This window comes from Cherax quadricarinatus, chromosome 6 (genome assembly GCF_038502225.1).
Source record: "Cherax quadricarinatus isolate ZL_2023a chromosome 6, ASM3850222v1, whole genome shotgun sequence".
Lineage (NCBI taxonomy): Eukaryota > Metazoa > Arthropoda > Malacostraca > Decapoda > Parastacidae > Cherax > Cherax quadricarinatus.
In genome coordinates, this window is record NC_091297.1 from 61,150,078 (window position 1) to 61,278,064 (window position 127,987).

Sequence of the window (127,987 nt, forward strand, 5' to 3'; positions counted from 1 at the left end):
TGCCTAGTACAACTATGCAGGAAGTGACACTAGCTTCAAAGCTTAACAACGAGGAGACGCCAGTATGGTACATACTGGTCATTGGCCATCCAGCTGCACAAAGACCCACAGTTCATCTCACTCACAATTTCCCCCAGAAACTGGCCAGAATACTGAGAAAGAAAGGGAGGTCTTGTCTTACTGTATGGGCCTGACGGCAGAGGTCATCTACAGTACTTTGAGGTGCCTCCACCAGATTTCCCCAGGGCCTAGTATGTGTAGACACGTGGGACGCTGCCCTGATGTTATGGCGGTCTGCCTCGTTCAGAGTTTCGACAAAGAAGAAGGCACTGCAGTCTCAAAACTCCGTGCCTTGGCATTCAAACTTGGGTTGCCAGTTCTCCCTAGCTAACATAACCTAGGGTCTGCCCATATTACCGGCCTATTACTACCTACGTTAAGGTCTTAGGTCTACATTATTATTATCTACAGTTGCCTCAATAGTCCTAATATTAGTTCACTAACAGCATAAACTACCTATCTCTTCCTTGAAGGGTAAATCTATCAATTAAAATGTACCTTCCAACCACCTTTGCCAGCCCGGGTGTATGTGTGTGTTTTGGGTGGGTGTAAGGGCCACCCAACTCAGCCGTTCCATCTGTGACATGTTGGGATCTTCGTAAGACATATCTACCCTTTGGAACTTTGGACCGAATAAGTTTCCACAAAACCCATGTTACCCTGGGTTGTGTAACTGATGGGTATCTAGGTGGGTTGTGATCTTGTTTCTTAGAACCCTTTCAAAGATATTTATGCTATGGAACGTTAGTGTTATTGGTCCGTAATTCTTTGCAACTGCTTTACTGCCATCTTTGTGGAGAGGGGGGCTATGTCTGTTGTTTTTAGTGACTGTGGAATGACCCCTGTGTCCATACTTCCTCTCCATAGAATACTGAAGGCACGTGAAAGGGGCTACTTGCAGTTCTTGATGAACAAGAAGTTCCATGAGGCTGGGCATAGGGCCAAGTGCATGGACATGCCATTTATTGCTTTTGCGAAGTCTTGAAGTCTTGTGGTGTTAGGATATCATCAGAGGTTTTTGAATTGAGCCAATTTTTAGTCTCAGTCATAAAAACACATTTGGATTTTCGACTCCTAGTCTGGTTAATGGCTCACTATACACTGAGTCATACTGGGACTTTAGTATCTCACTCATTTCTTTGCTGTCATCTGTGCAAGTCCCATCTTGTGTAAGCAGGGGGTCCAATAGTTAATGCTGTTTTTGCCTTAGATTTGGCATAAGAAAAGATTTTTTTTCAGGTTCATTTATGGTTTTAAGCTCTTCTTGAGTTTCTTGTCTTCTATATGATTCCTTAAACTTAAGTTCGATATTTGTTATTTCTCTGACCTATGGTTCCCTTTGTATTTCAGATATATGTACTGGCCCCTTTCAGCAGCTCTGTGATTCTTTGCCTTCACCTGAATAGGGAGTGTCTCTCTCTTTGTAGTTTACATCTTCTCTTCCTTTTTCATAAAGAAATATGCATTGAGCATACATCAAATGCCACAGAGTTAATTCTTTCCAAACAAAAGTTTTAATTCATGTTGTTTAGGATATACTTCCAGCTTGTCTTATTTAGGACATTGTTGACTTTATCCCACCGTATGTTTTTGTTACTGAAGTTGAATTCGGTGAAGAAACCTTCATAACTATTCACCTTTCGCGGGTCAGGAGCCCTGTGCGTACATGTCTGTTACTCTATTATGTTGTGGCGTGAGTGTATTGTCTTTAGTACTGTTATATTTCGTATCAGATCATCATTGTTGATGAAGATGAGGTCTAGTGCATTTTCCAGTCTTGTTGGATTTATTATTTGCTTGTTTAAGGCGAATTTGTTGCAGAGATTTAATAAGCCTTGGACATGTGAATTTTCGTTTGAGCTGCCTCCTGGGGTTATCTCTGCTAAAACATTTGCTACATATCAGGGCCGGATTACCGCATAGGCAAACTAGGCATTTGCCTAGGGCCCCACGCATTTGGGGGCCCCGCGGTCCAAGGGGTTCAGGGGCTCATCCAAGACTGTGCACATGGTGCAAGTGCAAAGGGGTCCCTACCTAAAAAGTTCAAGTGTTTGGAGAGTATAATTGATTTTTAAAAATTAATCAAAACAAAAATAAATAATGAAATAAAATAAAATAAAAATAAATAAACCTAATTATAGATGGCAACACTCAACACGCCTTTGTTTACATCAGAACAGCTGTGTTTCCCCGCTAATGGGTGAGTATGGGAGATTCCTCTGCAATTTTCTGTAGTAATTACACGTTATCTAGACTTGTACTGTGACAAATTAACTGAAGTGTTGTTGACAGACATTGATGTGCATGGATAAATGTTTGTTTTCGCCTCTAAATGTTAATGGAGGTACCTGATAGGGTTACTTGACCAGTAAAGACGCATGGACCAGTAAAGACGTATTTTTGGTAAAAATACTATAAAGAAAAACCTAAAAACGCAAACTGACTTCCGTTTGTAGGTTTTAAAAGCACTTTGTCCTGTCTTTAAGTCTTTATCATTTCAATAACAGATCTCAATTGATTGATGTTCTACATCACTTCCGTTGCAAATGCTTAGTTTTCAAGTTGCGATGGAAGTGATGTAGAACATCAATTAATTTACTACACATTTCCCCAGAAACACATAAGCCACATCAGAAAATCATTGGTTGGGTGAAACTGAAAATTGTCCCTGCATTCTTTAATTCTCATGTCCTTATCTATATGGTGGTAGGCCATATATCATGCAAAACATAATGATTAGTTTAGTTATGAAAATGGTAATATAAATACCATTGTGCATTGTTCTTGGACTCAGTATGATTTCTGTTTAAGTAAATTGGAGATCAAGGAGGATGAATTAGTAAAATATTCTTAGCCCAAATCACTAACCTAATCTATGGTAAAAGTTCTGTATATGACTCCTTTCTGGTAACGTTTTGAATTTTTAGATGCACAGCCAGAGGAAAAGGGGCTACAAGGGCCATATCCCCCCAATTGACAGAAAAAAAAATTTAATAATAATTAAAAAATTAATAATAATTGATAATGAAAAATTTGTATTTGCATGATTACAGACAGTGAAACATCCTCATTACGGCATCTCGTGAACGTGATGTTGGACGTTCTTATGCGAGTGGGTCACAGAAAAGAAAGAAGAAAATTCAAGAAGAAGAACAGAAAAAGGAAGATGTAGGAAGCTGCAGAAAGATCACAGACATGCTCACGAAAACAGTTTCTGATGTTACCAGTACAGTTGAAACTGCAGATACAGGAAGCCCTCCCTCCATTATTTCTCAGCCAGCATCTACTTCTTTTGTGTCTCCTCTCAATGTCTCAACGGACATTTCATCCACAGGATTTGTCTTAAAAGATCCTGCCTCATGGCCAAATGTAATCCCAGATTCTCTACGTAATGCTTTCATTGCAGAAAACTTCAGTCAAACTCTGAACATTGACTTTAGGAAATCAGCAAGGATTTATGATGATGGAAGTCGTCGTTGTTTAAAGTCATCTATGTTTTATAGGAAGCTTGCAAATTCAGAAACTGTGAAAAGATCATGGATGGTATACTCTGAAAGCTCAGGAAAAGTGTACCGTTCAGCATGCAAGCTATTTTCTACCAAAGAAAATACCTTCACGCAGGGGTTCAATGACTGGAAAAATTCCAAGCGTTTCGAGGAACATGAAAACAGCACCACTCACAGGAGCTGCATTTTAGCCAGTGTATTTCGTGTACAGAAAAAAGGTTTATTGGATTCTCATTTGGAAAATCAAACTGAAAAAGAGCGCACTTATTGGAGAAAAGTTCTAGAAAGAGTTGTTGCTGTTGTAAAATTCTTAGCTCTAAGAGGATTTGCTTTCCGTGGAGAAAATGAAGTTTTTGGTTCGGAAAACAATGGAAATTTCCTAGGGATCATAGAACTGTTAGCACAATTCGATCCATTCTTAGCAAATCAATGCAGGAAGAGGCACTGTATCTTACATGTCATCTACTATATGCAATGAATTTATTGAACTGATGACTAAGAAGGACCTCAATAACATCATAGCAGCTGTGAAAACTGCAAAATACTTTGCAATAAGTGTAGATTCAACACCAGATATTTCACATACAGATCAATTGACAATCGACTCCAGTGGTAAGCCTGTAGAGTGCTTTATAAAATTCATTCCTCTTTCAGGCCATGATGGAGAAACAATGATGAATGTAGTACTGGATACTCTGCTTGAACATGATCTCTCTGTTATGGATTGCCGTGGCCAGAGCTACGACAATGCAAGTAACATGTCGGGTAAATATAATGGATTGCAAGCCCGTATCAAGCAAATCAACCCACTTGCTGAATATGTGCCCTGCTCAGCATATTCTCTTAATCTTGTTGGGTCATGTGCTGCGGAGTGTTGTGTCGCTGCAGTTTCATTTTTTGGACTTTTACAAGCACTCTTTAATTTTTTCTCTGCGTCAACGCATCGGTGGAGTATACTCAAGTCAACCATTCATGGAGATGTCATCAAATCATTATCAACAACAAGATGGTCAGCGCAGCATGATGCAACACATGCTTTGAAAGACAGCTTTGCTGAAATACGTTCTGCTTTGATCCAAATAGCAGAGGATGAAGACCAGACAGCAACTACAAGAAGCGAAGCAGCCAGCTTAGCATCAAAATTGGAAGATTTTGAATTGGCCTTACTCTGTGTGCTTTGGGACTGTATACTGGAACGGTTAAATGCCACGAACAAGACACTTCAGAAAATTGAAATTGAAATGGCTACTTGTGCTAACCTCTATGCAGGCTTAGTGGAATTTGTAAGCTCACTTCGCAATGATGAAGCTTTTGAAATGTTTGAAGAGAAAGCTAAACGGCTGGTGAAAGACTACAGTTACCGGGCTGATCATCAGCGGTCAAGGAAGAGGAAACGCAATTTTGAAGAGCCAGACAATGAAATTGTGCTGCTACCAAGGCAGAAATGTAAGACAGCTGCATACTTCGTCATTCTGGATTCACTGATTACAGAATTGGTGAAAAGAAAAAAAATCTACCAGAATCTCAATGACAAGTTTGGATTTCTGTTCAAAATTACTACTATGCCAGATGCAGAATTGAGAGAAGATGCATTAAAGTTGCAACAACACCTTTCAGCAGATGTTCAGGACACATTTGTTGAAGAAATAGTCCATTTTTCTGAGTATATGAATCAGATTAAAGCTCCACCTGAAAAATGTGCGCCCTCAGCTGCTTTGAAACATTTAAGAAATGCAGGTATCTCAGAAACCTTCCCTAATGTTGACATAGTGTATCGCCTTTACCTAACACTTTCAGCTACTAACTGTGAAGGAGAACGTTCATTTTCTGTTTTGAAAAGAGTAAAAAACCAGCTCCGTTCAACAATGGGCCAAGACAAATTGTGTAACCTAGCCTTGTTGACCATTGATTCTGATCTAACCAGAAATATTGATTTTCAGAATATAATTGATGATTTTGCCAATATGAAATCCAGAAAAAAGTTTATTTAAGAAGTGCCTGTGAATATAAACAATTCTTTACTTTCTTGAGTTTATATGATTTGATAGTCTTATGCATGATGCAATGATAACAATAATGGTCAGTGATTTATAAAGGGAATAATTGTGCTGTAGTGGTTATGCTGAATATAATAGGTATATGATGTCACTACTTTAATAGCCTAATCTAGTAATACTATGCTGTCTTGAGTTTATTCTCTTTAAAATGCATGATTTAACAAGATAGTTATAATGGCTGTTGGTAAATGGTTTTGGTTGTCTTGATGTACTTTCCCTATTAAATTTAATCTAAATAGCCAGAATGTATTTAATTAGACCTTAAACAGGCTCACACCGAACCCCCCTCCCCCCCACCCCCAAGCTGGAAGGGGTCGCTTCGCTTACCCGTAACTCAAAGGGGCCCCGCCAATCTGAATAGCCTAGGGCCCGGAGACTTCTTAATCCGGCCCTGGCTACATTTCTCCACTTTAGGTGTCTTAGGTTGAAATCACTCAGCAGCAAGATATTTGGGACAGAAGCCAGGAGATTTTCCAGACAGTGGTCAACTTTTGTTCCTGGAATTGTTGGGAAGTAGCATCAGTAAGCTTGCATACAACCACAATGACAAGGTTTTGGTTTTCGATCTTTACTGAGGTGTTTAGTGGTTTACTGGTATAAAGAACCCTGGTCAACAATAAAAATGCTTCCGAGACCAGAGTAGTAATTTCCAACTAATTTTAGGTCGCTGATAATGAATATCATGGTTAAAATTGTTTGATAGCTCTACTTTTCAATATTCACCTACGTGTCACAACAGGTTCCAACAGGTTTGCAGCAGTGTGTTTCTTACGACACTCACAGTCTCACTGTCCTTCATTATTGTTACAGCAGTCACAGAAGGTGGTTGTGATGCAAGTTTATATTTTGAAGTTGTTGCTCTTGTGATGGGCTTGCAGGGTGGATACACCAGGTACTGCTATTTTCTGTGTGAATGGGACAGCCGTGCAAGAGATTCCCACTACATCAGGAGAGACTGGCCACCTCGTCAATCACTGGAGCCTGGGATGAAAAATGTTCATCCATCTCTCATTGAACCAAACAAAATTTTGCTACCACCACTACATATAAAACTGGGGCTCATGAAAATCTTTGTAAAAGCTATGGACAAATCCGGTCAAGGATTTAAGTATTTAACATCAAAAATTCCCCTCACTGAGCGACGCTAAGATAAGAGAGAGAGTCTTCGATTGTCCTCAGACTCGAGAGCTTCATAAAGATGGTAACTTTGAATAAGACCTTCATGGGGAGGAGAAAGCTGCTTGGAAAGCATTCAAGTTAGTGGCGAAGGGATTTCTTGGAAACAGAAGGGAAGACAACTATGAAGAATTGGTGGAAAAACCTCATCAAGGCTTACAAGAACACGGGATGAAACATGTCACTAAAAATCCACTTTTTAGACTCACATTTACACTTTTTTCCAGTGAACTATGAGGCAGTTAGTGACGAACATGATGAAAGGTTTCACCATGACATTTCAACCATGGAAAAATGGTACCAGGGCAAATGGGGCAAAAGAGTGTTTGCAGACTATAGCTGGACATTGACAAGCGATGACTCTTCAGTCCACTATAAGAGTCTAACAAAAAGGCAGAGAGTAGGTGTGAATTAGAGTTTAAAACATACTGACACATATTGCATGTTATAATAAAATATTTCCAGCCTCGTAACTTTAAACCTATAACCAATATGCATTTTTCAATGTGATATTTGGCTTCAGGATATGAAAATACATAAGAATTTACTAATCTCATTTAAGAAGCATACAACTTTTCAAAAATTATTGACCAGTGTTATATAGTGTACTGGTATAAGTGTGAGGGAAAAGTTCAATAGATAGGAGTAGCGAGGGAGTGTATAGTAACAATAGTTTCATTGCTGGCTACTTGTTAAGGTAGGGTAAGTCCAGCTCCCGCTATTTCCCCCCCCCCTTTTTTTCCCCCTCCCCGAAAGTGGTAGTTTGATTGCCGGCTGCTTGTTAAGGTAGGGTCAGTCTAGCTCCCCCTATCCCTTCCCCTCCCTCTTCCCCCCCCCAAAGGTGACGTGTGGGGCTCTGGTCAAATAGTAAATCACTCGACTCACAGCTCCCAACACTACTGTAAGTACACGCCTGATCATATTTTAGTGGACTTATTGGTTGAAAGCTTCACTTTTGACCAATAATTAACTTAGTCCTTTCAGTCATTATCTGTTAAATGTTTTAATAATCACCACATCTTTTAGGTATTGTACTTATCATGGAGAGTGATTTCTTAAGCAGTGGGTAATCTGTCTCTCTTTACAGCTTGGAATGACAGAGAGGGTCACCTGCCAACCAACGAGAAGAATAGTAGGAGACGGACTAACGTCCTGAGACGTCCCATGTTTAGTCTACTTACCTGCTATGTAAGCCAACACAGGACCTAACCCCTCATCATAGCAGTGGTAATGAACCTGTTTTCCTGTCATCTGAAGTAATTACACACGGCTATACTCTGTGAAGAATGAGCCAGTGGTGGTCACCAACACCTGCTACCCCCCACATCAGCAACGGCTATGATTTCAACAACACTCAGTGTCACCAACACCTGACACCCCATTACCACGATATACTTATATTAGCGTAGAGTTCAAATGTAATTTTTTTCATTTCATTTTTCATTTTTCTTTCAATTAGGATACCCATTCACGTTTTATTGTTTTACATTTTCTGTTTCTAAATAATAGTGTTTATCATTGTCTGTTATTATTTCTTTTTCTATTCATTAATTTTCCTGAGGAGGAGCCAGCCTTGGTAATACTGACTGAAGTTGTTACAGGGCTGAGTAAGCCTTCATAAGTGGCGACCTTGCCAGGATCAACTCGACTGAATCAAGATTCAACTCTATCTCGAATCTACCATTGGAACTTCAACGCCGCATACCACAGACAGTTACCACCAGCCATGAGTAATCATTCTCTATGGTAGGACTACAGTACAGGTATTTAAAAGATTTGGTGATTGTTATAGTCTCAATTTATTGTAATTCAAGCCAGGCAGGATATAATAGTTAATTCTCCCACCTTTTTCGAGCTTGAAACACTTTGGAGGATTAGACTCTAGGGACCTGAGATTTTCCAGTGACAATTTGTTTCATTGAGCTCTTTGTTTTATCAAGGGAACTGTCATAGGACACTCTTGATTTGTTGGTGAGAAGATTGGATGGTCAAGTGACCCCATTCTACTTACTGTTTGCTCGGAGCTGGCATAGAACCCTTCGTTTTAATTAATACATTGTTTAATTGAAGCAGGGATTGAGCCCTCTGGTTTATTTGCAGTTTGAGCAGAGCAGGAATTGAACCCTCTGTTTTCTTTAATACCTGTTTCATTTCCCTTGATAGTTTAAGTTATTCTTGCAAGTATGGAGGAATACCAGTTTTTGATGAACACTGGAAGTACGTTAGGTATAACAGGGAAAAATTTAGAATCTTTCATTAGTGCTAAGATCCAGGAAAGACTTGAAAGAGAGAGAGAGAGAGAGAATCGAAAGAGAAGAGAATAAGGAGAGAGAAAGAATAGAGAGAGAACCAAGATAGACAGTTAGAAAGAGAGAGAGAAGACAAAAAGGAGCGTGATAGACTTGATCGTGAGGAGAGAGCTAAAGTCCGTGAGGAACAAGTTAAATTAAGAGAACTTGAGGAAAGAGCAAAGGATAGAGAAGTTGAGGAAAAAGCTAGAGAACGTGAGGAAAAAGCTAGAGAACTTGAGTTAATAGAGAGAGAAAAGGATCGCAAGCTCGAAAAAGCTCACATTGAATTAGAGAACAACAACAATTAGAGGAAGGAGTAATTGAACATCATGCAGCTAGTGCACATATTCCAACTCCTAATTTACCTCCCTTCACAGAGGGTGACGACATAACTTCATACATTATCAGGTTCGAAAATACTGCTACCCTCTGTGAATGGGCTGCTGACATCTGGGCTACCAGGTTAGGAATGTTATTTTCTGGTACAGCCTTGAATATCTATGCAACTTTGTCGCAGGATATCATATGTAATTATAACCTACTGAAGAAGGCAATCCTTAAAGCATATCAAAAAACCACTAATTCTTACAGGAAAGATTTCAGGTATGCCACCTTACAGCCTGGCCAGAACTTTCGGCAGTTACAGGTAACACTTTTTCGTTTGTTCGACTTTTGGATAGAGAGTTCAGGAATTGATCAGTTATGAATCTCTTAGAGACTTCATGGTTGCTGACCAGTTCCTGACAGCTCTTCCCCACCAGATAAGAACATTCATTAGAGAACGTAACCTGATTAAAGCTGAGGAAGTTGCTGAGGCCGCTGACTTGTATGCTGAGGCTCACAATTCGTATAAACACCTAAAGGGATCGAACCTTAAGGGCAATGGTTCACCTGAACCAAAGATTAAGAAGCCTACAGTAGAAGCAAAGTCACCAGCTATTATACAAACCTGTCATCGATGTGGTGGTATCGAACATAAACGTCCAGATTGTCCTTCCAAGAAAATAGACAAAGTTGGTAGATGTTTTGTTGATGGTAATGACCAAGCACCCTTCTGTTCAGGAGCAGTTAATGGTATAAAAGTCTCAGATATATTACGTGACACTGGATGTATGTGCATCGTAATTTCGGACAAACTGTTCCATTACTTTAAAACCTCTCGTGTGTCCTCTATTCTTTCAGATTACTTTGGTCGTGAAAATACTTTCCCTACAATACGTTGTTACTTGAAAACTAAATAGTTCACCAGTTGGACTAATGCGGTACTAGTCCCAATTACTTGTTCTATAATAGTGGGTAACATTAAAGGTGCCGTTCTTCCTTCAGAGGCGGATCTTTCGTCACCACCTATGGATCTAAGTTTTCCAGCTCTTCCTCCTTGCAAATTAAGTAAGCCCCTTAACAATTCCACACTGGAAGCTGCATTGTCTCGTATTGTTCATTTGGGGGTGAAAACAGATGATACTGCTCTCGATAGTGAGGTAGCAGGATCACCTGTCCACTCGTTGGGTGAAAGTAAGGGTACTGCCTCCGGCACTCTCAATGTCTTGACTAGGGCTCCGACCATAACCCCGGTTTCTCCTACCTCCTTTTCTCCCACCGTGAGTCCTTTTATTTTCCCAAATTTTATGTCCAAGGATGACTTTGTCAATATACAGCGCAATTGTCCTTCACTTCAGGATTGTCATAAACAAGCTTTTAACAACAAAGTTATCCATGGGAGATATGTATCTCATAAGTTTGAATATGTTAATGGTATCTTACATAAATCTGCATTTAAATCACATTCTTCAGTGATAGATTATTCCCTACTTGTTGTTCCTAAACCATGTCGAGAGACTGTTCTTCAAATGGCTCATGATTTGCCAGTGACCAAACACTTGGCCCATCATAAGATGTGGCATAAACTCAAGCACACTTATTTTTGGCCAAGCATGTATTCTCAGGTTACAAAGAAGTATAGTTCTTGCAATAGGTGTCAGGTGCTTACTGCACAAAATACACACTCCTAGATCCTGTATAGTTATTAAATCTAAAACTTCCCTCCTGCAGAAACGAGATACTCCACCACAGAAAAGGAATGTTTGGCCCTTGTATGGGGTATCTCCAAGCTTAAATTTTATCTACTGGGAAAGGAATTCATTTTAGAAACGGATCACAAACCTTTGATATACCTAGAAACTTTTAAGGGAACCAACAGTCGCCTCTTGAGGTGGACATTGGCACTCCAGGCTTTTAAGTTCCATATTGTGCATATCAATGGTTCATCCAATTATTTCTCTGACTGGTTAAGTCGTGACAGTCAGTAGAAGATTTGTTGCCTTATGCGGCTTCCACATGTTAGAACTTTTTCCTCGCCTATTCTTCTTATACTCTTTGACTATAAGTCTTGGTATGGGGGAGTGTGAGGGAAAAGTTCAATAGATAGGAGTAGCAAGGGAGTGTATAGTAACAATAGTTTCATTGCCGGCTACTTGTTAAGGTAGGGAAAGTCCAGCTCCCGCTATTTCCCCCCCCCCCTTTTTTCCCCCTCCCCGAAAGTGATAGTTTGATTGCCGGCTGCTTGTTAAGGTAGGGTCAGTCTAGCTCCTGCTATCCCTTCCCCTCCCTCTTCCCCCCCCCCGAAAGGTGACGTGTGGGGCTCCGGTCAAACAGTAAATCACTCAACTCACAGCTCCCAACACTACTGTAAGTACACGCCTGATCATATTTTAGTGGACTTATTGGTTGAAAGCTTCACTTTTGACCAATAATTAACTTAGTCCTTTCAGTCTTTATCTGTTAAATGTTTTAATAATCACCACATCTTTTAGGTATTGTACTTATCATGGAGAGTGATTTCTTAAGCAGTGGGTAATCTGTCTCTCTTTACAGCTTGGAATGACAGAGAGGGTCACCTGCCAACCAACGAGAAGAATAGAAGGAGACGGACTAACGTCCTGAGACGTCCCATGTTTAGTCTACTTACCTGTTATGTAAGCCAACACAGGACCTAACCCCTCATCATAGCAGTGGTATTGAACCTGTTTTCCTGTCATCTGAAGTAATTACACACGGCTATACTCTGTGAAGAACGAGCTGGTGGTGGTCACCAACACCTGCTACCCCCCCCACATCAGCAACAGCTACGAATTCAACAACACTCAGTGTCACCAACACCTGACACCCCATTACCACGATATACTTATATTAGCGTTGAGTTCAAATGTAATTTTTTTCATTTCATTTTTCATTTTTCTTTCAATTAGGATACCCATTCATGTTTTTTTGTTTTACATTTTCCGTTTCTAAATAATAAAGTGTTTATCATTGTTATTATTTCTTTTTCTATTCATTAATTTTCCTGAGGAGGAGCCAGCCTTGGTAATACTGACTGAAGTTGTTACAGGGCTGAATAAGCCTTCCCAATAAGCAGTTATCTAGTTGACTGGTGAAAGCAGTTATCTAGTGTACTGGTATAAGCAGTTATCTAGTGTACTAGTACTGTATATGCAGTACTAGTGCAAGTAGTTATCTAGTGTACTGGTATAAGCAGTTATCTAGTGTACTAGTACTGTATATGCAGTAATCCAGTGTACTAGTAAAAGCAGTTATCTTGTGGAAAATTGCATTTATATGAATAACTCATTATGTACATAACAGTAAATGATAACGAAGATAATTATTATTTATCAGAGTTACATAGACAAGTAGGAATTTGGGACACCTAGGTCACAAAAAATGTCCCCCTTCGATACCTACCACTGTCATATCCACAAGTTGCTCTGGACCTATTAATTACAAATGAAATATACATCACCAGGAATTCTGGTAAATATATAAATTTGTGGACTGTATATTAAAATTAATAAGCAATTATATATATATATATACAATTTACATAACAGAAGGAGAATATCTTAATATCACTCACCAATTTGACTGGAGATTAATGTGTATCATACTCAGAAAACCTCACTGTCTATACATGAAATAACACTGGCCAGAGTTAAACATAAACAGACTTATCTGAGGTTCCTGGAGTTGTCTTGTCCAGTCGTCTGATATCTCAAGTTATGCAGGAATGCACATCCAACAATTTCGCCTCCTATTTGAGAGGTGTCAGCCCAATTTTACCTGTAGAGCACGAAAATTCTTTCCAATATTCACTAATGTTTCTTACTCAATTCAAAAAAACAATGGCGAGTCTCGTCTGTGCAAGTGCAGGCTTCCCATTTTTTATGACAGAAATTTTATTAAATACAATGTATTACTCTAATTTACATAAAAATAAACTGTATTTTTTCCGGAAAATACATTATTTTCCACACTGCGACCGGCCGGAGTTCGTTGCTAAACGACTCAAATTACTCCTTCCTTTAGGAGACGATTCCAGCCAGTTCTGGCTTGAATGGCTGTTCTCCTAGTAGGTCTTACTACGATTTCATTTTCTGGCATCACTTGGTCAGCATTATCTTCCATATCACTCGTGTCACTTTCCCTCAGATTTTCATTTACGTTTGATTGAACACCATTTAATTCCAAGGGAATCAATTTATTAATTGTGCATAAACTTTCCTGGCCATGACACAACACTTTGACATTCCTGACAACACCTTGTGCATCTGGGTACAATGTCAATACCTTGCCCAGAGGCCACAATGTTCGATGTTCAGTATCAACACAATGTCACCTGGTTGAATGTTCTGTCGATTTACTGCCTCAGTCACACCATAAAAGTGTTCACATAGTGTAAGAAGATATTCCTTATGCCACACACTAGACCAATGATCAATTACTTTATTTAACATTTTAAATTTATCACACAACACTGCTGCATCATTGTAATCTTCATCACTTTCTTCCAGATTATCTCTATAGACAGGGGCAGCTTCCAATTTCCTTCCACATATTAGGTGAGAAGGTGTTAATACATGTGCATCAGGTGTATCACTCATGTACGAGAGAGGCCTATTATTTATCTGATTTTCCGCCTCCACTAACACTGCACGGAATTCTTCCAAATTAATTTTCTTCCGGTGTAGTACTTTACGGAGACACCACTTCACTGTGCCTATAAGTCTTTCGTACAGCCCCTTCCCCTGCCAAGGGGCTCTAGGAGTAATAAATTTCCAGGTACACCCTTGTTGGGTTAACAGATTGAACATCGTTACTATTATTTAACTCTATCAAATGTTGAGCACCTGCTACAAAATTTGTGGCATTATCCGAAATCATCAATCTCGGACAGGATCTCCTAGCTGCAAATTTCTGAAACAGCTGTATAAACTGTTCTGCAGACAAGTCCTGTGCCATTTCTAAATGAACTGCCCTAGTAGCAGTACAGGTGAACAAACATGCATACACTTTCAGTGGAACACCATCTCAAGTACCTGTTAAAATTATTGGACCACTATAGTCTACACCTGTTACATCAAATGGTTTTACTAATTGTACACGCTCCTTTGGCAATGATGGAGGACCTGGGTACATATAGGATCTGGCATCCACACAGCGACATATTACACAAGATTTAATCACCCTTTTTACACTTTGCTGTCCTTGTGGAATCCAGAAAGTTTCCCTAATACAATTTAAGGTATCTTGTACCCCACCATGCATTACATTTTTATGGGCATTTAGAACAATTAAATTTGTTAGATGATGAGTTTTGGGCAGTAAGATAGGGTGTTTAGCATAATCACCCAATTCAGCATTTTGTAACCTACCTCTGCACCTAATTACATTGTTCTCTAAATACAGCCCCAATTTCTCTATTATGGAACCTTTCACAATTTTTCTTTCCATCATCAATCTAATCTCATTTCCATAGATTTCTTCTTGTACCCTCTTGTACCCTTCTTGTACCCTCTATTTCTAAACAAGATATTCATCTTGTTTAGAAATTTAAATACCAGCTTAGTTACAATGATTAGTTTGGGTAAAGAAGAATACCTATTTATATCAATGGTTAAGGACAAACTATTGGAGCGGTGGTCACAGTAATTTCAAAAGGAGCAATATACGCCTTTTGTACAGGCCAATTAGCTTTATTTACCAACCAGCTCGGTCCTTTAAACCATGATACAGCATTTACAAATTTAGCATAAGGTAAACCTTGAGACAAGAAATCAGCTGGATTCTCCTCACCAGGTATATGATTAAATGTTAACATATGCTGACCCTGTTGGAACTTATTCAGTCCGAGAAGTCCCAACGGGGAAAAACACACCGTTCGAGGGCCCTTACACCCACCCAAAAACAAAAACACTCTCTCCCAGATTGACGGAGGTGGATGGAAGGTACTTCTTAATTTATAGATTTACCCTTCAGGGAAGAAGTAGGTAGTTTATACTGTTAGTACACTAATATTAGGATTATTGAGGCAACTGTAGATAATAATAATGTAGACCTAAGACCTTAACATAGGTAGTAATAGGCCAATAATGTAGGCAAACACTAGGTTAAGTTAGCCAGGGAGAACTGGCAGCCCAAGTTTGAATGCTGGGGCACGGGGTTTCGAGACCGCTGTGCTTTCTTCTATGACCAGACATCATCTGGACAACACGTGCCATGATCAGCAGACGGCACCCCCACGTGTCTTCACATATGAGACCTGGGGAAATCTGGTAGAGGCACCTCGATGTACCATAGATGACCTCCTCCATCAGGCCCATACAGTAAGACAAGACCTCCACTTTTTCTTGGGATTTCTGGCCAGTGTCTGGGGAAAGTTGTGAGTGAGTTGAACTGTGGGCCTTTGTGCAGCTGGCAGTGCATGCCCAGTACATACCAGCATCTCTTGTCAGCCTAGAAGCTAGTGTCCGTGTCTGCATAGTTGTAAGATAAGATAAGATAAGATTTCGTTCGGATTTTTAACCCCGGAGGGTTAGCCACCCAGGATAACCCAAGAAAGTCAGTGCGTCATCGAGGACTGTCTAACTTATTTCCATTGGGGTCCTTAATCTTGTCCCCCAGGATGCGACCCACACCAGTCGACTAACACCCATGTACCTATTTGCTGCTAGGTGAACAGGACAACAGGTGTAAGGAAACGTGTCGAAATGTTTCCACCCGCCGGGAATCGAACCCAGGCCCTCCGTGTGTGAAGCGGGAGCTTTAGCCACCAGGCCACCGGGCCACCACTAGGAGATACACACCCCCTTAGATACAGGAATTTCTGAGGTGCAGGCAGATCACTAATAACGATTTAATATTGCAGGAATTAAGGCTCCCGGTTGCATGTGGTTCTGAGGGGAAGTCCAAAGGGGCTAAGCTTAGGGAGGTTGAAGATCAGGATATATGCTGCAACACCAAGTAAGTTAGTCCTTTAAATGTGCATGCAGGCAAGATTTCTTGCACCATCAGTCATTTATGAAAATCTGTCCTATAAGCCACTTGTGAGGCTGAGGTACCGACCTCAGAGCTCGGTGTCAACAGAGCTTGCCAGGGTAGGCGACTCACTTGGAGGCAGCCCAGACAAATTTTCACAAGTGGTCCTTCGAAACTGTGATGTGGAATAGCTAGGTTAAAATTAACATAGCTAGGCCACAGTTAAGAACCAGTTTAAGAGTTAGGCTAAGTTAGTACACCTAGGCCCAGAGATACACAGAGGCTAGGCCAAGCTGACTAAACACAGAAGTTGTTATTTGCAGTAATTTACAGGCAGGCCATTTAGGCTAGAGAAGCTTGTGAATTTAATTATTTACAGTGATTACAAGTAATCCAGAGTAGGAGACTTGTGTGTTAATTACTTACAGTGGATTTGCAAGGTAACCACAGTTAGGCTAGGCTTGTGCAATATTTACAACAGTTATAGTAGCTAGGACAGATTTAACCTAGTTATTATTTACAGGGAGTTCTAAAGCCAGGTTTAAGCTATAGCATGCTAGTTGGGTTAGGATTTACCTTATCCAACCATCCATGCTAGACTGAGTAAGCTGGGCACAGTTAGACCAAGTTGTTTACATACATTGTTCATTTACTGTTTCACAAGTTGAATTGTTGAATTTATTTGTGCTAACCAATTGATTTTAATTTGTATACTGCATTTTTATTGTGTGATTTTCATTGTCTTTGATTCATTTTTAATGTGGGATTTTAAGTCAGAGTAGAGTCAATATAACAAAGGGAATCGTTAAACTTGTTGAGGAGCCTTGAGACTTGTTCATTCTTGCCTAACACCGTGACGTGCTGTGGGGTGGACTGAGTCAAGTACAGTGTCACACTCCTCATTAAACCTCGACAATGGCAGATGGGAGTTCAGAAGAGTCTGGTTCAGTGTTAGCAAAATTAAAATGATCAGTGGCTGCATACAAAGGGCATCTGAACAGAACGCACAACAGGTGCAAGGATACTTGCCAACACAGTAAAGTAAACTGCGATGATTTGCAAGACTGCTTGAAGCATTTGGGGGAAAAATGGGAAGCCTACGAACAAGCATTCTCAGCATATGAGCTACAGGCTATTGAGGATGATGAATCCCGGGATAGTCTTCGGCAGGCTCAGGACGAATTCACTAAGGATGATGTAGATTGTCAACAGGAGATGAATACGTACAAAGATAAGTTAAGAACATTAAAGGCTAGTATTCCAAGGGTGGTGTCGAACATCGCAGGTACCCCAAACAGTCACACACCTGTCAATATGTTGCCCAGGTTGCCCCAGTTGAATTTACCGACATTTGACAAAACCCCAACTGAGTACATTGCTTTCTGGGATCAGTTTGAAGCCCAGATAGATGACAGGAACGATTTGTCAGATGCCATCAAATTGCAGTATTTGCGGTCACAGCTCAAGGGTAAAGCCTTAGACTTGGTCCGGCACTACCAGATTACCGACACTAATTACCAACATGCCAAAGACCAATTAGAAGACATGTTTGGCAACACTGAAGAGATAAAAGTGGCCATACTTTATCGGTTGTTGGATCTAGAGGCTTGCCGACATGACCATCAAAGCCTAGAGAAGTTCTGTATTGAAATTATGAGCTTGACAAATAGTTTCAGAGATTTGCATGATGAGGATGATTCAGAATGGGTCCTTTGCCAGATGATTCAGAGGATACTGGCTAGCACTACAGTACATGAGTTACACTTAAAATATCGGACGAATAGGTTCACGATACAACAAATTGTTGAAGGGTTGGGGATCTCATATCTCACCTGAGCGTAGGTCAGGGGGAGAAATTACCTACCAAGGAGAAGTCGGTCAACTTCCCCAGACATTCGAGAGATAGACCTAAACCAGCTCCTACTAGGGTCGGCATGTATTGTGCCCAGGGCGAGTCCTCCACCCACAGGGCCAAGGGAGAAGCCACTAAAACGGCCAGTGTGAGACGGTGCATGTTTTGTGAAGAACACACTAGTTCAAGGTGTTCGAGCTTCACCACCTATAACCAAAGGGTTCAACGACTAAGGGAGTTGAGACTTTGTTTCAAGTGTTGTGGAGAACATTTTGCCAGGGACTGTAACACCCAACTCAGGGAGTGTCGGGGCTGCCGGAAGGGTAAGCACCACAGTGCACTGTGTCCTAATGATACCAGATCAGCACAAGCTAAGGAGAGCAAACCACAAGAAAGGGCGGAGAGCAAGAACGAGTCTGAAGTAGTAATGAGTGTGGTGAGTGCGGCACCGGGAATTTGTTCTGGTGAGCAGTTTCAAGGTTGAGTGGCCTTGCCCACCATAATGGCGGTGGTTACGAATGGGAAGAAGTCTGAAACGACCCATTTGTTCTTCGACAGTGGGGCACAGAGATCCTTTATAACAGAGAGTCTAGCAACTAGGTTGAAGCTGAAGACAGGTGGTAAAGTTGACATGAAGGTGGAAGGGTTTGGTGGGGAAGTCCCACACAGGTAATATTCAGTAGTCAATGTGATGGTCAGGTTAGCCGGGCATCGACGGGAAATTTCAGCCTTGATAGTGAAGAGGCTGCCCAATATCATTACCACTAAGGGACTGGCCGCAGCAGTCAAACGTTTGAGGGAGTTCGGTGTGAAGCTAGCGGAACCAGACATTGCTACAGACAATGTTAGTAATGTAGGAATCTTGGTAGGAGGAGATTACATAGACGAGTTCGTGTCCACGAGAAGGGTTATCAAGGAGGGTGTTGGCCTGTACAGGACTCCAGTGGGGTACATCGTAGGAGGCAGGGTACCAGCTCACTTCCCTGCAACCCCGGGAAAGGAGGGCTCTGGTATTACAGCGACTGAGGCTGTACTGGTGATGCGGATTGGGGTGCACGAAGACCTGTCAGAGACGCAAGTTGGCATATCCGACAGTGAGCCGGTCCATAAACTATGAGACCAGGATGTAGTAGGGATTAAGGGTGACCGGCCACTCCCTGAGCATGAAGAGACGTATCGAGATTACTTGAACCATGTGCAGTTCAGGGACGGACAGTACTGGGTGCGACTCCCATGGAAACCGGTACACCCAACACTGCCCACTAATTTCAAGAAGGCACGGGGTCAGTTGAATTCATTGGTGAACAGCCTGACCAAGAAGGGTCTGGTGGGGAAATATGATGATATTATTAAGGAACAGTTGGCCATTGGGTTCATTGAGAAAGTGCCCAATGCCAGCCCTGGGAAAAACACCCATTATCTTCCACACATGGCAGTCACCAAGGAGTCAGTAACCACTCCCATCAGAGTGGTCTTCAACTGCAGCTCACAGGCGAGTCCCCGAGAGCCATCGTTGAACGACTGCCTGCTCACAGGGCCCTCCCTGATGCAGAAATTAGCAGATGTGTTGTTGGGATTCAGGACAGAACAGTATGCCTATGTGGCAGATATTAGCAAAGCCTTCCTATGTATTGGGTTGCAGCCACAAGACAGGGACTACACAAGGTTCTTGTGGTTGGCTAACAGGGAGGTGCCCGAGCAAGGGTATGATACCTACAGATTCAGGGCGGTGTTGTTTGGCACCACTAGTTCACCATTCCTATTACAGGCCACCATAGACTACCACCTTGTGAACTGCAACAGCCCGCTTGAAGAATTACTGAGGACCCTATTTTACGTAGACAACATGCAAGGTACCAACTCAGATGAAAAGCTGTTGGTGGACATTTACCAATGTCCTAAAGTCAGTTCCTGATCAGCCGGGCTGTGGCTCGTACGTTGGTTTGCGTGCAGCCAGCAGCAACAGCCTGGTTGATCAGGCGCTGATCCACCAGGAGGCCTGGTCACAGACCGGGCCGCGGGGGCGTTGACCCCCGAAACTCTCTCCAGGTCTCCAGGTAAGAGTCTAATCAGGAGATACTCTCGGCTAACATGCCATTGAGAGAATGGGTGACAAACAATCCAACGCTGTGAGGCACGGTGGAACATGACTATGCTGGCTACTCAGTACCTGAGGTAACGTCAGTGTTGGGACTGGAGTGGGAAATCGAGGAAGACAGACTTAGGCTAAAGAGGAAATGTGATGGGGAAGGGAAGCTGACCAGGAGGTCCTTGCTGAGTAAAGTTCAGACTGCCTTCGATCCCTTGGGTTTGTTGACACCCATCACCATTCGAGGGAGGATGCTAGTGCAACAGACCTGGGAGCTGAACCTAGGTTGGGACGACCCACTGCCAGAAACAGTCTGCCAGGAGTGGGATCTAGTAAGCAGAGATCTAGCAGAATTGCATGAGTTCACATTCCCAGGTCCATCGGGTGCACCGGGTGGGACTATGACTCGCATGTCTTCTGTGATGCCTCCTCCAGAGCCTATGGGGCAGTAGCATATTTGGTAGCCGGGGACCAGGTCAGTCTGGCCACCAGTCGTGCGTGGGTGACACCCCTGAAGGATTGCTCGATCCCAAAGCTAGAGCTCACGGCGATGTTGCTGGGAGCAAGACTGGGGGAGTACATAGAGGAGGTGTTGAGTAACATGAGGGTGACACACATCTATGTATGGACGGACTCGGAGGTGGCCTTACAGTGGGTCCAGAACGACAGGTCTAAGCTCCCCTATGTCAGGAATCGGGTAAAGGAGATACGGGAGCTACAGTCAATGTCAACAATTCTGTACGTGCCTACAGATCTAAACCCAGCCGACCTGATAAGCCGAGGGGTGACACACAAAAAGCTGAGTAAAAACGAGATTTGGTTCAAAGGCCCAGACTGGTTACCGGCAAAGGATTGCTGGCTGAAGCAGAAATTTGGGGAGACAACCAGCAGCATAGTACACTTTGTGGGGGAACCCAACACTGAATTATTTGACCCCAGATGCTACTCCTCTTGGAGGAAACTTATAGGAGTCACAGAAATGGTACTTTGATTTGTGAGGAAGCTACATGACAAGGTAAGCCAAGGTCGACAGTTGTCTCTTGTGGGTCCCAGAGAATATTGGATAAGGCAGTACCACAGGGAGAGGTTTCCAGGAGTGCTGGAAGTACTGGCGACAGGGCAGCAGGTTATGGCGTCAGGACGTGTGTCCAACGACGACTCAGGGAACAATAAATTGGTCCACTCGTTGGGATTGTTCTTAGATCATGCTGGGCTAATAAGATGCAGGGAATAATACAAAACTCTGAGCTCAGTTATGGGGCCAAACATCCCGTGTTACTGGGAAAGGAGGGATGGGCGTCAGAGCTATTGATACAAGATGCCCATCAGAGGACCTTACATGGGGGGTTTGGAGATACCCTCGCCTGCCTACGTCAGAATTACTGGGTACTGAAGGGCTGAGCTGCCGTCAAAAGGGTGCTAAAGAGTTGCATGGTCTGCCGGCCATAGATGGGAGGACCCTACCATACCCAGGTCCACCACCGCTGCCTCAGGAGCGGGTACATAGTGACAGGCCCTTTGAGACTGTGGGAATAGACTATACTGGGGCTATCACGTTGAAGAACCAGGGAGACGATAGGGTGGGCCCTCAGAAAGTATATGTCTGCCTGTTTACTTGTGCCACTACTCGAGCCGTGCATTTGGAGTTGGCGGAAGACATGTCGACAGAGACTTTCGTGAAGTTGTTCAGGAGGTTTACAGCCAGATTCTCGTGCCCACGATTGATTATCTCGGACAATGGCACGAGCTTCAGAGCGGCCGATAAAGTTTTCAGGAATCTTAGGGACAACGGAGAAGTACGAGAATATCTGAAGAGAACAGAGTGCGAGTGGAGGTTCATAGTTCCCAGAGCGCCTTGGCAAGGGGGATTCTATGAACGCATGGAGGGCACAGTCAAAAGGTGCATTCGGAAGGTCTTGCACGGCAGGAGAGTGAGCTTTGATGAACTGAGGACAGTGTTAGCTGAGATAGAGGCGAGAGTCAATAACAGGCCTCTGACCTACATGCAAAATGGGATTGACGAGCAGGAAGCTCTCACCCCCAATCACATGCTGTTTGGAAGGAGGATTGAGCCCTTCCCCGCAATTTTGAGTCAGTCTTCCAAGGAGCTGGATTATTATGGTCCAGATGGTCCCCCCATCAATGAAGAACTGCACAGGAGTCACAACAGACTGGTGAACATCCTGGACAAACGGAACCAGGTGTGGCGCAGGGATTACTTGACAGCCGTGCGGGAACATTTCTATGGTGCAGACCCCGAGGCAAATAAGATGATGCTAAGTGAAGGGGACCTGGTGCTAGTAGAATCCGAGGCACCCAGGGCATACTAGCCTCTTGGCCTGGTGGTGTCGACCCACCCAAACAAGGCTGGGTGGTGGAGAATGGTGAAGGTGAGAATGAATGGTGTCGAGACTATAAGACCCATCAACAGGCTTTTGCCTCTCGAGGTCCACACGGTGGGACCGGGACGTGAGAAGTTAGACCAGAGGTTGACCAAACTGAGCGGCTGGACGACCCGTCGAATGGTGCTCAAGTCCAGGGTCCACTGGGAGGGCCTGCGGGAGGCAGACTTGATCTAGACTTAGTACCTACCTTCGCCGGTGGGAGGATGTTGGAACTCATTTGGTCCAAGAAGTCCCAATGGGGAAAAACACACCGTTCGAGGGCCCTTACACCCACCCAAAAACAAAAACACACTCTCCCAGATTGACGGAGGTGGATGGAAGGTACTTCTTAATTTATAGATTTACCCTTCAGGGAAGAAGTAGGTAGTTTATACTGTTAGTACACTAATATTAGGATTATTGAGGCAACTGTAGATAATAATAATGTAGACCTAAGACCTTAACATAGGTAGTAAAAGGCCAATAATGTAGGCAAACACTAGGTTAAGTTAGCCAGGGAGAACTGGCAGCCCAAGTTTGAATGCTGGGGCATGGGGATTCGAGACAGCCGTGCTTTCTTCTATGACCAGATATCATCTGGACAACACATGCCGTGATCAGCAGACGGCACCCCCCACGTGTCTTCACATATGAGACCTGGGGAAATCTGGTAGAGGCACCTCGGTGTACCGCAGATGACCTCCTTCGTCAGGCCCATACAGTAAGACAAGACCTCCACTTTTTCTTGGGATTTCTGGCCAGTGTCTGGGGAAAGTTGTGAGTGAGTTGAACTGTGGGCCTTTGTGCAGCTGGCAGTGCATGCCCAGTACATACCAGCATCTCTTGTCAGCCTAGAAGCTAGTGTCCATGTCTGCATAGTTGTTCTAGGGGATACACACCCCCTTGGATATAGGAATTTCTGAGGTGCAGGCAGGTCACTAATAACGATTGAATATTGCAGGAATTAAGGCTCCCACTTGCACGTGGTTCTGAGGGAAGTCCAAACGGCCTAAGCTTAGGGAGGTTGAAGATCAGGATATATGCTGCAACACCAAGTAAGTTAGTCCTTTAAATGTGCATGCAGGCGAGATTTCTTGCAACATCAGTCATTTATGAAAATCTGTCCTATAAGCCACTTGTGAGGCTGAGGTACCGACCTCAGAGCTCGGTGTCAACAGAGCTTGCCAGGGTAGGTGACTCACTTGGAGGCAGCACAGACAAATTTTCACAGACCCAACCTATTATACTTCTCTTGCATCTGATTAATTTCAGCGACTCTGTTTTGTACGTACACAATTTTACTGTTTCCATTACAAATCCATTGTAAGGATACCTCATTATCAGACCAAATTACAGTGTCGCTAATATTTATCTCCTGCAATATATTTCTTATATAATTAGCTAATTTGACACCTACATAAATGGCTGTTAATTCCAACTGAGGTAAGGTATGTGATTTAATTGGAGACACTTTAGCCTTAGACATAGCAAGAGAAATAACACTATTATATTGAAGGTAAGCAACTGCTCCATATGCCAATTTTGAAGCATCACAAAAAGTGTGGAGTACATTTTTCCCATTTGGATTGGCCACCTGGCGTGGGAACTCCAACATTGGAATTTTCTCATAATCACCAATTAATTCATCCCACCTGTTAATGAATTCCTCAGGTAGAATTTCATCCCAAGCATATTTAAGTTTCCATGCTTCCTGTATTAATAATTTCCCTCTTATAGTAAGGGGTGACACTAAACCTAGTGGATCAAAACATTTGGAAACTTCAGCAAGCAAAACTCTCTTAGTTAATTTATTGGGCATACTGTAATTATTAGGTTTTAACATTAACAAATCTCTCTCAGTATCCCGAGTTAAACCCAATACATTACTACATTTTGGCACTTCATCTCCAGGGAAATCTTTTCTTCACTGAGATTATAAAGTCACTTAAAAATAACTCAGGGAATCTGTCTCATGTCCCACCATTATTGTACAAGCAAGCGGCCCATGTCCTTTCGCATGCTATTTCATTACTTTTTAACAAGTCACTAGAAACTAGCACCTTCCCAAAACTACTCAAGATGGCAAGGGTTACACCAATACATAAAGGTGGTGACCCTACAGATTTAAACAACTATAGGCCAATATCAAACTTACCATTGTTATCCAAAATCTTTGAGAAATTCGTGCACAGGAGACTATATTCATTTATAACGGCACAAAACATACTCAACCCCTGCCAATTTGGATTCAGGAAAAATAAAAGCACTAATGATGCAATCATAAAAATGCTAGATCTGCTTTACATAGCATCGGAAAATAAGGAATATACACTAGGAATTTTTATTGACCTAAGAAAAGCTTTTGACACAGTAGACCACGGCATCCTACTCCACAAACTTGACCATTACAGTATAAGAGGCCATGCGCTTGCATATTTCAAATCTTACCTTACTAATAGGTATCAGTATGTCACCATTAAAGACACAGCATCAACAACATGGCCACTTGATACTGGAGTTCTGCAGGGAAGTGTCCTTGGTTCCCTGCTCTTCCTCATATACATCAATGATCTTCCAAACGTACCCCAACATTCTCTTTGCTGAGGACACGACATATGTCATCTCTCACCCTAATCTTGCCACCCTCAACACCATTGTTAACGAGGAGCTGATCAAAATATCGACTTAGATGACAGCCAATAAACTTATGCTTAAAACTGACAAAACCTACTATATTATGTTTGGTAGCAGAGCAGGAGTTGCGCAAATTAACATTAAGATCGACAACACTCTAATTGCCAGACATAAAGAGGGCAAATTCCTAGGCCTATACCTCGACAACAACCTGAATTTCAGCACCCATACCCAACACATAACCAAAAAAAGTATCCAAAACGGTTGGGATCCTCTCCAAGATACGATACTACGTGCCGCAAAATGCCCTTCTCACACTATACCACTCACTTATTTATCCATACTTCACCTATGCTATTTGTGATTGGGGGTCAACTGCAGCAACACACCTAAAGTTAATAATAACGCAACAAAAAGCTGCAGTAAGAATAATCACTAAATCCCATCCCTGGCAACACACCCCCCACTCTTCATAGATCTAAACTTACTCCATGTTCAGTACATCCACACTTACTACTGTGCAATCTATATCTACAGGACCTTAAATTCCAACATTAACCTTGGCCTAAAACGCTTTTTTGATAGTTTTGACAGAACCCACAGGCATAACACCAGACACAAACATCTCTATGATATTCCCCGTGTCTGACTAAACCTTTACAAAAATTCAATGTATGTCAAAGGCCCTAAAATCTGGAACACCCTACCTGAAAACTCTAGAACTGCAGACACATTCATCACCTTCAAAACTACCATTAGAAAACATCTTATCTCCCTGATACACCCCATCAACTAACTACACGAATACCACCTGGTGGTTCACACTTACACTCACCCATTTGACCATAAACAGAAATATCAATCTCAATCTTAAAATAATGAATCCTAACTAGTCATAAGTTGGCCTGTGATACTCCAATACTAAAACTATGTACTGTGCCAAAACAAAAGCATTCACATTGCTAAACTCACAAACTAGTATTTAGTCACTTAGCCATAATACCAACTTACCTCATAATTTGTAATATTTTAAATTTAAGAATTAATCTAAGTCTGCCCAAAATGCCTAGCCATGCTAGGTGTTCTAGTGGTACACTCTGTAATTATTATTTTACTAAATATTAACCACACAATAACCAAATTCTGTAAACTCAGCATTGTAATCCTTATATAGAATAAACTTTGAATTTGAATTTGAATTTAATTTGGACGAATTACTATTCCATTCCCTCAGAGGTATATTTGCACTTTGCATTATTTTATTAGCCTCTCCATAAGTTATTAACAGTTCCTCTTCAGTTGACATCACACCCAGGAAATTGTCCACATAAAATTGTTTGCTCATTACTTTACTCATTGGACTTCCCATACGTTTAAAGGTGTGCATTTATCGTCGCTTGAAGCAGGAACGGACTGGATGTAGCACCAAATAATATGCTCCTAAAGCAAAAGGTTTTCAGAGGGCTAAGTGGGTCACTAGGATTCTCAGGCCATAAGAAGCGGGTACAATCCCGGTCAGCCTCTTGTAAACCCACTCTTAGGAAAGCTTTACTTATGTCAGCCGTAAAGGCATAATTCTTCACCCTGAAATTTAATAAGATATCTCCTAATTTTTTCGTCAACGACGGACCTGTCGTCAAACAGTCATTTAAACTAGGTACATTTTTGTTACTCCTGGCACTACAATTAAACACAATTCCCAGAGGAGTGGTCTTAGAATCCTTCTTCACTCCGTGATGTGGCAAACAGTGACCATAAATTTTGGCTTGCTCAGGAGGTGCCTGTAGTGATACTGGTCCTGTGGGGAGCAGCAGCAGGATAATACTGCACCACCTCTTGGGGCCCTTAACAACAACAACAGTTTGGTGTGTGTCATGGGCGCCAACACATGGTGTGTGATTCTCTCCTACTATATCCATTTATCAGTGATGCAGATTACATGGTGAGTTTAAATATGTGGCCTGTAATTATAACTTTTCTCTTGACATATGCAAGACATCACCATCCCTGTAGAAGCCATTATTAGATGTACTAGTCATTATATTTTGTTGTTGCAGAAGTACTATGAAGATTCTATGTTCAATAAAGCCTAGAGATAAGGCCTGTGTTTCTATCACAACAATTTATTGAACATAGAATCCTGGGCTACCTGGTGGTGATCCTGCGCTAGATTACATCACAACATGGAGCGTTTACTGAAACCTGAGAGGCTAGACTGTGACCCCAGCTTATCAACGGCTGCTCAGGAATGGAAGCACTGGTTTAAGACTTTCGAAAACTTCTTGGGAGCCCTTCCTAAAGAAGATCTAGATAAACTAAGTCTGCTCATCAATTTTGTGTCACCTAAGATATACGAGGCTATTTCTGAGTGTAATACCTACGAAGATGCTATCAAAACCCTCAAGTCTCAGTATATTAAACCTACAAATGAAATCTTTGCACGCTATCGCCTTGCAACTCCCCGCCAGCAGATTGATGAATCCTTAGAGGAATACTTTCAAGCACTGAAAATTTTAGGTAAGGACTGTCACTTCCAAGCAGTGACAGCTGCTCAGTATTGTGAAGAGTCCATCAGGGATTACCTGGAGTATTTACCTGGAGAGAGTTTCGGGGGTCAACGCCCCCGCGGCCCGGTCTGTGACCAGGCCTCCTGGTGGATCAGCGCCTGATCAACCAGGCTGTTGCTGCTGGCTGCACACAAACCAACGTACGAGCCACAGCCCGGCTGATCAGGAACTGACTTTAGGTGCTTGTCCAGTGCCAGCTTGAAGACTGCCAGGGGTCTGTTGGTAATCCCCCTTATGTGTGCTGGGAGGCAGTTGAACAGTCTCGGGCCCCTGACACTTATTGTATGGTCTCTTAACGTGCTAGTGACACCCCTGCTTTTCATTGGGGGGATGGTGCATCGTCTGCCAAGTCTTTTGCTTTCGTAGTGAGTGATTTTCGTGTGCAAGTTCGGTACTAGTCCCTCTAGGATTTTCCAGGTGTATATAATCATGTATCTCTCCCTCCTGCGTTCCAGGGAATACAGGTTTAGAAACCTCAAGCGCTCCCAGTAATTGAGGTGTTTTATCTCCGTTATGCGCGCCGTGAAAGTTCTCTGTACATTTTCTAGGTCGGCAATTTCACCTGCCTTGAAAGGTGCTGTTAGAGTGCAGCAATATTCCAGCCTAGATAGAACAAGTGACCTGAAGAGCGTCATCATGGGCTTGGCCTCCCTAGTTTTGAAGGTTCTCATTATCCATCCTGTCATTTTTCTAGCAGATGCGATTGATACAATGTTATGGTCCTTGAAGGTGAGATCCTCCGACATAATCACTCCCAGGTCTTTGACGTTGGTGTTTCGCTCTATTTTGTGGCCAGAATTTGTTTTGTACTCAGTGGCCTGCAATCACCAATAATAAGGCAGCGTTTATTGGAGAATAAAACTCTCGACTTAGCCGCTGCCTTTGACCAGGCAAGAGCTCTAGATTCAGCCCAGAAGAATTCTGAAGTATACAGTACCACTCAGCCTTCTCGAGTGGTAAGTGCTGCAATTCCTGACCAAGACTCTTGCAATGAAGTTACTGTGGAACCTGCCTCAGTGACAGCAGCAGCAGGTACGGTGTGTTTCTTTTGTGGTTTTTCAAGACATCCACGTCCAAAGTGTCCTGCTCTTGAAGCAATGTGCCATAAATGCCACAAGAAAGGTCACTTTGCTAAAGTATGTCGTGCTAATGCATCAACAAGAGCTAGTGCCTCCACACATTCCAGTGATCATGCGACTCTAGCAACAGTGACTTCTGCGGCTACTCCAAATTCACTGTCAAAGGCAGTTGTGAAAGTATTCATCAAAGGAACAGAAGTAGATGGTCTTATTGATAGTGGCAGCTCAGAGAGTTTCATCAACCTTGACTTAGTTAAACGGCTCTCCTTGACTCTACATCACTCATCAGGTACCGTTTCCATGGCATCAACATCTCTCTCTATTCAGACCTTAGGGTTTTGTAAGGTAAATCTCAGAGTTAATGGAAAGGATTATCAAGATGTACATTTAGCTATTCTGCCACAACTGTGCTCTGATGTTATCCTTGGTCAGGACTTTCAGAAGCTGCATGGTAGTGTCACCTTAACATATGGAGGTGAACTGCCTCCTCTTGTTGTCTGTGGACTTAGCACTTTAAGGGTGGACCCACCAAAGCTGTTTGCAAATCTTACCGCGGATTGCCATCCTATATCAGCTAAGTCACGCCGCTATTCTTATGAGGATCGGATGTTCATTGAGAAAGAAACTCAGAGGCTGCTGAAGGAGGGTATTATAGAACCGAGTGATTCCCCTTGGCGTGCACAGGTTGTTGTTGTTAAAGATGGTTATAGGAAACGGAGACTGGCTATCGATTACTCTGAGACAATCAACAAATTTACACTTCTTGATGGGTACCCTCTACCTCGAATTGATGATACAGTGAACAAAATTGCTCAGTACTATGTGTTTAGCACAATTGATCTACAGAGTGCCTATCATCAAGTCCCTATAAGGAATGAAGATAAACCATACACAGCGTTTCAGGCTAGTGATGGCCTGTATCAGTTTACCAGAGTCCCTTTTGGAGTCACCAATGGGGTAGCCTGCTTCCAACGAATTATGGATTCACTCATTCAGGAAGAGCAACTCATGGGAACTTACGCGTATTTAGATAATGTTACCATTTGTGGCAAGACCCAGGAGGAACATGATGCAAACCTTGATAAGTTTTTGGAAGCCGCCAAGAAGAAAAATATCAGTTACAATGAGGAAAAGTGCACTTTTTCAACTAAAAGGCTTAGCATCCTTGGTTATGTAGTGGAAGGAGGTTCAATATTCCCAGACCCTGAACGACTACGACCTCTACGGGAACTTCCAATGCCTCAAGACAAAAAGTCACTCCGAAGAACTCTTGGTCTCTTTGCTTATTACTCACAATGGATCTACAACTATTCAAGTAAAGTCCGCCCATTAAGTGCTACCACATTTCCTGTGACAAAGGAAGCAGAAGCCGCTTTCCATACTCTCAAACAGGACATTGAAAACTCAGTAGTTCAAGCCATTGATGAGTCCCTACCATTCGAAGTGGAAACGGATGCATCTGACATTGCCATTGCTGCAGTCTTATCTCAGGCAGGACGACCAGTAGCCTTCTTTTCGAGAACTTTTCAAGGATCAGAGAAATGTTATGCTGCTGTAGAAAAGGAAGCCCAGGCCATCATAGAAGCAGTTCGCCACTGGAGGCATTATTTAACTGGTAGACATTTCACCATAAGGACTGACCAACGGTCCGTGATGTATATGTTCGACAAGAAGCACAAAAGTAGGATAAAGAATGACAAGATATTACGCTGGAGGATGGAACTATCGTGTTATGACTTTGATATTCTGTACCGACCGGGTCAAGAGAACATCTCACCTGATGCATTCTCTAGGTCCCACTGTGGAGCAGCATGTCATGATTTGCAATCACTCTCAGCTCTCCACAAGGCTTTGTGTCACCCAGGAGTTACATGCCTGTACCATTTTGTCAAATCAAAGAACATGCCCTACTCAGTGGAAGATGTGCGACAAGTGATCAGAGCATGCAGAGTATGTGCAGAGTGCAAGCCAAACTTTCATCAGCCAGAGAAGACTCATCTCATAAAATCCACCCAGCCTTTCGAAAGATTGAATATAGATTTCAAAGGACCTCTACCAAGCACAAATCAGAATAGGTATTTCCTTAACATAGTAGATGAATATTCAAGGTTTCCCTTTGTATTCCCCTGTGCAAATATGGCTGCTTCAACTGTTATTAGTTGTCTTTCACAGTTGTTCTCTATTTTTGGTATGCCAGCTTATATCCATTCAGACAGGGGATCCTCGTTCATGAGTAACGAACTTCAGGAGTTTTTGGCTAGCAAAGGTATTGCCTGCAGCAGAACAACAAGCTACAACCCTCAAGGCAATGGTCAAGTGGAGCGGTTCAATGGTACTATATGGAAGGCAGTTACAATGACATTGAAGTCGCGCAATCTACCTGTTCAACACTGGCAAACTGTCCTACCTGATGCTCTTCACTCTATTAGATCACTGCTGTGCACAGCTACTAATGCAACCCCTCATGAAAGACTCCTCAACTATTCACGTCGTTCCTCTACGGGAGCCTCCGTGCCCACTTGGTTATGTCATCCTGGACCCGTTCTCCTGAAGAGTCACCATAGGATGAACAAGACGGATCCTTTAGTGGAAGAGGTAGAGCTCCTGCAAGCTAATCCACATTACGCCCACATTCGCTACCAAAATGGTGAAGAGACTACAGTATCTACAAGACATTTAGCCCCAGTTGAAATCCCTATTAGTGTGGAATCTCAAGATACACCAATAGATGTGAAAGATGCTTCGTTTTCTCCTGGAAAGCCCCTTGAGACTACCCCTATGGAAATAGAGGATTCTGCTCCAGCAGTTAATCAAACCCCGCTGGAAAATATCGAACCTGGTGAAGAGGCTCAAGGGCTACGAAGGTCGGGACGTGTACGTCGCCCACCTAACAGTTTGGGAGATTACTGTCTCTGATATTTTAGAAGGGGGAGATTGTAGTGATACTGGTCCTGTGGGGAGCAGCAGCAGGATAATACTGCACCACCTCTTGGGGCCCTTAACAACAACAACAGTTTGGTGTGTGTCATGGGCGCCAACACATGGTGTGTGATTCTCTCCTACTATATCCATTTATCAGTGATGCAGATTACATGGTGAGTTTAAATATGTGGCCTGTAATTATAACTTTTCTCTTGACATATGCAAGACATCACCATCCCTGTAGAAGCCATTATTAGATGTACTAGTCATTATATTTTGTTGTTGCAGAAGTACTATGAAGATTCTATGTTCAATAAAGCCTAGAGATAAGGCCTGTGTTTCTATCACAACAGTACCTCTTCTATAAATTTATTAATTAATTGTTCAGCAATTATATCATTATAGGCAGTTAACAATTCTGGTGTCTTACTCAGTTCGCGGAGCTGAGCCTTTAACTGTCCATATGCCATTCTGTAATTAGTGGGCAATTCTGGATGGTTCAGTCTCCATGGAAGTCGTACCCAGTATTGTCCAGATTCAAATTTTACATCTCTCAGGTATTGTTCCAGAGTAAAAGAATCGTCTGGACTTTCTTCATTTACATTTATTCCAATGCTGTCTAATTCCCACAATTTATGCACTGGCTCCACACCATCCTCTATGGAAGAATTGTACTGGGACATGATTTCATGAGTAAGACACACAGTTATGGTATTTGTAGTTTCCTCTAGTCATGAATTATTATTACGAGGAATCCTACCATACATTACATGGCCTCCTGCAGTCTTCAAAAGGAAGACACCACATTTCTTTACCATACCCTTTACAAAGGAGGCATAATAGTCACTACCTATCAAAATATTTATTGGGCCTACAGAATCATCACTTACACCAGAAGGTGCTAAATTTACATTATGTGAAAGTCTTTCTGTAGCTTTACTAAGTCCTACTGTAGATATTTTCTCTGGAAGTCTATCTACAATTATTTCACTAACACGTTTTTTCTCATTGCCCAACCTGACAGCTACATAAACAGTGTCATGCAATTGAGCCCTTTTATCCGAGAGAAAACCAGATAATTTTAAAGTTGTGGGATCTCCCATCTGTACTTTCATACCATCAAGACATTTACGTTTTATGAAAGTACGCTGGGATCCCTAGTCCAATAATGCATTTACATTTTTGTATTTATGCCTTTTATCATCAATTTTTACCTGTAACACAGGTAAGGCTACTTCAGCAAAACCATCATTATTAACATTAGCAGCAATTTTTACATTATCTACTGTTGTTTCACGTTTGTCAACATTATCATTATTATCAACATTATCATATAGACCCTTACACATGACTATATGGTGCCTTCCTTTGTGACATTGACAACAGGTGTTTAATTTGGCATGACAGTCCTTAACATTGTGATTACCTAAACACCTGATACATCTGTCAAGTTCCTCCAATCTTTCAACTTTATCATTCCATGAATTGTATGCATTGCAATTCTTAGAAAAATGAGTACCCTTGCAGAAAAGACAATCTTTTCTTTGACTGGTTTCTTATTAACTGGGCTACCCTTAGAAGGGTACTTATTCTTCTTACCTTGTGGAGAATCATTATTTCTGATTCCTGCTACTTGATATGTACCTATGCAACTATTTTTAGGAAACGAATTTTGATTATTACCATTGGGATCATTTTTTCCTTTGTGAAACTTGACAGATACCTCAGAGTTATGTGTTGCATCTTTAAAATGAGTTAGTTGGCTAAACTGCAACTGCACAATTAATTCTTGTAGACCTAGTCTTATTTCCTCCAGACCAAAATAACCCTTGCAATATTTATTTGAGAGCCATTCAAGTGTTTTATAGTTTAATTTATTCTGTACCATGGCACTCAATAACCAGTGCAAAATATTTGCTGCCTGACCACGGTAGAGTGCGGTTGTGCTCTGCACCCCTCTGCTGTTTTCAGGCGAGCTACCTCATTTCGTCTCTCAACCTTTGAGTAGTGAGGACGTGCGCTGCTGCTGCCCCTGGCATTGATTAGTGGCAGTTCTATTTTCACAGCATGGTGCAGGCCACCCAGAGATGCATAAACACAGTCTGTGTTGAGCTTATCCGTGGGGCTGTGACAGGAACTTCTATGGACCTGCTACTACCTGCAATCATACGAGATACATATGGTATTGCTAACGAGGAGATATGTGGAGTAGCTCTGAATGGCATGATGAGGATCTTTGTCAAGTTTAACTTGGCAAGTGTGTATGAGGCGGTGGTTGACAAGTACCAGGAGGTTACTTTGACAGTTAACTCCACTATGACTGTGCGACTTCACGACATTTCTCGCCATTACAAATGGACTAAGATTAGAAATGTGCCTTTCGAGGCGGATGATTCTGACATCCGTCTTGTGATGGGTAAATATGGTACAGTACATATGGCCACTGTTGGGAAGTGGACTACTGGGCCATACGTGGGGATACCTGAAGGAACGTATTCTGTGAAGATGACGTTACGTTACCCTATTCTGTCGTACGTAGTGCTGCAAGAATTTCGGATCCATGTGTTTGTGACATACGCTGGGCAATGCCAGACCTGTCGGTTGTGTGGGTCATATAATCACATAGCGGCTCTGTGTGGAAGGAGGTGTGGCAACATGGAACGGCAACGACATAAAGCAGCAGAGAAGGGTGAGGAACAAGATTTGCCTTATGTGACTCTGCCTACACAAAGTGGGTCCTGGAGTGAGGAGGTCAAGACAGCGGAGGAGATGGAGTCAGCAGGTGTGACGAGGGGGGGACACCCCTTCATTGAACGCAGCTCAGGTGTTGGAAGAGAACACCCTGAAAGCGAGTGATAGCTATGTGGAAAACTCAGCCATGGCTTTAAATGTGTTATTGGCTGACAAGAGTATTGGGAAGGTTGGGAGTACAGACCTAGTTCTTGGGCCTGCTGTGGATCAGGGCGTGGAACAGGATATGCGGTCGGCACAGTGTGATAAGAATGTCTTGATGCAAGCGGTGGAGGTGGAGGTCCACCGGGACACTGTAACAGACGACATGATGCAAGAGGAGGGAGCATCACGGAAGCACGCTGCTGCGCTATCTGACTCCGAGGATGTGATCACACCTGCTCAGTGCACTGGCAAAAAGTCCTGGGCACAAGTTATGCAGAGAGGACACAGTGGCCCTAAGGGGCAGGAGTTGGTTAAGAGTGTTTCTAAAGGGGGGGAGAGGGACCGAGGTGTCACGAAACAATCTGGTGGTAAGACAGTACCAGGGTCAAGAAGGAAAAACCACTCTGTAAGCTTTAAGTGCATGACATTGAACATTAATGGATTGAGATCAGAGAGAAAGTGTGTATGGTTTAGTGAATATTTGGTGCGTAATAGTGTTGATGTGGTGTTCATGGAGGAACACAACTACAGACCAGGCTATGAGTTGAAGGTGAATGGGCACAATGTGTATGTGGAGCATGCGATAAGGTTGAAAGGAGGAGTTGCCATCCTGGTAAGGGAAACTAGCCCGTTCGTAGTGAGGCATTCTGAGGGTGGGGAGGGGAGGGTGATTTGTGTAGATGGGTGGTGGGGTAGGGTACAGATGAGTTTGGTGTGTGTGTATGGTCCGGCAGAGGGAGATGTGCGTATTAAGAATAACTTTGTGAAGGATGTCCTAGTATATTATTTGCGTGCTTTGCCGGGTGTAACTGTAATTGGTGGTGATTGGAATTGTGTGATAAGGCGTAAGGACATAGAACCTAGAGGGGCAGGGTATTATTCGGGGATTTGGGGGGAATTATTAAATGGGGTGGGGTTAATGGACGTTGGGGGAGTGGGGTTGTAGAACATACTTTTGTTAGACGTGGATATGCAGCTAGACTGGATCGCTTGTACATGCCCCGAAAAGTAATAGTGAGCAGAGTGCATGTGGTGGACGCGGTTTTTTCGGATCACAGAGGAGTAATGGTGGACCTAGAATGAGAGGGATTGCCTAGAAGTGGTCAAGGTTATTGGAAGTTAAATGTGAAGCTTTTGCAGGGTGAGGAATGTCGTCAGTCGTTTGCACAATTGTGGGAACGGTTGGTGGATGAGGCGCCGGGGGATGATGAACTGGTAAATTGGTGAGATTCGGTGGCTAAAAATCGTATCAGAGAATATTATATTTGTCGTGGGAGGGAATATAATCAGTTAAAGTATGGGTTTCAAAGATATCTTGAAGGGCAGCTGCGTGACTGTTATGCACGAGGAGGAGCAAGCTATCCAGTGCAGGACATTGAGGGTTTAATAAAGGAGAGTATTAGGGTATTGCAAAACGAGCGTTTTGATGGTGCACGAATTATGGGAGGATTGGAAGAAGTGCTATGGGGTGATCGGCCATCGGCTTGCGTGTTAAGGGGCCAGAAAAAAAGGAGAGTGACGACGGAGATGATGGGGTTAAACGTACATGTAGGGATGGAAGGGTACAGAGCGGGTCAGGCATTGGTAACGACAGAGGGCATGAGTGGATATGTAGATGCTTGGTTTAAGTCATATACGCAAAGCGTGGGCATCCGTGAAGTGGCATTGGGGGAAATGGGAGGGTATGTGCAGTGTGAGCTTGATGGCCAAGATCAGGTGGCATTAGGTGGGCCGATTACAGAGTGTGAGATTTGGCAGGCATTGTCAGGAGTGAGCTTGGGAAAGGCACCGGGTATAGATGGGCTGCCAAATGATTTTCACGTAAAGAATTGGGGAGTTCTGAGGGTTTTTTTAGTAAGGCTGTTTAACATACTTAAGGCGGCTGAGGTAATGGGAGAGCAGCAATGGACGGCCATTGTGGTGTTGGTACCAAAAGGGGAGCAGTCAACGGTAATGGATTATCGGGCACTTTCGCTTATGTATGGAGATTGTAAGTTGTTCACGAGAATATTAGGGAACAGAATCAAGAGGGTGATAGGCAAGGTAATTGATAGGGGGCAATATGGGGGTGCCAGGAAGGTCAATGTATGAAGGGCATGGCATGATTCGAGAATTTATAGAGAAACGGGGGGAGTTGGGTGATGGAGGTGTATTGGCATTAGATTGGAAGGCTGCTTATGATAGTGTGGAAAGGGAAGCGGTATGGAGGGTCATGCGTTGGCAAGGTTTTGGGGAAGAAATAATATCTTGGGCAAAATTATTGTATCAGGGGGCATCGATGAGGGTGCAGGTTAACGGGAGGCTAGGAGTTAAAATAAAATTCGACGGGAACTGCGACAAGGTTGCCCATTATCGCAAATATTGTTTGCATGTATACAGGATCCATTTTATAGGGCCATTCGGAGGTGTGTTGTGCGAGGTGGGGAGGGTAATGACCGGGGGGAGGGGGGGCTGGTATCGTAGGTTATGTGGATGACACGACTGTTTTGGTGAGAGGTAATAGGGACTTGCTTAGGGTGGGTAAGGTGGTGGATGTGTTTGGGGAGGCTTCAGGGATGAAAATTAATGTTGAGAAGACTAAGTTTCTAGACCTAAGGGATAGTACACATGGGGATGAGGTGGTAGGGGGTGGGTGGAAGGTGTTGGATCAACTATTGATATGTGGGATAATTTATGTGAGAAATACATGGGTGGCTCAAGAGGTGAATTAGGTGCAAATAGTGGATGGAGTATTGAAAAGACTTGGTGGTTTGAGGGCGGCACAACTAACACTGCATCAAAGAGTAATAGTGACGAACGTGCTATTGTACAGCAAGTTATGGCATGTCGTTGTCATGTACCCGCTGATGAGACGTGAGGTGAAACGTTTACAACATGGTGTTTTTAGGTTTACATGGGGATCAGGCTGCGAATGGTTAAGTAGAGCAGTGTTAACGCTTCTGGTCAGTCGGGGAGGGCTGGGGCTTATACCTCTGGAAAAAAGGATGATGAGTGTGTACCTAAAATGAAGTTTTATAAGGGAGGGGGGCGGGAGGGGAGGTGGACTTGTGAGAGTATGTAAGGATATGCAATGGTGGTGGGGGGGTAGGGATTTAATAGTTGGTGAGGCCATGATGAGGTTTTTAATGACAGTGGGGGACCCGTCATGTGTTAAATTGCGGGTTCTCGAAGGAGTGGAAGGTAGGTCAGTGGTGGCTGCTGTTGAAGGGGCATACCCTATGTATGCGTGGAACGAAATATGGACACGTCTAAAACAATTACGTGTAAAACCGGGTGTTAGGGAGGTAATGTTTAGATTTTTACATGGGATTTTGCCATCTGGGGTTGTCCTATTCAATAGGAGGATAAGGAAGGGAGGGTAATGTAGAGCGTGTGGAATCATGGAGAAAATTTTTCATGCGGTATATTTTTGTGACTGTATAGAAGTTGTGTGGGTCTGATTAGGAAAGGTGTTTAGGTTAGTGGGTGGGGGAGGGTTGCAGGTGTTGCGGGCTTTAAGTTTGGATATAGGTGGGGTGAGTAAGATGGTGGAGAATGCAGTGGCGTATTTGGTCACGGATTTTATTTATACGTCATGGGCCATGAGGGAGGTGGGCGTGGATGAAAGGATAAAGGTGTTAGCTGCGACATTTTACAGAACTAAGTGTCGTAATAGGGGAGCAGTCAACGGTAATGGATTATCGGGCACTTTCGCTTATGTATGGAGATTGTAAGTTGTTCACGAGAATATTAGGGAACAGAATCAAGAGGGTGATAGGCAAGGTAATTGATAGGGGGCAATATGGGGGTGCCAGGAAGGTCAATGTATGAAGGGCATGGCATGATTCGAGAATTTATAGAGAAACGGGGGGAGTTGGGTGATGGAGGTGTATTGGCATTAGATTGGAAGGCTGCTTATGATAGTGTGGAAAGGGAAGCGGTATGGAGGGTCATGCGTTGGCAAGGTTTTGGGGAAGAAATAATATCTTGGGCAAAATTATTGTATCAGGGGGCATCGATGAGGGTGCAGGTTAACGGGAGGCTAGGAGTTAAAATAAAATTCGACGGGAACTGCGACAAGGTTGCCCATTATCGCAAATATTGTTTGCATGTATACAGGATCCATTTTATAGGGCCATTCGGAGGTGTGTTGTGCGAGGTGGGGAGGGTAATGACCGGGGGGAGGGGGGGCTGGTATCGTAGGTTATGTGGATGACACGACTGTTTTGGTGAGAGGTAATAGGGACTTGCTTAGGGTGGGTAAGGTGGTGGATGTGTTTGGGGAGGCTTCAGGGATGAAAATTAATGTTGAGAAGACTAAGTTTCTAGACCTAAGGGATAGTACACATGGGGATGAGGTGGTAGGGGGTGGGTGGAAGGTGTTGGATCAACTATTGATATGTGGGATAATTTATGTGAGAAATACATGGGTGGCTCAAGAGGTGAATTAGGTGCAAATAGTGGATGGAGTATTGAAAAGACTTGGTGGTTTGAGGGCGGCACAACTAACACTGCATCAAAGAGTAATAGTGACGAACGTGCTATTGTACAGCAAGTTATGGCATGTCGTTGTCATGTACCCGCTGATGAGACGTGAGGTGAAACGTTTACAACATGGTGTTTTTAGGTTTACATGGGGATCAGGCTGCGAATGGTTAAGTAGAGCAGTGTTAACACTTCTGGTCAGTCGGGGAGGGCTGGGGCTTATACCTCTGGAAAAAAGGATGATGAGTGTGTACCTAAAATGAAGTTTTATAAGGGAGGGGGGCGGGAGGGGAGGTGGACTTGTGAGAGTATGTAAGGATATGCAATGGTGGTGGGGGGGTAGGGATTTAATAGTTGGTGAGGCCATGATGAGGTTTTTAATGACAGTGGGGGACCCGTCATGTGTTAAATTGCGGGTTCTCGAAGGAGTGGAAGGTAGGTCAGTGGTGGCTGCTGTTGAAGGGGCATACCCTATGTATGCGTGGAACGAAATATGGACACGTCTAAAACAATTACGTGTAAAACCGGGTGTTAGGGAGGTAATGTTTAGATTTTTACATGGGATTTTGCCATCTGGGGTTGTCCTATTCAATAGGAGGATAAGGAAGGGAGGGTAATGTAGAGCGTGTGGAATCATGGAGACAATTTTTCATGCGGTATATTTTTGTGACTGTATAGAAGTTGTGTGGGTCTGATTAGGAAAGGTGTTTAGGTTAGTGGGTGGGGGAGGGTTGCAGGTGTTGCGGGCTTTAAGTTTGGATATAGGTGGGGTGAGTAAGATGGTGGAGAATGCAGTGGCGTATTTGGTCACGGATTTTATTTATACGTCATGGGCCATGAGGGAGGTGGGCGTGGATGAAAGGATAAAGGTGTTAGCTGCGACATTTTACAGAACTAAGTGTCGTAATAGGGAAATTTATGGAGGGAGTTGGGAGACTGCTTTTACTAAGGGCTATCAGAGTTTTAGGTTGAGGGATTTATGGGATTTACGGGCAATGTAAGGGGTCGCGGCAGGCTGGCTTCCCGAGAAGGATAGTGTGAAAGGGTTTAGTGTGGAAGAGAATGAATATAGTACTGAGACATAAGTGCCTTTGACTATGTGATGAGCGGGTAGTGTGTTGTGAATGATACAAGTTTTTCAATATTATTAATTATGTAATTGACAAAGGACGACAGATGTCGTAATGTGATGGAATATTATATATCTGAAACGAAATTATTGGTATGTGTGTAATGAAATGACAATGTTGGTGCACTGTGTGAATGCGAAATCTATATATAAACATGAAGTACTGAGTGTGGTAGGAAGGCATCAGTATTTATCGACGTGAGAAGGTCATGCACTGTTATGCATTATGCTAACAGACTTACATCTTAGTAGTGGTTTTAATGATATGGGTGAAATATTTTTAGAAAGCTTGACTCAGCCTGTGTTCTTATTACATATTGTTTTTTCATGGGAGCTCTATAGAGCCCGTAGGTATAGGTTACCTTTGAGTTAACATGTATTATAGGCTATTTGATGGATGACATAGGATTAGGTTTTTGTTTGTTTCACTGGTCGTGTTGTAAAGTGTATGTAACATATGTATATATTTATACCTTCCTCGAGAAGGTGATATGTTTGGGTGTTTAGTAGATATGGAATAATGCAAGCATTTCATACAATATACAGTTACATATAAAGGTGGCTTGACATGCAAAAAGGGGGGGGGGTAGTGTTTTCAGAATGTAAGGTGTACATTCTGTGTGTGAAAATTTGTGTGGACTGCCTCCAAGTGAGTCGCCTACCCTGGCAAACTCTGTTGACACCGAGCTCTGAGGTGGGTACCTCAGCCTCACAAGTGGCTTATAGGACAGATTTTCACAAATGATTGATGTTGCAAGAAAACTCGCCTGCATGCACGTATAAAGGACTAACTTACTTGGTGTTGCAGCATATACCCTGATCTTCAACTTCCCTAAGCATAGCCTTAGCCCCTTTGGACTTCCCCTCAGAAACCATGTGCAACCGGGAGCCTTAATTCCTGCAATATTCAATCATTATTAGTGTCCTGCCTGCACCTCAGAAATTCCTATATCCAAGAGGGTATGTGTGGCATGCAAAGAGTACGTAACTTTTATTCGGTGCATGTACACACCCTCATTTACAGGCTATCTCCCCCAACCAGCGAACCAGGTTGCTAAGAGTTGATGATGGGCCCCGTCGTTCAACTAGTGACCAGGTTCTAGCCAATAAGAAGATGGTTTTGGCAATCGCAGAGGTTATGTGGGTACCGCTCTCCTGTCTGCCATGGTCATTCCCATCTAGAGCTGGCTGAAGCACGGTCTGCTATCTTGTGGCTTCTATTTCTGCCTTGCTTACCGTGGAGTGCACTATACTTATCACTGTACATAGTGTACATATTGCTGCACTAAATTGGTGAAGGATAATATAAGTCTAAACTTTTTCTTCTGTGTTTATTTTGCTCCCATTACACCCGGGATAACAGGCCATTTGGAATCCTGGGTTGTAATATGGGGGCCTGTCCAGGATCTGGAGCTGGACTTAGAGAAACGGTTGAGCTTAGGTTGAAGCTCGTAGCAGGAACATTGTGCAGCTTGCTGTCTGGCATTGCATTAGCTTTGCCTACGCTTTACAAATTTTGCATGTCAGTTGCTTTATGGTCAGCCTTGCTATTGTGTGATCGTTCAACAGCTCGCTACTAGCTTGTTCGGTGTGCTCGCTTCACTACAGTCAATCTTCTAGAACAGTGTAGCTGTCTGGCATTGCTTTACAAATTTTGTGTGTCAGCTGTTACTAGCCTGTTCGGTGTGGAGAATTTTGCAGTCAGCTTTGCTTGTATGCGTATTCTGCAATCGTACTGTGCATAGCTAAGCGTGTTCTGCAAATTAACGTGTTACGTTGGGGTATTCTGCAATCGTACTGTGCATAGCGAATAACTTATGCCACCTAGATGAGTCAGACGTCTGGTGTCGGCATATACTTTGTATAACCCACCTAAATTGTCCCTACAGCGTTGTTGGCAAATTGCTCGTTCCATTGGCATTACATACAAATGCACTCTCACAGCTGCGCAACTGTGTTCACTGATTGCTTACAAACTTATAGAAGAAGAGATGGCACATCAGACTCCTCCCTCTACGGGAGCTAGGGCAAAAACTCCTATGTTCTCGCACGAGGAAGATGATACACCTACGGAGCAAAATGGTCAGTATAGTGCAGCTGGGTTGCCTCAGGGTGAATCAGTGTCGTTGGCACTTGAGCTGGCAAAAATCAATCTTGAGCAAACTAGGGAACAGAGAGCATTCGCAAGGGAAGAATTTGATAGGGAAAGAGAAAGGAGGCAGTTTTCGCATTCTGTAAATGATTTTAGTTTACAAAAAGCAGTACAGCTTGTTCCCCGCTTCAATGAGGCCGAACCAGAACAATTTTTCGAAAGCTTCGAAAATCAGGCTCGAGCCTTGAGGTGGCCGGAACAGCATTGGGCATCATTGGTTCATACAGCATTATTGGGTAAGGCACAGGAATTTACATCAGTATTAAATGACTCTGAATTTTCTGATTATCAAGTAGTGAAGACCACAGTGTTGGGAGCATATACATGTATCCCAGCCAAATACCGCATGCTTTTTAAATTAAGCAGGCGGCAGCTTGGTCAATCCCTAGTGGACTTTGTGAGACAGCAAACCAAAGCTTTCACCAGCTGGTATAAAGCAAGTGGAGTCTCTACCTTTGAGGAGCTGGTGCAGCTTATTCTGATTGATAACCTGCTGGAGTCTGTGGGACCAGAGGTTCGAGTCTTTCTGCAGGATCGTGACTTAACCACTGCATTGGAGACAGCCAGGTTGGCTGATACCTTCGAAACTAACCGCTCCTTGTCCGAGCGGTCCCATCTCTCTTTTCAACAGCCTGGCATGAGCAGAGATCGTCAACCTTGGAGAATGAAGTGCCAGCCGGAGGGAGAACGTCTACGTCAGCCAACTAAGCCACCTGGTGAGCCACGCTTCTCAACCTATGGTCCACCTGCGGAGAGGCAAACTACTCATGGTGCATCTCGACAACAGTATCCAGAGACACACCAGCCAGAACGACACCATTTGCAACGTCAGCAGGGAGTAAAGGGCAAGCCTGTCGTCTGCTTCCTCTGCAACAAAGTAGGTTACATCCGTCCCAACTGCCCCCATAAACCCCAACCCATTGGGAAAATCTCTAATATCCCTAGTAACATGTCCCCTAGAGAAGTAGAAAAAGGTACGGCCCCTTATTATTGCAAGAGTCTAATTTCCCTTCAGGAAAACTCAGAAACAACTAAAGTAAAGACCTTTAGAGATACTGGAACATATTGCTCACTTGTAAGAGAAGGAATATTACCCCTTTCAGAGAATACTTCTTTGAATTCCTCTGTTTTATTGGAAGCATTTGGAGGAGCTATATATTCTGTTCCTTTGAATAAAATTTATGTACAGTGCAAATATTACACTGGGTACTTGACTGTAGGTGTCTCAAAAGGATTCCCCATGAAAGATGCCATGTTATTACTGGGTAATAACATTACTACTGTTAGTTCGTGTCCTGAACCTATAACGATTAATTCTTCTCCGGTGTTGGCCATAACTCGGGCAACATCCCAAGGGTTGTCTGGAGGGAATGTTGACCTATCCTTGGACGACTCCGATCTCGGAATAGCCACATTGTTTTACGAGGAAAACTGGCCAGAGCCTCGTAGATCAAGTGAACAGACCCCGATCAAGCCTTCCTATTCCAAGGTTGCAGGATTGCCAGATGTCTCTGTTTCCATGCCTGAGGGACTGTCCTTCCGGGAGGAACAACGAAAGGACCCTTCTTTAAAATTCGCTTTTGAGGCAGCCATGGGTAAATCCTCTTTGGGTCATCCGGTCAAGTATGAAGTTAAAAAAGATTATTTGATCTGCACTGAGACTGGTAAGGAGATAGAGGGCCGGCAATTGTATGACAGGTTAGTGGTTCCAACCAAGTATAGACCTCAAATATTAAATATAGCTCATAATACTTCATTAGGAGGTCACTTAGGAATTACAAAAACCTTGTATAGAATCACAAAAGAATTTTATTGGCCAAAATTAAAGATATGAAGAATCATATTAGGTGTTGCCGAGAATGTCAGCAAGTTGGGAAACCTGGACATTCCATTAAACCTGCACCTCTCCAACCTATACCTGCTGATGGAGAACCTTTTGCAGATTTAATTATAGATTGTGTAAGTCCACTACCTAGGTCAAAATCTGGAAATCAATATTTATTTACGATTATGGATAAAGTAACCAGATATCCTGAAGCAATTCCCATGCGTAGTATTAATACTAAAGCTATTCTCAAAGCTTTAACAAAATTCATTTCTTGTTTTGGCATTCCTAAAACTATTCAAAGTGATCAAGGTACTAACTTTACTGCCAAAGCATTTAGGGAAGTATTAATTAGGTTAGGGATAATCCACAACTTATCCACTGCCTATCATCCTCAGTCCCAAGGCGCCTTGGAAAGATTCCATCAGACATTAAAAACCATGATGAGAACTTTTTGCATGCACTTTCCTACAGACTGGGATGAATCACTACCTTTGTTGCTGTTCTCAGTACGAGAGATGGTGCAAGAGTCTACAGGGTATAGTCCGTTTGAGCTGATCTTTGGGCACAATGTACGAGGTCCTCTTCGGGTGCTCAAAGAAGGATGGATGGGAGAAGACGTTAGCTCAACACTTTACAACCCGTCTTCAAGGTTGCAGGTGGCACGTCAGTTAGCCAAGGCTAACCTAAAGACAGCTCAAAGTAAGATGAAACAGAGGTATGACAGAAGTGCACAATTCCGCTCCTTCCATCCAGGAGACAAGGTGTTGGTGCAGGAACCTATACCTGGCCACACCTTGAAAGCTAGATTTACGGGACCTATGCAGATTGTAAGTAGATTATCTGATGTAAATTATGTGGTAGCTCCCATTGATAAGACCTCAAAAACTAAAACTTACCACATTAATCAATTAAAGTATTTCCATACACCAGATGAAGTCCCAGTAATGACTCTGTCCTCTACCTCTGAGGATGACTCTGACTCTTTGCACTCTATCTCTGAAATTAATATTAAACTTTCAAATTCTATCCTCCTCAAGGATCCTAGCCCTTTAATGGAGGGATTATCTGAAACACAAGCAACAAATTTAACGGAGCTTCTACAGTCATATCCTAATATTTTTTCGGATGTGCCGAAAAAATGTAAGTTAGGTTATCATGATGTAGATGTGGGAAACTCTAAACCAATTAAACTCTCCCCCTACAGAGCTAACCCTGAAAAGCAGGAAGTAGAATTTTTGTTAAAGCATGGTTTAGTGGAGGAGTCGTCTAGTCCATGGGCTTCACCGTGCATCCTTGTGAAGAAGGCTGATGGAGGGTTTCGTATGTGTACAGACTACCGTAAAGTGAATGAGGTCACAATTACAGATGCTTACCCTCTTCCTCGTCTGGATGACGTAATTGACTTTGTGGGTAAGGCTACTTTTGTGTCCAAGTTAGATCTCCTTAAAGGCTACTATCAGGTACCTTTGACGGTTAAGGCGAAGGAAATCTCTGCCTTCGTAATTCCAGGAGGTCATTATCAATACACAGTTACCCCCTTCGGAATGAAAAATTCCCCCTCTTCATTCCAGAAACTTATCCATCAGGCTATTAAAGGACTTGAAGGCACAGCAGCGTACCTAGATGATATTGTTGTGGTGTCTGATATTTGGGATCAACACCTACTTAGACTTAAGGCTATTTTTGAGACCTTTAAGAGTTCCCATTTAACAGTTAATTTATCTAAATCTTCCTTTGGCCAGGTCACTGTCACTTTTCTAGGCCATGAAGTAGGTAGTGGTAAAGTTGCACCTAAACTTGCTAAAGTTCTTTCTATTAAAGATTATCCAGTTCCTCATGATAGGAAATCTCTTCAACGTTTCCTAGGCATGATAGGATTTTACAGAAGATTCTGTAAGAATTTCTCAGATATTGTAGCCCCTCTTACCTTTCTTACCAGTCACAAAGTTCCCTTTAATTGGACCTCAGACTGTAACACTGCTTTTAATAAAGCAAAAAGATTATTGTGTACTGCACCCATTCTCTTGTCTCCAGACTTCTCCAAACCTTTTTCATTACAGGTTGATGCTTGTGAGTCTGGGGTTGGGGCAGTACTATTACAAATCGGGAACGAGGAGTTGCAGCCTGTAGCATACTTTTCAGCCAAGTTCCAGCCACATCAGAGGGCTTACTCTACCATTGAAAAAGAAGCCCTCGTCCTGGTACTGGCTTTGGAGCATTTCGATGTTTATGTGGGCCAGACATCGCAGGTGGTCACAGTCTACAGTGATCACAATCCTCTAGTATATCTCCAAGCCATGAAGAACCACAACACAAGGCTCATGCGCTGGATGCTAAGGCTGCAGCCCTATAATATTTCCATTAAATATATTGCCGGCAAAGAAAATATGTTGGCAGACTCTTTATCTAGAGTCTAATATTTTTATTGATTTAGGTTAGGATGTTATTTGTGGTAAACCCTTTTCACGCTCTTTTTTTTATCCCCTGGTGTGGGGTTCTTTTTAGTGAGGGGATGCGGGCTACCGTCCGCCTGTATCTTGGACCTATGCTAGCCTGTCTGACTGCTGTCTCACTCTAAGTTTAGGGTTTGGATTTTGGTCACGAGAAAAAGCTGAGCTCTATCTAAGAGTTGGATGGTGGAGAGGAAAGGCGGTCCCATTATTTTGTGCCATGGCAGCACGGTTACCACTTGGAGGTGGCAGCCTAATCCTGAGCCTTCTCGGGGTGGGGGTGTGGCATGCAAAGAGTACGTAACCTTGATTCGGCGCATGTACACACCCTCATTTACAGGCTATCTCCCCCAACCAGTGAACCAGGTTGCTAAGAGTTGATGATGGGGCCCCGTCGTTCAACTAGTGACCAGGTTCTAGCCAATAAGAAGATGGTTTTGGCAATCGCAGAGGTTATGTGGGTACCACTCTCCTGTCTGCCCTGGTCATTCCCATCTAGAGCTGGTTGAAGCACGGTCTGCTATCTTGTGGCTTCTATTTCTGCCTTGCTTACCATGGAGTGCACTATACTTATCACTGTACATAGTGTACATATTGCTGTTCTAAATTGGTGAAGGATAATATAAGTCTAAACTTTTTCTGCTGTGTTTATTTTGCTCCCATTACACCCGGGATAACAGGCCATTTGGAATCCTGGGTTGTAATAGTATGTATCCCCTAGTATAACTATGCAGACATGGACACTAGCTTCCAGACTGCCTTGAGACACTGGTACTTACTGGGCATGCACTGCCTGTTGCACACCGGGCCCACAGATCAAACTCACTCACAATTCTCCCCAGACACTGGCCATAAATCTACAAGATAAAGTGGAGGTCTTGTCTTACTGTATGGGCCTGACGGAGGAGGTCATCTACGGTACATCAAGGTGCCTCTACCAGATTTCCCCAGGTCTCGAATGTGAAGACACGTGGGGGGCGCCGTCTGCTGATCATGGCACGTCTTGTCCAGTTGGTGTCTGTCTCAAGAAGAACGAGCTGGTCTCTCTTCCAGACCCTCGTCTCTTTGTTCAAACTAGAGCTGCCAGTTCTCCCTAGCTAACTTATCCTAGTGTTTACCTACATTATCGGCCTATTACTACCTATGTCAAGGTCTTAGGTCTACATTATTATTATCTACAGTTGCCTTAGTAAACCTAATATTAATATACTACCAGTAAAGCTACCTACTCCTCTCCCTGAAGGGTAAATCTATAAATTAAATAAGCTTACCAACAATCCATGCCAACTAGAGAATGCTTTGTTTTGGGTGGGGTATAAGGGCCACCCAGCTCAGCAATTCCATTACGGCCATGCCAGATCTGTCCTGTGGAACTTTAGGAACCAAATAAATTTCCACACCATGGCAGGATGTACAATCAGGAATTAGATGTACTTACCAAGGGGTCTTTAGATTAGATTTAGTGTTCCGGGCATAATGTCATTACTTCAAGGATTGGAAAGGTTATTGTTTACTGTACAGATTTGTGTCTTTCAGATGTAATATATTCATTGGAAAGTACATGTACTATGCAGATTTTTTCATCACTGTTTTCGCTATGTAATTTGTCATTTACTTTTATGTACTATGTATGTCTTTTAAATAAAATATAAACAAAAAACTTCAGCAAAACCATTATTATTAACATTAGCATCAATTTTTACATTAGCTACTGTTGTTTCACGTTTGTTAACATTATCATTATTATCAACATTATCATATAGACCCTTACAAATGACTATATGGTGTCTTCCTTTGTGACATTGATAACAGTTGTTTAATTTGGCATGACAATCCTTTACATTGTGATTACCTAAACACCTGATACATCTGTCAAGTTCCTCCAATCTTTCAACTTTATCATTCCATGAATTGTATGCATTGCAATTCTTAGAAAAATGAGTACCCTTGCAGAAAAGACAATCTCTCTTTTCTTTGACTGGTTTCTTATTAACTAGGCTACCGTTAGAAGGGTACTTATTCTTCTTACCTTGTGGAGCATCATTATTTCTGATTCCTGCTACTTGATATGTACCTATTGTTGTGATAGAAACACAGGCCTTATCTCTAGGCTTTATTGAACATAGAATCTTCATAGTACTTCTGCAACAACAAAATATAATGACTAGTACATCTAATAATGGCTTCTACAGGGATGGTGATGTCTTGCATATGTCAAGAGAAAAGTTATAACTACAGGCCACATATTTAAGCTCACCATGTAATCTGCATCGCTGATAAATGGATAAAGTAGGAGAGAATCACACACCATGTGTTGGTGCCCATGACACACACCAAACTGTTGTTGTTGTTAAGGGCCCCTAGAGGTGGTGCAGTATTATCCTGCTGCTGCTCCCCACAGGACCAGTATCACTACAATCTCCCCCTTCTAAAATATCAGAGACAGTAATCTCCCAAACTGTTAGGTGGGCGACGTACACGTCCCGACCTTCGTAGCCCTTGAGCCTCTTCACCAGGTTCGATATTTTCCAGCGGGGTTTGATTAACTGCTGGAGCAGAATCCTCTATTTCCATAGGGGTAGTCTCAAGGGGCTTTCCAGGAGAAAACGAAGCATCTTTCACATCTATTGGTGTATCTTGAGATTCCACACTAATAGGGATTTCAACTGGGGCTAAATGTCTTGTAGATACTGTAGTCTCTTCACCATTTTGGTAGCGAATGTGGGCGTAATGTGGATTAGCTTGCAGGAGCTCTACCTCTTCCACTAAAGGATCCGTTTTGTTCATCCTACGGTGACTCTTCAGGAGAACGGGTCCAGGATGACATAACCAAGTGGGCACAGAGGCTCCCGTAGAGGAACGACGTGAATAGTTGAGGAGTCTTTCATGAGGGGTTGCATTAGTAGCTGTGCACAGCAGTGATCTAATAGAGTGAAGAGCATCAGGTAGGACAGTTTGCCAGTGTTGAACAGGTAGATTGCGCGACTTCAATGTCATTGTAACTGCCTTCCATATAGTACCATTGAACCGCTCCACTTGACCATTGCCTTGAGGGTTGTAGCTTGTTGTTCTGCTGCAGGCAATACCTTTGCTAGCCAAAAACTCCTGAAGTTCGTTACTCATGAACGAGGATCCCCTGTCTGAATGGATATAAGCTGGCATACCAAAAATAGAGAACAACTGTGAAAGACAACTAATAACAGTTGAAGCAGCCATATTTGCACAGGGGAATACAAAGGGAAACCTTGAATATTCATCTACTATGTTAAGGAAATACCTATTCTGATTTGTGCTTGGTAGAGGTCCTTTGAAATCTATATTCAATCTTTCGAAAGGCTGGGTGGATTTTATGAGATGAGTCTTCTCTGGCTGATGAAAGTTTGGCTTGCACTCTGCACATACTCTGCATGCTCTGATCACTTGTCGCACATCTTCCACTGAGTAGGGCATGTTCTTTGATTTGACAAAATGGTACAGGCGTGTAACTCCTGGGTGACAAAAAGCCTTGTGGAGAGCTGAGAGTGATTGCAAATCATGACATGCTGCTCCACAGTGGGACCTAGAGAATGCATCAGGTGAGATGTTCTCTTGACCCGGTCGGTACAGAATATCAAAGTCATAACACGATAGTTCCATCCTCCAGCGTAATATCTTGTCATTCTTTATCCTACTTTTGTGCCTCTTGTCGAACATATACATCACGGACCGTTGGTCAGTCCTTATGGTGAAATGTCTACCAGTTAAATAATGCCTCCAGTGGCGAACTGCTTCTATGATGGCCTGGGCTTCCTTTTCTACAGCAGCATAACATTTCTCTGATCCTTGAAAAGTTCTCGAAAAGAAGGCTACTTGTCGTCCTGCCTGAGATAAGACTGCAGCAATGGCAATGTCAGATGCATCCGTTTCCACTTCGAATGGTAGGGACTCATCAATGGCTTGAACTACTGAGTTTTCAATGTCCTGTTTGAGAGTATGGAAAGCGGCTTCTGCTTCCTTTGTCACAGGAAATGTGGTAGCACTCAATGGGCGGACTTTACTTGAATAGTTGTAGATCCATTGTGAGTAATAAGCAAAGAGACCAAGAGTTCTTCGGAGTGACTTTTTGTCTTGAGGCATTGGAAGTTCCCGTAGAGGTCGTAGTCGTTCAGGGTCTGGGAATATTGAACCTCCTTCCACTACATAACCAAGGATGCTAAGCCTTTTAGTTGAAAAAGTGCACTTTTCCTCATTGTAACTGATATTTTTCTTCTTGGCGGCTTCCAAAAACTTATCAAGGTTTGCATCATGTTCCTCCTGGGTCTTGCCACAAATGGTAACATTATCTAAATACGCGTAGGTTCCCATGAGTTGCTCTTCCTGAATGAGTGAATCCATAATTCGTTGGAAGCAGGCTACCCCATTGGTGACTCCAAAAGGGACTCTGGTAAACTGATACAGGCCATCACTAGCCTGAAACGCTGTGTATGGTTTATCTTCATTCCTTATAGGGACTTGATGATAGGCACTCTGCAGATCAATTGTGCTAAACACGTAGTACTGAGCAATTTTGTTCACTGTATCGTCAATTCGAGGTAGAGGGTACCCATCAAGAAGTGTAAATTTGTTGATTGTCTCAGAGTAATCGATAGCCAGTCTCTGTTTCCTATAACCATCTTTAACAACAACAACCTGTGCACGCCAAGGGGAATCACTCAGTTCTATAATACCCTCCTTCAGCAGCCTCTGAGTTTCTTTCTCAATGAACATCCGATCCTCATAAGAATAGCGGCGTGACTTAGCTGATATAGGATGGCAATCCGCGGTAAGATTTGCAAACAGCTTTGGTGGGTCTACCCTTAAAGTGCTAAGTCCACAGACAACAAGAGGAGGCAGTTCACCTCCATATGTTAAGGTGACACTACCATGCAGCTTCTGAAAGTCCTGACCAAGGATAACATCAGAGCACAGTTGTGGCAGAATAGCTAAATGTACATCTTGATAATCCTTTCCATTAACTCTGAGATTTACCTTACAAAACCCTAAGGTCTGAATAGAGAGAGATGTTGATGCCATGGAAACGGTACCTGATGAGTGATGTAGAGTCAAGGAGAGCCGTTTAACTAAGTCAAGGTTGATGAAACTCTCTGAGCTGCCACTATCAATAAGACCATCTACTTCTGTTCCTTTGATGAATACTTTCACAACTGCCTTTGACAGTGAATTTGGAGTAGCTGCAGAAGTCACTGTTGCTAGAGTCGCATGATCACTGGAATGTGTGGAGGCACTAGCTCTTGTTGATGCATTAGCACGACATACTTTAGCAAAGTGACCTTTCTTGTGGCATTTATGGCACATTGCTTCACGAGCAGGACACCTTGGACGTGGATGTCTTGAAAAACCACAAAAGAAACACACCGTACCTGCTGCTGCTGTCACTGAGGCAGGTTCCCCAGTAACTTCATTGCAAGAGTCTTGGTCAGGAATTGCAGCACTTACCACTCGAGAACGCTGAGTGGTACTGTATACTTCAGAATTCTTCTGGGCTGAATCTAGAGCTCTTGCCTGGTCAAAGGCAGCGGCTAAGTCGAGAGTTTTATTCTCCAATAAACGCTGCCTTATTATTGGTGATTGCAGGCCACTGATAAAAGCATCCCTGATGGAGTCTTCACAATATTGAGCAGCTGTCACTGCTTGGAAGTGACAGTCCTTACCTAAAATTTTCAGTGCTTGAAAGTATTCCTCTAAGGACTCATCAATCTGCTGGCGGCGAGTTGCAAGGCGATAGCGTGCAAAGATTTCATTTGTAGGTTTAATATACTGAGACTTGAGGGTTTTGATAGCATCTTCGTAGGTATTACACTCAGAAATAGCCTCATATATCTTAGGTGACACAAAATTGATGAGCAGACTTAGTTTATCTAGATCTTCTTTAGGAAGGGCTCCCAAGAAGTTTTCGAAAGTCTTAAACCAGTGCTTCCATTCCTGAGCAGCCGTTGATAAGCTGGGGTCACAGTCTAGCCTCTCAGGTTTCAGTAAACGCTCCATGTTGTGATGTAGTCTAGCGCAGGATCACCACCAGGTAGCCCAGGATTCTATGTTCAATAAATTGTTGTGATAGAAACACAGGCCTTATCTCTAGGCTTTATTGAACATAGAATCTTCATAGTACTTCTGCAACAACAAAATATAATGACTAGTACATCTAATAATGGCTTCTACAGGGATGGTGATGTCTTGCATATGTCAAGAGAAAAGTTATAACTACAGGCCACATATTTAAGCTCACCATGTAATCTGCATCGCTGATAAATGGATAAAGTAGGAGAGAATCACACACCATATGTTGGTGCCCATGACACACACCAAACTGTTGTTGTTGTTAAGGGCCCCTAGAGGTGGTGCAGTATTATCCTGCTGCTGCTCCCCACAGGACCAGTATCACTACACCTATGCAACTATTTTTAGGAAGCGAATTTTGATTATTACCATTGGGATAATTTTTCCCTTCGTGAAACTTGACAGATACCTCAGAGTTATGTGTTGCATCTTTAAAATGAGTTAGTTGGCTAAACTGCAACTGCACAATTAATTCTTGTAGACCTTGTCTTATTTCCTCCATACCAAAATAACCCTTGTGATATTTGTTCGAGAGCCATTCAAGTGTTTTATAGTTTAATTTATTCTGTACCATGGCACTCAATAACCAGTCTGATTCCTTCAGATTATATTTATTACTTAAAGTTTTGAGAGTGCTCTCCAGTTTAACTCTAAACTGTTGTAAACCTTTGTAAGTGTGATCTGGAGATTTTAAATTAACAATGATATTCACTAGATCCAACCTACTTTGTTCTATATTACCATAAGTGACCTTCAACAAGTCAACTGCTTCCTTGTAAGAGTCATCTACATTGGGAAAGGCTTGTATGAGTATGTGAGCATCTCCTCTTACCTGTCCTTTGAGGTAAAATAATTTAGTTACAGAGGCTAGGTCACTCCTGTCATGCACAGCTGCTTTAAAAATTGACCAAAATTCCTCCCAATTTTCTCCAGGATTAAATACAGGTAAACATAATTCTGGGAGTTTTGGCAGCCATATTATTTGTTGGAGCAGGCTGATTAACTCCCTGGTTTACACATTTTAATTTATTCAAGGCCTGACTTTTACAAGAAAGAATCTTTTCCTCTAATTCATAATACTGATTAATCGTAAGATCTACTTCAGTCTTATCTACACAGTTTACTAACAAATCTCCTTCATATTTGTTGTAATATAATTTGTATGAATCATATCTATTCTATAAAGCATCTAAATACAATTTTAAATCATCAGTATTCACAGTTTCTTGATTCATTAATTCCAAACATTTATTATATGCCTTGGTTACATGACCTTTTCTAGCCTGTAGTGATGCTTTCTTTGCTCTATATTCCATATGTTTGTCTTCTATATCAATTTCCTCATTTTCAGCCATGATGCAATGTATTAAATTCAACTTAATTAATAACACTGATTACAACTTACAACACTGATACAACTTACCTTTGAATAAACCCTAGCTACTTGAGCTTAGTAATTACACATGTAAGAAAATTATAATATAAATTTTAAATACACATTAATAATGTTAGCTACACTTGAGCTTAGTAATTACACTTGTAAGAAAATTATAATATTAATTTTAAATGTACATTAATACAAACCTTTAGCCAGACTTGGTTTATCAAAATTAATATTATACAAATTAATATAAATCCTTGCCAGAATTTGGCATAGCAAAGTTAATATTATACACAATATAATCTTTAACCACACTTGTCTTATCCAAATTAATATTGTAATAATTATAATCCACTACACATTAAGTAAATTTGTGAAGTTAACATCCACCTCCTTCTGTCATTTCACATATAATTATTAAGTAATTAACTAATTAATGACTTCACTAATTACCTCCGGTTCAAGAAGGACCAACGGGCAAATTAAGTGTGGAAAATTGCATTTATCTGAATGTAACTCATTATGTACATAACAGTAAATGATAACAAAGATAATTATTATTTATCAGAGTTACATAGACAAGTAGGAATTTGGGACACCTAGGTCACAAAAAATGCCCCCCTTCGATACCTACAACTGTCATATCCACAAGTTGGTCTAGACCTATTAATTACAAATGAAATATACATCACCAGGAATTCTGGTAAATATATAAATTTGTGGACTGTATATTAAAATTAATAAACAATTATATATATATACAATTTACATAACAGAAGGAGAATATCTTAATATCACTCACCAATTTGACTGGAGATTAATGTGTATCATACTCAGAAAACCTCACTGTCTATACATGAAGTAACACTGGCCAGAGTTAAACATAAACAGACTTATCTGAGGTTCCTGGAGCTGTCTTGTCCAGTCGTCTGATATCTCAAGTTATGCAGGAATGCACATCCAACAATTTCGCCTCCTATTTGAGAGGTGTCAGCCCAATTTTACCTCTAGAGCACGAAAATTCTTCCCAATATTCACTAATGTTTGTTACTCAATTCAAAAAACAATGGCGAGTCTCGTCTGTGCAGGTGCAGGCTTCCCATTTTTTATGACATAAATTTTATTAAATACAATGTAAATGTAAATACAATGTAAATACAATGTGCCATCATGCGTGTCAGCGTGCCTCGTTGTGCTCCCGGTTTTTCTGGTGTTTTCACGGTCGCTCTTACGTGCTAGAACTTTAATTTGTGTCATCAATCCTATACGATACATCCCTCTAGCGCCTGGAACCAATCTTGGGCGGAAAACATTATATACTGAGTAAAAAAAGGAGAATTAGTGTGCACTTCCTAGCAGAGTTTACTGCCAGAGGGGAATCATAGGCCTGTCCCGTGTGGAAAAATAATAATATTGAACTTTGTGTCAGAGGAAAGAAAGTCTCCCTGAAAGCATTGAGTATACATAGTGTATAGTGTATACTACAGTGGCTCCCTAGTATATTGATGATAAAGGCTAAAGTGTCATTTGAAAACAGGTGAATTTGTAAATGAAGTGATAAGCCTATAGAGGCAGGTGCGAGAAGTCGCCAGAAACTTACCACAGGTCAGCTGTTTTTAATAATCTTCCTGGCCTGCTAGTGTACTCGCATATAATCTAGTGATACCAGTGAATAGCAGAATACAGTGTTGTAGTAGCAACTAACCAGTATTATAATGGTACTTAGTGAAGTGGAGTGACTTTCATTAGTTTCTTTTTCTTGAAATACCAGACGTTACTGTGAATTTCATATAACCTGTAGTTACCAGCGGTCGCAATATACACAACGAGAAGCAATTATTACTACAGAAAAAGCGCCCTTCCTCCAAAATTTGCACCAGTCAACTATAGTGATAATATAGCATTTATTGTGGTGGAGACGGAAAAAAAAAATAGAGAAGCTAGATACAGCGATTGATAAACAAAGGTGGAGGCTCGACCGTTCGTCATTGTAGGAGTGCCAGCAGTCACCGGCTCTTCAACACGCAAGTTATACTTTTGTATCAATCAAATCACATATTACTCGGGTAGATAATTTCCAGTAGATCCTTCATGTGTTAGCTCAAATCACCGACCAGTATGGTTTAAATAAGTGACCCACTGATCAGATCAGATAGACTGGTCCGAACCCTTGACTGGTCCGAACCCTTGACTGGTCCGAACCCTTGACTGGTCCGAACCCTGGACTGGTTTCAAACGGTTTCGTTGTGCACCACCTAGCAGGTTATTAATAGAATATTCAAGAGGTTGCTAGTAGAATTGCAGTAAATCAACCATTCAAATCATTATGAAGCTGTGTGTAGTCTGTGGTCAGTCAAACAAACGGGCTTCCACATGCATAAATTGTCATTTCTGTGGAAATTGGTGTCACGCCCCTTGTGCAGATATCCAAGAACTAGCTACAAGCAGTATTAAAACAGGGAAGTGTTTTTGGGTATGCCCAAATGAGATAAATCTGTGGACTAAAATCACAAGGGTATTAAAAGAGGTCAACATCAAAGCTGCTTTCATAGAAAACCTGGAAGCTTTCTACAACAGATGGGAACATAAAAAGTCCGGGCTGAATGGTACTGCCCTTGATACTGGCCATGTAGTCAGAAACTGTAAGGCTGGAGATGATGTCCTGGTAGTCAGTAAATGGAGGGCTGATAGTGCTGTCCTGGGAGACAGTAATGGGGAAGCTGGAGGTGCTGTCCTGGGAGACAGTAATGGTGAAGCTGGAGGTGCTGTCCTGGGAGACAGTAATGGTGAAGCTGGAGATGCTGTCCTGGGAGACAGTAATGGGGAAGCTGGAGATGCTGTCCTGGGAGACAGTAATGGTGAAGCTGGAGATTTTGTCCAGGTAGTCGGGAATTATACGCAGGAAGGAATACATATGAATGACCGCATAGGGGACAGGAGCCATAGTAGGGAAACAAGTGTAGTCAAAGATAAGATAAAACCAATATTGCAAACTAGAAATACCGCAGGAAATAGCAAACAAGAGGACTCCACTAGCAATAGTGAGGATATATTACCAAAAACAAATGGTGGGAGCTCCATTGTTGGTGCTAGGGAGGATAGAAGTAAGACAGGGAAACATGCACCAACAGGGAATACAGTCACAGAAACCCAAGGCAAACGGAAACCAAGCCTGTGCACATACTATGCACTCGGTATCTGCTGGCATGGGAAATCTGGAAAAACAGATGGGACGTGCAACTATGACCACCCTAGGAAATGCCATGCCCATATGACAACAGGAAAATGCAAACTCCCTTCCTGTAAGCTTTTTCACCCTGAACTGTGTACCTCTTCAGTACAGGAAAGACTGTGCTATAACTTAAATTGCCAGGCATACCATCTAAAGGGGACAAAAAGATACAAAACATCCAGGCCATGGGAAAACCTGGGTAGCCACAGCCACTCAAGAGGGAGAGGTTTTTTAGTGCCAGGAAGGAAAAAAAACTGGCAGGAAATGGCAGAAATCGTACACCAAATCCAGTCATTCCTGGAGTGGAACCACAGTCGATGGCCTCCACTCCAAACCAACAGATACAGATACTAATGCCGGAAAAAAAATCCCCCCCCAGTACCAACAATACCACCAGTCCGATAACATTCTTCTTTGCAAATATACAGGGTCTAAAGCCAGCAACAAACAACAAAATACCTTTCATCCGTGGACTGCTTGCAGAGGCAAAGGCAATGTTCGCGGCTTTCACTGAGACCCACATAAAGGATCACTTGGACAACGAAATATGGATCCCAGGTTACAACCTATACAGATGTGACAGAGTGAACAGGCAAAAGGGGGGGGTTGGCCTGTACATTGCAGAGTCACTTGTTTGCACAGAACTGCTAAATGCCTCAAATGATGTAGTGGAAGTTTTAGCAGTAAAGGTCGAGAACCAAAACCTAGTCATTGTGATAGTCTACAAGCCTCCGGATGCAACATCCCAGCAATTCCAGGAACAGCTGTTAAAAATTGACCACTGTCTGGAAAACCTTCCAGCTCCTGCACCCAACATCTTGCTCCTGGGGGATTTCAACTTAAGGCACCTAAAATGGAGGAATATAGCAAATAATATTGTTGCAGTAATAACACCAGGAGGCAGCTCTGATGAAAACTCACACTCACGCGAGCTTTTAAATCTCTGCACAAAATTCAATTTAAACCAGCAAATAATAGAGCCTACTAGACTGGAGAATACACTAGACCTCATCTTCACTAACAATGATGATCTGATAAGAAATATCACCATATCAAAAACAATATACTCAGATCACAACATAATTGAGGTTCAGTCATGTATGCGCGGAGCCCCAGACCGACATAATGAGATTAGTCACGAGGGAGCATTCACCAAATTCAACTTCAATAACAAAAACATAAAGTGGGACCAAGTAAACCAAGTCCTAACCGATATAAGCTGGGAAGATATACTAAGCAACACAGACCCCAACTTATGCCTAGAACAGATTAACTCGGTAGCACTCGATGTATGCACAAGGCTTATTCCTCTAAGAAAAAGGAGGAGTAGATGTAAAACAGAAAGAGACAGGCGCTCCCTTTACAGGCGACGGAAAAGAATAACAGAGCGGCTAAAAGAGGTCAATATATCTGAAATGCGTAGGGAGACACTGGTCAGAGAAATAGCAAGCATCGAACTTAAGCTAAAAGAATCCTTTAGGAGTCAGGAATCGCGGGAAGAACTAAAAGCCATAAATGAAATCGAAAGAAACCCAAAGTATTTCTTCTCCTATGCCAAATCAAAATCGAGAACAACGTCCAGTATTGGGCCCCTACTTAAACAAGATGGGTCCTACACAGATGACAGCAAGGAAATGAGTGAGCTACTCAAGTCCCAATATGACTCAGTTTTTAGCAAGCCGCTAACCAGACTGAGAGTCGAAGATCAAAATGAATTTTTTATGAGAGAGCCACAAAATTTGATTAACACAAGCCTATCCGATGTTATCCTGACGCCAAATGACTTCGAACAGGCGATAAATGACATGCCCATGCACTCTGCCCCAGGGCCAGACTCATGGAACTCTGTGTTCATCAAGAACTGCAAGAAGCCCCTATCACGAGCCTTTTCCATCCTATGGAGAGGGAGCATGGACACGGGGGTCGTCCCACAGTTACTAAAAACAACAGACATAGCCCCACTCCACAAAGGGGGCAGTAAAGCAACAGCAAAGAACTACAGACCAATAGCACTAACATCCCATATCATAAAAATCTTTGAAAGGGTCCTAAGAAGCAAGATCACCACCCATCTAGAAACCCATCAGTTACACAACCCAGGGCAACATGGGTTTAGAACAGGTCGCTCCTGTCTGTCTCAACTATTGGACCACTACGACAAGGTCCTAAATGCACTAGAAGACAAAAAGAATGCAGATGTAATATATACAGACTTTGCAAAAGCCTTCGACAAGTGTGACCATGGCGTAATAGCGCACAAAATGCGTGCTAAAGGAATAACAGGAAAAGTCGGTCGATGGATCTATAATTTCCTCACTAACAGAACACAGAGAGTAGTCGTCAACAGAGTAAAGTCCGAGGCAGCTACGGTGAAAAGCTCTGTTCCACAAGGCACAGTACTCGCTCCCATCTTGTTCCTCATCCTTATATCCGACATAGACAAGGATGTCAGCCACAGCACCGTGTCTTCCTTTGCAGATGACACCCGAATCTGCATGACAGTGTCTTCCATTGCAGACACTGCAAAGCTCCAGGCAGACATCAACCAAATCTTTCAGTGGGCTGCAGAAAACAATATGAAGTTCAACGATGAGAAATTTCAATTACTCAGATATGGTAAACATGAGGAAATTAAATCTTCATCAGAGTACAAAACAAATTCTGGCCACAAAATAGAGCGAAACACCAACGTCAAAGACCTGGGAGTGATCATGTCGGAGGATCTCACCTTCAAGGACCATAACACTGTATCAATCGCATCTGCTAGAAAAATGACAGGATGGATAATGAGAACCTTCAAAACTAGGGAGGCCAAGCCCATGATGACACTCTTCAGGTCACTTGTTCTATCTAGGCTGGAATATTGCTGCACACTAACAGCACCTTTCAAGGCAGGTGAAATTGCCGACCTAGAAAATGTACAGAGAACTTTCACGGCGCGCATAACGGAGATAAAACACCTCAATTATTGGGAGCGCTTGAGGTTCCTAAACCTGTATTCCCTGGAACGCAGGAGGGAGAGATACATGATTATATACACCTGGAAAATCCTAGAGGGACTAGTACCGAACTTGCACACGAAAATCACCCACTACGAAAGCAAAAGACTTGGCAGACGATGCACCATCCCCCCAATGAAAAGCAGGGGTGTCACTAGCACGTTAAGAGACCATACAATAAGTGTCAGGGGCCCGAGACTGTTCAACTGCCTCCCAGCACACATAAGGGGGATTACCAACAGACCCCTGGCAGTCTTCAAGCTGGCACTGGACAAGCACCTAAAGTCAGTTCCGGATCAGCCGGGCTGTGGCTCGTATGTTGGTTTGCGTGCAGCCAGCAGCAACAGCCTGGTTGATCAGGCTCTGATCCACCAGGAGGCCTGGTCTCAGACCGGGCCGCGGGGGCGTTGACCCCCGGAACTCTCTCCAGGTAAACTCCAGGTAAACATAAAAATACACTGTATTTTTCCGGAAAATACATTATTTTCCATATATCTAGTGTACTGGTATAAGCAGTTATTCAGTGTACTGGTGTAAGCAGTTATCTAGTGTACTGGTATAAGCAGTTATTCAGTGTACTGGTGTAAGCAGTTATCTAGTGTACTGGTATAAGCAGTTATTCAGTGTACTGGTGTAAGCAGTTATCTAGTGTACTGGTATAAGTAGTTATTCAGTGTACTGGTGTAAGCAGTTATCTAGTGTACTGGTATAAGCAGTTATTCAGTGTACTGGTATAAGCAGTTATCTAGTGTACTGGTATAAGTAGTTATTCAGTGTACTGGTGTAAGCAGTTATCTAGTGTACTGGTATAAGTAGTTATTCAGTGTACTGGTGTAAGCAGTTATCTAGTGTACTGGTATAAGCAGTTATTCAGTGTACTGGTATAAGCAGTTATCTAGTGTACTGGTATAAGTAGTTATTCAGTGTACTGGTGTAAGCAGTTATCTAGTGTACTGGTATAAGTAGTTATCTAGTGTACTGGTATAAGTAGTTATTCAGTGTACTGGTATAAGCAGTTATCTAGTGTACTGGTATAAGTAGTTATTCAGTGTACTGGTGTAAGCAGTTATCTAGTGTACTGGTATAAGCAGTTATTCAGTGTACTGGTGTAAGCAGTTATCTAGTGTACTGGTATAAGTAGTTATTCAGTGTACTGGTGTAAGCAGTTATCTAGTGTACTGGTATAAGCAGTTATCTAGTGTACTGGTATAAGCAGTTATCTAGTGTACTGGTATAAGTAGTTATTCAGTGTACTGGTGTAAGCAGTTATCTAGTGTACTGGTATAAGCAGTTATCTAGTGTACTGGTATAAGTAGTTATTCAGTGTACTGGTGTAAGCAGTTATCTAGTGTACTGGTATAAGCAGTTATCTAGTGTACTGGTATAAGCAGTTATCTAGTGTACTGGTATAAGCAGTTATCTAGTGAACTGGTATAAGCAGTCATCTAGTTATTGCCTGGAGAGGGTTTCGGGGGTCAATGCCCCCGCGGCCCGGTCTGAGACCAGGCCTCGTGGTAGATCAGGGTCTGATCAACCAGGCTGTTAATGTTGGCCGCACGCAAACTGACGTACAACCCACAGCCAGGCTGGTCAGTGCCTTCTTGAAGACAGCCAGGGGTCTATTGGTAATCCCCCCTTTTTTATGCTGGGAGGCAGTTGAACAGTCCTGGGCCCCTGACACCGTGCTGTCTCTCAGTGTACACATGGCGCCCCTGCTTTTCACTGGGGAAATGTTGCATCTCCTGCCGAGTTTTTTGCTTCATTAGAAGTGATTTTCGGAAGTATATATTATCATGTATATCTCTCGCCTGCATTCCAGGGAATACAGACAGTCGTTCTTAGTGAAGATGAGACCCAGCGTATTTAATAGTCTTGTAGGCTCTAATATTTGCTGGTTTATTGGTATAAGCAGTTATCTAGTGCACTGGTATTGGCAGTTATCTAGTTGCTGGTATAAACAGTTGTCTAGTGTACTGGTGTAAGCAGTTGTCTAGTATACTATAATAAGCAGTTATGTAGTTACTGGTACAAGCAGTATATCTGGCTATTGGTATAAGCATTTATCTCGTTATTGGTATAAGCAGTTATCTAGTGCACTTGTATAAACATTTATCTAGTTACTGGAATAAACAATTGTCTAGTGTACTGGTGTGAGCAGTTGTCTAGTGTGCTGGTGTAAGCAGTTATGTAGTGTACTGGTGTGAGCAGTTGTCTAGTGTGCTGGTGTAAGCAGTTATGTAGTGTACTGGTGTGAGCAGTTGTCTAGTGTGCTGGTGTAAGCAGTTATGTAGTGTACTGGTGTAAGCAGTTATGTAGTATACTGGTGTGAGCAGTTATGTAATGTACTGGTGTAAGCGGTTATCTAGTATCCTGGTACAAGCAGAGTCACAAACAGGATAGTGAAGGTTACAGCTCGTCACTCACAGGAACACTTCTTGTCCAGTAACAGGCAGCTCAGTGGTGGGTACAGCTGCTGGTGCGTATGGAGTGTGATTCAGTTTTCTTCCTCATCTGTAGCACATTGTGGCCGTTCTTTGGACATCTTAGTTTCTGGGCAGTCGTCGTGTGATCCATAGACTTGACAGCATAAAGACTGTGAGTTAAGGTAAGCTACGAGCGTAATTATTGGGAAAAAATATTTGTGGCTGAGATGACTAGATTACATAGTGGTGGAGCGGTGTTCTCAATACTTGTGTCCCTTACTGTTTGTAAGTGAATTGTTTATCCAGATTCATTGTTATTTTTGTATCCTTATCCTCGCATTATCAGTACTGTATTTTCTACAGAGATGTATTCTACTCTTTCCTACCATCTCTCGAAGGAGGGACCTTGATGTCTGTGAGGGGTTCTTGATCCAAGGAATCGGATCTGACCCCCCCCCCTTTCTTGAATTGATCCTGATTTGCTTTTTTCCAGGTGCTGAATGAGGTTTTAGTGTTCACAATGAATGTAATAATAATTTGCATTGTATGTTTATTTCTTTCTGTGTATATTGTACTAATGCAATTTTTACTGTACTTATTATCCGACAGTTATAATAAAAAGAAAATTATAAGGAAGAAGTGTATTCTGAGTTGCAATAACAGTGATATTTTATTTCCGAGTCAAATGTTTTGTTTGATCTCAAGTGTGAGGCCCAAATAAAAATTTGTGTGTATACAAGTCCCAGGTCATATGCGTGATGTCAATTTTTAGTTTTAATAATGATTAATTGTGTAGTGGAGATTTATACATATATATTTAGTGCCTGTTGGAAAAAGACTCCTTTTGTTTACATAAAACAACCCAGTGTCACCTGACCTAACTTAGTTAGTTTAGGTAAAATGTACACAAATACAGTTAACGCAAATTTAGATGATTAGAATTATATATAATAAGGTGTGTAAATTACCTAGGATAACCCCCCATTAAAAGTAAAGACGAAGTGACATATTTTCATTGGGTTCCTTGTAATATTTTATTATTTTAATCCTAACCATTAATTCTCTGGTAGTTTAGGTTATGCTGGGTTATGTTATTAATTTTTGTATTAAAATATAGCTTATTTTCTATATGTATAAATATAGCTATTTCCATTGCAAAAGCCTACTTAATAAAAAATTACATAAATTCTTATTTTTGCCTGTCATAATCACCTAAATAAAAAATTAATTACAAATAACTACAGTATTTTTCCTGTGTAATGGATAGCTTGGAGGTTATCTATAATATAGTATAACAGATTAGTGGATTTTTGTCCCAAGGAAGAAAAGTAAATCAAACTTTATTTTTAACTGTGCTCAGTTAAAATTGATGCCAAACATAGGACTTGGGACAGGTATATTAAAGTAAGTTTCTCTTTAGGACACAGGCATATGATTCAGCTTTGTTTTCTTATGTGGTAAAATAGATTTGTTCAAATTTTTAAGCCGGGGAAGGTTAGCCACCCGGGATATCCTAAGAAAGTAGTGCATCATCGAGGACTGTCTCCCAGGATGCGACCCACATCAGTATCATCTTCTCCAAGATACTGACCCACATCAGTATCATCATCCCCAAGATACTGACCCACATCAGTATCATCATCCCCAAGATACTGACCCACATCAGTATCATCATCCCCAAGATACTGACCCACATCAGTATCATCTTCCCCAAGATACTGACCCACATCAGTATCATCTTCCCCAAGATACTGACCCACATCAGTATCATCATCCCCAAGATACTGACCCACATCAGTATCATCCCCAAGATACTGACCCACATCAGTATCATCTTCCCCAAGATACTGACCCACATCAGTATCATCTTCCCCAAGATACTGACCCACATCAGTATCATCATCCCCAAGATACTGACCCACATCAGTATCATCATCCCCAAGATACTGACCCACATCAGTATCATCTTCCCCAAGATACTGACCCACATCAGTATCATCTTCCCCAAGATACTGACCCACATCAGTATCATCTTCCCCAAGATACTGACCCACATCAGTATCATCTTCCCCAAGATACTGACCCACATCAGTATCATCTTCCCCAAGATACTGACCCACATCAGTATCATCTTCCCCAAGATACTGACCCACTTCAGTATCATCTTCCCCAAGATACTGACCCACATCAGTATCATCTTCCCCAAGATACTGACCCACTTCAGTATCATCTTCCCCAAGATACTGACCCACATCAGTATCATCTTCCCCAAGATACTGACCCACATCAGTATCATCTTCCCCAAGATACTGACCCACATCAGTATCATCTTCCCCAAGATACTGACCCACATCAGTATCATCTTCCCCAAGATACTGACCCACATCAGTATCATCTTCCCCAAGATACTGACCCACTTCAGTATCATCTTCCCCAAGATACTGACCCACTTCAGTATCATCTTCCCCAAGATACGACCCACACCAGTTGACTAACACCCAGGTACCTCCTTACTGCTAGGTGAACAGGGACAGCTGGTGTAAGGAAACTTACCCAAAGTTTCCACCCTTGATGGAAATTGAACCAGGGACACTGTGTGTGAGGCGAGTGCATTGCCAACTGAACCAGCCTACATTATGTAGATTTTAACCTAGGCTAAGCCAGTAAAGTCAGTGTGGTATATTTATTTATACTGGAGTGCCTTTATGCTAATAATAATAATAATATTTATTTCTGCAAGTACATGATGCAACTTATAGAAACCTAGTTGACATCGGTGACATTGTATAGAAAGCTCCCTTGTTGTGCATAGCATTTCAAGCAAATTAGGTTAATTTTGTCCTTCAGGATGTGACCCACACTAGTCGGCTAACACTTGTGTACTAGTTTACTGGTAGGTGAACAGGAATAGTAGGTGTCTTAGGAAAACAGGCCCAAATGTTTCCAGCTGTACCTGGGAGCAAACCACTAACCTCACTGTGAGAGCTGAGTGCCCTACCATCCGGGCTATGGAACGTCTACAGAGTACCTAATTCCAGGTTAGGAATTAAAATATCCTTCACTGGTGATGTACATACAGGTTACTTGTAGTCTTAATGATCCTCTTTTAGTAGATAGGCTGTAAACCAAATAAACTAATCTAACCTTGGACAAATGTCGTAGATATGTAACATGGTTAATACTTTTCCTAATCAATATACCCTTAGATTGTAGACTGCCTTGTTAACTTTTGAAGGGTTCAGTCCAGGTAATTGGAGCTTCTTTTTCCTTAGATAAAACCTAATTAATCCCTCCCTTTCCCCAGGCACTGTCTGATATCTATGGGTTTAGTGCTCCACATAATAATACCAATAATCATAATTATCTATTGTAAGAGAAAGCTGTACATGTTTAAACAATTTATTTTTCTTTGCCACTTTAATGCAGAAGACCTTGTCTGCATTATAAGTGAAATACTGTATTTAGTTTATCAGTATATCATGTTTTCTGTTTTGTGTGTTAAAGTTGAGGAACGAAGATGATTTTTTATGTTTTTAATTTTGTAGGATTTTTCCACCACTTAGTGAGTGTAATCACTAAATCAGTTTATCCTAATTTCATCTGCACAGTTAAAGCCTATGTTCATGAGGAAGTGCTAAACCTGTAAGGATCATACAATACCTGGGAAATTGGAGGTAATCAGGTTTAACTTTACATAATTTTCATCATTATTGTTAATATTAGGTAGCTCTTGTTAGTCTCTATTTAACCCTTAAACGGTCCAAACGTATATATACGTTCACTCGCGTAGCACTCCAAATTTTTTGAGAGAAAAAAAATTGTCTTTTTTTAATAGGAAAAAAGAGCATATGGTACCCAGGCATCTCCAATTATTTTAATATGGTGCACAGTGAGTGCGCACACCCATTCTCTCATGTCTAGGTGACTCAGGCTTATCGTGGCAATGTTGAATGAATGACAAAGAAAACATATACAGGTCTCCCTCAACATTCACGTTTTCAACTTTCACGGGCTTCACACATTCGCGAATTCCCAACTGCCAAATTCCCAGCCACCAAATTCCCAGCCGCCAAATCATATTTAAGTTTCCCGCCACCTGCGAGTCCCTACTACCCTCCCTCCGACCCCCGCAACTGGCAGCCAGCCCTCTCACCACTCAGTGTGGAGAGTGTTTTGTTTGTTCATTATTTGCTATTAAACTACAGTATAAATAATGTAAATTCATTCATGACTGCATATTGGAATGGCTATTAGGAAAGGTATTAGACGGTGACATCATGTGTTTACTCTTGAACACTGCAAAGAATTAAACATTTCTGCTACAGCTAATAATAACAATAGTAATAATAATAATAATAATAATAAATATGATATAATTGAAGAAGGAAAGTGTACAAAAATACGAGGGAGTGGTTGACACATTGTCAGTATGGCTTTGTTTATGCTGGAGTGAACATTAGTCTCCCTGCTCTTCCAAACATTTCACAATAATTCATTGTTTGGTGCTTGTAGATTGAGTGTGACTGGAGTGGTAGAGGCAGTGATTGAGGCAATGGTATTTAATAACATACATGTTAATAATAATACATGTTATTAATAATATGTACTATTATTATTTATAACATGTATGTTATTAAATACATACATGTTAATAATAATACAGTGGACCCCCGCATAACGATCACCTCCGAATGCGACCAATTATGTAAGTGTGTTTGTACGTGTATGTTTGGGGGTCTGAAATGGACTAATCTACTTCACAATATTCCTTATGGGAACAAATTTGGTCAGTACTGGCACCTGAACATACTTCTGGAGTGAAAAAATATCATTAACCGGGGGTCCACTGTACATTTTATTAATAATAACATGTACTATTATTATTTATAACATATATGTTATTAAATACCACTACCTCAACCGCTGAATTATTGTGAAATGTTTGGAAGAGCATGGAGACTAATGTTCTCTCCAGCATAAACAAAGTCACACTGACGATGTTTACCTGGAGAGAGTTTCGGGGGTCAACGCCCCCGCGGCCCGGTCTGTGACCAGGCCTCGATGTGTCAACCACTCCCTCGTATTTTTGTACAATTTCCTTCTTCAATTATATCGTATTTATTATTATTATTATTATTACTATTGTTATTATTAGCAATAGCAGAAATGTTCGATTCTTTGCTGTGTTCAAGAGTAAACACGTGATGTCACCGTCTAATACCTGTCCGAATAGCCATTCCAATATGCAGTCATGAATGGGTTTACATTATTTATTCTGTAGTTTAATAACAAATAATGAACAAACAAAACACTCACCACACAGTGGTGGGAGGGCTGGCTGCCAGTTGTGGGGGGTCAGAGGGACTCGCAGTGGTGGAGGCAGTGGTGGAGTCTGTGGTATTTAATAACATACATGTTATTAACATACATGTTATTAAATAACATACATTATTAAAGCATAACATGTATATATTTAGTACAATTTACAACATTTTCATGTATTTTATGATTATTCATGGTTCAACAAGTTAAGGAAGCAGTATTGTAATATATTTCCCTGCAATATATTGGGGCACCAAACATTCACGGTTTTTCAACATTCGCGAGGATCTTGATCCCCTAACACTCGCGAATGTTGAGGGAGACCTGTATATACGTTTGGGGTGCTACGCACGTGAACGTATGTATACGTTTGGACCGTTTAAGGGTTAACTTAGCTCCTGTAATCAATGCAGTTTAATTGTTTTTAAAATTAAAAATACAAATTAATTTTGAGCTATGCTGTACTTGCTTATATCATAAAAATTAATTTTATCATTTATTATTACTCATATAAATTTTATATTATGATAATTGCACCCTTTGCTGAGTATACTACAGTAATGTAAAAAAAATTTCACCCAAAGCCAATGTAGACATAACTGTAGATTTTGTCAGCAGAACTTTATCACACCATCATTGTGCTTGTATGAGAAAAAAAATCAAGGAATTTAGACACCTCTCTTGCATATATTAAAGAAATGTCTGAATACTGTAGTTCATTCATAATGTTGGAATTCCACCAAAAATTCTTGACAAATTCCCTATCTTCTCCACTAAACTCGGTGTATATTGCTTAATCAGCATGGCACCTCTGCCAGTCCATTAGACCAGTGAGTTTAATAAACTTTACATGCATCATTGTAATGTTCACATAACTGTTGCTTGTATAACTACTTTGATGATGCTTTATAACCTGTTTTCTTTAGTATTTCTTTATGGTTTCGTGATTATCATGTTTTACTTTTCTTTGTCAGCAAATTATTGCTCTTTTTTACTGTTTTCAGCTTTTCTTTGACTTCAGTACTGAGAGCAATTTTTAGCTCGTCTTTTGCATTTTTCGAAAATTTGCAATTTTTAGGGACGTGTACACTGCACTGTTGCTGTGTACTCTTGTTTGGTATTTACAAGCATTGTGAACATCTAATATTTTACATATGTACATATTACTGATGGCTGTTATAGTTTTCCAGTCAAGCAAGAGTTTATCCAGAGTTTATTCAGAGTTAAGTGATTCTGTTGTGATCTTTAGTCAGTGATGGTTCTTAGATCTATCTCTTTCAACATTTTGTTTGGCCTAATTTAGCTTTTTTCCATTTCTTCTAGATAACATTTACCTACATTCAGTGCTGTGTATCAGCCTTGTAGGAGTTTAGTAATTTTATTTCTTGAAAAAAGACCCCAATGGAAATAAGTCATTGTCTGACTTTTTTGGGTTATCCTAGGTTCTCTACACATATGCTGTTATGTATGATAATCTGTGTAACTCTGTTTGTGTATACCTGAATTAACTTACTTGCCCATTCATTGGTAACTTTTTTCCTCGAGATATTTTGTTTGTTATTTTTTGCATTTTCCCTAAGTAGAATGTCTTCCACTGTAATGCAGCACTTTAGCCTTGTTTTTTTTAATTCGATTTATGTTTTATAGTTTCCAAATTAATATTTCTTTTAACTTCAAAATTATTTTTGAAATGAAGAATAATTCCGGTCTACCTAACCATTTTTTTTTTTTTTGAACAATTTGTGATTTTGCCATTGTACAGTAGCTTAATTGATTAGTTAAACTGTGTGAATGGGAATTTGCTTAGTGAAAACTTGGCTGACTTAGTGTTATCTACGTTACGTCACTTGCTTTTTACGTCGTTTTTACTATGTTTTTCAGTGTCATTTTCCATTTCTCCATCAATTTAGCTTTATCATAAGATTTTAAAGGAAATTCATGGTGGATTACTTTTTGTATGCATTTTAACATACACTGTTCATCAGTGTTTGTCTTGTGTTTTTTCCTTGTCATTATCCATTAGTAGAGCCTTTACTTCCTCTTCTGATATTTCAGTGTCTACCATTTCTGATGGATTCTTGGGGATGAAATTTGCTACCACCTTGTCATCCTCCTATAAACACATGCTAGAGCGTAATATGTAGTACAATGCTCGGATCTTTTCTCCACCAGCTAGGTTTTAGCAAATAAGATATCACAAAGACCATAATGGAAAAAGGGCACTTTGTCTGGCATTTTTGGGTTATTCTGCTAGGTAATTTACAAATTACCTAGCAGGATAACCCATACACGTGTTACTGTGTGTGTGATAATTAGTTTTGTGTACCTGTACCTAAGTAAACTTGCCAGTTTGGTAGTTATTAGCCTTCTAGTGTTTTTTAAAGCTTTAATAAAAGTTTTGGTTCTTTATGAATTTTCTTCCTACCTCTTACATATGTACAGAGTAATAATTTCAGCTTGTTTGAATCTGGCAAGTGAGAGTTGGCCCACTTATATTGGTTTAAAAGTCTCTCTTTCATGGCTCTCTGTTGCTTTTTGCTGAGCACTTCATAATTGTTTCATATTTTCCCACTCGTTTTGCAGTAACCATTGTGATCAAATTTTCATATATTGCAGAGCTTTTTTTGCAGAATTTATTTATATATATACACCTTGTAATATTTTATGTACAGTGGTACCTTGAGTTTGGAACAGCTCCCAACTCGAACAGTTATGTAAGTGTATTTTTGTAAGTGCTTTTGTAAGTGTATTTTTTGGGGTGTAAAACGGACTGATCTAATTTATATTATTCCTTATGGGAACAAATTCATTTGGTATCGGCACTCGAACAGCCTTCTGGAACGAATTAAGTTCATAACTCGAGGTACCACTGTATCTCATTTTGATTTTTTGATAACTGTTGTAGATAATCTTGCTAATTGTTTTTATTATTGTTCCTATTTCTGTGTTTTTTTCTTTCTTACCAAAGTCTTGTATAGTAATATTATAGTACGGCTTTCTCAGTTAACATAAGTGGTTACATTCTTGGACGCCAGCATTTACCTGAAATTGTGTTAAATGGATTGAAGAGGCTTTTCATAAAAACGGTTATGTTCATGAGACCGCCAAGAAAGTTCATCTTGTATTTTTTATTCATTAAAAAATATTAGTTTTTCATACTTTACATTATAATTGTATGTAGTGGACTGTACTTTAGTAAATACACTGCATAAGCAATAGTTAAAAATACATTACTTTAAATAATTTTTCTTTCATTAAATTTTAGTTGGTAGTGCTTGTTGATTTTGAAATGTGTGAACAGGGTTGCTGTGGCCCTACTGAGCAGAGATGGATAGCTGTGGTTCATGTGTTGCTAAACAGTGAGTAAGGCATCACACTGCACTATCTCCAAGAATATCTGAGATTAGCAATTTCTTCAGTACTGTCAGATGCTACCACTTAGTCTTCTTGGCACATCCAGTATCACCAGTATTCTTCTTGGGTTCCATGGTTAATAGCCAGAGATACTGTAAATTCTTTGCATAATATTCATCCTGCACACTACTATCAAATGTGATGTCACCACTTCCTTTAGCCTCCTTCCTAAAATGTTTAGTGCCTATGCTTCATGCATTTTAGTGTTGGTACCACTATATTTTTGGGCATTTTAATTTTGCCTCTTTAGATAAATTGTAGGAAGTACAGTGCCTGCAAAAACTGGGAAGTACAGAATCTGCACTGTTAAGGAGGTAAGGTTAAGGATGTTATAGTACAGAGGGACATCTTAACTCAGTTGTCAGCATGCTTCTGGGATGACAACAATTTAATGAATGTTGGTGAATGGGTTTCTTCTGTTTTGGGTCACCCTTTCTTGGTGAGAGATAGCTGGTGTGTTAAGAAAAATTATGAACTTGCTTTCCATAAATGCCTCAACACTCTACCAACCTTTCTTTTTTCCACGTGTATTCTACTTTTCATTTCTAAGTGTCTACATTCACTTCCTCCATACTCCCTCCTTACCATCCGATTAAATTTCATATTTGGTCTTAATTAATATCTTTATTGACTACCACCCCATCCTATAGGTGGTGGTCAAAGATTACAGAGGCACATATTGGGTCCAGGAATTGGGCACCAAGATTTTGATAGCCAAACAAGTTTAAAGGGTAAGAAACCATATACAATAGGGCCCCACTTATACAGCAGGTTAGGTTTCAGGTTACCGCCGGAAAGCGGACATCGCCGGAAAGCAGAACGCCATTTTTCCACTTATAAATGCATACAAATGCCAGACAACAAGTTTATACTTACATATATTAAGCTAACAGTAGAACTAAGCATTAATAAACAATAACAGTCTAATACATACACAGTACATTCATTACTTACCTTAAAATTTTAGAAGTCTTAATATAGGGCAAGAGGTGAGTAGTACCTATTTGTAGGAAGTAAGGTGTAGGTAGCCCTGGTTCCCCATCCCAGACTTAATATACGATATTTAAAGCAGCCCAGAGAGATAAAATACACATACAATGCACTCATTATTTACTTTAAAATATGTGTAGTCTTTATGTAGGATGAGAGGAGAGTCGTATTTATTTATAGGAAATTGGGTGTAGGTAGGCGGTAGATGTAGCTATGTAGTCCACCTGGGCTACATAGCTACACCTACCTACATAGCTATATGATATTTAATGCAGCCCAGAGCCATATTGTTACCATCAACATACCTTGTTCACTGAGTTTAATCATTTCTAACAACTACCTTTAGTTGCCATCATAAATGAAGGGAGAAGTAATGAGAAGAATTCATGCTGAGAATTGTTAACAAAGCAGAATGTATTAAGGGGAGTGACTGGGCCAAATGCAGATTCATACACGTTTTCTCTGGTGCTGGATCAGAGAAAATGTAATGTTTTCCCTCTGCCTGGCTACCACACCTCATATTTATGTGAAACTTATTGTACTGTGGGTGTATGTATCATAAATAACAAAAAAGGCACAATACCGTGACTGGAATGATACACAAATAACCCGCACATAAAAGAGAGAAGCTTAAGATGACGTTTCGGTCTGACTGGACCATTGACCATTGACTTTGTCAATGGTCCAAGTCGGACCGAAACGTCGTCGTAAGCCGTAATGCTATGCATAGTATAAGTGGCTTTGGCATGCTGCTCTTATCTGTATTTTTTGTACCTCTATATGTGTGCTCAAATTTTTAAATAAATAAATAAATAAATAAATAAATAAATGTGCGGGTTATTTGTGTATGTATGTATCATGTTTATGTGCTATATAACGTGTTTATATTACTATTTGAAGAAAATATCATAGTTGGATTAATGAAAATGTTTAGATTAACATACAATAAGACATTTAATGTGCCCAAGAGTAATTATTATTACAAAGGTTAGTGGATGAGTTTAGGAATGTGTGTAAAGGTAGAAAGTTGAAAGTGAACATAGAAAAGAGTAAGGTGATGAGGGTATCAAATGATTTAGATAAAGAAAAATTGGATATCAAATTGGGGAGGAGGAGTATGGAAAAAGTGAATGTTTTCAGATACTTGGGAGTTGACGTGTCGGCGGATGGATTTATGAAGGATGAGGTTAATCATAGAATTGATGAGGAAAAAAGGTGAGTGGTGCATTGAGGTATATGTGGAGTCAAAAAACATTATCTATGGAGGTAAAGAAGGGAATGTATGAAAGTATAGTAGGTTGGTAGACAGCAACCACCCAGGGAAGTACTACCGTCCTGCCAGATGACTGTGAAACAAAAACCCTGTAACTGTTTTGCATGATGGTAGGATTGCTGGTTTTCTTTTTCTGTCTCATAAACACGCTAAGATAACAGGGATATCTTGCTACTCCTACTTACACTTTGGTCACACTTCACAGACACGCACATGCATATATATATATACATACATCTAGGTTTTCCTCCTTTTTCTAAATAGCTCTTGTTCTTTTTTATTTCTTCTATTGTCCATGGGGAAGTGGAGAAGAATCTTTCCTCCGTAAGCCATGCGTGTCGTATGAGGCGACTAAAATGCCGGGAGCAATGGGCTAGTAACCCCTTCTCCTGTATACAATTACTAAAAAAGAGAAGAAGAAAAACTTTATAAAACTGGGTTGCTTAAATGTGCGTGGATGTAGTGCGGATGACAAGAAACAGATGATTGCTGATGTTATGAATGAAAAGAAGTTGGATGTCCTGGCCCTAAGCGAAACAAAGCTGAAGGGGGTAGGAGAGTTTCAGTGGGGGGAAATAAATGGGATTAAATCTGGAGTATCTGAGAGAGTTAGAGCAAAGGAAGGGGTAGCAGTAATGTTAAATGATCAGTTATGGAAGGAGAAAAGAGAATATGAATGTGTAAATTCAAGAATTATGTGGATTAAAGTAAAGGTTGGATGCGAGAAGTGGGTCATAATAAGCGTGTATGCACCTGGAGAAGAGAGGAATGCAGAGGAGAGAGAGAGATTTTGGGAGATGTTAAGTGAATGTATAGGAGCCTTTGAACCAAGTGAGAGAGTAATTGTGGTAGGGGACTTGAATGCTAAAGTAGGAGAAACTTTTAGAGAGGGTGTGGTAGGTAAGTTTGGGGTGCCAGGTGTAAATGATAATGGGAGCCCTTTTATTGAACTTTGTATAGAAAGGGGTTTAGTTATAGGTAATACATATTTTAAGAAAAAGAGGATAAATAAGTATACACGATATGATGTAGGGCGAAATGACAGTAGTTTGTTGGATTATGTATTGGTAGATAAAAGACTGTTGAGTAGACTTCAGGATGTACATGTTTATAGAGGGGCCACAGATATATCAGATCACTTTCTAGTTGTAGCTACACTGAGAGTAAAAGGTAGATGGGATACAAGGAGAATAGAAGCATCAGGGAAGAGAGAGGTGAAGGTTTATAAACTAAAAGAGGAGGCAGTTAGGGTAAGATATAAACAGCTATTGGAGGATAGATGGGCTAATGAGAGCATAGGCAATGGGGTCGAAGAGGTATGGGGTAGGTTTAAAAATGTAGTGTTAGAGTGTTCAGCAGAAGTTTGTGGTTACAGGAAAGTGGGTGCAGGAGGGAAGAGGAGCGATTGGTGGAATGATGATGTAAAGAGAGTAGTAAGGGAGAAAAAGTTAGCATATGAGAAGTTTTTACAAAGTAGAAGTGATGCAAGGAGGGAAGAGTATATGGAGAAAAAGAGAGAAGTTAAGAGAGTGGTGAAGCAATGTAAAAAGAGAGCAAATGAGAGAGTGGGTGAGATGTTGTCAACAAATTTTGTTGAAAATAAGAAAAAGTTTTGGAGTGAGATTAACAAGTTAAGAAAGCCTAGAGAACAAATGGATTTGTCAGTTAAAAATAGGAGAGGAGAGTTGTTAAATGGAGAGTTAGAGGTATTGGGAAGATGGAGGGAATATTTTGAGGAATTGTTAAATGTTGATGAAGATAGGGAAGCTGTGATTTCGTGTATAGGGCAAGGAGGAATAACATCTTGTAGGAGTGAGGAAGAGCCAGTTGTGAGTGTGGGGGAAGTTCGTGAGGCAGTAGGTAAAATGAAAGGGGGCAAGGCAGCCGGGATTGATGGGATAAAGATAGAAATGTTAAAAGCAGGTGGGGATATAGTTTTGGAGTGGTTGGTGCAATTATTTAATAAATGTATGGAAGAGGGTAAGGTACCTAGGGATTGGCAGAGAGCATGCATAGTTCCTTTGTATAAAGGCAAAGGGGATAAAAGAGAGTGCAAAAATTATAGGGGGGTAAGTCTGTTGAGTGTACCTGGTAAAGTGTATGGTAGAGTTATAATTGAAAGAATTAAGAGTAAGACGGAGAATAGGATAGCAGATGAACAAGGAGGCTTTAGGAAAGGTAGGGGGTGTGTGGACCAGGTGTTTACAGTGAAACATATAAGTGAACAGTATTTAGATAAGGCTAAAGAGGTCTTTGTGGCATTTATGGATTTGGAAAAGGCGTATGACAGGGTGGATAGGGGGGCAATGTGGCAGATGTTGCAAGTGTATGGTGTAGGAGGTAGGTTACTGAAAGCAGTGAAGAGTTTTTACGAGGATAGTGAGGCTCAAGTTAGAGTATGTAGGAAAGAGGGAAATTTTTTCCCAGTAAAAGTAGGCCTTAGACAAGGATGTGTGATGTCACCGTGGTTGTTTAATATATTTATAGATGGGGTTGTAAGAGAAGTAAATGCGAGGGTCTTGGCAAGAGGCGTGGAGTTAAAAGATAAAGAATCACACACAAAGTGGGAGTTGTCACAGCTGCTCTTTGCTGATGACACTGTGCTCTTGGGAGATTCTGAAGAGAAGTTGCAGAGATTGGTGGATGAATTTGGTAGGGTGTGCAAAAGAAGAAAATTAAAGGTGAATACAGGAAAGAGTAAGGTTATGAGGATAACAAAAAGATTAGGTGATGAAAGATTGAATATCAGATTGGAGGGAGAGAGTATGGAGGAGGTGAACGTATTCAGATATTTGGGAGTGGACGTGTCAGCGGATGGGTCTATGAAAGATGAGGTGAATCATAGAATTGATGAGGGAAAAAGAGTGAGTGGTGCACTTAGGAGTCTGTGGAGACAAAGAACTTTGTCCTTGGAGGCAAAGAGGGGAATGTATGAGAGTATAGTTTTACCAACGCTCTTATATGGGTGTGAAGCGTGGGTGATGAATGTGGCAGCGAGGAGAAGGCTGGAGGCAGTGGAGATGTCGTGTCTGAGGGCAATGTGTGGTGTGAATATAATGCAGAGAATTCGTAGTTTGGAAGTTAGGAGGAGGTGCGGGATTACCAAAACTGTTGTCCAGAGGGCTGAGGAACGGTTGTTGAGGTGGTTCGGACATGTAGAGAGAATGGAGCGAAACAGAATGACTTCAAGAGTGTATCAGTCTGTAGTGGAAGGAAGGCGGGGTAGGGGTCGGCCTAGGAAGGGTTGGAGGGAGGGGGTAAAGGAGGTTTTGTGTGCGAGGGGCTTGGACTTCCAGCAGGCATGCGTGAGCGTGTTTGATAGGAGTGAATGGAGACAAATGGTTTTTAATACATGATGTGCTGTTGGAGTGTGAGCAAAGTAACATTTATGAAGGGATTCAGGGAAACCGGCAGGCCGGACTTGAGTCCTGGAGATGGGAAGTACAGTGCCTGCACTCTGAAGGAGGGGTGTTAATGTTGCAGTTTAAAAACTGTAGTGTAAAGCACCCTTCTGGCAAGACAGTGATGGAGTGAATGATGGTGAAAGTTTTTCTTTTTCGGGCCACCCTGCCTTGGTGGGAATCGGCCAGTGTGATAATAAAAATAAAAATAAAAATAGTACCAACACTCTTATATGGGTGTGAAGCTTGGGTGGTAAATGCAGCAGCGAGGAGACGGTTGGAGGCAGTGGAGATGTCCTGTGTAAGGGCAATGTGTGGTGTAAATATTATGCAGAAAATTCGGAGTGTGGAAATTAGGAAAAGGTGTGGAGTTAATAAAAGTATTAGTCAGAGGGCAGAAGAGGGGTTGTTGAGGTGGTTTGGTCATTTAGAGAGAATGGATCAAAGTAGAATGACATGGAAAGTATATAAATCTATAGGGGAAGGAAGGCGAGGTAGGGGTCGTCCTCGAAAGGGTTGGAGAGAGGGGGTAAAGGAGGTTTTGTGGGCAAGGGGCTTGGACTTTCGGCAAGCGTGCGTGAGCGTGTTAGATAGGAGTGAATGGAGACGAATGGTACTTGGGACCTGACAATCTGTTGGAGTGTGAGCAGGGTAATATTTAGTGAAGGGATTCAGGGAAACCGGTTATTTTCATATAGTCGGACTTGAGTCCTGGAAATGGGAAGTACAATGCCTGCACTTTAAAGGAGGGGTTTGGGATATTGGCAGTTTGGAGGGATATGTTGTGTATCTTTATATGTATATGCTTCTAAACTGTTGTATTCTGAGCACCTCTGCAAAAACAGTGATTATGTGTGAGTGTGGTGAAAGTGTTGAATGATGATGAAAGTATTTTCTTTTTGGGGATTTTCTTTCTTTTTTGGGTCACCCTGCCTCGGTGGGAGACTGCCGACTTGTTGAAAAAAAAAAAAAATTAGTATTATTACTATGGCGTTAAGACTAGAGGAACACTCTTAGTGATTTTAATGTGTACCTGCATGCCAGCATAGTGTGTAAGTTTATTTAGGTACAGGTACACACAAGTATAATTATCAGAGTACATATAAAATATGCAATAACTTTATTGCACCTTGAAATTTTGGAAAGTTTCCAGACATAATGGAGACATGCTCACGGAGAATGTAAACAAACCGGGTGGGATGCATGACTATATTAGAAAGACGGGGAACCGTATAGCAAGTTTTGGTCATAATTTGAAGTGCTTGTATTAGCAGAACGCCGTAAAGTGAAATGCCGTAAAGCGGGGCCCTACTCGACGTGCTTATATTTGGTTACAGTCATAATGAGTTATTCCTTCTTTTACCCACTCTCCCAAATTCCTCCACCGTTTACAACTTCTCTTCAGAATCTCCCAAAAGAACTGTCATTGACAAAGAGCATTCTTGATAACTCCCAGTTCATAACAGATTCATTATCTTTTAATTCCACACCTCTCCCCATCACCCTTGGTGACATTGCATACCTGTTTAAGGCCTACTTTTACTAAAAAGCCCTCATTAATGCTTTGGTTACTTTTATATATTACAGTGGACCCCCCCGAGTTTCGTGATTAATCAGTTCCAGAGAGTCTGCCGAAAGTTGGAATTCATGAATGTTGAAGCCATTTTTCCCATGAGAAATAATGTAAATCCAATTGATCTGTTTCACACATCCAAAAGTATAAACAAAAAATACATTTTATAGAGAAGAACTACAGTGGACCCTTGACCAACGAGTTTAATCCGTTCCAGAAAGCTAGCTGTTAGTCGAATTAATTTTTCCCATAAGCAATAATGGAAATAGAATTAATCCGTTCCAGACACTTGAAAGTATTAAACAAAATAATTTTTTTTTACATGAAATATACATTTCCCTACATAGAAATGAATGGTACATGCAAAATAAACAATTAAATGCCACTTACCTTTATTGTGGAGTTGTTGATGAGTGATGTGCCAGCAGCAGGGGAGATTTAGGTTTTCTATTGTTTGGAAGGGGAATCCCCTTCCATAAATACTTTAGGTACCAAGTCCTTTGGTAGGGTTACCTCCCTTCTTGGCTTTTTAATGTCACTAGTATCAGTTTGAGAGTCACTGGACCCCTGTCGCACAGAATATCTGTCCAGAGAGCTGTTTCTCTTGTGCCCTTAGGATTTCCCTAAAATGGGAGACAAGAGTGTCATTGTACATGTTGCCAATACAGCTTGCAACAGTTGTGACAGAATAAAATCCATCCATAAATGCTTGCACCTTTTGTGAACATTGTACACATTTCTTTAATCCTTGACAAAGGCAACTTCCTCCGTCTCTCTTCCTCCTGCTCTGAAGCACATTCCTGAGCTGTGATCTGTTGCTGTTGCACCTCAAGCTCTTGCAGCTCTGCAGTGGTTAGTTCTTCATCATCATTCTGCACTCTTTTCCACATCCTCGCCACAAACCTCCAACCCCACTGACTTCCCCGATGACTCAATTGATTCCACAACTGGCATAGGCTCCTGAGGGTTAGCCCCAAACCCTTCAAAATCCCTTTTGTACACATTGTGGCCACAGTTTCCTCCAAGAAGAGTTCAAAGTCCTGCAAGTCACTCCCTCCCAAGCCTTACCTATAAGGTTTATGCAACTGAGGATATTGAAGTGATGTTTCCAAAACTCTCTTAGGGTCAGTTCATTGTCTGAGGTCACTTCAAAGCACTTTTGAAACACTGCTTTTGCGTAGTTTTTTTTTAAGTTTGAAATGACCTGCTGGTCCATGGGCTGGAGGAGAGGAGTTGTATTAGGAGGCAAAAACTTCACTTTAACAAAGCTAAACTTCCCTGCAATTTGCTCTTGCAAGTCGTGAGGATGGGCAGGAGCATTGTCCATTACCAGGAGGCACTTGAGTGACAATTTCTTTTCCAGGAGGTAATTTTTCAGACCATAAAACCAGTCCATGAAAATTTCTCTAGTGGCCCATGCCTTAGTGTTTGGTCTCCACAGCACACACAAATTATCCTTGATGATATTGTTTTTCTTGAACACTGGGAGTTTGAGTGATACACCAATAAAGGCTACACTTTGCAGTCACCACTAGCATTACTACACAACATTAATGTCAGCCTGTCTTTCATAGGCTTATGTCCTGGGAATGCCTTTTCCTCCTGAGTAATGTAGGTCCTGTTTGGCATTTTCTTCCAAAATAGGCCTGTTTCGTCACAATTAAACACTTGTTCAGGTTTTAAGTTTTCAGTGTCTATGTACTCCTTAAAGTCCTACACATATTTTTCAGCCGCTTTTTTGTCTGAGCCCTATTTTCAGCTAATTCCAGTGTACTAGTTGACAAAAATCATAACTATTTCACTAGAACTCCATTTTCTCTATCAAATGAGTACAAGAAACCACCCATTTACCAATTTCAACTATCCAATAAAGTGGTCAGAAATTGGCAATTTTGCCAGTTTCACACAAATTTCAAAAGATGCCAATTTCAAAATAGGGTCCAGAATAAACAAGACAGACATTCCTGGCACTAAAATAACATTTTCTCTGCTCATTAGTTATGTCTCCAGACCCCTCTTACATTTCTTTTGCTGTCCACTTTGAATTTTTATTCTCACAAAAAATAGAAGATTTACTGTTATGCAGACTACTGCATCAGTGTAGAAATGGTATAAATAATATCAGCGCACTTGTGAAAGACTATTAGACTCACCAGGTGACGTGTATTGGACACGTGTTATGATTTGTTTTCTTTTGAACTTCGGCAAAAATCGAACATTTCTGCTACTTTGAGCTCAATTTCAAGGTACAGTAGGGCCCCGCTTTACGGCATTTCGCTTTACAGCATTCTGCTAATACGGTCATTTCAAATTATGACCAAAACTCGCTATACGGCTCCCCCACCTGACTTTCTAATATGGTCACCGCGCCCCCACCTGGTTTGTTTACATTCTCTGTGAGATCTGTAAGCACTAAGTCTCTCCATTATGTCTGGAAACTCCAAAATTTTAAGTGTTTTTAAAATTTATTTCATATTTTATATATACTCTGATAATTATACTTATGTATACCTGTACTTAAATAAACTTACACACTGTGCTGGCATGCAGGTACACATTAAAATCAGTAAGAGTGTTTTATGTCTCCAGATGTCATATTAGTAATGATAATAATAATCACCGAGTCTCATTTAAATGTCGTATATTACGTTAATATACACATTTTCATTAATCCATCTGATATTTTTTCAAAATTATATAATAAACACGATGCATAACATATAAATATGATAAATACACCCCACAGTAGAATAAATAAACATAAATATGAGATGTGGTAGCAGACACTTGCACAAGTGACGCCATATTAGAAATAATAATAATAATCACCGAGTCTCATTAAATGCTGTATATTACGTTAATATACACATTTTCATCAATCCATCCATGATATTTTTTTCAAAATTATATAATAAACATGATACATAACATAAAAAGATGATAAATACACCCCACAATAGAATAAATAAACATAAATATGAGATGTGGTAGCCAGATAACTTGTACAAGTGATGCCAAGAATAACATTTTCTCTAATCTAACATAAGAGAAAATGTGTTACTGGGGGTAACTGTAGAAAATTATTGCTTTCGCATGTATGTAAGTTTATTCAGGTATACACAAATACAGTTACATAGATTATCATACATAACAGCATATGTGTAGAGAACCTAGGATAACCAAAAAAAGTCAGACAGAGTGCCTTATTTCCATTGCCTTCACTCAGAGCGTCATTTCTTCTCAAAATGATGTTACATGAGAATGGGAGTGTTCTTCTTTATTTATTCTACCGTATCAATGTAGAGACAATCTGTACACAATGTAACTTGTACACAAACCAGACGTGTACACTTTGTTTTTTACAAAACTTACCTTCGCTTGGTTTGTTTACATAACTCTGCGCCTGTCCTCTATCGTGCACTCATTCTTTCTCTCATTTATTCGTTTTATCTTATTTACTTACTCCTGACCCTACATTAAGACTACAAATATTTTAAGGTAAGTAATGAGTGAACTGTATATACATTTTATCGCTCTGGGATGCTTAAATATCATAGAATATATGTGTGGGTGGGTTGGCCTGGTATGGTAGCCTGGCTGACTACCATACATACCACACTTGATTTTTTACAATAAATACTACTCATCTCACCCTAGATTAAGACTACAAATATTTTAAGGTAAGTAATGAGTAAACTGTATATGCATTTTATCACTCTGGGATGCTTAAATGTAATAGAATATTATGTGTAGGTGGGGTGGCCTGGTATGGTAGCCTGGCTGACTACCATACATACCACACTTGATTTCTTACAATAAATACTACCTGTCTCACCCTAGATTAAGACTATAAATATTTTAAGGTAAGTAATGAGTGCACTATGTGTGTATTGTACTTTTTTATTGTTTTTTTGATGCCTAGTTCTATTGCTAACTTAATATATATTAGTGTAAACTTGTTATCTAGTATTTGTATGCATTTGTAAGTGGAAAAAAGTGTGTTCCACTTTACGGTGATTTCCGCTTTACGGCGGTAGCCTGGAACCTAACCTGACGTATAAGTGGGGCCCTACTGTACTTTTCATTGTGAAACCAATCAAAATCATCTGAATTTCTGTAATATGTCTTCCATTCTATAAAATGAGACCAGGAAAACTAAAATACAACCATAAATACCATACAAAAATACACTGCAGAGTCACTGTTGTAAACCAAAAACACGGTTGGAGGTATTTTTTTTTTTCCTCATCATGCACTGTGCGCTGCAGGATTTTCTTTATACCATGCACACTGACCACATAGACTCATTCTTTCATATGTAGACCTACCAACTTTTTCTCGCTAGATTTGAAAGCGCTAGAATTTACGTGTACTAGTACGTCAACCCTGGCATTTAAGACGTACTAATACGTTGGAAACAAGTTAACCGACGTACTAATGTGGCCCGGTAGCCTGGTGGCTGAAGCTCCCGCTTCACACACGGAGGGCCCGGGTTCGATTCCCGGCGGGTGGAAACATTCGACACGTTTCCTTACACCTGTTGTCCTGTTCACCTAGCAGCAAATAGGTACCTGGGTGTTAGTCGACTGGTGTGGGTCGCATCCTGGGGGACAAGATTAAGGACCCCAATGGAAATAAGTTAGACAGTCCTCGATGACGCACTGACTTTCTTGGGTTATCCTGGGTGGCTAACCCTCCGGGGTTAAAAATCCGAACGAAATCTTATCTTATCTTAATACATCGGTTAACTTGTTTGGTACACTGTTAGTGCTACACTTTATCGCTGGCTGGCCCTGTAGCCTTTATCGACTCCCATTGCTTTAATATTGTACATATTGTAGAATTACTGAAGAAGGCACATTCTCCCCTCTCTTCCTCCTCCACTTTGGTACTTTGCTACGAGTTTTTTCTTGAATACTATCATGTTTCTCACCTTTACCAAAGGGCTGACACTAGAAGCTTGAAACTGCTAAATAAGCCCATGGTGGCTTATTTAGCAGTTTCAAGCACCAAAAACAATGGATTACAGTGGACCCTCGGTTTTCGTGTTTAATCTGTTCCATAACTGAAATCGACCAAAACTGAAACCATTTTCCCCTTAAGAAATAATGTAAATGGAGTTAATCTGTTCCAGACACCCAGAAGTATCAACAAAAAAAATTTTTTTTTTTACCTTAAAGATAGATTTACATGCACAAAAGAATGAACATTACACATGACACTCACCTTTATTTAATGGCTGTTGTTGATGGATGGAAGACAGGGAGGAGGAAGAGAGGTTATTGTTTGGAAGGGGAATCCCCCTCCATAAAGACTAAATACCAAGTCCTTATCAGGGGTCACTTCCCTAGCCACTTCCCCTAGCTTAAATATAGATTTACATGCAGTAAAGAATGACAGATAAATATAAAGCACTAATAAAATGTATAAATGAGCATTTAACATCACACTTACCTTTATTGAAAAGACTTGTTGGTGTATGGCAGACCGGGTGGAGGGGAGAGGGAGGCGAGTTTATTGTTGGGGAATATGACACCAATATCAACTCTGTGGCTTATTTATCTATCACAATTCAACTAATATGACATAATAAACAATATTAACAACATAGAAACATGACACATTCTCTAGAATGAATAAAACAAGTCATTATGTATGTAATGACAGGTGTTCTGTTGTTGTTGTTGGGTGTATAAGGGCCACTGTGAGCGTAAGCCATACATAATGTTGGTGAAGGCTGCAGCTGAGGCGGTGGTGTTTTCTGTAGCCCTATATAACTCCAACAACATTGGAGGAGTTAGAATCACTGAATCACTGAAGAAGGCACCCTCTACCATCATCACAACCACCACCACCCTCTACCACCATCACTACCACCCTCTACCACCACCACCACCACTTTCGTATTTTTCTGTAAACTTTTTCATGAATTATATCATGTTTCTTACATTCTTTACCAAAGAAGCTTTCTTTGGGTCCATGGTGGCTTATTTAGCAGTCACACACAAGAAACAAGTGGCAAAAACAATGGATTATTATGAAATGTTTCGTATAACCTGGCAGGATTTGTTCTCTCACTGAGAAACAACACTACACTGGCTGAGAATGGTGTGGGAAGTGGCTTTGTCTGTGCGCTGGGCACTGAACAGGTTCTGTACGATCGATGAAAATAGAGGTAATTGACGAAAACGAAACCAAAAAATTGAGGAAAAAAAAATCTGCCAAAACCAAAATCGGCGATAACAGAGATTGACGAAAATGGAGGGTCCACTGTATTACGAAATGTATTGTATGAATGCCTGGAGTGATGGTCACTCATGCAGAAACAGTGCCACACTGATGCTCTGATTGTTGTGTGGGAGTCTTTGTGTACCCCTGGCTTCTCCCGGCCACACGGACACATTCCATACAATGGATGAATCACGAGGCAATCACAAAATGCAAGGCTTTATTTTGACGAAAAAAGTTGCCAAAGTTCGAAATTCATGAAGCACGAGGCTCGCAAAACTGGGGTCCATTGTATATATACATTTCCTAATTGATCTAGATTTTCTTCTCTTCTCCATGTGTTACAACTGAAGATTGTATGCATTTACTACTAAGATTTTTGTATATCATATTTTTCTATCAATAAAGTATTTCCATTTAATATGAATTTGTTGTGGACATTAGTTTATGTGTATGCTTCTAGACTGTTGTATTCTGAGCACCTCTGCAAAAACAGTGATAATGTGCGAGTGTGGTGAAAGTGTTGAATGATGATGAAAGTATTTTCTTTTTGGGGATTTTCTTTCTTTTTTGGGTCACCCTGCCTCGGTGGGAGACAGCCGACTTGTTGAAAAAAAAAAAAAAAAAAATTAGTTTATGTACCAATGTAGTATTGAAACCAGTGAGCCCTAGAGACAAGCAAAAAGTTATTTGTGCAGGGTTTGACTGGATGTGAATATTGGAGCTGTATGACCCCAGTGGTTTAGTCCTTAGTTTTGATTATTATAATAATAATAATAATAATAGTGAGTGAACCTCTTTCCACATAAATTGTTATGAAGACATTTCTTTTAATAAAGTTAGAGCATGCAGACCTACCTTCCTTGCTGCTGCTGCTCTTACCCATCATGTGTGGCTTGAGACATGTTGCTGACTTGGTGCACATTTTAACATTTGTTCATGGCTTTGTCCTTTGATTTATTGTTTTTTTTTTATAATTAACAAAGTATTTTCATAGACCTCAAAAACATTTATATTTTAGTTTATATGGTTGTACTTTTTTCTTAACTCTGTATGAATATTTTAACTGATTTCATTACAGGTGTGTCAGATTGCATGAAAGGTTGTATAATTTGCATGCATTCTGAGTACAGGTCTGCCATCACAAATCTGGCAATCAGTTATTCAGTTCCTTCAGTTATTTGGCACTAATTTTGGCTAGCATAATTTCAAATTTCCAGGGTCGCCACACCAACCTGCTGGTACTGTTTGGTGGTGCTGCTTGTTGCATAAGTCATTTCAATTTCTTTTTCTACATTTATTGTTTTAACCTGCTTACTTTTAGCCCTAGCCATGGTTCCAGTGAATAAAAGAAATGCTTCTCATTATGTAAAGCACCTACACAGTACATTATCCATTAAAGATAAGGTGGCTTTGAAGCCACTGTCGGTTGCCATGAGCTCAGTCTCATGAAGCAGGAGAATATACTTTATTACTACGCTAATATCAACACTACAGCTTATTTGCCTATCACAATTGATCTAATATGACATAAGAAACAATATAAATAACATAAAACATGGTAAATACTCCAGAATGAATAATATTTGGCATAACACCGAGCAGTTCGACGGAAGTATGATGAGGATATGGTATACAAATACCATTCTCCTATCCCTGTCTTGGTGGCTTATATTAGAGAAAACGGAGCATAGCACAGGGCTAGCTGTGATATACACTCGTACTGCACAATAAACCTGAAACAAAAAAGTTATTTTCTCTATATAGATTATCACACATAGCAGCATATGTGTAGAGAACCCAGGATAACCCAGAAAAAGTCAACATGGGTTACTCTTAGTACCTTGCTTGGGTTAGCCATATATGATTTTTTGGTAAATATTCGATTCCCAGCCAGGGTAGAAACATTAGGTGTGTTTCTTTATACCTGTTGTCCATGTTTACCCATCAGTAAATGGGTACCTGGCTGTTAGCTGACTAGTGTGGGTGTTATCCTGGGACACTGACCTAATTTTCTTGAAATACTCAGCATAACAAGTGGCTTTCTATATAGCAGTATGTCACTGATGTTGGCTAGGCCTGTATACAGTGGAACCTCAAAAATCGAACTTAATTTGTTCCAGGAGCTAGTTCTAAATTCGAAAAGTCTGAAATTCGAAGCAATATTTCCCATAAGAAATAATGGAAATACAATTAATCCATTCCAGAAACCCAAAAATATTCACACAAAAAATACATTTTATAGAGATTAATTACAGTTTTACATACAACAAATACTATAGTTTTTAATTATGTATAGTAATACATACAAAATAATATTTTTACTTACCTTTATTGAAGATTGATGATGGCATCTGGAAGATAGGGAGGAGGAGAGAGGGAGTTGGGGTTAGTGTTTGGAAGGAGAATCCCCCTCCATGAGGACTTCAGGTAAAGCCCTCTCTGGGGTTATTTCCCTTCTCTGTCTTTTAATGCCACTAGGACCAGCTTGAGTCACTGGACCCATCTCACAATGTCCAGGCGGACATCAACTAAATCTTCCATTGGGCTGCAGAAAACAATATGAAGTTCAACGATGAGAAATTTCAATTACTCAGATATGGTAAACACGAGGAAATTAAATCTTCATCAGAGTGCAAACCAAATTCTGGCCACAAAATAGAGCGAAACACCAACGTCAGAGACCTGGGAGTGATCATGTTGGAGGATCTCACCTTCAAGGACCGTAACATTGTATCAATCGCAGCTGCTAGAAAAATGACAGGATGGATAATGAGAACCTTCAAAACTAGGGATGCCAAGCCCATGATGACACTCTTCAGGTCACTTGTTCTATCTAGGCTGGAATATTGCTGCACACTAACAGCACCTTTGAAGGCAGGTGAAATTGCTGACCTAGAAAATGTACAGAGAACCTTCACGGCGCGCATAACGGAGATAAAACACCTCAATTACTGGGAGCGCTTGAGGTTCCTGAACCTGTATTCCCTGGAACGCAGGCGGGAGAGATACATGATTATACTCACCTGGAAAATCCTAGAGGGACAAGTACCGAACTTGCTCACGAAAATCACTCACTACGAAAGCAAAAGACTTGGCAGATGATGCAACATCCCCACAATGAAAAGCAGGGGTGTCACTAGCACGTTAAGAGACCATACAATAAGTGTCAGGCGCCTGAGACTGTTCAACTGCCTCCCAGCATACATAAGGGGGATTACCAATAGACCCCTGGCAGTCTTCAAGCTGGCACTGGACAAGCACCTAAAATCGGTACCTGACCAGCCGGGCTGTGGCTCGTACGTTGGTTTGCGTGCAGCCAGCAGTAACAGTGTGGTTGGTCAGGCTCTGATCCACCAGGTGGCCTGGCCACAGACCGGGCCACAGGGGCGTTGACCCCCAGAGCTCTCTCCAGGTAAACTCCAGGTAAACAATCCTCTGTTTCTGGCGCCTCTTTAACATTTCCCTAAAATGGGACATGGTTCTGTCACTGAACTTGTTGCAAAGATGGCTTGCTTCACTTTTTCAGGTTTGAATTCTTCACTGTCTATGTACCCCTTAAACTTCTGTACAAACTTCTCAGCCGCCCGTTTGTCTGAACTGGCTGCCTCACCATGTCTTACAACATTGTGTATGCCACTACACTTCTTAAATCTGTCAAACCAGCCTCTGCTGGCCTTAAATTCACTATCAGCACTGGTTCCAGGAGTTTTCTGTACCAGATCGGCATGCAACTTCCTTGCCTTTTCGCAAATAATCATCTCTGAAACAGTCACCTGCAATCCCTTTATCCTTGATCCACACCAGCAACAACTTCTCAACCTCTTCATCTATTTGTGGTCTTTTTTTGGTTAGCATATTAACACCTTTCGCAGCATCAGCTTCCTTGATTTGTTCTTTCTTTGCCAGGATAGATACGATGGTCGACTTGTTTTTCCCGTACATCCTGGCAAGCTCAACACAAGCTCATACTTCTCTATTATTTCCTTCTTCACATCTATGGTGTTTCTCACTTTCTTTACCACAGGGGTACCACTAGCAAGTTTCTTTGGGCCCATGGCAGCTTATTTCACAGTCCCACAAGCACTAAACACAACGAAATAATCGTAAAATGTGTGAATGAGAGTGCAGGCTAGTGTTCACTCAAGCATAAACAAAGCTAGACTGCTCACGGTGCCTGCGCGGGGACGCAGACAGAGCGGGCCTGCGGACATGTCCCGTACCCGGCGGTCCGAAAATAGGGGCGCGTTCGATAATAGGGACACAGTTTGTCCGAAAAAATGGTCCTATTTTCAAAACGTTCGATAAGTGATACGTTAAATTCTTAAGGTTCCACTGTACCTTGTACATGTATGTGTAGTAAATAAAGATATTATTATTTATTATTATTATTATTATTATATTTTCTCAGTTGTTTGTTGGGTTATCTTATTCAAACTTGGGCAATGTATGATGGAAAGATACTTCTTCACGTACACCAAAAATGAAAGAAATCAGACCATAAATAGCGGAGTTCACTTCTCAGCCATTAGCGGCCGCTCAGCGGTATATTTTTGTATGTGTTTTGGTTATATTCTCATTTTTTTGGTCTCATTTGATAGAATGAAAGATATATTACAGAAATAGATATGATTTTGATTGCTTTCATGATGAGAAGTACCTTGAAATTGCGCTCATAGTAGCGAAAATCTTCTACTCTTTAGCGAAGCTCAAGAGTAAACAAATGACGTCACCGTCCAATGCCTGTCCGCCTGCCAGTCCAAATTCCAATACTGAGTCAAAAATGGCTTGACATTATTTATACAATTATTACAATAATGCAGCAGTCTGCATAACAGTAAATCTTCTATTTTTTTGTGAATAAAAATTCCAAATGAAAAGCAAGAGTAACATAAGAGGGTCCTGTAGCTGTGACTAATGAACAGAGAAAATGTTATTTTAGTGCCAGGAATGTCTGCATTGTTTATTCTGGATCCTATTTTGAAATTGGCATCTGTTGAAATTTGTGTGAAATTGGCCAAATTGCCAATTTCTGACCACTTTATTGGGTAGTTGAAATAAGTGAATGGGCGGTTTCTTGTACTCAGTCGACAGACTAGAAGTAAATAAGTTTATTCAGGTATACACAAATACAGTTACATAGATTATCGTACATAGCAGTGTATGTATAGAGAACCTAGGATAACCCAGAAAAGTCAGACAAAGTGACTTATTTCCAGTACCTACCTGGCTTGGGCTTGCCATATATGATTTTTGGTAAATATTTTTTTTTCTCGGTTGTTTGTTGGGCTGTCTTATTAAAACTTGGGCAATGTATGATGGAAAGATGCTTCTTAATGTACAACAAAAATAAAAAAGACGGATGATAAATAAGGAAGTTAACTTCTCAGCCATTAGCCGCCTCTTTGCAGTATATTTTCGTATGGCTTTTATGGTTGTATTTTCATTTTTTTGGACTCATTTGATAGAATGGAAGATATATTACAGAAATAGACATGATTTTGATTGCTTTCATGATAAAAGTTCCTTGAAATTGAGCTCAAAGTAGCGGAAATGTTCGATTTTTGCCGATGTTCAATGAACTGTGCAAGTCAAGTTGGTTAGTTTTATTATGTGTATTCTAACCTAACCACTCTGTAATTCGGCAAACTTAGTAATCCGGCACACTACAGGTCCCAATGATGCCGGATTTGTGATGGAGGACCTGGACATAATCTACTGTTGCTCAAAGCAGATGTTTTCAAATTGGAAGCTTATTAAGGATGAGTAAGGCATTTCATGTTGAATGTGAATGTGCTGAGTAACAGTAGTCTGACACATTAAAAAATTGTAAAGACATCCTGAAATCAAACATCCTATTATGTAAAATAAGTGATGGGCATTTAGGAAAAAAACAAATTTTCTGTTTTTACTCAGGAAGACACTAACAATATCCCAGTAATTAATTTTTATAGTTGGCCTGAAGAAGATAAATTATGTAATATCACAGCACTAGCAAAATGGTTATAAAACAAATAGGCCGACTGAAACAAAATAAATAGCTGGGTCCTGATGAGCTTTTTTCAAGGGTTCTTAAGGAATGCAAAATGGAACTCTCTCAATCATTAACTAATATTTTTAATTTATCTCGTCAAACAGGTGTAGTGTCTGATATGTGGAAGATGATTAATGTAATTCCTATTTTTAAAGCGGGGGACAAGTCATTACCATCAGATTACCTGCCAGTAACCCTTACCTCAATTGTAGGCTAATTACTAGTCAGTTACAGCTAATATTATAAGACGCCATCTGGATAAGCATAATTTGATTAATGATACTCGGCATGGATTCACGAGGGGCCATTCCTGCCTAACTAATTTATTAACTTTCTTCAGTAAAGCTTTTGAGGCTGTTGATCGCAATAAAGAATTCGATATTGTTTGCAGCATCCCCCAAATGAAAAGCAGGGGTGTCACTAGCACGTTAAGAGACAACACAGTAAGTGTCAGGGGCCCGAGACTGTTCAACTGCCTCCCAGCATACATAAGGGGGATTACCAATAGACCCCTGGCTGTCTTCAAGCAGGCACTGGACAAGCACCTAAAGTCGGTACCTGACCAGCCGGGCTGTGGCTCATACGTTGGATTGCATGCAGCCAGCAGTAACAGTGTGGTTGATCAGGCTCTGATCCACCATGAGGCCTGGTCACAGACCGTGCCGCGGGGGTGTTGACCCCGGAACTCTCTCCAGGTAAACACAAAAAATAGAAGATTTGCTGTTATGCAGACTACTGCAATATTGTAATACAGTGGACCCCCGCATAACGATTTCCTCCGAATGCGACCAATTATGTAAGTGTATTTATGTAAGTGCGTTTGTACGTGTATGTTTGGGGGTCTGAAATGGACTAATCTACTTCACAATATTCCTTATGGGAACAAATTTGGTCAGTACTGGCACCTGAACATACTTCCGGAATGAAAAAATATCGTTAACCGGGGGTCCACTGTAATTGTATAAATAACGGCAACCCATTCATGACTGTATTAGAATGGCTAGTTGAACATTTATTGGACAATAACGTCATTTGTTTACTCTTGAACATCAGTAAATATCGAACATTTCTGCCTCTTTGAGCTCCATTTCAAGATCCTTTTCATAGTAAAACCAGTCAAAATCATTTCTGTTTCTATAATATGTGTTTCATTCTATCAAAAGAGACCAAGAAAACAAGAATACAACCATAAATACTATACGAGAATACACCTAAAAATCTGCGTTTTAATCCAAAAACAAGGTCGGAGTTTTTTTTTTCTCATGCACTGAGTGCTGTAGGATTTTTTTTTATACTGGACACATTCCCATGGGAAAGTGGAAAAGAATCTTTCCTCCGTAAGCCATGCGTGTCGTATGAGGCGACTAAAATGCCAGGAGTGATGGGCTAGTAACCCCTTCTCCTGTAGACATTTATTAAAAAAAGAGAAGAAGAAAAACTTTATAGAACATAAGAACATAAGAAAAGAAGGAACACTGCAACAGGCCTACTGATCCATGCGGAGCAGGTCCATGCCCCCCCCCCCCCCGGATTAGACCAATGACCCACCCCCCGGATTATCCCAGTGACCCACCCAGTCTGGTCATCCCCACTCAAGGATGGAGCACTGTACCAGACCCAGCAGCACAAGCTACTCAGGCCCAACTCACCCACCCACACCCACTCATGTATTTATCTAACCTATTTTTAAAACTAGGCAATGTTTTAGCCTCAATAACTGTACTCGGGAGCTTGTTCCACTCATCCACAACTCTATTACCAAACCAGTGCTTTCCTATATCCTTCCTGAATCTGAATTTTTCCAACTTGAAACCATTGCTGCGAGTCCTGTCATGGCTGGAAATTTTCAGCACACTATTTACATCCCCTTTATTTATTCCTGTTTTCCATTTATACACCTCGATCATATCCCCCCTAATTCTACGCCTTTCGAGAGATTGCAGATTCAGGGCCTTCAGTCTATCCTCATAGGGAAGATTTCTGATACATGGGATCATCTTTGTCATCCTCCTTTGTACGTTTTCCAGAGCATTTATATCCATTCTGTAATACGGTGACCAGAACTGAGCAGTATAGTCTAAATGAGGCCTAACCAAGGATATATAGAGTTGAAGAACAACCTGAGGACTTCTATTATTTATACTTCTAGATATGAAGCCAAGAATTCTGTTAGCTTTATTGCGAACACTAATGCACTGTTGTCTTGGTTTTAGGTTACTGCTAACCAGAACTCCTAAATCCTTTTTGCAATTAGTAATATTAAGATCTACATTATTTAGTTTATATGTGGCATGGTTATTTAATTGTCCAACATTTAGAACTTGGCATTTGTCAATATTAAAACTGGGATGCTTGAATGTGCGTGGATGTAGTGCGGATGACAAGAAACAGATGATTGCTGATGTTATGAATGAAAAGAAGTTGGATGTCCTGGCCCTAAGCAAAACAAAGCTGAAGGGGGTAGGGGAGTTTCAGTGGGGGGAAATAAATGGGATTAAATCTGGAGTATCTGAGAGAGTTAGAGCTAAGGAAGGGGTAGCAGTAATGTTGAAGGATGAGTTATGGAAGGAGAAAAGAGAATATGAATGTGTAAATTCAAGAATTATGTGGATTAAAGTAAAGGTTGGATGTGAAAAGTGGGTCATAATAAGCATTTATGCATCTGGAGAAGAGGAATGTAGAGGAGAGAGAGAGATTTTGGGAAATGTTAAGTGAATGTATAGGAACCTTTGAACCAAGTAGGAGAAACTTTTAGAGAGGGTGTGGTAGGTAAGTTTGGGGTGCCAGGTGTAAATGATAATGGGAGCCCTTTGATTGAACTTTGTATAGAAAGGGATTAGTTATAGGTAATACATATTTTAAGAAAAGGAGGATAAATAAGTATACAAGATATGATGTAGGGCAAAATGACAGTAGTTTGTTGGATTATGTATTGGTAGATAAAAGACTATTGAGTAGACTTTAGGATGTACATGTTTATAGAGGGGCCACAGATATATCAGATAACTTTCTAGTTGTGGCTACACTGAGAGCAAAAGGTAGATGGGATACAAGGAGAATAGAAGCATCAGGGAAGAGAGAGGTGAAGGTTTATGAACTAAAAGAGGAGGCAGTTAGGGTAAGATATAAACAGCTATTGGAGGATAGATGGGCTAATGAGAGCATAGGCAATGGGGTCGAAGAGGTATGGCGTAGGTTTAAAAATGTAGTGTTACAGTGTTCAGAAGAAGTTTGTGGTTACAGGAAAGTGGGTGTGGGAGGGAAGAGGAGCGATTGGTGGAATGATGCTGTAAAGAGAGTAGTAAGGGAGAAAAAGTTAGCATATGAGAAGTTTTTACAAAGTAGAAGTGATGCAAGGAGGGAAGAGTATATGGAGAAAAAGAGAGAGGTTAAGAGAGTGGTGAAGCAATGTAAAAAGAGAGCAAATGAGAGAGTGGGTGAGATGTTATCAACAAATTTTGTTGAAAATAAGAAAAAGTTTTGGAGTGAGATTAACAAGTTAAGGAAGCCTAGAGAACAAATGGATTTGTCAGTTGAATATAGGAGAGGAGAGTTAGAGGTATTGGGAAGATGGAGGGAATATTTTGAGGAATTGTTAAATGTTGATGAAGATAGGGAAGCTGTGATTTCGTGTATAGGGCAAGGAGGAATAACATCTTGTAGGAGTGAGAAAGAGCCAGTTGTGAGTGTGGGGGAAGTTCGTGAGGCAGTAGGTAAAATGAAAGGGGGTAAGGCAGCCGGGATTGATGGGATAAAGATAGAAATGTTAAAAGCAGGTGGGGATATAGTTTTGGAGTGGTTGGTGCGATTATTTAATAAATGTATGGAAGAGGGTAAGGTACCTAGGGATTGGCAGAGAGCATGCATAGTTCCTTTGTATAAAGGCAAAGGGGACAAAAGAGAGTGCAAAAATTATAGGGGGATAAGTCTGTTGAGTATACCTGGTAAAGTGTATGGTAGAGTTATTATTGAAAGAATTAAGAGTAAGACGGAGAATAGGATAGCAGATGAACAAGGAAGCTTTAGGAAAGGTAGGGGGTGTGTGGACCAGGTGTTTACAGTGAAACATAAAAGTGAACAGCATTTAGATAAGGCTAAAGAGGTTTTTCTGGCATTTATGGATTTGGAAAAGGCGTATGACAGGGTGGATAGTGGGGCAATGTGGCAGATGTTGCAGGTGTATGGTGTATGAGGTAGGTTACTGAAAGCAGTGAAGAGTTTTTACGAGGATAGTGAGGCTCAAGTTAGAGTATGTAGGAAAGAGGGAGATTATTTCCCAATAAAAGTAGGCCTTAGACAAGGATGTGTGATGTCACCGTGGTTGTTTAATATATTTATAGATGGGGTTGTAAGAGAAGTAAATGCGAGGGTCTTGGCAAGAGGCGTGGAGTTAAAAGATAAAGAATCACACATAAAGTGGGAGTTGTCACAGTTGCTCTTTGCTGATGACACTGTGCTCTTGGGAGATTCTGAAGAGAAGTTGCGGAGGTTGGTGGATGAATTTGGTAGGGTATGCAAAAGAAGAAAATTAAACGTGAATACAGGAAAGAGTAAGGTTATGAGGATAACAAAAAGATTAGGTGATGAAAGATTGGATATCAAATTGGAGGGAGAGAGTATGGAGGAGGTGAATGTATTCAGATATTTGAGAGTGGATGTATCAGCGGATGGGTCTATGAAAGATGAGGTGAATCATAGAATTGATGAGGGGAAAAGGGTGAGCAGTGCACTTAGGAGTCTGTGGAGACAAAGAACTTTGTTCTTGGAGGCAAAGAGGGGAATGTATGAGAGTATAGTTTTACCAACGCTCTTATATGGGTGTGAAGCATGGGTGATGAATGTTGCAGCGAGAAGAAGGCTGGAGGCAGTGGAGATGTCATGTCTGAGGTCAATGTGTGGTGTGAATATAATGCATAGAATTCGTAGTTTGGAAGTTAGGAGGAGGTGCGGGATTACCAAAACTGTTGTCCAGAGGGCTGAGGAAGGGTTGTTGAGGTGGTTCGGACATGTAGAGAGAATGGAGCAAAACAGAATGACTTCAAGAGTGTATCAGTCTGTAGTGGAAGGAAGGCGGGGTAGGGGTCGGCCTAGGAAAGGTTGGAGGGAGGGGGTAAAGGAGGTTTTGTGTGCGAGGGGCTTGGACTTCCAGTAGGCATGCGTGAGCATGTTTGATAGGAGTGAATGGAGACAAATAGTTTTTAATACTTGACGTGCTGTTGGAGTGTGGGCAAAGTAACATTTATGAAGGGATTCAGGGAAACCCGCAGGCTGGACTTGAGTCCTGGAGATGGGAAGTACAGTGCCTGCACTCTGAAGGAGGGGTGTTAATGTTGCAGTTTAGAAACTGTAGTGTAAAGCACCCTTCTGGCAAGACAGTGATGGAGTGAATGATGGTGCAAGTTTTTCTTTTTTCGGGCCACCCTGCCTTGGTGGGAATCGGCCCGTGTGTTAATAATAAAAAAAAAAATTGACTACACAGACCCATTCTCTCACATGTGGGCCTACCAGCTTTCTCCAGCATGATTTGAAGCCCTAGAATTTTTGAGTATATGTATATACGTCAAACACATTGGCTCGTATGACCAAAACAGTCAAAGGGTTAATTGGGGTTAAATTCAATTGGGGATCTGTAACAAGTGGCATTCCACAGGGATCAGTCTTGGGCCTGTTGTTTATAATACATATCAGTGACCTTGATGAGGGAATTACTGGTGATGTGAGCAAATTCGCTGAGGACATGAAGATAGGTAGGATAATTGATTCAAACGTAGATGTCGAGGAACTTCAGGAGGATTTAGACAAACTCAGTTCGTGGTCAGAAAAGTGTCAGGTGCGTTCAATGAAGATAAATGCAAGGTTCTTAAGCTAGGGAGTGTCCATAACCCTAGCACTTATAAGTTAAATAACGTAGAACTTAGCGATCCGGATTACAAAAATGACTTGGGGGTTATGGTAAGCAGCAACCTTAAACCAGACAGCAATGCCTAAGCATACATAATAAGGCAAACAGATGACTGGGATTTATACCAAGAAGTGTAAGCAACAGAAGTTCAGAGGTTATGCTACAGCTTTATACATCATTAGTAAGGCCTCACCTAGATTATTTAGCTCAATTCTGGTCTCCATGTTACAGAATGGTTATCAACTTGTCAGTTCTCTGAACCATTTGTCTACATTCCTGTCTGACACAGCAACATCTTGGGATCTTAATACAGGGAATTCTTCACTTGCCCAACCCTTGGGCATGGCCTACTTCCACATTTGACAAATGTGATACCACCTACGACTGCTGCACCTCTCCGGGCTACGGTATATGAGGTACTTCTTTGCACGTAGGCTGTATTCTTTTCAAGATTGATGGACTGACCACATCGACTCAGGGCTGAGGGATTGATTATCTCAGACTCCTCCTGTTCTTCATCGTTCTCCTTTGTATGGACTCATGAAGCCACTGTGTGGTGAAACGTTTCCTCAATAAAGATACCCAAGTGTTTCACATGTGTCTAATTTATGAACTTGTCGCTTCTCTGAACCATTCATCTACACAGAATGGTTATAAATTTGTTAGAAATCATTCAACGAAGAATGACAAAATTCATAGCATTAGAAATCTTCTGTATGAAGAAAGGTTGAAGTCCCTTAAATTACATTTACTTGTAAGATGAAGAATGAGGGGAGACATGATCGAAGTGTACAAGTGGAAGATGGGTATTAACAAAGGGTTGATGTTGGTGAGGGGCTTTTGATTTAGGGAATTGGATCTGTGCTCCAGTTCCCCGAATTAAGCCTGAATGCCTTCCACATCCCCCCCCAGGCGCTGTATAATCCTCCGGGTTTAGCGCTTCCCCCTTGATTATAATAATAATAAAATTAACAAAGGGGATATAAATAAGGTCTTGAGGATCTCTCTCTCCAAGAGAGAACCTGCAATAATGGATTCAAATTAGATAAGTTTAGAAATGATACAGGAAAGTATTGGTTTGGAAAAAGGGTAGTTGATGAGCAAAACAATCTTCCAAGTAGGGTTATTGAAGCTAGGACCTTGGGTAGCTTCAAATTTAGGTTGGATTTGAATGAGACTTACGTGAGTGAATGGAGTTATCAGGGCTTGTTTCTTGGGCAGCGCTGAAAGTTGCGTTGGACAAATATCCTATTAGTGGGATGGATTGTGAAGGACCTGCCTAGTATGGGCCAACAGGCCTGCTGCAGTGCTCCACCTTTCTTGTGTTCTTATGTCAAACTTCATAAGAAATCACCATTTAGTACATGTGTAAATAATGTCAAGGAAAATGCTCCTTTGGCTTCATAACATGTTTATCACATAGTGTGAGCTTCAACTGCCTTGTTATTAGAGAAATTATCATAAAACAGTGTAGAATGCAAAATGGAGGATAACTTTTGGATTGCAATTTTTCAGTAGTGTTATGTAAATTCACGCAGTCTGATTTTGGGTTAATCCAGGGTTTACTTTAATGCATAACATAACTTAAATTGTAATGTAGTGCTATCACCACTTGTCTTTTTTATCATTAAAATTTTATGTTTTGTTAAGTTTTTTTTATTTTTTAAGTAATTGTTCCATGTCTTCAAAATTTCTCTTGAAATCCTCTGGCTTAGAGGAATAAATGTCCCCAATAGAAATAAGTCACTTTGTCTGACATTTTTGGGGTTATCCTAGGTATTCTACACATATGCCACTATGTATGATAATTTTATGTGTACCTGTATCTGAATTAACTTATCATTATTGTGGTGTTTTGCATATCTTTTATATGCAGTAGCTGTAGTAATAATACAGTAATATATTTTCCTTTGTTTACAAGTCCTGTTTTGTTTATCAGTACATGTAGGTTCAATTTTAGTGTCTGATGTGTTAAATGGCTGCTGGGTCATAGCTCTGTGAAAATTTGATCTAGCATCTCTTCCTTTCAGAAAGTCTAAATTATGGAAACTGGAGATGGAGAAAGACCAGAGTCTGATTGTACCTTGGGGGAACAAAAACAGCAAACATCAAGAAAGGAGAACGCTAGTGTAAGTATATACTAAACATTGTTACCAGAGGTGCATTTTAATCTAACAAGTGTCAGTAGGGTATAGGCACCGATATCCCTCATGTCTCTCCCTATGCAAAAATGCTATGCATATAAAGGGCCCTAAGATCTGGAATTCATTTCCTGAACATACAAAAGGGCCCCTGGTTAGAAATCACCTCATCTCCCAAAATTATCCACACAAACACTATACAGTGGAACCTTGGTTTTCATCGTTGATTCGTTCCAGAAAGTCCGATGAACACTGAACTTGACGAACACCAAAGCAATATTTCCCATCAGAAATAGTTTAAATCCAATTAATTCGTTCCAGACACCCAAAAAAATACATTTTATAGAGAATAACTATAGTTTTACATCCAAAAAAAAAAAAAAGAGAAATGTTAAGAACTAATGAAATGGATAAATGAGCATTTAACCCATAAACGGTCCAAATGTATATATACAGTAGACCGTCATTTATCACGGTAGTTACGTTCCCGAAAACACCGTGTTAGGTAAAAACTGTGTTAGATGAACTGAAGAACTTATAGGAAAAATAGGGTTATGTTCCTGAGAGCCCCCAAAAAGCCAAACGGCTTTTTTTTTAGGCCTCCACATCTTAGAAAAATAAAAGTGAATATGCAATTGTAGTTCATTGTTGTGATGTATTACGTTGTTTTTACTGCTTAAGACTGCAAATGTAACCTTAAACTGTGGGTGCTGGTGTTTGTGGATGATTGTGAAAAGAGTGGAGAGTTATGCTGTGGCCCTACTGGGCTGAGGTGGATGGTAGAGGTTCTGGTACTGAAGCTGATGGCTGTACTGGAGTGTCTAACTTTAAAGTCATTCAGTCAGTCAAGTCAATCAGTAAGTTAGTCAAGTCGTTCAGTAAGTCAGTCAAGTCATTCAGTAAGTCGGTCAGTAAGTCGGTCAAGTCATTCAGTAAGTCAGTCAAGTCATTCAGTAAGTCAGTCAAGTCATTCAGTAAGTCAGTCAAGTCATCCAGTAAGTCAGTCAAGTCATCCAGTAAGTCAGTCAAGTCATTCAGTAAACCATACCACGAGCGGGATTTGAACCCGCGGTCAGAGAGTCTCAAAACTCCAGACCGTTGCGGGGTCAAATCTCGCCCGTGGTATGGTTTGTTTGCAATCGTGTCATTATGATTTCATGAGTCATTCAGTAAGTCAGTCAAATCATTCAGTAAGTCAGTCAAATTATTCAGTAAGTCAGTCAAGTCATTCAGTCAGTCAGTCACACAAACTTATGTTTACCTCCTTTTATGTGTACAAAGTAATACTTCATTATGGCCACAGGATGTCTTGTCTAATATCTTTGTTTGCTTCGTTAATTCTAAGACTTCTTAACCCAGGTAATAGACGGTCCAAACATATACATATGTTTTTACTGCTAGTGCCCCAAACTTATATATACGTTTTATTTGTCATACATTCAACATTGCCACGATAAGCCTGAGTCACCTAGACATGAGAGAATGGGTGTGCGCACTCACTGTGTGCCATATTAAAATAATTGGGGATGCCTGGGTACCATATGCTCTTTTTTCCTATTAAAAAAACAACGATTTTTTTTTTCTCAAAAAATTTGGGGCACTATGGTAGAGAACGTATGTATACGTTTGGACCGTTTACGGGTTAAACCTTTTCTTGCCACTTTTAGCAACACTGGTATGCCTACTGGGAGTCATGATTGCTTAGCAGATACAAGATATATTAATTAACCCTTTCAGGGTCCGTCCCGTAGATCTACGGCTGGTCGGTGAGTGTCCAAACCGTAGATCTACGCCAAAATTCTAGCGCCGTCAAATTTAGCGCGAAAGCGCTCATAGGCCTACATGTGAGAGAATGGGTCTGCGCCGTGGGTGTGCGCCATAAACAAAAAATCTAGGCGCCTGCATAGCATTGTGGGAACGCCGCCTCAGTCACCCTTGTTCACCATGCCTCGTCGCAAGTCAGCTCTCACTCCCCGGAAAATTGGGACTCTCCTCTTCCTGTCTGATAGTTCTGACACTGATGGAAGTGGAAATGAAGACGAATTCTACGGCTTTGATAAGTTAGTGACCGAAAATAATGACCAGGATATCGATAATGGTGCAGAAAACCCCGACGATCCTCGACCTTCTACCTCTGGTGTGGGCACTCGTGACTCACGGTCGGGTGTTCCTAAACGTAAGAGAAAACTAATATTTTCCCGTGGCCTGGCCTCTGACTTTAGTAATGACGATGATTCTGACATGGATTGTGATTTTATTGCGCTCGACGATCATTCGAGTAGTGATAGTGAGGAAACATATTCACCAGTGAAGCGTCGGTATGTTTGCCGCCACATGCGCTCAGGTAGTGTACCCTATGCTGTGCCCAGGGGACGGAGTACATCCCGGAGTACATCCCGGAGTACATCCCGTGGCCCTACACCCGTTTTAGGTAGTGATAGTGAGGATGATGTGGCTACACTTGGCATGGATGGGCCACAGGCATCAGTGGATGGTGTTAGTGGGGCTGGTGGTGGTAGTGGCACCGCCATGCGTGACTCACTGTGCCACGCGGGGACCCACGCTGCTGACTCGTCAGTTCAAGGACAAAGCGGAGCGTCACCCACCAGCCCGCCACAACCACCCGTACAACCAACCTATGATGTCCAGTATCCACCAGCAAACCGTATCTGGGATTGGCAGCAAAATCCCAATTTTGTTCCCAGCCCTCACCACTTTGATGACTCTCAAAGTGGAATTCTACCTACCTGTCCCCTTGGAACCACGGCCAATGAACTGGAATTCTTTGAATTATTCTTTGACCAGCCATTGATGGAAATTATTGTCAGGGAAAGTAATAAGTATTTTCAGTACACCATGGCAAATACGATCTTATCACCACAGTCAAGACTACACAGGTGGAAAGAGACGACTGTTGCAGAAATGTATTTGCTTTTTGCAACAATGCTTATGCCTCACATCTATAAGCATAATATAAAAGCATACTGGTCCACAGATCGGCTAATTTGTACCCCATCCTTCAGTGAAATAATACCAGTGAACAGGTTTATCTTACTGTTACGTATGTTGCACTTCTCTGACAAAACCAGGCCTGACAGAAGTGACAGGTTATACAAGATTAGAAATGTTTTCATGTATCTCAAACAAAAGTTCAGGATATACTTTTATCCATTCAAGAATCTTGTAATTGACGAGTCTTTGATTTTGTTCAAAGGTAGACTGTCATTCAAGCAGTATATACCGAGCAAGAGGAACCGCTTTGGTATAAAATTGTTTGTACTCTGTGATTGTGACAGTGGCCTGGTGTTGGATATTGTTGTATACACGGGTAGTAAAACATTGAAAGATACCAAGATGTTATTGGGTATATCAGGTGACGTAGTGAGAAACATGATGGCACCTTATCTTGGTAAGGGCCATACATTATATACCGATAACTGGTACACAAGCCCATTACTCAGTGATTTCATGCGAGTGAACAAGACAGATGTGTGTGGCACAGTGCGTTCTAATCGTAAACATATGCCCAGCCTCAACGCAGGTGTTCGTGGTGATGACGTGCAGGTGTTTACTGCCAATGACATCATGGCATTACGGTGGCATGACAAACGAGATGTCACATTGTTGACAACCATTCACCGTAATGAAATGCAAGACAGTGGCAAAGTTGATCGAGTGACTAATGAACGTATTCGAAAACCAGTGACAGTGATTGATTATACACAAAACATGCGCTTGGTTGACAAGTGTGACATGCAGATTGGTTTTGTTGACTGTGTTCGTAAGAGTTACAAGTGGTACATGAAACTTTTCTTCCATCTCATGGACATTTCAATGCTGAATGCATATAATATGTACCAAATAAAGACTGGTAACAGACCACCGTATGGTGAATTTTGTTTGTCTGTTGTCAGACAACTCATAATGAAGTACCAGGTAACAACACCTGCAATACAACATGGTCCTCGAATTCATCACAATATACCCAAGCGTTTGAGGAGAGAAGGTGATCATTTCATAATACAGCTTCCTTCAACTCAAAAGAAATTTGCTCAAAAGAGATGCATTGTCTGTGCACAAACAAAACGACGGCAACAAAGACGCAAAGACACTCGGTTTATGTGTGAGGAATGTAAGGTGCCTCTGTGCATGGTGCCTTGTTTCAAGGAGTTCCACAAGCTCCAGCAGTTCTAAAACCATGTCCAGTGATTGTAAATATGTAAATATATGATAGAACATTAGTATTATACAATATTTGTGCATGTTTATTGTAATAAACAACAGTGGTAAACAATAATATGATAATAACTTTAGTGCGGTTATTGTGTTCAATACAGTCATTCCTGGAGTGGAACCACAGTCGATGGCCTCCACTCCAAACCAACAGATACAGATACTAATGCCGGAAAAAAAATCCCCCCCCAGTACTAACAATACCACCAGTCCGATAACATTCTTCTTTGCAAATATACAGGGTCTAAAGCCAGCAACAAACAACAAAATACCTTTCATCCGTGGACTGCTTGCAGAAGCAAAGGCAATGTTCGCGGCTTTCACTGAGACCCACATAAAGGATCACTTGGACAACGAAATATGGATCCCAGGTTACAACCTATACAGATGTGACAGAGTGAACAGGCAAAAGGGGGTGGTTGGCCTGTAAATTGCAGAGTCACTTGTTTGCACAGAACTGCTTAATGCCTCAAATGACGTAGTGGAAGTTTTAGCAGTAAAGGTCGAGAACCAAAATCTAGTCATTGTGGTAGTCTACAAGCCTCCGGATGCAACATCCCAGCAATTCCAGGAACAGCTGTTAAAAATTGACCACTGTCTGGAAAATCTTCCAGCTCCTGCACCCAACATCTTGCTCCTGGGGGATTTCAACTTAAGGCACCTAAAATGGAGGAATATAGCAAATAATATTGTTGCAGTAATAACACCAGGAGGCAGCTCTGATGAAAACTCACACTCACACGAGCTTTTAAATCTCTGCACAAAATTCAATTTAAACCAGCAAATAATAGAGCCTACTAGACTGGAGAATACACTAGACCTCATCTTCACTAACAATGATGATCTGATAAGAAATGTCACAATATCAAAAACAATATACTCGGATCACAACATAATTGAGGTTCAGACATGTATGCGTGGAGCCCCAGACCGACAAAATGAGACTAGTCACGAGGGAGCATTCACCAAATTCAACTTCAATAACAAAAGCATAAAGTGGGACCAAGTAAACCAAGTCCTAACCGATATAAGTTGGGAAGATATACTAAGCAACACAGACCCAAACTTATGCCTAGAACAGATTAACTCGGTGGCACTCGATGTATGCACAAGGCTTATTCCTCTAAGAAAAAGGAGGAGTAGATGTAAAATAGAAAGAGACAGGCGCTCCCTTTACAGGCGACGGAAAAGAATAACAGAGCGGCTAAAAGAGGTCAATATATCTGAAATGCGCAGGGAGACATTGGTCAGAGAAATAGCAAGCATCGAACTTAAGCTAAAAGAATCCTTTAGGAGTCAGGAATCGCGGGAAGAACTAAAAGCCATAAATGAAATCGAAAGAAACCCAAAGTATTTCTTCTCCTATGCCAAATCAAAATCGAGAACAACGTCCAGTATTGGGCCCCTACTTAAACAAGATGGGTCCTACACAGATGACAGCAAGGAAATGAGTGAGCTACTCAAGTCCCAATATGACTCAGTTTTTAGCAAGCCGCTAACCAGACTGAGAGTCGAAGATCAAAATGAATTTTTTATGAGAGAGCCACAAAATTTGATTAACACATGCCTATCCGATGTTATCCTGATGCCAAATGACTTCGAACAGGCGATAAATGACATGCCCATGCACTCTGCCCCAGGGCCAGACTCATGGAACTCTGTGTTCATCAAGAACTGCAAGAAGCCCCTATCACGAGCCTTTTCCATCCTATGGAGAGGGAGCATGGACACGGGGGTCGTCCCTCAGTTACTAAAAACAACAGACATAGCCCCACTCCACAAAGGGGGCAGTAAAGCAACAGCAAAGAACTACAGACCAATAGCACTAACATCCCATATCATAAAAATCTTTGAAAGGGTCCTAAGAAGCAAGATCACCACCCATCTAGAAACCCATCAGTTACACAACCCAGGGCAACATGGGTTTAGAACAGGTCGCTCCTGTCTGTCTCAACTACTGGATCACTACGACAAGGTCCTAAATGCACTAGAAGACAAAAAGAATGCAGATGTAATATATACAGACTTTGCAAAAGCCTTCGACAAGTGTGACCATGGCGTAATAGCGCACAAAATGCGCACTAAAGGAATAACAGGAAAAGTCGGTCGATGGATCTATAATTTCCTCACTAACAGAACACAGAGAGTAGTCGTCAACAGAGTAAAGTCCGAGGCAGCTACGGTGAAAAGCTCTGTTCCACAAGGCACAGTACTAGCTCCCATCTTGTTCCTCATCCTCATATCCGACATAGACAAGGATGTCAGCCACAGCACCGTGTCTTCCTTTGCAGATGACACCCGAATCTGCATGACAGTGTCTTCCATTGCAGACACTGCAAGGCTCCAGGCGGACATCAACCAAATCTTTCAGTGGGCTGCAGAAAACAATATGAAGTTCAACGATGAGAAATTTCAATTACTCAGATATGGTAAACATGAGGAAATTAAATCTTCATCAGAGTACAAAACAAATTCTGGCCACAAAATAGAGCGAAACACCAACGTCAAAGACCTGGGAGTGATTATGTCGGAGGATCTCACCTTCAAGGACCATAACATTGTATCAATCGCATCTGCTAGAAAAATGACAGGATGGATAATGAGAACCTTCAAAACTAGGGAGGCCAAGCCCATGATGACACTCTTCAGGTCACTTGTTCTATCTAGGCTGGAATATTGCTGCACTCTAACAGCACCTTTCAAGGCAGGTGAAATTGCCGACCTAGAAAATGTACAGAGAACTTTCACGGCGCGCATAACGGAGATAAAACACCTCAATTACTGGGAGCGCTTGAGGTTTCTAAACCTGTATTCCCTGGAACGCAGGAGGGAGAGATACATGATTATATACACCTGGAAAATCCTAGAGGGACTAGTACCGAACTTGCACACGAAAATCACTCACTACGAAAGCAAAAGACTTGGCAGACGATGCACCATCCCCCCAATGAAAAGCAGGGGTGTCACTAGCACATTAAGAGACCATACAATAAGTGTCAGGGGCCCGAGACTGTTCAACTGCCTCCCAGCACACATAAGGGGGATTACCAACAGACCCCTGGCAGTCTTCAAGCTGGCACTGGACAAGCACCTAAAGTCAGTTCCTGATCAGCCGGGCTGTGGCTCGTACGTTGGTTTGCGTGCAGCCAGCAGCAACAGCCTGGTTGATCAGGCGCTGATCCACCAGGAGGCCTGGTCACAGACCGGCCGCGGGGGCGTTGACCCCCGAAACTCTCTCCAGGTAAACTCCAGGTAAACAGTGAGTATATATATATCAATTATATACAGTATTGGTCTCTCAGGCCCCAAATGTTAGTAGGAATAGAAAAAAATTGGAAAAGAAAAGAAAAAACAACTAAAACAACAAAATAATATGATACGCGTATGTGGAATTCGTCGATGTTGCCGCCACCACATCATTTTCTACAAACTTCTTGGCACTGTATCTCGGTAAGTACTGATCAGATTCTAATTTTTTTTGTTTTATTACCTTCACAAAAATATGCTCTTTAATTCTGTAAGAAAAAATAATTTTTTTTTTTTTCAAAATTTCTTGGACACTGGTGCGTGACTTCAGATTTTGGCCTTGGACCCTGAAAGGGTTAAAAGATCATAACAATTCACAATCACAAGCCTGTAGCAGAGAAGTTGGACTGGACACGTATGAAGTACGAATGCTGGGGTGGTGGGGTGTTATCTGGGGGGGAGGGGACGGCTGGAGGTCTACCCTGCTGATCCACAACAAGGCAGCCGCTTGGAGGAAGAAGGAAGTTTTTTTTTTCCTTCCTGCAAACTGAAGCTTGTTGAATTCATCATATGACATGTTACATAAAATTGTGCCGCAATTCTTCAATCGTGCTATACCTAAATCGTGCCAAATAAACTCGTGCTAAATGATGGTCTACTGTACATTCACTACCCCAGTGCCCCAAATATTTTGAAAAATAAAAAAATATTTTTTTTTTAATGAAAATAAAGAGCACATTGTTCTAAGTGTTATAGGATAAAAAAAAAATTTGGGTCATTACTTAGAGATATGAAGCTGAGATGTTGGCACTGGATGCTCATGTGACAGCAACATCGAGTCCTGCCACTTGCAGAAGTGTTGCCAGTGTACCATTATTTTCTATTTTTCATATTATATAATTTTTATGTTCTGATAATTGCAATTTATAGTAGTTCTTGTCATTTCATAACCAATCTTTGTTCTGACGTTAGTAGTATTAGGTACTGAAATTGTACTCAAATTGTCACAAACACACTGACAGGTGGACATTTACACCTGCCTTGGCCATTTATAGATCCCAGCAATGTTTTGGATGTGGAAGTATATAATAATAATAATAATAATAATATTATTATTATTATTATTATGTAATTATAAGTTCCCTTGAAGGGGGGCGTCGGTCAAAAAATTGTAGCTCTTTTGTTTACCGTCTGATTTCCTCCAGTTTTGGTGCACAAGACAAAGTGTTTTCACTTTTTCTTGAAAATATTTATCAAAAATATACCTCAAACAACAACTGAGAAAAGACTGAAAAAGGACTGATTTACTGAAAATGCTCTTGTGGCCAAATTTATTCCTATATGGGACTACGTAAGGTTGTTTGGACACTTGGTGCCGAGAGAACAATGCTTATATGTATTTACTTCATGACCTTGCCTCTAAATAACTTATCTTTATTTCACAAAAAAATAAAGTTTGTTAGTTCTTGGAATGTTGCAAAAAATCTGCCCTTTACTCCCACATAAATCCCAAAGTATTTGGAATATTTCCAAAAATTGCACGAAGGAATTTAGAGAAATCATTTTTACAGTTTTTAATTAAGTAATAAAGGAAGAATTTTGGCCATTAGGTGAATAAGTTACTTCCGAGATATTGGCCTGGAGTGCCGGCCGGCCCGCCGTCTCGAATTTTTTTGTTTTTTCGCGAAAATCGCATTTGTTTGGGTGTATTTCTTAGTAAACTGATGTTCTAGTGCAGTTATCCTCTTCAAAACACCGTTTTCTCTTACTCAGAGACCAAAGAATACGACATGAGAGGATTCACTCATTTATATCAAAATATTCCCGATGGTCTCTCGCCATATTATGGCTTATTTTATTCAGTCTAGCGTATATAATATGTTTGTATGTTATTTATAGTGTTTGTTATATCATATTAGATCAATTCTGATAGATAAATAAGCCATAGAGTTGATATATAAGCTGATATAAGCGTAATAATGAAGTGATTTCTCCTGGCACTCTCTGGAGCGGGAACACTGCCGAGCGATCCCATATGGTGCCTGGTTGGCTCTAAGTCTACGGATAAGCTCCGCCTACTTTTTTATGATGCCAAATAGTCAGTTATTATATTAGAAAGAATAATTCAAGAAAAAGAGATAAAAAACTAGGAAAAAATTCCAAAAAATATATGGGCTGTGAGCAGACTCGCTACCCACATCGCCGTCACCATACCTGATATAAATGACTATAATTTCTTGTAGAAACGTCGTAGAACATTCATTCTGGTATCATTGTGTTGCCAAAGAGTTAAGCTATTTTTCGGTATATGTAGCTCAATTTCCATAATTTTTCGATTTTTGGTTGAGCGTGCGCGGAAACTTGCCCTACAGCCCCCTGAAGCATGAAAAACAAGCCTCAGTCCACCCGACAGACAGTGACGTAAAATGAGATATCATTAGATAAGAGCTGGCATTTGATGAGCATACATGAGGGTGCAGTGGTAAGACTTGACAAGATTAGATTAGAGGTGACATTTGATGAGCATCAGCCCTCGCTTTGAAGCTCCCTGTCTATCTGTCTAGCTCTCTGTCTCAGAGAGAGCCACAAGACTGCATCATGTTTATTCATATCTTCAAGCAAAGTATAGCACTTTGTCTGGATTTTTTGGGTTATCCTAGGTAATTTACACTATGTATACTTGTATTTGTGTGTACTTGTGTGACAGAGACAGATAGAGACAGAGACAGACAGAGGCAGACAGAGGCAGACAGTGACAGATAGGCAGAGACAGATAGGCAGAGACAGATAGGCAGAGACAGATAGGCAGAGACAGATAGGCAGAGACAGATAGGCAGAGACAGATAGGCAGAGACAGATAGGCAGAGACAGATAGGCAGAGACAGATAGGCAGAGACAGATAGGCAGAGACAGATAGGCAGAGACAGATAGGCAGATAGACAGATAGGCAGATAGGCAGATAGGCAGATAGACAGATAGGCAGATAGGCAGATAGGCAGATAGACAGATAGGCAGATAGGCAGATAGGCAGATAGACAGATAGGCAGATAGACAGATAGGCAGATAGGCAGATAGGCAGATAGACAGATAGATAGGCAGATAGACAGATAGATAGGCAGATAGACAGATAGGCAGATAGACAGATATTTTTCCTTGACCACTATGACCACATCCACCTCAAAGCTACTAAACTCGGGGTCAACATTACTTTCCTCTTAAAATGGGAGAGTTAATACTACATGAAATCAGTGATTCCCAGGTGTTTACCTCACTGTTTGCTCTAGCTGGCGCTCATTTGAACTGGTTCTCCCACAAGGTACTAAGTGATCCCAAATTTTTTTTAATACAGTGCACACTGAGTGTTATGACCCATTCTATGCTGACAAGACATCTCAGGCCAATTGTTCCATATTTGAAGGCAGGAAAAACAAAACGTTTATATACGTTTGGGGCACTTGCGGTAAGAATGTATATATACGTTTGGACCGTTTACGAGTTAATATCACTTTTACCCTTGTTGACGACTCTTGTTGGTGTATGGAAGACGTGACGAGGGGAGAGGGAGGAGGGAGGAGAAGGAGAGGTTATTGGTTGGAAGGGGAATCCCCCTCCATGAGGACTTCAAGTATCAAGTCCCTATCTGGGGTTACTTCATTTTGTCTTTTACTGGCACTGGACCCCTGTTGCACAAAAAACCTGTCCAGAGAGGTCTGTTTCTGGCATCTCTGCAAGATTTGCCTGAAATGGGACAAGGTATTGTCATTGATCATGTTGCAGACATGGCTTGCAACAGCTTTGTTAGGGTGATATTTCTCCACAAAACTTTGCAAATCACTCCACTTTGCACACATGTCCTTAATTACTGAAGAAGGCACATTCTCCCCTCTCTCTTCCTCCACCTTTGAAGCAACACAACACATCTCCTGCTAACTGTTTTTCGTTGATCCACACTAACAACAACTCGACATCTTCGATTGTTTGCGATCTCTGTTTCATTAGCACATTTACCCCTTTCACAACATCAGATTCCTTGATTTCTTTTTTCTTCGCCAGGATGGAACTGATCGTTGCTGAGGACGACCTCTACCCTGCTTTCCTTCCCCTACTTATTTATACGCTCTCCATGTCATTCTACTTTAATCCATTCTCTCTAAATGACCAAAGCACCTCAACAACCCCTCTACAGTCTTCTGACTAATACTTTTATTAACTTCACACCTTCTAATTTCCACACTCCGAATTTTCTGCATAATATTTACACCATGCATTGCCCTTAGAAAGGACATTTTCACTGCCTCCAACCGCCTCCTCGCTGCAGCATTTGCAGCCCATGCTTCACACCCATATAAGGGAATTGGTACCACTATACTTTCATACATTCGCTTCTTTGCCTCCATAGATAACATTTTTTGTCTCCACACATATACCTCAATGCACTACTCACCTTTTTTTTCTTCATCGATTCTAGGTTAACCTCATCCTTCATCCTCAACAACTCCCAAATATCTGAAAACATTCACTTCTTCCATACTGCCTCTCTCCAATGTGATATTCAATTTTTCTTTATCTAAATCATTTGATACCCTCATCACCTTATTCTTATCTATGTTAACTTTCAACTTTCTTCCTTTACATACCCTCCCAAACTTGTCCACGAACCTTTGCTTTGCTAGGGTGTTGATATACTCAGTAAACTTATTCCCCTATAATTTTTGCACACTCTTTTGTCCCCCTTCCTTTTATATAAAGGAACTATACAACTTCTCTGCCAGTCCCTAGGTATCTTCCCCTCTTTCATACATTTATTAAACAAAAATACCAACCACTCCAACACTATATTCCCCTCTGCTTTTAACATTTCTGTTATGATCCCGTCAGTTCCAGCTGCTTTACCCCCTTTCATTCTATGTAATGCCTTGCACACCTCCCCCACACTCAAATCCTGCTCTTCTTCACTCCTAAAAAATGTTATACCTCCCTGACCAGCACATGAAATTGCTGCCTCCCTTTCTTCATCGACATTTAAAAGTTCCTCAAAATATTCCCGCCATCTACCCAATGCCTCCATCTCCCCATCTACTAATTCCCCTACTCTGTTTTTAACTGACAGATCCATTCGTTCCCTAGGCTTTCTTAACTTGTTTATCTCATTCCAAAATTTTTTCTTTTCCTCATCAAAATTTTTTGAGTGCCTCTCCCATTCTGTCATCTGCTCTCCTTTTACACACACTCACCACTCTCTTCACCTTCCTTTTACTCTTCATATGCTACCTTTTTCTCTTTTAGCACACCCTTTACTACATCATTCCACCAATCACTCCTCTTTCCTTCTGCACCCGCCCTCCTATAGCCACAAACTTCTGCCCCACATTCTAATATTGCATTTTTAAAACTGTTCCAACCCTCCTCATACTTGCACTAGCCCATCTTTCTGCCAATAGTTGCTTATATCTCACCCTAACTTCTTCCTCCTTTAGTTTATACACTTTCACCTCTCTCTTGCTTGTTGCCATTTTCTTTTTGTCCCATCTGTGCCTTACCCTAGCTGTAGCTACAACTAAATAATGATCTGATATATCAGTTGCCCCTCTATAAACATGTGCATCCTGAAGCCTACCCATCAACCTTTTATCCACCAATACATAATCTAACAAACTACTTTAATTACTGGCTCTATCATATCTTGTATACTTATTTATCCTCTTTTTCATAAAATATATATTACTTATTACCAAACCCCTTTCTACACATGGCTTAATTAAAGGCTTCCCATTTTCATTTACCCCTGGCACCCCAAATTTACTTACTACTCCCTCCACAACATTTTTGCCCACTTTAGCATTGAAATCCCCAACAACAAGTACTCTCACTTGGTTCAAAACTCCCTATGCACTCACTCAACATCTCCCAAAATCTCTCTCCTCTACACTTCTCTCTTCTCCAGGTGCATAAACCACTTACTATAACCCACTTTTCTCATCCAACCCTTATTTTTGGCCAGAGAAAATGTAATTCTCCCGACACTCCTACAAACCGCTTGGTAAACACATCTCATATTTATGTCAGTTTTTATACTTTGGGTTTATGTATCATATTTGTATGTTACAAAGCGTGTTTATTGTATAATTTTGAAAAGCATATCATAGATGGATTAATGGAATTGTCTATATTAACGTAAAATATGACATTTAATACGCCCAAGAAATTACATGTACAGTATTATTGTTAACCCTTTCACTGTCGGTGCTGTATAGGTACGGCTTACGAGCCAGTGTTGGTGACGTATTATTATGCCACAATTCTAGCGGCTTCAGCTGTAGTGGGAGAAAGCTGGTAGATGTACTTGTGAGAGAATGGGCCTGCGTGATCATTGTGCGCAGTATAAAAAAAATCAGGGTACCTGCATTACATTGTGGGAATGCCATTTCGGTAGTCCTTGTTTATCATGCCTCCTGGTAAGAAATATCTCGCTCCCCAGTGAATTGGGACTCTTCTCTTACCAAGTGATAGTTCTAACAGAGATAGAAGTGTCAGTGATGATGAATTTCATGATTTTGAGGAGTTTGTGACCGAAAGCAATGCCCAGGATACCAGAAATAGTGCTGAAAGCCCAGACAACCATCAACCTAGGATAACTCAAAAAAGTCAAAGTGACAGAGTGACTTCGTGATTTTAATGTGTACCAGCATGCCAGCATGATGTGTAAGTATATTTAGGTACAGGTACACATAAATGTAATTATGAGAGTACATATAAAATATGCAATACTTTTAAAACACTTGAAATTTTGGAAAGTTTCCAGACATAATAGAGAGAGGTACTCACGGAGAATGTAAACAAACCAGGTGGGGTGCACCGTATTAGAAAGACGGGGAGCTGTATAGCAAGTTTTGGTCATAATTTGAAATAGCCGTATTAGGGGAATGCAATAAAGCGGGGCCCTACTGTATTAAGTAGTTGGTTAAGCATTAGGTTTAGTCTGCCCGAAATGCCCCGGCATAATAGTGTCTTTCTTTGTACTTTGCAAATCAAAATTGTAATTACACATTGTAAACTATGCAAATAAATAAAATCTTCAATCCTTAATTAACCAAAGAGCTGCAGAACTGCAGTCATGAACTGTCATTTGACTATGCATTTGCAAATGTTAGGCCTCTTAGCTTATTATATGTCCACAGCATCTCTTTCAGCTTTAGGATTTTATTATTTTCATCAAAAGAAATGCAGTACATATAAGAAAGCTGTGTCTGTGGCAGTGTTCAGATTGGTCACAAACCAGACATAAGAAAGTAGAGTTGTTAAGTTAGAGTGACTATAGTGGTCATAGTTGTTATAAAAGAAATAATTGTAGATCCTTAATATTAAAAAAAAAAAATCTTTTGCACACAACAGTGTGCAAAAGAGGAATGAAAAGTACCTACTAAGTCAGATAACTGATGCAAGTGGTTGGTGCTTGATACATAGCAATTTGTTCAATTTCATCTAGTAAAATTTTTGGGTAGTGTCAGTGTTCTTGCAACAAATGCTTCACAATTTAAAAAAAAAAAAAAATTTTAATGACATTCTTTTCTTTTTCTGATGTTAACCCTTTGACTGTCGCGGCCGTATATATACGTTTTACGAGGTGCCGTGTTTGACGTATATATACTCATAAATTCTAGCGGCTTCAAATCAAGCAGGAGAAAGCTGGTAGGCCCACATGTGAGAGAATGGGTCTGTGTGGTCAGTGTGCACCATATAAAAAAAATCCTGGAGCACGCAGTGCATAATGAGAAAAAAAAAACTCCGACCGTTTTTTTTTAATTAAAATGCCGACTTTGTGGTCTATTTTCGTATAGTATTTATGGTTGTATTCTCGTTTTCTTGGTCTCATTTGATAGAATGGAAAACATATTACAGAAATAGAGGTGTTTTTGATTGATTTTACTATAAAAAGAACCTAGAAATGGAGCTCAAATTAGGGGAAGTGTTTGATTTTTGCCATTGTTCAAAAGTAAACAAATGATGCCAGTGTCCAATAAATGTCCAACTAGCCATTCTAATATGCAGTCATGAATGGGTTGATGTTATTTATACAGTTATTACCTCATTGCAGTAGTCTGCATAATAGTAAGTCTAATATTTTTTGTTTGAATAAAAATTCAAAATAGAAAGCAAGAGTAATATCAGAGGGGCCTGGAGACGTGACTGATGAACAAAGAAAACGTTATTTTAGAGCCTGGAATGTCTGCATTGTTCATTCTGGACCTTATTTTGAAATTGTCATATTTTTTAGTTTTCGTGAAATTGGCCAAATTGCAAATTTCTGACCACATTATTAGGTAGTTGAAATCAGTAAATGGGCAGTTTCTTGTACTCAATCGATAGAAAAAATGAAGTTCTAAAGAAATAGCTATGAGTTTGGGCGACTGGAACAATGGAATTAGCCGAAAATAGGGCTCAAAGTGGGCGAAATCGCCGATTTGTAAACAGCGCCGAGGTCGCTAACTTCGCGAGAGCATAATTCCGTCAGTTTTCCATCAAATTTCGTTTTTTTGGTGTCATTACAATCGGGAAAAGATTCTCTATCATTTCATAAGAAAAAATAATTTTTTTTTTTTTAAATTTTGCGACACCAGGAGACACCTCAGGATTGGGGGTTGCGACAGTCAAAGGGTTAAGTCTTTTGACCTAATAATTGATGGAGCATTATCAGGCAGCTTCCTCAGTGATACAAAAATAAGGAATTGAAGCCAAAAGCATTGGAAATGCCATCTTTGGTCAGTGGGAAGATAACAGGGGATAAAATATTCACACGAAAGACTATCTTCAAATTTTTGAAGAGTATGTAAGTTTAGATGGGTATTGTGCTTTGGGATTTATGAATCTCCTTTGCAGTTCTTTTTCCATAAGTTTTACCCTGACAGATTCCTTAGTTTGGTTGACTTGCAATGCCCAGGAGGAATTTGCCAAATGCTTTCATTCTTTGCATTCATAGTTGTGGTGAAAGCATGATACACGTAAATTTGGTATTCTCCACTGTGTCCACTCTTGGACTGCACTGTTGACCTTTCAGTTTCTGCAGCAGTTTGAGCAACAGGTTATAAAAGATGATGGTTAGTTCTTGTTACTCAAGATTTTATTCATGACACAGTAAAGTGTCTATGGTTTAAGGTTTAGGTGTGATTTATACAGTCACAAAGGTGGCTGCTGAGATCTGTCAACTTGAGGTGAAATATGTGCAGAATGAATTGGCAGTTTTCTCCTCAGCAATCTGTTGCAGTCTGCAGGTACCACTGCACAGTATAATGTTGAAGAGTGAGCTGCTGCACTTTGCTGCAGGTTTCTGCCCAAACTTCTTTTTTAACCCTTTCAGGGTCCGTCCCATAGATCTACGGCTTCACGTTGAGTGTCCAAACTGTAGCTCTACGCCAAAATTCTAGCGCCATCAAATTTAGCGCGAAAACGCTCATAGGCCTACATGTGAGAGAAAGGGTCTGCATGGTGGGTGTGCACCATAAGCAAAAAATCTAGGCGCCCGCACAGCATTATGGGAACACCGGCTCAGTTACCCTTGTTCACCATGCCTCATCGCAAGGCAGCTCTCACTCCAAGGAAAATTGCGACTCTCCTGTTCCTATCTGATAGTTCTGACAGTGATGGAAGTGGAAATGAAGACGAATTCTTTGGCTTTGATCAGTTAGTGACCGAAAGGAATGACCAGGATATTGATAATAGTGCAGAAAACCCTGATGATCCTCAACCTTTTACCTCTGGTGTGGGCACTCGTTAGTCACTGTCGGTTGTACCTCAACGCAAGAGAAAACTATTATTTTCGCATGGCCAGGCCTCTGACTTCAGTAATGATGATGATAGTGACGTGGATTGTGATTTTATTGCTCTTGACGATCATTCGAGTAGTGATAGTGAGGAATCATATTCACCAGTGAAGCGTCGGTATGTATGCCGCCGCATGTGCTCGGATAGTGTACCCTATGCCGTGCCCAGGGGACGGAGTACATCCCGGAGTACATCCCGTGGCCCTAGACCAGGTATAGATAGTAATAGTGAGGATGATGTGCCTACACTTGGCATGGATAGACCACAGGCATCAGTAGATGGTGGTAGTGGTGATGGTAGTGCCACGGCCATGCGTGACTCACCAGCCCAGGCTGGGGCCCACGCTGCTGACTCCACAGTTCAAGGACAAAGCGGAGCGTCAGCCACCAGCCCACCACAACCACAACTACCCGCACAACCAGCCTATGATGTCCAGTAACCACCAGCAAACTGTATCTGGGATTGGCAGCAAAATCCCAATTTTGTTCCCAAGCCCCACCACTTTGATGACTCTGAAAGTGGAATTCTACCAACTTGTTCCCTTGGAAACACTGCAAATGAACTGGAATTCTTTGAACTATTCTTTGACCAGCCATTGATGGAAACTATTGTCAGGGAAAGTAATAAGTATTTTGAGTACACCATGGCAAATACGATTATATCACCACAGTCAAGACTACACCGGTGGAAAGAGAGGACTGTTGCAGAAATGTATTTGCTTTTTGCAACAATAATGCTTATGCCTCATGTCTATAAGCATAATATAAAAGTATATTGGTCCACAGATCGGGTTTATCGTACTGTTACGTATGTTGCACTTCTCTGACAAAACCAGGCCTGACAGAAGTGACAGGTTATACAAGATTAGAAATGTTTTTATGTATCTCAAACAAAAGTTCAGCATGTACTTTCATCCATTCAAGAATCTTGTAATTGACGAGTCTTTGATTTTGTTCAAAGGTTGGCCATCATTCAAGCAGTATATACCGAGCAAGAAGAAACGCTTTGGTATAAAACTGTTTGTACTCTGTGACTGTGACAGTGGCCTGGTATTGGATATTGTTGTATACACGGGAAGTAAAACATTGAAAGATACAAAGATGTTATTGGGCATCTCAGGTGACGTAGTGAGAAGTATGATGGCACCTTATCTTGGTAAGGGGCATACATTATATACCGATAACTGGTACACAAGCCCATTACTCAATGATTTCTTGCGAGTGAACAAGACAGATGTGTGTGGCACAGTGCGTTCTAATCGTAAACATATGCCCAGGCTCAACACAGGTGCTCGTGGTGATGACGTGCAGGTGTTTACTGCCAATGACATCATGGCATTATGGTGGCATGACAAATGAGATGTCACATTGTTGACAACCATTCACCGTAATGAAATGCAAGACAGTGGCAAAGTTGATCAAGTGACTAATGAACATATTCGAAAACCAGTAACAGTGATTGATTATACACAAAACATGCCCTTGGTTGACAAATGTGACATGCATATTGGCTTTGTTGATTGTGTTCGTAAAAGTTACAAGCGGTACATGAAACTTTTCTTCCATCTCATGAACATTTCAATGCTCAATGCATATATAATATGTACCAAATGAAGACTGGCAACAGACCACCATATGGTGAATTTTGTTTCTCTTGTCAGACAACTCATAATGAAGTACCAGGTAACAACACCTGCTATACCACAAGGTCTTCGAACTCCTCAGGATATACCCAAGCGTTTGAGGAGGGAAGGTGATCATTTCATAATACAGCTTCCTTCAACTCAGAAGATATTTGCTCAGAAGAGATGCATCGTCTGTGCACAAACAAAACGAGGGCAACAAAGACGCAAAAACACTCGGTTTATGTGTGAGGAATGTAAGGTACCTCTGTGCATGGTGCCTTGTTTCAAGAAGTTCCACAAGCTCCAGCAGTTCTAAAACCATGTCCAGTGATTGTAAATATGTAAATATATGATAGAACCTTAGTTTTATACAAGATTTGTGCATGTTTATTGTAATAAACAAAAGTGGTAAACAATTATATGATAATAACTTTAGTGCAGTTATTGTGTTCAATACAGTGAGTTTATATATATACATTATATACAGTATTGGTCTCTCAGGCCCCAAATGTTAGTAGGAAAAGAAAAAAATTAGAAAAGAAAAGAAAAAACTGCAAAAAACGGTAAATAAAGTAATGTGCGTATGTGGAAATCGTCGCTGTTGCCACCACCACGTTATTTGGGGTCAACTTCTCGGCACTGTATCTCGGTAAGTACTGATCAGAATTTTTTTTTGTCTTATTACCTTCACAAAAATATACTCTTTAATTCTGTAAGAAAAATAATTTTTTTTTTTTTTTTTTTTTTTCAAAATTTCTTGGACACTGGAGCACCACTTCAGATTTTGGCCTTGGACCCTGAAGGGGTTAATGGCATTTGGAGCACAATGTAGTGGACTAGGCTTCACTTGCATGTGGCTTTTAGTCATTCCTGCATGAGTATTGCATCCTGCCCTTCTCTTCTGCATTTACTTATCCCTGTTCACCTAAGGATCTGCTTTGCACTGGGACATTTCAAAATATCCCCTATTGAATCTTGGGTTCTGGTGAGCTTCAACTAGAAATACACAGAAGGGAGTAAGGTCCTTGCTTTTTTTTTTTTGGATTGAGCACATGCCAGGCAATTCCCTTGTGCTCCATCTTTGCAACATAAGACAGATCCTTATGCCAATCAAATGAGTCCGTGTACCCTATTGTGTTGGCATTTGAGCTTTCCACCTAGGCATGGGGCTGAAGTATCTATTATCAGGAGAATTTATTTTTCCTTCTTTGGATGGTATGTTTTTATTAGTGTTGGATGGGGCCCCTAAATTAACCCTTTCAGGGTCGGAACCCTTGTTCTGAAACTTACTCTTAGGGCTGGAGAATTTTGATTTTTTTTTTTTTTATGAAATTATAGAGAATCTTTTTCCAAAGGTAATGAAACCAAAAGTATGAAATTTGATGGAAACTTGTGGAGTTCATGATTGCAGCCATGTATAAACGTAAGTAACCATTCTTACAGTATTCATTACCTTTGTAACTTGTGAGTTCATTACCTTTGTAACTTGTGAGTTCATTACCTTTGTAACTTGTGAGTTCATTACCTTGAACCTAGTTCAGCCATCAAAACTTTGGAGCCCGGTCCCTGGACCCATTGTGTACCTTTGTAATCTGTAAATACCTTTGTAACTTGTCATGATTGTGACTAGACCTACCTGGAGTTCATTACCTTTGTAAATTGTGAATTCATTACCTCTGTAACTTGCTCAGCTATCAAAACTTTGAGGCCCAGTCCCTGGACCAATTATGTACCTCTGTAATCTTTTGACTACCGCCCACAGGATGGGTATAGGGTGCATAATAAACATATTAAACTAACTAACTAAACTTGTGGAATTATGCTCTTGCAGGGTTAGCTGTCTTGGTGATATTTATGCATCAGTGATTTTTGGCCACTGTGATTCCTAGTTTTGGCCAATTTCGTTGTTCCAGTATACCAAACTCATAGCTATAGTATTCTTTCTATCGATTGAGTACAAGTTATACCACAGGCGGGGTTAAAACCCACTATCAGAGAGTCTCAAAACTCGAGACCCTCTGATCACGGGTTCTAACACTGCCCTTGGTATGGTTTGTTTGCAATCTTATCATTAAAATTTTGTAAATCAGATTGAGTACAAGAAAATGCTCATTTAATAACCCTTTCAGGGTCGACAGGCCCTCTCAGAGACTTGTTCTCAGGGTCTCCCAAATTTCAAAAAAAAAAAAAAATTATTTTTTCTTATGAAAAGATACAGAATCTTTTCCCGATCAAAATGACACCAAAAGTATGAAATTTGATGGAAAACTTACGGAATTATGCTCTCGCGAAGTTAGCGGTCTCGACGATGTTTACGCATCGGCGATTTTGCCCACTTTGAGCCCTATTTTCAGCCAATTCCACTGTACTAGTTGACAAAAATCATGAATATTTCGGTAGAATTTCATTTTTTCTATCGATTGAGTGCAAGAAACCACCCATTTACCGATTTCAACTATCCAATACAGTGGTCAGAATTTAGCAATTTTGCCAATTTCATACAGATTTCAAAAGATGCCAATTTCCAGATAGGGTCCAGAATAAACAATAAAGACATTCCTGGCACTAAAGTGACATTTCCTCTGTTCATTTGTCACGTCCCAATGCCCCTCTTACATTCTTTTGCTTTCCACTTTGAATTTTTGTTCTCACAAAAATTATAAGATTTACTGTTATGCAGACTACTGCATTAGTGTAAAAAATGGTATAAATAATATCAGTGCACTTGTGAGAGAATATTAGATGCCCCAGTTGACATGTATTGGACGCTTAGCATGATTTGTTTACTTTTGAACTTTGGTAAAAATTGAACATTTCTGCTACTTTGAGCTCAATTTCAAGGTACTTTTCATTGTAAAATCAGTCAAAATCATCTGAATTTCTGTAATATGTCTTCCATTCTATAGAATGAGACCAGGAAAACTAGAATACAACAATAAATACCATACGAAAATATAGTGCAAAGTCGCTGTTTTAATCCAAAAACACGGTCGATTTTTTTTTTCTCATTACGCACTGTGGGCTGCAAGATTTTTTTTATACTGCGCACACTGACCACATAGACCCATTCTTTCATATGTAGGCCTACCAGCTTTCTCTCGCTAGATTTGAGGGCGCTAGAATTTAGGTGTACTAGTACGTCAAAGATCCTGGTGCGTAAGCCGTACTATATGGCTGAAACCCTGAAAGGGTTAACCCTTTCAACTACCCAATAAAGTGATCAGAAGTTTGGCCAAGTTCACACAAAATTAAAAAATTGCCATTTTCAAAATAGGGTCCAGAATAAACAATGCAGACATTCCTGGCACTAAAACATTTCCTCTGTTAATTAGACAGGTCCTTAGGCTTCTCCTATATTATGATTGCTTTCCATTTTGAATTTTTATTTACCCAAAAAATAGAATATTTACTGTTATGCAGAATACTGCAATATTCTAATAATTGTATAAATAATGTCTGCACATTTGTGAAAGCATATTTCACCAACTAGTTGGATGTGTATTGGACGATTGATGTAATTTGTGTACTTTGTCGATTATTATAATCAAAAGGAACTGCTATATCTCCCAGGGTCATACAGTGCTGCAAGGTAGGAATTGATGCTGGATCTAAGGATAAATAAGGGTGAAGATGATGACAAAGGTAAAGTTAGGAGGGGCTGTGAGGAGTGCTAAAGGAAGGATTATCAAAGTTTGTGTAATAAATCAGTTGCTGTCAAAAAGTCAAAGAGGGAGTCTGTGTCAAAGGTGGGTTCATCAGCAAGGAGGGAAAATAAAGTAAGGACGTTAGAGTGGAGACAACGTTGGAGGAGAATTCTGCATGCTCGTTGATAGCCTGACCAGTCCAGTAGGAAATTGAAAGAAGAGCTAGACAAATCTCACAAAGTGTAACAGGATGCCTCTCCATGAGATACCCATGAGTTAGACGAGTGTGTCTGATGTGAAGACAAAAGTGTTGTCTCCCAATCTAGGTATCGATGACAAGAAGGCCAGAAACCCAAACTTGGTTTGATAGAATGTAATTTATTATGAGTCATATCAGCCCAATGTTGTTGCCAGCGGTTGTGAAGGTGGGTAGGGATTACAGTGGCCCCTCGATAATCGTCGGGTTCGATAGTCGTCCTTCTTGGAAATCATCGCGTTATTTTCGTCCAAACATTGGCTTGCAAATGGTCAGTTGACTCGCTAATCATCGTTTGTCCTGGACGCGTACTTATGGCTCTGAGCCGCCTTGGCCTCCCTTCCCAGCCAGTGTGCCAATATTTACCAGTGAGCGACGGTCCTCTCACTTGTTCATATTAAATATTTCATAATATGCCATTCATTTTAGTGCTTGCAAGTGCTAAATAAGCTACCATGGCTCCAAAGAAATCTCCTAGTGCCAAGCCTTTGGTAAAAAAGTGAGAAATACGATTGAATTTAAGAAAAACGTCATTGAACAATATGAAAGTGGCATACGTGTGGCCGAACTGGCCAGGATGTATAACAAATCCCATACAACCATATCTTCCATCATGGCCAAGAAAAAGGAAAAAAGGAATTCAAGGAAGCTGTTGTTGCAAAGGGGGTAAATATGCTGATAAAAATGAGATCACCAGTACTCGAAGATGTTGAGAAGTTGTTATTGGTGTGGATAAATGAGAAACAATTAGCAGGAGATAGTCTTATGGCTATCTCCTGCTAATTGAAAAGGCTAGGCAGTTGCATGACGATCTGGTAAAGAAATTGCCTACAACGAGTACTGATATTTGTGAATATAAGGCCAGCAAAGGTTGGTTTGAGAGATTTAAGAACCATAATGGTATACACAGTGTGATAAGGCATGGTGAGGCTGCCGGTTCGGACAAAATTGCAGCTACAAAATTCGTAAGTGAATTCAAGGAGTACGTAGAGGCTGAAGGACTGAAACCTGAACAAGTGTTCTTGTGATGAAACAGGCCTCTTTTGGAAGAAAATGCCAAAGAGGACCTACATTACTCAGGAGAAAAAGGGACTACCAGGACACAAGCCTATGAAAGACAGGCTGATGCTCATGTTCTGTGCTAATGCTAGTGGGGATTTCAAAGTGAAGCCGTTACTAGTGTACCGTTCTGAAAATCCCAGAGTGTTCAGGAAAAACAATGTTATGAAGAGTAAATTGTGTGTGTTTTGGAGATCTAATAATGAGGCATAGGTCACGAGGGAAATTTTCGCCGAGTAGTTCAATAAAGTGTTTAGCCCTAGTGTGAAGAATTACCTTATGGAAAAGAAATTAGATCTCAAGTGCCTCCTAGTAATGGACAATGCATCTGCTCATCCTCCAAACTTGGATGACCTAATTCTGCAGGAGTTTGGGTTCATCACAGTAAAGTTCTTGCCCCCGAATACCACTCCTCTCCTCCATCCCATAGACCAGCAGGTCATTTCAAACTTTAAAAAAACTCTACACCAAAGCAATGTTTCAACAGTGCTATAATAATAATATATGTGCTTTAATGTGACCTCAAGACACTCACTTGACCCTAAGAGATTTTTGGAAAGAACACTTCAGTATCCTACATTGCATAAGCCCTATAGGTAAGGCTTGGGAGGGAGTGACTACCAGGACTTTGAACTCTGCTTGGAGAAAATTGTGGCCAGATTGTGTCCACAAGAGGGATTTTGAAGGGTTTGTGGCTGACCCTGATGAGCCTATGTCAACTGTGAACTCTATTGTGGCATTGGGGAGTCCCATGGGGTTGGATGTGAGTTTGGAGGATGTGGAAGAGTTGGTGGAGGACCACAACGAAGAGCTAACCACTGAGGAGCTGCAAGAGCTTCAGCAGGAACAGCAACAGATCACAGCTCAGAATCTTGCTGCAGAGGAGAAGGAAGAGAGATGGAAGAAAGTGCCTTCTTCAGAAATTAAGGAGATTTTTGAAATGTGGGGTAGGATGGAAAGATTTATGGAGAAACATCACCCTGAGAAGGATGTTGCAAGCCATATCGGCAGCTTGTACAGTGACAGTCTTGGCCCATTTTAGGGAAGTTATTAGAGATGCCAGAAACAGCTCTCTGGACACTTTTTTTGCAAGACAGGACTCCAGTGACTCTCAAGCTGGTCCTAGTGGCATTAAGAAACAGAGAAGAGAAGTAACCCCAGAAAAGAACTTGGTACCTGAGGTGTTGATGGAAGGGGATTCCCCTTCCAAACAGTAACTAATCTAATCTCTCTCCTCCTCCTCCAGTCTTCCATACACTAAGAAGAATCACCAATAAAGGTAAGTGTTATGCTGTTAATGTTTCATTCATCATGTCCCATTGTATTGTTTATGTACTACATCTATATTTCATGTAAAATGTTTTTTTGTTTTAATGCTTCTGGGTGTCAGGAACTGATTAATTGTATTTACATTATTTCTTATGGGGAAAATTGATTCGAAAATAGTCTATTTCGATAATCGTCGCACTTCCAGGAACGGATTAATGACGATAAACGAGGGACCACTAGTGGACCCCCGCCTAACGAACGCATCGCATAACGTTAATTCCGCCATATGAAGCATTTGAACACTTAAATTTTGCCTCGCCTCAAGATAAAAAAAAAAAACTTGCCCAATGTGATTCCTCTGAACCTGTCCGTTCAGGTTCCGTCCAGCCTGAGCGCCTCAGCTGCCCTGCCGTCATTGTTTACAAGCCATGGTGGCCGGTTGCATGCATACATTCAATACATTTTGTATTATTCCATCGTTTATAGTGCTTGTAACTGCTAAATAAGTCACCATTGGCCCAAAGCTTGTAGTGCCAAGCTTGTGGTAAAAAGGGTGAGAAATGCGTACTATCGTACCACGGTCAGCTGCTGCTGCACCACGGTCAGCTGCTGCTGCACCATGGTCAGCTGCTGCTGCACTGCAGTCAGCTGCTGCTGCACCATGGTCAGCTGCTGCTTCACCATGGTCAGCTGCTGCTGCACTGCAGTCAGCTGCTGCTGCACTGCAGTCAGCTGCTGCTGCACCACAGTCAGCTGCTGCTGCACCACGGTCAGCTGCTGCTGCACCACGGTCAGATGCTGCTGCACCACGGCCAGCTGCTGCTGCACCACGGTCAGCTGCTGCTGCACCACGGTCAGCTGCTGCTGCACCACGGGCAGCTGCTGCTGCACCACGGTCAGCTGCTGCTGCACCACGGTCAACTGCTGCTGCACCACGGTCAGCTGCTGCTGCACCACGGTCAGCTGCTGCTGCACCATGGTCAGCTGCTGCTGCACCACGGTCAGCTGCTGCTGCACCACGGTCAGTTGCTGCTGCACCATGGTCAGCTGCTGCTGCACCACGGTCAGCTGCTGCTGCACCATGGTCAGCTGCTGCTGCACCACGGTCAGCTGCTGCTGCACCACGGTCAGCTGCTGCTGCACCACGGTCAGCTGCTGCTGCACCACGGTCAGCTGCTGCTGCACCACAGTCAGCTGCTGCTGCACCCGGTCAGCTGTTGCTGCTGCACCCGGTCAGCTTCTGCTGCACCACGGTCAGCTGCTGCTGAACCATGGTCAGCTGCTGCTGTACCACGGTCAGCTGCTATTGCACCACGGTCAGCTGCTGCTGCACCACGGTCAGCTGCTGCTGCATCACGGTCAGCTGCTGCTGCATCACGGTCAGCTGCTGCTGCACCACGGTCAGCTGCTGCTGCACCCGGTCAGCTGTTGCTGCTGCACCCAGTCAGCTGTTGCTGCACCACGGTCAGCTGTTGCTGCACCACGGTCAGCTGCTGCTGCACCACGGTCAGCTGCTGCTGCACCACGGTCAGCTGCTGCTGCACCACAGTCAGCTGCTGCTTCTCCCGGTCAGCTGTTGCTGCTGCACCCGGTCAGCTGTTGCTGCACCACGGTCAGCTGTTGCTGCACCACGGTCAGCTGCTGCTGCACCACGGTCAGCTGCTGCTGCACCACGGTCAGCTGCTGCTGCACCAAGGTCAGCTGCTGCTGCACCACGGTCAGCTGCTGCTGCACCACGGTCAGCTGCTGCTGCACCACGGTCAGCTGCTGCTGCACCACGGTCAGCTGCTGCTGCACCACGGTCAGCTGCTGCACCATGGTCAGCTGCTGCTGCACCACGGTCAGCTGCTGCTGCACCATGGTCAGCTGCTGCTGCACGGTCAGCTGCTGCTGCACCACGGTCAGCTGCTGCTGCACCACGGTCAGCTGCTGCTGCACCACGGTCAGCTGCTGCTGCACCACGGTCAGCTGCTGCTGCACCACGGTCAGCTGCTGCTGCACCACGGTCAGCTGCTGCACCATGGTCAGCTGCTGCTGCACCACGGTCAGCTGCTGCTGCACCATGGTCAGCTGCTGCTGCACCATGGTCAGCTGCTGCTGCACCACGGTCAGCTGCTGCTGCACCACGGTCAGCTGCTGCTGCACCACGGTCAGCTGCTGCTGCACCACGGTCAGCTGCTGCTGCACCACGGTCAGCTGCTGCTGCTCCACGGTCAGCTGCTGCTGCTCCACGGTCAGCTGCTGCTGCACCACGGTCAGCTGCTGCTGCACCACGGTCAGCTGCTGCTGCACCACGGTCAGCTGCTGCTGCACCACAGTCAGCTGCTGCTGCACCACAGTCAGCTGCTGCTGCTGCACCCGGTCAGCTGCTGCTGCACCACGGTCAGCTGCTGCTGAACCACGGTCAGCTGCTGCTGTACCACGGTCAGCTGCTATTGCACCACGGTCAGCTTCTGCTGCACCACGGTCAGCTGCTGCTGCATCACGGTCAGCTGCTGCTGCATCACGGTCAGCTGCTGCTGCACCACGGTCAGCTGCTGCTGCACCCGGTCAGCTGTTGCTGCTGCACCCAGTCAGCTGTTGCTGCACCACGGTCAGCTGCTGCTGCACCACGGTCAGCTGCTGCTGCACCACGGTCAGCTGCTGCTGCACCACAGTCAGCTGCTGCTTCTCCCGGTCAGCTGTTGCTGCTGCACCCGGTCAGCTGTTGCTGTACCACGGTCAGCTGCTGCTGCACCACGGTCAGCTGCTGCTGCACCACGGTCAGCTGCTGCTGCACCAAGGTCAGCTGCTGCTGCACCAAGGTCAGCTGCTGCTGCACCACGGTCAGCTGCTGCTGCACCACGGTCAGCTGCTGCTGCACCACGGTCAGCTGCTGCTGCACCACGGTCAGCTGCTGCACCACGGTCAGCTGCTGCTGCACCACGGTCAGCTGCTGCTGCACCACGGTCAGCTGCTGCTGCACCATGGTCAGCTGCTGCTGCACCACGGTCAGCTGCTGCTGCACCACGGTCAGCTGCTGCTGCACCACGGTCAGCTGCTGCTGCACCACGGTCAGCTGCTGCTGCACCACGGTCAGCTGCTGCTGCACTACGGTCAGCTACTGCTGCACCACGGTCAGCTGCTGCTGCACCACGGTCAGCTGCTGCTGCACCACGGTCGGCTGCTGCTGCACCACGGTCGGCTGCTGCTGCAACCGGTCAGCTGTTGCTGCTGCACCCAGTCAGCTGTTGCTGCACCACGGTCAGTTGCTGCTGCACCCGGTCAGCTGTTGCTGCTGCACTCGGTCAGCTGTTGCTGCTGCACCCAGTCAGCTGTTGCTGCACCACGGTCAGCTGTTGCTGCACCACGGTCAGCTGCTGCTGCACCACGGTCAGCTGCTGCTGCACCCGGTCAGCTGTTGCTGCTGCACCCAGTCAGCTGTTGCTGCACCACGGTCAGCTGTTGCTGCACCACGGTCAGCTGCTGCTGCACCACGGTCAGCTGCTGCTGCACCACGGTCAGCTGCTGCTGCACCACAGTCAGCTGCTGCTTCTCCCGGTCAGCTGTTGCTGCTGCACCCGGTCAGCTGTTGATGCACCA

The 127,987-nt window shown here is 41.5% G+C and overlaps 1 protein-coding gene across 1 annotated transcript; it reads left to right on the top strand.

Moving 5' to 3' along the window:
• The first annotated feature begins 62,779 nt into the window (after positions 1-62,779).
• Positions 62,780-120,066, top strand: LOC138851087 (chimeric ERCC6-PGBD3 protein-like). Its single transcript, XM_070079524.1, has 3 exons — positions 62,780-63,159; positions 99,145-102,746; positions 120,009-120,066. The coding sequence occupies exons 2-3, from the start codon at positions 101,200-101,202 to the stop codon at positions 120,064-120,066; spliced, it is 1,605 nt and encodes a 534-aa protein (XP_069935625.1). The 5' UTR covers positions 62,780-63,159; positions 99,145-101,199.
• The last annotated feature ends 7,921 nt before the right edge of the window (positions 120,067-127,987 follow it).

Coding starts and splice junctions, on each gene's coding strand:
- LOC138851087 (XM_070079524.1), top strand. CDS start 101,200: ATGCCTCGTCGCAAGTCAGCTCTCACTCCCCGGAAAATTGGGACTCTC. Junction 102,747..120,008: donor CGAGTGAACAAGACAGATGT/GTGTGGCACAGT, acceptor ATGCTCTTGCAG/GGTTAGCTGTCTTGGTGATA.